At 37.3% G+C, this 144,179-nt stretch overlaps 4 protein-coding genes, 2 long non-coding RNA genes and 3 pseudogenes across 6 annotated transcripts; 4 read left to right on the plus strand and 5 right to left on the minus strand.

Moving 5' to 3' along the window:
* The first annotated feature begins 18,368 nt into the window (after positions 1 to 18,368).
* Positions 18,369 to 24,189, plus strand: LOC126693493 (AUGMIN subunit 1-like; annotated as a pseudogene).
* Positions 19,676 to 53,340, plus strand: LOC126693491 (AUGMIN subunit 1-like; annotated as a pseudogene).
* On the plus strand, positions 19,676 to 94,804 carry LOC126693492 (AUGMIN subunit 1-like; annotated as a pseudogene).
* Positions 47,291 to 48,472, minus strand: LOC126691422 (uncharacterized). The gene is made up of 3 exons (XM_050386471.1): positions 48,155 to 48,472; positions 47,804 to 48,085; positions 47,291 to 47,761 (listed from the first exon to the last, which is right to left on the minus strand). Exons 1-3 carry the CDS (start codon positions 48,470 to 48,472, stop codon positions 47,291 to 47,293), a joined length of 1,071 nt encoding a protein of 356 aa, XP_050242428.1.
* On the minus strand, positions 56,993 to 58,563 carry LOC126691423 (uncharacterized). Its single transcript, XM_050386472.1, has 3 exons — positions 58,419 to 58,563; positions 57,847 to 58,244; positions 56,993 to 57,315 (listed from the first exon to the last, which is right to left on the minus strand). The coding sequence occupies exons 1-3, from the start codon at positions 58,561 to 58,563 to the stop codon at positions 57,241 to 57,243; spliced, it is 618 nt and encodes a 205-aa protein (XP_050242429.1). The 3' UTR covers positions 56,993 to 57,240.
* On the minus strand, positions 88,755 to 89,936 carry LOC126691424 (uncharacterized). Its single transcript, XM_050386473.1, has 3 exons — positions 89,619 to 89,936; positions 89,268 to 89,549; positions 88,755 to 89,225 (listed from the first exon to the last, which is right to left on the minus strand). Exons 1-3 carry the CDS (start codon positions 89,934 to 89,936, stop codon positions 88,755 to 88,757), a joined length of 1,071 nt encoding a protein of 356 aa, XP_050242430.1.
* Positions 94,805 to 98,453: 3,649 nt separating the features above from the next.
* On the minus strand, positions 98,454 to 100,022 carry LOC126691425 (uncharacterized). The gene is made up of 3 exons (XM_050386475.1): positions 99,878 to 100,022; positions 99,308 to 99,705; positions 98,454 to 98,776 (listed from the first exon to the last, which is right to left on the minus strand). The coding sequence occupies exons 1-3, from the start codon at positions 100,020 to 100,022 to the stop codon at positions 98,702 to 98,704; spliced, it is 618 nt and encodes a 205-aa protein (XP_050242432.1). The 3' UTR covers positions 98,454 to 98,701.
* Positions 100,023 to 101,512: 1,490 nt separating this feature from the next.
* On the plus strand, positions 101,513 to 102,341 carry LOC126693495 (uncharacterized). The gene is made up of 3 exons (XR_007645381.1): positions 101,513 to 101,592; positions 101,756 to 101,831; positions 101,973 to 102,341. It is a non-coding gene; the product is annotated as an uncharacterized LOC126693495 (long non-coding RNA).
* Positions 102,342 to 106,416: 4,075 nt separating this feature from the next.
* LOC126693496 (uncharacterized) lies at positions 106,417 to 107,429 on the minus strand. The gene is made up of 3 exons (XR_007645382.1): positions 106,903 to 107,429; positions 106,749 to 106,822; positions 106,417 to 106,635 (listed from the first exon to the last, which is right to left on the minus strand). It is a non-coding gene; the product is annotated as an uncharacterized LOC126693496 (long non-coding RNA).
* Between the last annotated feature and the right edge of the window lie 36,750 nt (positions 107,430 to 144,179).

A 144,179-nucleotide genomic window follows, 5' to 3' on the forward strand; every position in this document is an offset into this window, starting at 1 on the left:
CACCGTCAGCATGTGGAGTTATGACTTAACCATCTTTTTGTTCTTAGAGACGAGAAAACCAATTATGAATGATTCCTCGAGCCGCGAACTATTAAATGCAAGGATACGTGGGGCACAGTCGTTGGCCTCGTTTCTGGGCACGGGCGTCGCCTCGCCTTCCGTGCGTTTTCCCTCTTATATATATACCATGTCCCTTGTCTCATTTCTCTATTTCAACCTCGCTGACTTTTCAAGAGAGAACCCATCGCCCTTACTTCCGATTTGATCCGTCAGCTGTTATCAACATCGTCACTTCCAAGGTTGTTTCATCCATTCAAGATCTGTTTTACCTGTAAGTTCTTCTTCCCTTTTTCTTTGCTTTTTTACTTTTGCCTGAATTTTTTTATTTATTTATTTTATTTATTTTTTATTTTATTATTTTTTATTGAGGACGTCAGTCTAGGCACTTAGAGTGGATCCGTCACTTGTAGGTAGTCAGATGTCAAGTGACGCGTTGAGTGATCAGTCGTCAGTCTGTGATGGAGCGGGCTACGACGAATTTTTTGGCTCAGGTCAAGAGTCCGACGGCTTTTCTGAGTCGTCAGGAAAAGAAACGTCAGCCCAATCCCCTAGTATTGACGTAGAAGACCATGTTGAGGGAGTTAGGGAGAAAGTGTTAAGTGAGGTTGAGGTCGAGGGGGGAGACGAGGAGATTGTTAGTGATGGGAACGGGGACGAAGGTGACGAGGAGGTTGATAGTGACGGGAATAGGGATGAAGGTGACGAGGAGGTTAGTAGTGACGGGAATGGGGATGAAGGTGACGAAGAGTTCTGTGAGGGAACTTCAGGGAGTTCTGGAGGTAACCGTCCCTTCATTCTTCCAATGGAGTGGGCCGTCAATAAATTCCTTCCAAAGATGAGCAACAGAGTTTTTAATGAGTTACGTACCCGTTTCCAAATCCCAGATCACATTCCTATCCGTCTCCCTAGAAAAAACGAGAGGTGTTATACAGGGAGGACTGCAGATGTTGGGATGTACGATGCCATGTTCGCAGCAGGCCTCAGATTACCACTGACGGCTTTACACCGTCAGCTGGCAGATTTCTTGGGATTGTCCGTCAGCCAGATTGCTCCGAATGCCTGGAGGATCTTCATTGGTGCTGAGATCCTTTGGGGTCGATTGAGTGGGGGGAACCGTCGCCTTTCGCTAGACGAGTTCTTTTATTGCTACAGACCACAGCATAAAGTATCTGCCAAGGGGACGTACCATTTTGCTCCTCGTGAGAAGAGCTTAAGATTAGTGTCTGATATGCCAGACTCAAATAGGAATTAAAAGAGTAGATTTTTCTTTGTTAAGGGGACGGACTGGGTGTGCTGTTTGGACGAGTGGGATACGCTGCCCGGTGGTTATTTTGATAACACTTGGGCTTATATTAGGGATTCAAGTCGCCCCTTCTCTTTCTTTCTACTGTCTCTTTTCACTTGTTATGGGGGTTTTTTTTTTAACACCGTCTATTCCCTTTTGTTTCAGCTAGCGCTCGTTCGGAAATATCTGACGAACAAAGGGAATTCATCCGTCGGATGCTTGGCATCCCGCTTGAGCAACGAAAGTGTAGGGATTTGATCACCCTAGACACTTTTCATCTGTATTGTGGGGGTCCAGAGCCGACGGCTGAAGCTTGGAAGTTGGAAGAATTTTCCCGAAAACGTAAGTGGACGCCTCATTTAATCCGTCGGCTTATTTACTCTGTCTGCTTTACTGATTCGTCAGTTTATTTTGCGTAGAGATGGAAGCTGCGAAGCAAAGGGTAAGGGCCGCCACTGCTCGTAAGAAGGAGGAAGAGAAGGCCAAGGGAAAGGAAGGAGTGTCCTCGTCAACCCCTCATTCTGCTTTTAAGGGTTCAGTTAAGAGGAAGGCTGACGGAAAGGATGATCCTCCTTCTAAGAAGGTGGCTGTCAGTCCTAGGGATGTGCCCTCCAAGGAGTCGCCCCCCAAGTCTAGTCACGGTGCTGGGAAGGGAGTGATGACCTCTTCCGGCCCCGTTATTGAGGGGCCCCGTTGCTTGTTGACTCACAAGGATTACGCTGTTGAAGGGGTAGAATCTCTTATAAAACAGACGGATCTGGATCCTTGTGCTCAGCTAGGGACGGAGGACCTGGGAGCGTCAGCTTTCTTTGATATAGCACGGGTATGCTTCCTACCTTAAATAACTTGATCTTGCCTTGGTTAATAGCTGACGATTGTACTTCCTTCAGGCCTTGGTTCGTGTTAAAGCACTCCAAGACCGGTGCGTGGCCAAAGAGGGCGTCGCCGCTCGGGTTAGGAGGCATAACTCCAACCTGATGGATCAGCTGGCGCAATATAAGGAGGCCGTCCGTCTCTTAAATGCAGATCTGAAGGACGTGAGGGAGAAGTTAGGAGAGGCTGAGCATCAGCAGAAGAAGCTTAAGGAGGAAGTTTCGTCTTTACGCGCGCAAGTAGAGACGGCTGGGACTGATGCAGTCCAAAAATTCAAGACAACCCAGTCATTTATTGATTCCTGTGCTGATTATTATGGCACTGGTTTCGATGATTGTCTGAAGCAAGTAGCGTCAGTTTATCTGGAGTTAGATCTATCTGGAATTACCATGGATGTCTCCGTGCCGATGACTCCTGCTGGCGACACTGTTGCTGACAAAGCTGACGAACCCCTCAATTTGGACCTTTTGCTTAATGATGCCGGAGTTGTTTTAGCCCAGCCTGCCGTCAACACTCCTGCTGAGTCTTCAGATAAAGCACAAACTTCCAAGGATAAAGCTGACGGGGTCTCTAAGGACGTTCCTGTCACCTAGTCCTAGCCTTTTATTTCAATTTTTGAACAATGTTTTTAAGTGCCCTTGTGTTTATTGGGCTTTTACTTGTAACCCCCTCTGCCCTTTTTTATGGCACTTGGTATCCGTTGCTTTGAACATGTACACTGATGTTTTTGTTTCTTTCTTTTATCAACTAATTTCTATGGCCCTATTTATTTGATGAGACCGTTATTTTTTTGATTTTAGCCTTTTTTGATAAGCTCGTCATCTCTACAGGCTCATTGGTTTGAGAACCTTGTTTATGAGTAAAGTCTCATTTTTTGGTCAGATCGTCATCTATTGGACCGTCATCTTTGTAGGTCCGTTGGTTCTAGGACCTGGTCCATATGATGATAGCTTCATCTAATGGACCGTCAGCTTTTTAGCTTTAGCCTTGCGGGACCGTCATTTTCTTAGCCTTAGCCTTGATGTCCTTGACATCTTCGTTGGTCCGTCAGCTTTTAGGACCTTGTCTATATGATGATGGCTTCATCTATTAGACCGTCAGCTTTTTAGCTTTAGCCTTTCCGGACCGTCACTTTCTTGGCCTTAGCCTTGATGTCTTTGACATCTTCGTTGGTCCGTCAGTTTTTAGGACCTTGTCCATATGATGATAGCTTCATCTATTGGACCGTCAGCTTTATAGTTTTAGCCTTTCCGGACCGTCATTTTCTTGGCCTTAGCCTTGATGTCTTTGACATCTTCGTTGGTCCGTTAGTTTTTAGGACCTTGTCCATATGATGATAGCTTCATCTATTGGACCGTCAGCTTTTTAGCTTTAGCCTTTCCAGACCGTCATTTTCTTGGCCTTAGCCTTAATGTCTTTGACATCTTCGTTGGTCCATCAGTTTTTTAGTCCGTGTGTTATGGACTTAGTCGTTTTGGCTGTGAACTTAGTGGACCGTAGAAAAAATAGATACTTCAGCAATTTCTGAATAAACTCCTCTTATTGCCACGCATTTAAATAAAAGTAATTAAAATCAAATCCTGCCCTTTGGGCTAAAAAGTATTGTTGCAAAAAACTAAAGTAAATGATAAATCTGAGGAGTAAAACTAAAATTTGCTGGAATAAAAAAGAGGTTGGTCTTCATACTGCCGCTCCTATTGGTAATACTTTCGTAGGTGCTCGGTGTTCCATGGGTGTGGTAGTTTCTGTCCTTCCAACTTTTCCAGGTGGTAAGTACCTTTTCTCTGCCACGACGTAACTCGGTAAGGTCCTTCCCAATTGGGGCCGAGTTTCCCTTGGGTAGGGTCCCTAGCGGCGCCCATGACCTTTCTAAGAACAAGGTCTCCAACTTAGAAGTCTCTATGTCGGACCCGAGAGTTGTAGTGTTTGGCCATGCGGTCCTGGTACCTAGCGAGCCTTTGTTCTGCTGCTGCTCTGATCTCGTCCACTAGGTCGAGCTGTAGTCGCATAGCCTCGTCATTTTTGTTCTCATCATGGTTGTGCATCCTGTAGCTTGTGAGTCCAACTTCGGCCGGGATGACTGCTTCGCCTCCGTACGTCAGTCGGAACGGTGTCTCTCCTGTGGGTGTTCTTGCCGTTGTCCTGTATGCCCATAGTATACTTGGCAATTCTTCGGGCCATATACCCTTTGCCCCCTCGAGCCGAGTCTTGATAATCTTGAGCAAGGATCGGCTCGTGACTTCGACCTGACCATTAGCTTGAGGGTGGGCGGGGGAGGAGTAGTGGTTCTTTATTCCTAACTGTGAGCAAAAATCCCGGAAGTGGTCGTTGTCGAATTGCCTCCCGTTGTCCGAGACAAAGACTCTAGGAATGCCAAACCTGCATATGATGCATCTCCAGACAAAGCTCCGCACGTTCTTCTCTGTAATCGTGGCCAAAGCTTCAGCTTCCACCCATTTCATGAAATAGTCGATGCCCACTACCAGGAATTTCAGCTGTCGTACGACTGTAGGGAATGGTCCCATAATGTCTAATCCCCATTGTGCGAACGGCCATGGGGCCGTCATCGGGGTCAGCTCTTCGGTTGGTTGTCTAATAATATTGCTGAACCTTTGGCATTTGTCGCAGGCCCTGACATAGGCTTCGGCGTCCTTCTGCATGGTGGGCCAATAGTACCCTGCTCGCACAAGCTTGTGTACCAACAATCTGGACCCTGAGTGGTTTCCACAGATTCCTTCATGCACCTCTCTCATGACGTAATCTGCCTCTTCCGTACCCAAGCATCTCAAATATGGTCGGGAGAAACCTCTTTTGTACAGGACGTCTTTTATCAGGATGAACCTCGCCGCCTGGACCTTAAGTTTCCTTGCGGCTTCCTTTTCGTCTGGTAAGACCCCATCTTTTAGGTATGAAACTAACGGCGTTGTCCAGCTACTGTCGGAGCATATTTCCTGCATGTTACTGAGATCTATTAGCGGAGAAAGCTGCACGAAAGAGAGTACATTACCAGGGACGACCATTTGTTCTGCTGAAGCGGCCTTTGCGAGGCGGTCGGCTCGCTCGTTTTCTCCTCTGGGAATTTGGACGACTTTGGCTTCTAGGTCATCCACTCTCGCCCTTACTTCATTAAGGTACTTCTTCATCTTTTCGCCCTTGCACTCGTAGTCTCCATTTATTTGGTTAGTGATGACCTGTGAATCGCAGTAGATGACTACCCTCGCGGCTCCTGCTGCTTTGGCGAGGTCGAGCCCTGCTATCAGAGCCTCATACTCTGATTCATTGTTGGTGGCAGGGAAGTCAAGACGGACCATACATTCAATGGTGTCTCCTTCGGGCGATAGTAGCACAATGCCGGCCCCTGCGGCTTGTCTGTTGGACGATCCGTCCGTATATATGCTCCATTGAGGGGACTCTGTTGCCCCCTTGTCTTCGTCATGAGTGAATTCAGCTATAAAGTCGGCGACGATCTGTCCCTTGATGGCGGTTCGCGGGCGGTACTGAATATCAAATTCGCTCAGTTTTATAGCCCATAACGCCAATCGTCCCGCGGCCTCGGGACTGCTCATTGCCTGTCGTAAGGGCTTGTCAGTCAGGACGTTCACCGTATGAGCTTAGAAGTACGGTTTGAGCTTGCGGGCTGCCATAACTAATGCAAAGGCAAGTTTTTCCATGGGCGGGTATCTTTCTTCGGAACCGTGAAGCGCTCGGCTTGCGTAGTACACGGGCTTTTGCACTTTCTCTTCTTCTCTGACCAAGGCCGCGCTAACGGCTGAGGGGAGACGGCTAGATAGAGAAAAAGCTCTTCTCCTGGCTGCGACGGGCTCAGCAATGGTGGGGAGGAGAGGTAAGCCTTCAATTCTTCGAATGCTTGCTGGCATTCATCAGTCCACTCGAAGGATTTCTTCAATGTTCGGAAGAAGGGCAAACACTTGTCCGTTGCCCTTGACACGAACCTATTTAGCGCCACTATCTTTCCATTGAGACTTTGCACCTCCTTCACATTTCTTGGTGGTGCCATGTCCATAATGGCCCGGATCTTGTCCGGGTTTGCCTCGATTCCCCTCTGAGACACCATGAATCCTAAGAATTTTCCTGTCGTCACTCCAAAGGTACATTTTCCTGGATTGAGCTTCATGTTGTAGGAGTGAAGTGTGTCGAATGTTTCTTTGAGATCTCCTAGATGATCTTCCTCCCTCCGGCTTTTTACTAGCATGTCGTCCACGTAGACCTGGACATTCCTCCCAATCTGTTGCGCGAACATTTTGTTCATGAGTCTTTGGTACGTTGCACCTGCGTTCTTCAGGCCGAAGGGCATCACCTTGTAACAGAAGAGGCCTTGGTTGGTCACGAACGACGTTTTTTCCTGATCGGTTTCGTGCATTCGAATTTGGTTGTACCCCGAGAAAGCGTCCATGAAGCTCAGCAACTGGTGTCGGGCCGTAGAGTCTACTAGGACATCGACCCTCGGGAGGGGGTAGCTATCCTTGGGGCAGGCCTTGTTAAGGTCGGTGAAGTCCACACACATCCGCCATTTCCCGCTCGCTTTTTTGACCATTATTACATTTGCTAACCAGTCGGGATAGTATACTTCCCTAATGAAGCTCGCTTCCTGTAGCTTTCTGACTTCCTCTGCTATGGCTTGGTCTCGCTCGGGGACAAACACTCTCTTCTTTTGTCTGATAGATGGAAAGGCGGGCGATACATTCAACCTGTGCACCATGACTGAAGGATCTATTCCCGGCATATCTTCATGACCCCACGCGAATACGTCTCGATTGCATCTGAGGAAGGTTATGAGCTCCTGACGGATCGTGGGGTTAACGAGCGTTCCAATTTTGGTCGTTCGACTAGGATCGGAACTGTTAAGGGGTATCTCTTCTAACTTCTCAACCGGCTCCGTTACCGTCTGGTGCTTTTCTATGCTTAAAGCCTGAACCTGATCCTCCATTTTCATCATGGCTATGTAGCATTCGCGCGTGGCCATCTGACTTCCGCGCAGCTCCCCTACTCCGTAGTCAATCGGGAACTTTATCATCAGGTGGTAGGTGGAAGTTACCGCCTTCCATGACTTGAGCGTGGGTCGCCCGAAGATAGCGTTGTAGGCTGACGAGCAATCAACTACCAAGAATGTCACGACCCTGGCTATCTGTTGAGGGTAATCGTCTACAATTACAGATAATGTGACCGCGCCCAATGGAAATACCCGGCTCCCGCCGAAGCCAACAAGCGGGGCATTTGTTAGGATCAATTGCTCCCTGTAGATCCTCATCTGCTGGAACGCCGTGTAGTATAAAATATCTGCTGAACTGCCATTGTCGATCAACACCCGGTGCATGTTGTAGTCTCCTACCCGCAAGCTGACGACGAGCGCATCGTCATGTGGATGGTGAAGGCGTCGCGCGTCTTCTTCTGAGAATTCGATTACGGGGCCTTCTTTCTGTGCTATCTTCGGAACGACTCTCGTCAGCTGAACATTTTATACCATCCGAAGATAGGTCTTGCGGGCTTTCTTGGATGACCAGGCGGCAGCCGTTCCTCCTACGATCATCCTTATATCCCCAATCGGGGGCCTCGGTCGCTCATTGTCTCGTCGGGGGTGTTGGTCTTATGCGGGGGGATCCGCTTTCTCCTTGCTAACAAATCTCTGCAGCTTTCCTTGTTTGATAAGGGCCTCAATCTGCTGCTTGAGGTCATAGCAATCAGCCGCGTCGTGGCCATGGTCGGGGTGGAAACGACAATACTTATCCCGGGAACGTTTGTTAGGGTCACTCTTCAACTTTCCCGGGAACGTCAGAGCCTCTTCGTCCTTGATTTGCATAAGGACTTGATCTATTGGGGCTGTCAGCGGAGTGAAGCTCGTGAATTTTCCCCCCAGGGGCTCAGGGCGCCTTTCGTCCCTTCGGTCTCCTGTTCTTGCCTTCTTTCGGCCTTGGTCCTGCCGAGTGTCTTCCTGCCTTTCTCTTTTCCTGGGCCTCTCTTCCCGAGCTAACAGCGCATCTTCAACGTTCATATACTTTGTGGCGCGATAAAGTACTTCCGACATGGTCTTTGGGTCATTTTTGTATAGGGCGAACAAAAACTTACCCTTCTTCAAGCCATTCATGAATGCCGCAACAAGTATCTTATTGTCGGCTTCGTCGATCGAGAGTGCCTCTTTGTTGAAGCGGGAGATGTAGGCTCTTAAAGTTTCATCTTCTCGCTGCTTCATACTCATCAAGCAAGTCGTAGACTTCTTGTATCGATGGCCTCCAATGAAATGTGCGGTAAACTGAGCGCTGAGCTCTTTGAAGATGCTGATGGAGTTTGGTGTCAGTCGGCTGAACCAAATTCTCGTTGTGCCCTTCAGCGTTGTAGGGAAGGCCCTACACATGATGGCGTCCGCTACTCCTTGAAGGTGCATTAGGGTCTTGAAGGTCTCCAGGTGGTCCAGTGGGTCCTTGACCCCGTCATAACTGTCTATCTGTGGCATGCGGAACTTACTCGGTGAAGGGTAGGAGTTGACGGTGGCGGTGAACGGCAAGTCAGTTCGGTTGTTAAGGTCGTCAAGGTCGCTTGATACTCGTCCCTTAAGAGCATTCATCATAACCTCCATTTGTTCCTTCATGGCCTGCATCTCCACGATAACAAGTGGCGGAGTGGTTTCTGCGAGGGAGGGGATGCTTATGTTCTGTCGTTCTGGTTTGCTCGGGGCGTTGCTGGCCTGGGGTCCCTCCTGGTTTCTTCTGTCAGCGCTGGTTCCTTCTTGATCTGCTCCTTGGTTATTGGGAGCCGCATTTTTCTGTTTCAGCTGCTCTTCTAGGTCGTGGTTTTGTTTGGTGAGGCGCTCCACGGCTGTGGCGAGTGTCCTCACCTGTCTTTCAAGCGCAGTCGTAGGGGCTTCTTCCTCTTGAACGTCGTTAGTGGTCGCCATTGAGCGAGTGAGTACCATGTAACTCTTTTGTCTAGGAAGCGATAATGTGCTATGTTTCCCACAGACAGCGCCAACTGATGATGCCGAAAATAATACCACTAGTGAGTCACACGTTCCTCGCACGTCACAAATGGCACCTGCACAACGAAAAATGAAGAACCTAGCAGAGAGTACCGGTGTGGTACCGGCCAAACACCCTCCGAAGGTTAAGTCAGAACTATTCTCACTGCTCTAGAGTGCTAGAGAGGGTAAATTATGCGTACCTTGGGTTGTGAGGGTGCTTGGGTTTTTATAGTAGCGAGGGTTGCCCCTCTTTTCCTTGGAGTAGAAGTCTTTTCCTTGGAGTAGAAGTCTTTTCCTTATAGGAGTCCTCTTGAGCGTATTTTATGGGATCTTTTCCTTATAAGGATCCCTTGAATATTATCTAGCGTGGGAAGCAAGACAATTCCTTATACGTAACGTGGGTAGCAAGTAAACTTATGCTCGGTCCGTCAGCTTCAATTTACTTCCTTCAGCTTTTTTGGGCGTCGGTCTAGTAGTGCCGTCAGCCTTGGAGCCAGCTGACCTTATGACCGTAAGCTATAACACCTTCGTCTGCTATGTCCGAAGGATTGCACTAAACCTGTCAGCTTTATGTTCCGCGTGGCTAGGCTCATCTTTTATCCTCATCATTACCTATGGTGGTGAAATCACCTAGTCGCATGTTACTTACCGATGTGTCTGGTGATGCTTTCATTATGCAGTTTTCTTATTTATCTTCCTCTGGAAGTTCTCTTGTGTCATCTGATGTATGCTTTATGAACGCTTCAGGTCACATTACCTATGATGCTTGGTAGTAATGTGTGCTTTATGAAACAGTTTGGGTTACTATGATCCCTTGTAGTTCTTTAACAGTCTTATTTTCATGTCAATTTGGATCTCTTAATATGGTTTACTGCTTTACAAAGATTTTGCATCCCCAGTCCTAGCTAAAACACAAGGCATAGCAAATTGAAGAAAAATACTATATATATCGAAGTTGTTAGAATGTCCGTTAAATGATTAAATTCATTATTTTCTAACCATTTATGATTTTGGAATGGCAAAATGCACCCATTGGCCTAAAGATAACTGTGAACCTATTAGGCTTTTTTGTTTTCTTTTATATTATAATTTAGTTGTTAAATTGGGCATAATGATCCATGTTTATTCCCAAATGGCAGGACCCATTCTGTTATTTATTCTCATCTCAGCTAATGAAAAGATTTAGCAGAAATTTGTAATGTGAAGCTTTTTGAGATAAGAAAAAACTTAGGTACAATTTTTTAAGTGTTTTACTTAAGGTTTTTTAATTAAATTTAATCATATAGTTGTAATGGCCATTGAGTCATATAATTGAATTTACCTGTCTATGAGCAAAAGTATCGTCTAATACTATCATATGGTTGAATTTAATTGGTGAAAAAATTAATGCTTAAAAAATTATATCTAAGTTTTGTCCCAAGAAATAATTAATGCTTAAGAAATTATATTTAAGTTTTGTCCCTTTACTGTCGTCTTTTTATTTTTATTTTTATTTATTTTTATTTAATAGAGAGTTCAAATATAGAGATGTATTACAAATAGTTTTACTGGTTTTTTTCCCCCCCTATAATTGAGGGTTTGTAGATTAATTGGCACATTTTCATGTACAAAATGCTTAGGGGTCTAGGGTTGAAAGGGTTCAAGATGTGGGGCTAGCAGCATATTTTAATTATCTAAAAAAAAATTGTAATATGGTCTGTTATAAGTTGCATTTGTAGCAAGGAATCTATCTATAGGAAAATACCATAGAAGATCAAAAAATGGCTTCAGCTTGTACAAAGTACAAACTAGAGTAATTTTCTGTGCTTCATATCCCAACTGAACGTGGAATATGATCTGATTTGGGTGATGGTCTCTCTTGAACAAGTTTTTGAGTTTAAGGAATCATCAAACTTAGCTTGTGCATTCATGAGTTGTTTTTTTTTTTTTTTTTTGAAACTGGAATCAAACTTTCAATTAAATCAAGGAAGCATCAGTGTTTACATACTCAACAGCAACTGATGGAACCTCTTCCATCCAAAATAAATCAACATTAACATTTTGGGCATACCTAGCAAGCACATGTGCTACCCTATTACCATTTCTCTTAATGCAACTCACAGAAGCCCATTCCAAAGCTCCTATCAGATGTCGGATGTCTCCAACAACATGTCCAATAGCTGACTGGTTATCTGTACTTGAAGCAATCCACCTTGTAGCATTGACACTGTCCCCTTCCACTATAAGCATCGTGAAACCAGCATCAATGGCGAATTCTAGCGCTTTACGACATGCGAGTAGTTCAGCCATATCACTTCCCTGGACTGCCGGGCCCTTAACTGTCATCGCAACCATAACTTCTCTAGTAGAGTTTCTGATCACAGCACCGAACCCAGAACTAGCAGAATCCTCAAACATCGCTGCATCATAGTTGAGCTTGTACACAGCCTGTGGTGGGGGTATCCAGCGCGTTCCATCATTCTGCAATACCTGCTGAGTCGCACCTACCGCCACATCTGCATGTAAACTGACCTGTGACTGCTGGAACTCCTCAAGCAACTCAGTTGCATGCCTATTCAAGCAGCCCAATTCCATTAATTTGCCTCCATGCATTACTCTGTTCCGCTGGTTCCAAATCAGCCATGCCTGCACTAACCACAGCTCCACCTTTGTTTTGTCCAGCCGATCCAGCATATACTCCAATAGAGCTACAAAATCAATTTGGCCCGTCCCACACTTCTGCAAAGCCCTTACACTACCATGCCAAACATCCTGCGCTACTATGCATTCTCATAAAGCATGAATAGTTGATTCTTGGAATAAGGCACATAACGGACACACATCATCCAACAAAATCCGTTTCTTCTTGAGGTTCCTTCTAGTAGGGAGAATATCATGACACGCCCTCCACCCAAACACCTTTATCTTGTTGGGGATCTGTAGCTTCCATATAGCAGCCCACACCCTACTACCTCCACTACCTGATGATGATTCAGCCCAATCCACCTTCTTTAACTGAGCTCTTGCAACCTTGTAAGCTGACTTCACTGTGAAAATGCCATCCTTATTATGCTTCCAATAAACAGAGTCAGAGACTTGCCTTCGACTTAGAGGTATATTACATATAGCTTCCCCCTCTTCCCGATTGAAGTGAGCCATAATAACTTCTCGTCGCCATACATGGGGGTCTTGGTTAATCAAACTGGACACCCATACTTCCTATTCATCATCCCTCACCAACAAAAAAGGCTTATTAGTAGGGTACTCTGGAATCCACCTATCCCGATAGACATTAATAGAAAGTCCATCACCCACTCGCCAACAATGTCCCAATCTTAAAATAGGTAAGGCCGCCACTAAACTCCTCCACACAAACGAACTGTTAGGTGACTTTGTAGCCTCAAGTACTGAAGTCCTAGGGAAGTACCTTGCTTTAAAGCATTGATAGACAAGAGAATTTGTATCTTTTAATAGTCTCCACCCTTGCTTGGCCAACATGGCTAAATTAAATGCTCTAAGGTCCCGAAATCCCATTCCACCATCCTTCTTTGACAAAGTCAGTTTATCCCAACTTTTCCAATGAATTTTCCTTTCATTCCCTATTTGGCCCTACCAAAACCTAGCACTTAAGCCATCCAACTCCTCACATAATTTCAATGGGAGCTGAAAAACACTCATTGTATACGTTGGAATAGACTGAGCAACTGCCTTGATGAGAACTTCTTTCCCAGCTCTAGAGAGCATCATCCCCTTCCACCCCTGTAGTTTTTTCCATACCCTATCTTTAATGAAAGATAAAGTATGGTATTTTGCCCTTCCAACTAGAGTAGGCAAACCCAAATATGATTCGAACCGGGACACTTCCTTCACTCCCAAAATCCCCAAAGCCTTCTGCTTCTGGCTAACAGTGGTGTTATTACTGAAATACACTGAAGACTTTTCCAAATTTATGCATTGTCCAGAGGCTTTAGCATAAACTTGAAGGATCTCAACTATAGTATTAATCTCCACTGATGCAACCCTGCCAAAAATCAATGAATCATCTGCAAAGGGAAGATTAGTAATCTTTGGTGCATTTCTACAGATAGATACCCCATGCAAAGTCTCTCCAATCTCTGCTCTGTCCAATAGCGAAGTAAACCCTTCAGTGCATAACAGAAATAAATATGGTGAGAGAGGATCACCCTGACGAATTCCCCTAGAAGGCAAAACATTACCAAATGGTCTCTCATTTACAAGAACAGAGAATGAAGTCGTTGTGACATAACTCATTACTCTTTCTATCCATGTTTCAGGAAAACCCAACCGCTGCATAACCCCCTGAAGGAAAGGCCACTCCACCTTATCATATGCTTTACTAACATCCAGTTTCAACGCCATATACCCTTTCTTCCCTTTCTTCCTGCAGTGCATAGTGTGTAGTGTTTCATATGCTAGCAACACATTATCAGTAATAAGACGCCTAGGGACAAAAGCACTCTGAGTGGGAGATATGATATTAGGTAACACTTGCTTCAGTCTATTGGCCAATACTTTAGAAATTATTTTGTAAATCACATTACAAAGACTTATGGGCCTAAAATCAGACATTTTCTCAGGGTTCTTCACTTTAGGGATCAGCACAATGTAAGTATGATTAATATCAGGCAACATATGACCATTATTCAGAAAATCCAACACAGCATCAACTATAGTATCACCCACAACATGCCAAAATCTTTGGTAAAATAAAGCGTTCATACCATCAGGTCCAAGTGCCTTTGTTGGTCTCATTTGGAACAACGCCATCTTAACTTCTTCAGCACTAAACTCACTAGACAGGGTATCATACATCTCCGGTGTCACCTTCCTTGGGACTGCATTGAGACATTCCTCCATTTGATCACAATTACCTGCACAAAACAAATTGTCAAAATAACCAGTAGCCACATTAGCTATCTCCTTCATCTCCTCCACCTAATGCCCTTGTTCACTTCGAATCCCCTTAATATAATTCTGTCTGCTTCTCTGGGAGGCTTTAGAGTGAAAGTATTTAGTGTTTTTATCTCCATGTTTAAGCCACGGGATCCCAGACCGTTGTGCCCAGTAAATTTCCTGCTTCAATAGCAAGTCATCCAATTGTTTGCTAACACTCAAGTATTTGGCCTTTGATTCTTCAATCACCACTTCAGCACTATTTAATACCTCCAGCCGGTTTTGAAGAGTTTTAATGGCTACTTCATTCGGCTCTGACTTTGAAGACCCCCAAGCTTGCAATTCCTCACCACAGAACTTAATCTTCTCCTTTATTGAAGTTAAACCCCTTTTTGAATTTTTGTTGAAACCTCTGAACACTCTTCACATGCACCAGAATTGACAAATGATCCGAAGCATAGGGTGGAAGATGAGAAACTGTAGTTATCAGGAATTTTTCCCGCCACTCCATAGTTGCCACAACCCTATCAAGTCTTAATTTGGTATTAGCTTCACTAGGCCTCTTATTAGACCACGTGTAGGTATACCCTCTGTATCCCAAATCCTCCAAAGTACAGGAATCTAACACATTTCTGAAAGCATTAATCTCTGCTGAAGTAGGTGGCCTTAAACTTAATTTCTTTGCACTATTTAGAATTGCATTGAAATCTCCTGCACAAGGCCATGCACCATTAACAAAACTCCTTAGATGTTCCAGCAGTTGCCAAGACTTTTCTTTATGTTGAGCCTTAGGCCAGCCATAAAATCCAGTAAAAAACCAGACAAACCCATCCTCTTCAATGACCTTCATCAGAATGTGATTAGGCGAATAATTAATCAGCTCCATCCCGACCTCCTTCTTCCATAATAAAGCCAAACCACCCCTTGCATTTGGCTGTTTAACTATAATTTTATTCTGAAATTGCAAATCTCCATACAAATTATCAAATCCTTCTTTATCCAGATGTGTTTTCATAAGAAAACACACATTGGGAGCTTGGTCCCTCATAAGTTTGTGAAGACTTCGACCTGTCCAAGGGTTCCCAAGCCCTTGGCAGTTCCAGCATAACAACCTCATTGCTCCCGGCAAGGGTGGTCATCCACCCCCGCCGATCTCTCAAACACAGAAGCTTCCTCATTCTCTAATTTCCCCCTCTTAGTTCTTCCCTCATCTCCCTTAATATTCTAGTTCCCATCAAAGTTTGCTGGAAGTGGCCTTTTGCCATTAGACGGCAACAACACCTTTTGCAAACCCCCAAGCCCAAAATCCATCCTGTGAAATCTAGTCCAAGATGACTTGGGCTTTAAAGCATTCGGCCCATCTGATTGTTTTTCTAAACCAGCTTCAACACCACTTAAGCCCATCACGTTACTCTCACGTGCCTTGCCCTCCAGCCCACTAGGTAAGCCATCCACCTTTTGTGTCGAGTTTTCCTTCAGCTCAGGTACTGTTTGTGCACGTCAGTAGTACCACTCACCACGTAATTTGCATGGGTGTGATTACGTTCCTGAACATGTGGCGTGATTCCTAAAAATTCGGACTGTCCTTCATCATCGTTTCTAGGGTTTCTACACTGTCTATCTACCGCCGCCACAGCTCTACTCTGTTGCAATGGCACTTCACACTTGATCGGACCCCCCTTAGACCTGAACAAACTAGCACCAGATGTTTCACCACCCCCCTCTGGACCGTATTCAGCCCCCCTGTCTTTCTTTCAAACGGACCACCTCTTGCTCGGCCTCCCATGGCTTTAAGGAAGTCTCCATATTGGTAGTCCGCAAAGTATTCAGCACAATTCTTTACATCATGGCCAAGCATGCCACAATAATGGCAAAACAACGGCAACCGTTTGTATTTAAACTTCACCCAGTGTTTTTCTCCATTAGACCCTACAATAAAGCTTCCTCTGTGAATGGGCTTTGAGATAGGTAACACCATTCTAACCCTCATGAAATAGTGCAACTTGTCTTGCCCTCTTCTCTACTCAACTTCCTCAACAGCCCCAAGTCTACTCCCCACCTCCTTAGCAACCTGTGATGTAAACATGTCTAGCGGCACCCCCCAGATCTGAACCCAGAGAGATGCCGTCTCCATGCTTATATTCTCAACAGTCATATCTCTCCTCCAACACTTAAGCAATAATAATTGATTATCAAAAATCCACGGGCCACTTCTTAAGACTTTATTCAGATCAAATTCAGATGTGAATTTAAACTAAAAAAGATTTGGCCCTACCTCTGTGATACGTAGACTGTCCTCTAATCCCCAAGCCCGTCTCATAGTATTCTTTGCGGCTTGCTTATTAAAAGATTCGCACATCAAAAACTTACCCATCAAACTGAGAGTGTAGTCCTCAATGGCTTCCAAACGTCCTTCATCAGAGATGGAAATCACCTCCTCCTCTTCCGTAGTCAACTTCATGTTCTCCATACTATTAACGACATCATCAACCATGGTAAAATAATATCACTCACACTAAAGATTGAAAAAGCAAAGATGCCCTAGACCTAAGTCAAGGGAGGGAGAAAACTTGTATACACGAGAGAGAGAAAGCTCCACAGGGGAGAGTCCCCACCTTTCTTTCTTAATTAGTCCATGCGTTGTTTATTTGTCATTATCAGAATGAAAAGATTTTTGAGATACTTTCCTTACAAAAGAATCTATCCATAATGATGTAGAATACTTATATCAAGAGACGTATGCAACGTATGCATATTTTGCAATAGATGCTACCACATGATCCCGTTTGGTCATGTGATTTCACATAGAAAACAAGTGATTTTTTTTTTTTTTTTTAAAGAGACAAAGTTTAGCTCCTCAAATCCACCATATGACAAATTTTTTGTTTTACATTTTTCTTTTTTAGAAGACACTGTATGGAAATTCAATCAAGATTATCCATGCATATTTTTTGTAACATGAGTCATGTGATTTACTTAAATAATTTGATCTTGTTAGTTTTATGAATCTCTATGTAATGAGTTGGACAAAAATTCCTACAAACCTATTTAAATGGAACTCTATACACTTTTTTTTAAAATTATTATTATTAATATATTTTATACTAAACCTGCTAAACTATCGAAACACATGACCAACCCCCAATTTTCAAAATATGTTAAACTTAACCTCCTATCACTTGTTTTACCATTAAGTTAGATGAAATTTTTAGTCATTAAAACCAATTTACCTTTGTTGGTTATTTTGGTTTTTAATGGGGGGTAAATTGGATTTTCAATACAAAATTCCGTCATACTTAATACTAAAATTGATGGTAAAGGAACATTGAAACATGGTTACAATTTTGGGGAAGGGGGGTCAATTGTGCATTTTGATAGTTCAAAGACTTTAGTGTTTTCGGTGTGAAAGATTAAGATGAAAAAGTATAATTTGCCCCAATAACTATCCTAAATTTTTTTTGAACTATCCTAAGTTCCTAATTTAATAATTTTACTAACTTAGCCGAGAGTTTTGTAAGTCAACTAGTTGACACTTTCTAATATTTTTAATAGAGAACTCCATAATTCAAATTGTCTTGTCCAATGTATACCAATTTAATTTAATTTAGGGTAAATTCCACTAACATATCCTGAGATTTTAGTTAATACCAACCGGGTCGAAAACTTTTCAAAATTAACTAATTTGGTTCCTAAAACCAACTTAATCCCTAAACAATTAGAAGTTTTTTTTTTTTTTTTTCAACTATTTTAGGGACCAAATTATTTAGTTTTAAAAAGTTTTAAACCTGGTTAACATTAGCTCAAACCTTAGTGAATATAAATAAAATTTACCCTTTAATTTAATTATTTAATAAAAATAATATATCCTTTTATTTATTTATTATTTTACTATTACATTACTTCACCGTTCTCCCCCTTTCTTTAAAATTAAAAAGAAAAAGTTGAAACCAAGAAAAAGAAGGTTGAGATCGAGAAAAAGTCTCCAGGAGAGCTTATCAAAAAAAAAAAAAAAAAAAAAAAAAAAAAGTCTCCAGGAGAAATACACTGATTATCCTAAAATTTCTATATTATATAAAAAAAAAAAAAAAAAAATTCACACCGAGTCACATTCAAAAACATCTCAAACTCAAAACTCAAAAACGTACTAACGGTAAACGGAGTCGACTCAGCCGGCTAACTCTCGAAAGGTACTCTTCTTCACCTTCCATTTCCTCTTTCGTTTCCAATTTAAAATCGAAATAAAAAATTTATTATTTCCAATAATTAACTCTGCGATCGAATCAGAATCAGATCCCACATTTTTTCTTGAAAGGGGATGAGTGAGAGCGAAACGAAGAGTGGTGGATCCGATGCGACGCGAATATCGGACGCAGAGAAATGGCTAGCTGCTCGATTCGGCGATGCCGGCAAAGAAGTCCCCGATTCGAGTACACTCCCAGAAGTGTCTCTTATTTACACAGTCTCATCACCATCTCCGAAGCCAAAGAAAAATCCGCCGATATTGTCGCCAAAGATTTTCGCCGAAAAGCCGCCGAATATCGCTCTCAGGATCAACCTCTCTCCCTCTCTCTTTTGGCATTGATGCTTAGAATAGTGAATTATCATCTTAGTCCGCTAAGTTTAAATTTTGTCATTTGAGCTGTTAACTTTGAAAATTTGCTTTTTTTTTGGTTGTTGCTAGTTGCTACTAATAATTATATCTTTTGATAAACGCTATGCAAATAAGCTACTGGGAATTACAGGGTACCCAAATGGATGCTCCGTTTGGAAGCGGCTTATTGATTTTGCTGTTTTGTAGATAAAAGATAAAAGTTAAATAAAATAAGTAGGTATCTTGCTTGGGATTTGCAAATAGTAGGTAAAATAAGCTATAAGCTTACTTATAAGTGTATCCCAAACGGGCATTAGTTTATCCGTTCATTGCCATTTGACAAACATTGTTAACTCTTTTAAGATGACATCGTTTTGGATCATTTTTCAATATTACAAACTGAAAAGACGTCATTTTAGGAGGAGAAGTTAACGAGATTTTTCAGAGGGCAAGAGAAGGAATGACTAAATGACAATGTTGACAAGGTTAATAGACCAAAAATGACAAGATTCAAACCTAGTGGACTAAAATGACAATTTGCCAAACTTATAGGGTGTAAATTGTAATTTTGCCTAAGATTTAATACTTGGAGTAGCAGTTTTTCTTGTTTTTTTTTTTACTTGGATTTCTAGTCCCATAAAGCTGTTGTTTTGTTAATATGGTTGTAGCTGCTAGGATCAGGGAGATATTGGAGAGTGTGGGGTTGGCGCAGGAGAGTTTGCCATCGAATGTGGTTGGGTCCGCCCAAGTTCTTGCAAATGTGTCTAATTTGTTGAATATAAGAGACACTGAACTAAGTAGGTGGGTTTTCTTTGTTGTTTTTCTGTAAGTTTTGTTGTCCTTTAATCTCTGCATTTATTTTTTGGGGATTAACTAGGAGAAGTGTGTTTTTATAGCTTTCTTGTAGCAATGGGGGATATTTCTTTGAGGAAGACTGGTGTGGAGGAAAAGAGGGCTAAAGTACAAAAGGAGTCCAAAATTGTTCTTGATTTTACTCGAAAGGCAATATCTAGGCTAACTTATTTGAAAAGGTAAAATTTTAATGGAGATACATATTTATATGTTTTCTTTAAAAGCATTGCAAGTACTGTTCTTATATTGTTAAATTTTATGTGATATTTCGAAAAATAGTTTCACTTTATGAAAGTGATGTTGATTTTCTGTTTTATTTTTAAAAACCATTTTTTTTAGAACGCTGGCACAGCTAGAAGATGATGTAGCTCCATGTGAGGCTCAAATGGAAAATTGGAAGACAAACTTGCAAGTTATGGCTGGGAAGGAGTGGCAATACCTGCAACAGTGTGCCAACTACAAGGTATTTAAGTATTATAAATTTAATACTTTGTTTTCAGTATTGGTCACTGATCATGAAAAAAAAGGGTAAAATACTATTTTGGTCCCTAAACTTTATCAAAAGTTTGTTTTTCATCCCTAAACTTTAAGAATTTCTTTTTTTGTCCCTAAACTATTGAAAAATTCATCTTTCGTCCTTTAACTATTGAAAATGTTTTATACATGTCCTTAAACGTTACCAAAAGTTTGTTTTTCATCCCTAAACTGTTAAAAAAGTTCTTTTTTGATCCCTATTTTTGTCTCTAAATTATTGAAAAAACTCTTTACAAAGTTTAGGGATGAAAAAAGAACTTTTTAAAGTTTAGGGACCAAAAACAAACTTTTTGTAAAGTTTAAGGACCAAAATAGTATTTTACCCAAAAACAAATGTTGGTCACTATCTAGGGGACATTAAGTTTCATAATTAATGACAAAAATTGTGAGTCCTTCGGTGGTATGATGCATTTTTAAGAGGTGAAGTTTCATGCGAAGCCTATGTGGATTGAGTAATATCAACAGAAATTCAAGTGGTCCAAAACTAGTATGAAATGTGAAGGTAAAATAACTTAAGGCACCAACTGAGTGCAGATTTAACTTCAGATTTTTTGTTTTTGTTTTTGTTTTTTAAAATTTATTGATGAAACTGAATGTAATTGCATGGTCAGTGAGTTGTTAAACTATCTGTATAGGGTTGTGATGAGCCCATTGGTTTTTGGATTCAAACTGTGTGCGTTCTCTAACTCTCCACATGATTGGTTGGATGATATTGTAGAACTAAATTTGTTGTAAAAACTAGCTATAATAATGAGTTCCTATTAAGCTTAGCCAGCCCTCTACTACTCCTAGCTGCCTCATGCTCTTTGACAGTGTTTTGTTCTTAGGCTGATGTATTATGTCTATGTGGATGATTCTGAAATGGCATAGGACTCTTTTCAATATTTGTAGAGGTACTCTTGTTTGCAGACATTTGGGATGCAAAAATGGGGAGCCATTACACTTATACTCGGGCCTCAGTTAAAAAGCAAGGTTATATGTGAAACATACTTCATCAACGACAACAGCCTTATTTATGAAAAAAAAAAAATTTAACATAAAAAAAAAAGCGGAATAGGAGTTAGCCTTTTGTGATGTGTTGGTTACAAATTTATGAGTCCAAAGAAAGGAGTCTGACAGTTAGAAGTAGGCATATTTAAAAATTAGGTGAATATGTTGTGTGTGAATGTTGGATTTAGTGGTGGAATTCCTTCATGTTTTGAAATCCAATATCCCTTCTACTGAGAATGGGGATCACATGGGATGGATGTTGAAGAAGAATAGGGAATTTGATATCCGTTCGTATTATAATGAGTTGTGAGGTCCTTTCTCCATTGTATTTCCTTGGAAAGGTATTTGGAGAGTTAAGGCCCCTCAACAAGTTTCTCCATCGTGTTTTGTTTGGACCACAGCTTGGGATAAGATACTCACGGTTACAATTTGAGAAGTAGGGTTATCGCTTTTGTGGACTGGTGTGTCATGTGCCATTGTTGTGGGGAGACTGTGGATCATTTACTGCTTCATTGTGAGAAGGCTCATCAATTGTGGTGTTTTGTCTTTAGATCTTTTGGTGTTTCGTGGGTCTTACCAAGTATGGTATCAGATATTCTTTTTGGTTGGGGAAGCACTCGTTAGACATTTGGAATTTAGTTCCGTTGTATTTGATGTGGTGTGTATAGAGGGAACATAATAGGTGGACGTTTGAGGATGTGGAGACTTTGGAAGACTAGCTGCTTGCTTCTTTTAGTAGTTCTTTGTTTGATTGGTCTCAGGTTTAGGGACTCGAGTCTAGTGATTCCTTCCCTTGGTTCATTAGTTCTCTTTTCTCTGGTATTTTCTTTTCTTTTCTTTTCTTTTCTCTTCTTTCCTCTTTTCTTCTTTGTACATTTTGCCTCCTTTGTGCTCTTTTTTATGTGCCCTTTTTGCATAAAGTAGCTTAATTAATACAATCTTTTCTTACTTATCAGAAAAGAAAGAAAGCTTGTTCTAGGTCCAACTTTCTTTCTCTTGATCACATTGTTCCCTGATTTAGAAGCAAAAATACTTGATATTGACATTATTTATGCCTATTTGGAAATTGTGTTGACTCTTTTTAGTATTTGGTTGAATTGAAGAATGCTGACTCACTGTGGAACTGTGAATGAAGGTTATGCCGGTGATCTCTATTGCAATATCTAGGCGGAGATGGATTTTAGGTATATTCTTAATAGCATTGGTAAGTGAATCTATAAAGATTTTAGAAGGGATTCAAGAAACTTCATACAAGTCAGCCACTTCATGTCTGGAGAAGTTCTAGTTGAGTTGTGGGAGTACTTATTAATTATTATGCAACGTTACAGCATTGTTTCATAGTATTAAAAGGAGTCCATGGCTTCTAACTGCTATTGGCAGTAGTTTATTTAGAAGCAGGTTTGAGGATAAACTGCTTAGCCTGTCAAGGGTAAAAGCCCTTAGATTATCCGATAACTGGTTCTGGTGGGTGGGGTTAGTTGCCCGTAGGAGTTTGATTAACAGTGAGGATTGTTGTACAGTATGCTCTGCGACGTGCAACTAATCTAAGTGAAATTCTCCTATGTCATAAAAAAAAAAAAAAAACAAATGAATGTAGAGGCTAAGACATTGATCAGAGCTCAGTTAGGGTTAGGGTAGTTTGGTGTTTCAAGTGGGTTCTTGAGGTGAAAAGTGTTAAGGGTATGTGTGTGGAACTTCTAGTATTTTGGTTACGTCATGGGTTCCATGAGAGTTTCAGTGGAAATGGGCTTAGGTGACTACTTCAAGGGAGTTGCAACCTCCATAAGAAATTGAGAGGAGAAAGAATGAGCAAGACTTAGATAGAATGAGACTTAAGCAAGAAACAATGCATCAATTTTATTATTCTTCATTATGACTAGTACATGATTACAATGCTCTATTTATATACTTTCATGCCCCATTCCCATTGGCTATTATATGCTTCATTCCATTTGGCTTATGCCAAACTAACTCATTAGACACGTGCTTGAATGAATTTCCACATGTCAATGGGTTATATATGCAATGTCTTGCTCCTAACTCACTATAAGTCTATAGCTCCTAGCCATTTAGACGTGCTAAATTTTCCCTAATCAATTACAACATGTGTTACAATTCCAAATCAAGTACATGGCTGTTATTAGAAGCTTCCTGTGTGCAAGGAGTTGGCATGAGCTAGAGTATTAAACTGTCAGCACTTGGATAACAACAAAATGCCGATCGGAAGCTTCTGCTGCCTATTAGAGCAAACTGTTTCCTGATCGGCAGTCCACCTTGGTTAGGTGTTTTCGATTATTTGTTTTGGCTTTGTTTGGGCTCCTAACAGACATGTTACCTCTATGTGAGTTCTTTGGGACATTAGGAGACAGTCACTGTTTTTGTTGATGACAATAAGTAGATTGGACTTCAAATGAACTTTCTCATCTGATATTTATTTTGAATTTGATTTATCTACATATTTTGAGGATGCTATTGTTTGGTTTAACCCATATTTTTCTTCTTTAAAGTCATTTTGTTTGTGACTCATGTTTAACACTTTTTGGGACAGTCTGTACTCAATCGTGTGGGCTATGCCCCAGAAATTAGCCATGGGATGCTGGTTGTAATGGATGAGCACGGGAAGGAGTTGGAGAAGAAAACGAAGCCCATACTTGAAACCTTGAGGAGCTACCAGGACTTGCCGCCGGTAAGTTTCTATTTCAGTAACAAAGAACAGTTGGCATGTGTTGGATTTCTTTTATTTTTGGAAAGATTGTGAAATTTTAATTTGTTTTTATTATGTCATACAGGATAAAGCTTAGGTTGCTTTGGCAATTGAGGACAAGAAAAGGCAGTATGCTGCTGCTGAGAAGTATCTTGAAGATGTACTGCATTCAGCTCTTTCCACTTCAGAGTAAATTCACTAAGGGATAGCTTTTGTTATTATTTAATTGTGGCTTATATCTGGACAATGGATGAGTATATTGTTGATCTGATGATTTCTACTGAAGGATGTTTGCTTGTTGAATTTACCCAATTGTCTTTGGCTTCTAACAATGAAATTTTCTTTATTATAGATTTAGTGGAAGAGAAAAACTGACGGAGACTACATTGTATCTATTATAAGTTATAACAAATTGTTGATATGTTCCTGAAGAATTTTGAACCATTTTTATTCATTAAAAAAAAAAAAACCCACCATTTTTGGCTTATTAAATTCGTACCATATCAAGTTTCCTTGAATTAACACTATTCATTTCAGTCAGGGCATGAAATCTGAATGCCTCACAAATGGTGCTATTTGATTAAAAGCCAGTACTTACTCAGTTAAGAGCTTTTTTGGTTTCACTGAAAACACTTCATTTTCAGGTTTCATTTCTTGTTTGCTGTGAGCCCCACCAGCTCAATGTTTGTATGGTTTTCATTTTAATTCTCAGGTCCGTTTGGATATAACTTATTTTATTGAAAACTGAAAACATTGTAGTAAAATAATTTTTAAATGTGTGAATAGTGCCGTGAGACTTATGAACAGTGCGTGAACAGTGCACTTTGTCTCCTGCATAGTGAATCCATGTGATGTTACTGTTCATACGCGTTGGGGAAAAAAAAAATGCAAAAAATGCAAACGTGAGCCCAAAAACATGAATCCAAACACTCACTCAGTCTTTGGAACCCATTACCCAAAAAAATGAGAATGAGAACAACATTTTGGAGTCTTCAAAAATTGAGAACTGAGTTAAGTGCCATTTTTGTAATTCATACACCTGTGCCATTAATTGATCCTAATGGATCTTTTATTTTTATTTTTATTTTTACTTCCTTAACAGTTCTCCCATCTCTCTCTCTCTCCCGGTTGAGTTCACATCTCTCTCTTGGTTAAGTTCAATTGGTGGTTTAGGTGTGGTGTGATTGTGGCCGTTTATGGTGGGGTTTGTGTAGGTCTTGCCATTTGTGGTAGTGATGGGTTTGCTATTGGGTTGAGTTTTGAGTGGGTTTATGGATGGTTACGTGGTTGTTGCTGAGTTTGCTGGGTTGTCCCTGTAGCTTATGCCAAAGTAATGAAAAAGCTCAATGTTTGTAGTTAAAACATTGGGATTTTACAATAGGTGCTGCCAAATCCTGGACTTAAAAGAGGGAAAAATTCGCCTCCAGCCTTGTGCCTTTTCTTGCTCTCCTCCCATTGGTTGCATTTCAATCCCTTAATCAAGTATGTTGTAGAATAGGGGTGGAATTTTCTTTTTTCCCATTGGTGTGGGTGTGGCTGGTAGTGCTTAGATATGTCAAAATAGGTTAGAATTGTGACTCGACTTGAAAAACACTTGACCTAAACCTGAATTTTTTGATCCAAAGCAAAAACGGGTCAACCTATGACCTGACCCATTTACATAAAAAAAAAAAAATCACTAAAAAATATTTAGACTATGCCATGGGTACTAGTTGCATAAAGCACAAAGCACGGCTAGCTAGCAACCTACTACCTAGTTAATAGCCAATAAGAGTCACATGATAAGTTGATAACCCATTTATTAAAAAAAGAGTTAAAATAAAAGTAAAACCAAAAACAAGTAAACAAAACAAGACATTTGATTTGACTATACATTAGTTTAACATTACTAAGTTACTTACACAATAACATTACTTGTCTACTTACACAAAGTGACAAAACAGGTTGAAGCTACTAAACTTAATTAAAAAAAAAAGTCCAAACAAGCAAACCTAACATCTAATCTTCAGACCACGCCTGAGAATAGACTTTCTTGTCTTATTACATATAGGCATATTAAAAAAAATTAAAATTAAAATAAAAATAATTTGCGGTCGTTTCGCCCATCGAGTTTTGCTGCTCTGGATGTGAAGATTCTTTTTTTTTTTTTTTTTTTTAGGGGGATGTGAAGATTCTCAACAATGAAGAAGAACTCTTAAAAAGAAATAATGACATAATTTGCTTCCAGACAGTAAGGAAATGACAAATATATTCTTAAAAAACAAAACCCAGAAAAGAATTATAGAAACAGGGCATAAGGTTCAACTTTCAAATGTCACCTAAATGTTTGTGATCTCTAAAAAGCCAATTGAAAAACTTGGGTCAGGAATGGGAAAACCAATTGAAACACCAGCGTTTGAGTTCGATAACAATATGAATCAGAAAACAACATAAAGAACACAAACACTTTTATGCGATCGAGCAAGCAAGCTTACTGTGAGCAAAAATAGTTGGAACTGATATCAAACTCACAATCAATCAAACTGCTACATATAGAGTTAGAACAAACATGTTATAATTGTCATCAATGACATCATGTAAAAACATCACCTGGGTAGTATCTATCTGGGACTGAAATTCTTAACAAACCAAGAATATTAAAAAAAGAAAAGAACCAATTCACACCGCAACAACAAGAAAGAAGACATTTTTACTTAAATAGAAAGCAATGCAATAAGACAGACCCACATAGCAAAAACGCTTCTGATAAAGACTGATTCTACTAAGCAATGAAAATTCAACAGTTTATGCATGTATTCCAATCTCTGGCCTAAAAAATCGCCGAAAAAACTTCTTGGAGAAGATCATGATCCAGGTCAAAGACTGCAACAACCGCACACTGCTCCAACATCTACGGCTAGATCAAGCCTGCCATGTGTGTTGATTTCAATCTCTTAGAATTCTTATCTTTTATTGTCATGGGATGGCGACATGTTTCGATTCAAAATAAATAAATAAATAAAAATCTATCCTTTAAAAAACATTCACAACTAGGCAAATATAACGTCATCCGTTAGCAATGCAAATTGAACTTTTGGTTCGAAAATATTGCGTATGTTTCCGTAAAATTGATATGGAAACGGGAAATGCGAGTTTCTTTAAATTTTTCGTGCTAACGTGCATGTATTGTACGGGTATATTACGTGTAATAACTAACTATGATTTCCACTGGTAGCTAACTTGTGTAATGTACAATATAATTTTAATTATTTGTTTTTCTTGAAGGGAAAATGACTTAAAAATAAATGAGAATAAGTAATTTAGATATATATATATATATATATATATATAAAAGTTTGGTAAAAAATACAAATTTCATCCTGCTGAGAATACACTTTGATCATCAAATATAATTATGTAAGAATTACAATTAGAAAGAGAATTAATTAGCCTCATGCAATTCACCTCAAAGTAATAGACTTAAAATAATTTTGACTACACAAAGGATAACATTTTTATAAAGCAATCTATATGCTTGGAAAGACTAAGAATGCGAGAAGAATGTAATATTTACTTCAATGACACATTCACTCTTTTGAAGCTACGTAAAATACTAAAATTCTCAATATTTTGCATTTGCTCAATAGAGGCTCACCAAAATAGGAAGTGACACACAATTCTTGAATCTTTGGGTGTATCTCTTTGAGTAGCATTTATTATGAAACATGTGAGTTCAAATTCATGATTTTCAAATATATTTAGAATTAATCACCGCATACTCTTGGTGCGATGGTCACTTTACAAGTATAAGTACTTGTGGGGTGTGGGGGGAAATGGTTGAGGTTCAAGTTTCTAGGAATGAGCTTTACACACATATATACTTAAATTAAATTAGAGTAAAATTTATATCTTGTATATAAAAAAAAAAAAAAAAACTTTAAAATTTGTGTACGTTGCATTTTAAGCAACATTATACTTGAAATATATATATATATATATATATATATATGAAAATAAATGTATTTAAAATTATTTAGTAATAAAAGAACTTTTAATTTAACCATCATGATTGATTTTTTAATTATCAAAATACTCTTGAATCTTGATAAACATTTGACTTGAATGAAAAATATACTTGAAAAAAAAAAAAATCCACTCTATGTTTAGATAATTTAGGGGAGAGTTGTCATTTGTTAGTACGCGGTGGAGTTAAAAATTCCCACGTTTCACGGGTATAGTTCGGTGGTTGGCGTAGTCTGTAAGTTGTTATTGATCTTTAAAGAAATAATAGAAAGAGGTAGTAAGCAGGTAAGCAGTTCTTCAGTGAAGGTGTTTTGACTCTTTATAAAAGGGGGTTCAATGTGATCATATCTATCTTCAAGCGAAAAAAGAAAAAAGAAAAAAGAAAAAATGCCCAAGAAAATGGCAACGAAACCTGAGCTTTTTAGTAAGGCTCCGTTACCAAAGCCTCCTGGCAACGGAGTGACAAATAACGCTAAACCTGTTGTCCTAAGTCCTTATGATGTGGGAAATAAAAAGAAAAAGAAAAACGATTCAGACAAACCTACTAAGCTAATGGGTGACAATAATATTCCATGAGACATTGACGAGCCGCAGCGAACAGGAAAGGAAGAACCGGGTAAGAAAAATAATTGTGATGGCTCATATGCATGAGACATGCATGCATGCAGTCGTGGCTTCTCGATCGACTCACATGATGACTTCATTTGGGTTCGTATCTTTCCTAGGTTATTGTTGCAACTGTTGTCGTTCCCTTGCCGTATTTTATTTTTCCTTGTTTTCTGCTCAATAACCCTACTCCTACGATAAGTAGGAGGAATGCTAGTGTTCTGTATTTTTATTTCCTATCATGTTATAAATAAAACTACATTTCAATCAAGAAAAAATACTCCATAATTTAACCCACACAATACTAGTATCTAAGCTGCGATCTTGTTATCCTTGGCATTATGAGATATATTAAATTGATGAAGATTTGGAATCAAAGGGATGTGCTATAGCCTCGGTTCCTGAATCGTAATCCCTGACATCAAACCCTCATTGCTTCACAGTAGACAATATATTTTCTAACATCTTTTCTTCTATAGATATGAATGATAGATTTTCAATTTATGAAATCTACTTGATGATAATTGCGCGACTTTGCTAATTAAGTTAATTGGTACTATATATATATATTTTCCAATATTAAGACATATATATTCCTCGTCGGTGTGGAAACTCTTATTGCATATCATACACTATCATGAAATTAAACCATATAAGCTTTTTTCGTTTAAAGTTGCAACAGCCTAGTGCAATTCCATATTCTAAATACCAATTGATGATGCACGAAAATCAGTAAACTGGAATGCTTCGAGTTATAATGATAACTTTTTTGTCTTGAAAAGAAAAGAAAGAATTGTCAAGGGTAACTGATGTAACTCGGTTAAGGATCCTCTGACTGTTAAGTCAATTTTCTCTCCAGAACACAAGGATGAAAAATTGTGAATGGTAAAACTTACCTTAGGTGAATGGGACTTGTTAATTTTATAAAGAGTTAGAAGTAAGTCTATTGGTTCGGATCCACCACCATCATGGGTGATGTGTGTGGTTAATGGAGATAATGGGGTACGTACGTTGAGTAGTGCATCATGGTCTGACTATATGGAGCTCTTTTGAGAACTTTCTCGTAGAACTCACTAAGTGTCTTATGGTCGTCCATGCTCTTGGGTCATGGATGACCTTCTTGAAATTGGATGACTTTATTACCTATGAATGAGTTGTATTTCCACCTATGATGTCCACCCTGAGTTCTTTTTTCTCCACAAAGCTTTTTGGACGTGGTCTAGTTATGGACGACCACTATGGATGAGTTGACCTTAGATTGATTCCCATCACCAATAATCTTCCTTTTGATTAATCAACATTCTTTATTTTTTTATTATTTATTTATTTATTTTTTCTGAGAAGGGATTAATAAACATTCAAGATTCAAGAATGAATTATATTTTTTTTGCTAAGATGAACATTGCATGTAGGCCAATAGATTTGGATTCTACTAAGCACATATTGAATAATTTGAACACGCCTTGCAATGAAGAGCTATTTTGGCACCAGTCTTTTATTGCAGAATTTTAAAATATCAGTTATAAATCATTCATAAAACCTAACGGGTGTCATTATTCCACTGTATTGTATGCCTTTGTTAGGTGAAACACAAGAGGGAAAAGATATTTTTAGAAAATTAAGATAGAAAATGAGAATGAAAACATTAAAAGTGGATTATGCCTCGATGACTAAATACATCATTTTAGGTACAATTGTGAGGCATACGGACGAACTTAGTTTTGGAAAGGATTAAACGTATTTTACCCACCTGATAAGCTCAAAAATAGCTGTCCCTCTTCAGTATTAGCCCAAATAACAACAAACATAAACTAAACAAAAACAAGACAAGACCAAACAACATCAAGTGATCAAATTATTCAACAAAAAGCCTATTATAAAACAAAAAGATAAAAATTGCTAAATATTCAAATTTGTAGTTTGTTCAACCTTTTCAATAAAAATAATTTCTAATTTCATTTTTTCCTAAAAAATAATACCAAGAAAAATATTGTGGTTCAGCGTTTGGCTATCTACAAGTGATACAATATATATACAGTTTAATCCTATCATAGCATGACAAAATTTAGCTACAAAATTGGTTGTAGCCTAAAACTATAATCTTACTCAATAAAATAAACATTGCTACATATTTTAAAAATCTAACCATTGAATTGCATATTCTTTACACTCTTAATACATATGTCAAATTTTGTAGCAATCGAATATTATTTAGTATATGATCTATAAGCTTGTATTTTATGCATAATCTTAAACTATCAAAACTAACAATTAAAACAATTTATTGATGGCATAGCTATTCATCTTTAATTTTTTTGAAATTTTGCAAGCATAGAATTATATTCATTTTGGCTTTGCAGTCACAACAATTTTGCTCTCCTTAGCGATTCGACTCACAATTGTAGCAAAAATTCAAGTTATCGCTTTATTAGATTTTGTATAATTTAAATTTTTTAGTGACCACCCTAAAAAAAATTCATAGAACCGCCATTGTTTTGATTGTAAATCTCTTTCTTATAGTGAATATGTTCACCTCGGGATTGATAATGTCAAGTTCCCAAGGTTTTTCCTATGAAACGGTTTGTTTCATTGGTTTCCTTGGTCATCATGTCATGCCTCTTTTAAATTTTCACACTTGCAAGGTATTGATGATGATGTGTTTAACCTAAAACATTTATAAGAAATCTAATTATTAAGTTAACTTTAAAATTTGTTAAATACAATGTTTTGACAGGATTTTATTTAAAACCAACAATTGGTATCAAAGTAGATACACTCTATTTGGATTAATGTCTTGAGTATAATTCTTGATCCCTACTGTTATGGATAATTTTAAGTGTCTTGTTACTCATGCCTATAAAAATTAAATAAAGAAGACACTGATTTGTATGTTGATTTTATTGATATTTGTGAAACTCTCTGTAAGAAATGATTTAAATGTTTGAAAATTTCTGAGAAATTCTAGGAAGAGTTAAAAAAGGCAAAACATGAAAAAAAGGAACTAATTGTGAGATTGGATGAATTAAATAAAAAGAATGAAATTTTTAGAAAATTTTTTTCCTCTCAAGATGAAAAGATGAAAAGCTTGGAACGATAGTTAGTTGAGTCTAAAACTAAACTAGAAAATTTATTCTTGTTTGTCATTTTTGTGGTATTTTTGGTCATATTCGTCTTAATTGTCGTAAATTAAAATCTAAGAATTCTGTGTTTCAGTTTAGGACAAGAGATCATATACCCCAGGCCACAAGTCCATAAAAATTATTTGGCATGGTTTTGAAAATTTCAAGATTGTTGGCTTGCAAAAGAAAATTACAAGATTTTTGACACTCTCAAAAGAATTTTATTCTCCCTTAAATACACTCCATTTTTCATGGTTTTTCACTTACAAAGCCAATGTCATGTGTTGTATGGGTGAGAAAAGATTTTCTAAAGTGAGTGTTTTTTGCTTTGTCCTTGATTTATTTCCTTCAATTATTTGTGGACCTGTTTACTTTCTATTTTTGTTTTTTTGTATTTTTTTTATTGGTTCTTTTTGCTTGTTTTGATTATTCAAAAATGTCCAAAAACATTAAAAATTTCAAAAAGATAAAAATATTTTATTTTATGTCTTGTTTTATTTTTCTTGACGTGTATTACATGAATTCTAATATCTCTCTCTTAATTTAGACAAAGCAATTAATAGGTAGACTTTTATATCTACCTTTTCATATTTTTAATGTGCGTATCATTTTTTTCGTTTTTTATAATGGAGAAATTATATGCTAAAGAATAGTAGGTTGTTAGTGATTATTATTAGTGAGTAAAAAAATAATTTCAATGATCTATTCAAATTAGAACTCAGTTCATTTTTTAATACAAAAGGAATATGTGTAAGGACCAATCCTACCTGTTTGAAACACAAACTTGTTCCTTTGACCCATATGCATGTGCTTCTATATGACTACATATGTGAAGGTTAGGGTTGGATAAAGATTAAAGAGTTTCTCAATTTAATAATGTCGGATTGGGCTGAAAAGAAATTCTGCAACCCTACCTCATATGTGCACAGTTCACCCCCTCATGCACATATTTAATCAAATCAAATAAATAAATATAAGAAACTAAAAAAAAAAAGAAAGGAACAAGCAATCGATTTTGAAATGATAAAGCATCGTGCCTGCGAGTGGATGTTTTTAATTACAATTCAATTCGGTTTGTAGTCCTCTATTCCGCATTAAAAATTACTTTTTTTTTTTTTTGGTCCTTTTTAATCAGGCATTAACAATGACTTATTCAAGGTGAAACAATTATATCAGATGTTCACACATGACAACATCACAATGACGTCTTTATGCTCAGTTAACGTAATTGCGTTGAATATGAACATAGTATTTCACAAGTGGTGAGCAATGAGATATTATACCAATTATTATATTTAGGATGATTCATTTACAAGGAGTGAATGTAGACGGAGATCTATGAGGACTCTTCTTTTATTTTTGCAGAAGTATTAGTACTAAACTAGGTTATTAAATTCCCAATCATTACCTTAAAAAATTGAAAAAACACTCCTCTGATGAAGACAACAAATATTATATTTGCTACATTTGTTTTTTTGGTAACCAATCCGTTATGAAAGCTGGGAAAATTATAAAATAACGGCGAGCATAACAAGTGTATATTCTCAGGGCCATGATTTTAGCCCAGAGCGATAAGGTAAAAAGACAGGATTGCAAGCAGAATTGATTCAAAAGTTTTTAGTGAACATTAATAAAAATAGGTAAACAATTATAATAAAAAACAATCAATTATTTCTAATAACAATCAATTGAAGGGACAATCTAAGTGCATAAAGTTTAAACGTATAATTTATAATTACTCAAAATAAACTGAGATAATGTAAATGTAAAAGTTTAAAAGTATAATATTGTTTTGAAAATTTTAAAATATAATGTAAATGTAAATGTAAAAGTTGTATACCACTTCATTTGCCTAAATTTCTTTTAAAATATAATGTAGTGTTCAATTTTGTTCCTATTTACTTAAAATTTGAGTTTGTAATAAGAACTTAGAGTTTGAAACTATGCATAAGACAAAAAGATTGAAGAAAAAATGATTAGTGGAGGGATGGAGACATTGGAGATTTATTGCCATGAGAAAGAATTGTATTAAAAAAAAATTATTGTAAATTTTAAAAATAGAATAGAACGGAGGAAAAACAATACATATAACTGACCTCACTAATTTTTTAGGATCCATATCTTCGAGGAAGTGCATGAAAAATTTTAAATTAGGTTCGGTGGATGTGATTATTTTTAAATTAAAAAGAATAATTATATGAAAAATTTGAATTTCAGTTGTGAACTTAGTTTTTATGCTATCTCTTTTTCCTTGTCCTTTTTTTTGTCCTTTCTTTTCTTATTTATTTATTTATTTATAAATATAGCATGTTTTACTTATTTCTTTATGGGACTCTATATTTTGAAGTATAAATGGCAGAATTTTATTATTATTATTATTATTTTGGGAAGAGGTAGAACTTGATTTAATTATTATTAAAAATATACAAGTATACTGCTTTGTTGGTGTAGCTATATGACTATTTCATATTATTGTCAACCAGCCATGCACTCAACTGAGCCTCAGCCACTGAGGTGTCCTTATTCTACATGAATCTGCATGAATAAAATACAACGTGTATCCTTAGCAATATCAAACCCACCTCCTCGATCGCCCTCCGGGTCCGCTACGTTTGTGATCACGTAGGTAATGTTCCGTGATGCATATTTTATATAACATTATTTTAATAACTTGTAGAAATTTTATTGCATTTTTAACTGAATAACATTGTACATAAGTATATGAATTAAAGGTATATTCCTTCCTAGCTTTCCACAGATTCAAGATAACGACAAGAAGAACCATTTCAACGTGGCTACTTTCATCCCATTTCATGTTAATATAATCTGCTGACACATAGAATGACGAGAATTGGACCATATATGTGATTAAACTAATACATCACCTTAAATTCCATAACTAGAGCGGAAAATTGTTTGTGCAAAATTTATCCCACTATCCCAAAATACTAGCTGAATAATTGTTTTCAAACTTAAATTATCTTTCCACCATTTCTCAACTCGTGTATATATGCCAAGATTTGTAGATTTCTTAGCATTTACATAGTGTTAGTAGTCTCTAACTACTAAGAATTACTTTTAGGAACAAAAAAAAATGTTAGGTTCTAAAAGGTTAGAACTATTGGCAAACCATGAATACAAACTTGTCTAGATATATATTTTAGTGTTTATAGGGTATATTAGAAAAAAATATATTTGTTGAGAGATGGAGACATTCGAGATTTATTGCCAAGGGAAAGTAAGATATAAGCATTTTATTAAAAAAATTATTCTAAATTTAAAATATGGACAAACTACTTTGAGTTGAAGTGTGACTTCAAATAGAATAGAATGAAAGAAAATAATAAATATAACTGACTCTATCTAATCTGTTCAAGATCCATAATTAAACTTAAAAATTTAAAACTAATGTTTTGTTGTTGTTGTTGCTGTTGCTTTGACTTAAAGTGTGAGAAATTTTAAAGTAAGTATAATAGATGAGTTTGTTTTGAAATTAAAAATAATAATTATTTGTAAAATTTGAATCTCAATTGTTAACCTAATTTTTATGTTATCTCTTTTTCCTTGTCCTTTTTTTTTTTTTTTTTTTTGTCTTTAATTTTAATTTTTATATTTAAATAAAGCATGCTTTACTTATATATTTTTTTATGAGAGTTTAATTTTTTGAAGTATTATTGTTAGAAATTTATCTCTTTTTTTTAGAAGAGGTAGAACTTTATTTAATTACGAGAAATATATATACACACACAGTGGTGACAAACTCGAGTTTTAAAAAAATGGTAGATCTCTACATATTTTTAAAATAGTGATAGATTGATATATATTTTGGTAAACAGTGGTATTTGGCCATTTTGACCCAATACAAGTATACCATTAGAGCACTCACAATGAGGTTGCTAAAATAACTAAATAGTCATTTTAGTAACCGAACACTAAAAACACCTGTACAGCAAGGTTGTTAAAATAACTTATTGATATAATATTTTGACTCCTTGCTACAGTGGGCTGCTAGAGATAGCAGCCCACTGTAGTTGAGAGTTACATGCAATAAATAATATTTTAATCACACAAATCACATACACACTCAGCTTCTCCCACGCGTGTACATCATTTTTAGGTCTCGTTTGAGAAGAGGGAATGGAATGAAATGGAAAGGAATGAAAAGAATAATTTTAAAATATTCTTCCCTTCCCTTGTTTGGGAGTTTTAATGGAGGGAATGGAAATCCCATTCCCTTGTTTGGGAGTTTAAGTGGGAGAGAATGGAATGGGTAGGAGGGAACACTCATTCCTCTCTATTCTCTAAAATCTCAAATTTTCATTCCTCTTGAAATTGGGAGGAATGAGAGGGAATGAAATTAGATTTAATGATTTTTTTAATAAAACTGCCAAAATACCCTTATATATTCAACATTTTATTTTAAAATAGGGGTCTAATAGTAATATTGTCATAAAATGATTCCATTCCATTCCCTCCATGTTGCTCCCAAACAAGATTACTTATATTCCATTCATTTTCATTCCTTTGTTTTAAAACATCCAATCAAGGTTACTTAATTTCATTCCATTCCATTCTTTTCCATTCCTTTCCTTTACTTAAATACATTCCATTCCATTCTATTCTTTTCCATTCCCTTATGATAATTCCATTCCATTCCATTCCCTTATGAACTCCCAAATGGAGCCTATTAGTTCCGACCCTATTCCTCATCTTATTATCTCTCTCTCTCTCTCTCTCTCTCTCACGCAGAAACCAACACGCTCTGCCTCCATCTCACTATCTCTATCTCTCTCTCACGCAGCCAAGGTCGATGCCACCATCAGCCCAGCCCTCCCTCCACCTAGCCCCCTTTCCCTTCGCCTAGCTCCATCTCTTCTCTCCCTTTCGCCCAGACCGAAGCCTTATTCCTTTGGGTCCATGGATTTATTTGGGTAAAGTTTTGGTTTGGGTTAGGTTTAGCTTTGGGTTAAATCAAATGTGATAATCGAATGGGTATTGATGGGTATTGATAATCGAATATTTTGGGTTTCAGATTTTTTATGGGTATTTTTGCAGTGAGTTGTGGCTGCCACGGTGGTGGTGGGGGGTAGCGGCTGTGCTTGCTCATTTTAGTGGGTGGTGGGGCACTGGATTGTGGTTATGGGTCTTGGGTCATGGTGAGTGTGTGGTTGAGATTTGGTGGTGGATCGGATTGGAGGTGGATGAGATTTTTTGGCTCAGGTCAAGAGTCCGACGGCTTTTCTGAGTCGTCAGAAAAAGAAACGTCAGCCCAATCCCCTAGTATTGACGTAGAAGACCATGTTGAGGGAGTTAGGGAGAAAGTGTTAAGTGAGGTTGAGGTCGAGGGGGGAGACGAGGAGATTGTTAGTGATGGGAACGGGGACGAAGGTGACGAGGAGGTTGATAGTGACGGGAATAGGGATGAAGGTGACGAGGAGGTTAGTAATGACGGGAATGGGGATGAAGGTGACGAAGAGTCCTGTGAGGGAACTTTAGGGAGTTCTGGAGGTAACCGTCCCTTCATTCTTCCAATGGAGTGGGCCGTCAATAAATTCCTTCCAAAGATGAGCAACAGAGTTTTTAATGAGTTACGTACCCATTTCCAAATCCCAGATCACATTCCTATCCGTCTCCCTAGAAAAAACGAGAGGTGTTATACAGGGAGGACTGCAGATGTTGGGATGTACGATGCCATGTTCGCAGCAGGCCTCAGATTACCACTGACGACTTTACACCGTCAGCTAGCAGATTTCTTGGGATTGTCCGTCAGCCAGATTGCTCCGAATGCCTGGAGGATCTTCATTGATGCTGAGATCCTTTGGGGTCGATTGAGTGGGGGGAACCGTCGCCTTTTGCTAGACGAGTTCTTTTATTGCTACAGACCACAGCATAAAGTATCTGCCAAGGGGACGTATCATTTTGCTCCTCGTGAGAAGAGCTTAAGATTAGTGTCTGATAAGCCAGACTCAAATAGGAATTGGAAGAGTAGATTTTTCATTGTTAAGGGCATGGACTGGGTGTGCCATTTGGACGAGTGGGATACGCTGCCCGGTGGTTATTTTGATAACACTTGGGCTTATATTAGGGATTCAAGTCGCCCCTTCTCTTTCTTTCTACCGTCTCTTTTCACTTGTTATGGGGTTTTTTTTTTTTTTTAACACCGTCAATTCCCTTTTGTTTCAGGTAGCGCTCGCTCGGAAATATCTGACGAACAAAGGGAATTCATCCGTCGGATACTTGGCATCCCGCTTGAGCAACGAAAGTGTAGGGGTTTGATCACCCTAGACACTCTTCATCTGTATTGTGGGGGTCCAGAGCCGACGGCTGAAGCTCGGAAGTTGGAAGAATTTTCCCGAAAACGTAAGTGGACGCCTCATTTAATCCGTCGGCTTATTTACTCTGTCTGCTTTACTGATCCGTCAGTTTATTTTGCGTAGAGATGGAAGCTGCGAAGCAAAGGGTAAGGGCCGCCACTGCTCGTAAGAAGGAGGAAGAGAAGGCCAAGGGAAAGGAAGGAGTGTCCTCGTCAACCCCTCATTCTGCTTTTAAGGGTTCAGTTAAGAGGAAGGCTGACGGAAAGGATGATCCTCCTTTTAAGAAGGTGGCTGTTAGTCCTGGGGATGTGCCCTCCAAGAAGTCGCCCCCCAAGTCTAGTCACGGTGCTGGGAAAGGAGTGATGACCTCTTCCGGCCCCGTCATTGAGGGGCCCCGTTGCTTGTTGACTCACAAGGATTACGCTGTTGAAGGGGTAGAATCTCTTATAAAACAGACGGATCTGGATCCTTGTGCTCAGCTAGGGACGGAGGACCTGGGAGCATCAGCTTTCTTTGATATAGCACGGGTATGCTTCCTACCTTAAATAACTTGATCTTGCCTTGGTTAATAGCTGACGATTGTACTTCCTTCAGGCCTTGGTTCGTGTTAAAGCACTCCAAGACCGGTGCGTGGCCAAAGAGGGCGTCGCCGCTCGGGTTAGGAGGCATAACTCCAACCTGATGGATTAGCAGGCGCAATATAAGGAGGCTGTCCGTCTCTTAAATGCAGATCTGAAGGACGTGAGGGAGAAGTTAGGAGAGGCTGAGCATCAGCAGAAGAAGCTTAAGGAGGAAGTTTCGTCTTTACGCGCGCAAGTAGAGACGGTTGGGACTGACGCGGTCCAAAAATTCAAGACAACCTAGTCATTTATTGATTCCTGTGCTGATTATTATGGCACTGGTTTCGATGATTGTTTGAAGCAAGTAGCGTCAGTTTATCCGGAGTTGGATCTATCTGGAATTACCATGGATGTCTCCGTGCCGATGACTCCTGCTGGCGACACTGTTGCTGACAAAGCTGACGAACCCCTCAATTTGGACCTTTTGCTTAATGATGCCGAAGTTGTTTTAGCCCAGCCTGCCGTCAACACTCCTGCCGAGTCTTCAGATAAAGCACAAACTGCCAAGGATAAAGCTGACGGGGTCTCTAAGGACGTTCCTGTCACTTAGTCCTGGCCTTTTATTTCAATTTTTGAACAATGTTTTTAAGTGCCCTTGTGTTTATTGGGCTTTTACTTGTAACCCCTTCTGCCCTTTTTTATGGCACTTGGTATCCTTTGCTTTGAACATGTACACTGATGTTTTTGTTTCTTTCTTTTATCAACTAATTTCTATGGCCCTATTTATTTGATGAGACCGTTATCTTTTTGATTTTAGCCTTTTTTGATGAGCTCGTCATCTCTACAGGCTCATTGGTTTGAGAACCTTGTTTGTGAGTGAAGTCTCATTTTTTGGTCAGACCGTCATCTATTGGACTGTCATCTTTGTAGGTCCGTTGGTTCTAGGACCTGGTCCATATGATGATAGCTTCATCTAATGGACCGTCAGCTTTTTAGCTTTAGCCTTGCGGGACCATCATTTTCTTAGCCTTAGCCTTGATGTCCTTGACATCTTCGTTGGTCCGTCAGCTTTTAGGACCTTGTCTATATGATGATGGCTTCATCTATTGGACCGTTAGCTTTTTAGCTTTAGCCTTTCCGGACCGTCACTTTCTTGGCCTTAGCCTTGATGTCTTTGAAATCTTCGTTGGTCCGTCAGTTTTTAGGACCTTGTCCATATGATGATAGCTTCATCTATTGGACCGTCAGCTTTTTAGCTTTAGCCTTTCCGGATCGTCATTTTCTTGGCCTTAGCCTTGATGTCTTTGACATCTTCGTTGGTCCGTCAGTTTTTAGGACCTTGTCCATATGATGATAGCTTCATCTATTGGACCGTCAGCTTTTTAGCTTTAGCCTTTCCGGACCGTCATTTTCTTGGCCTTAGCCTTGATGTCTTTGACATCTTCGTTGGTCCGTCAGATTTTTAGTCCGTGTGTTATGGACTTAGTCGTTTTGGCTGTGAACTTAGTGGACCGTAGAAAAAATAGATACTTCAGCAATTTCTGAATAAAATCCTTTTATTGCCATGCATTTAAATAAAAGTAATTAAAACCAAATCCTGCCCTTTGGGCTAAAAAGTATTGTTGCAAAAAACTAAAGTAAATGATAAATCTAAGGAGTAAAACTAAAATTTGCTGGAATAAAAAAGAAGTTGGTCTTCATGCTGCCGCTCCTATTGGTAATACTTTCGTAGGTGCTTAGTGTTCCATGGGTGTGGTAGTTTCTGTCATTCCAACGTTTCCAGATGGTAAGTACCTTTTCTCTGCCACGACGTAACTCGGTAAGGTCCTTCCCAATTGGGGCCGAGTTTCCCTTGGGTAGGGTCCCTAGCGGCGCCCATGACCTTTCTAAGAACAAGGTCTCCAACTTGGAAGTCTCTATGTCGGACCCGAGAGTTGTAGTGTTTGGCCATGCGGTCCTGGTACCTAGCGAGCCTTTGTTCTGCTGCTGCTTTGATCTCGTCCACTAGGTCGAGCTGTAGTCGCATAGCCTCGTCATTTTTGTTCTCATCATGGTTGTGCACCCTGTAGCTTGTGAGTCCAACTTTGGCCGGGATGACTGCTTCGCCTCCGTACGTCAGTCAGAACGGTGTCTCTCCTGTGGGTGTTCTTGCCGTCGTCCTGTATGCCCATAGTATACTTGACAATTCTTCGGGCCATATACCCTTTGCCCCCTCGAGCCGAGTCTTGATAATCTTGAGCAAGGATCGGTTCGTGACTTCGACCTGGCCATTAGCTTGAGGGTGGGCGGGGGAGGAGTAGTGGTTCTTTATTCCTAAATGTGAGCAAAAATCCCGGAAGGGGTCGTTGTCGAATTGCCTCCCGTTGTCCGAGACAAAGACTCTAGGAATGCCAAACCTGCATATGATGCATCTCCAGACAAAGCTCCGCACGTTCTTCTCTGTAATCGTGGCCAAAGCTTCAGCTTCCACCCATTTCGTTAAATAGTTGATGCCCACTACCAGGAATTTCAGCTGTCGTACGACTGTAGGGAATGGTCCCATAATGTCTAATCCCCATTGTGCGAACGGCCATGGGGCCGTCATCGGGGTCAGCTCTTCGGTTGGTTGTCTAATAATATTGCTGAACCTTTGGCATTTGTCGCAGGCCCTGACATAGGCTTCGGCGTCCTTCTGCATGGTGGGCCAATAGTACCCTGCTCGCACAAGCTTGTGTACCAACGATCTGGACCCTGAGTGGTTTCCACAGATTCCTTCATGCACCTCTCTCATGACGTAATCTGCCTCTTCCGTACCCAAGCATCTCAAATATGGTCGGGAGAAACCTCTTTTGTACAGGACGTGTTTTATCAGGACGAACCTCGCCGCTTGGACCTTAAGTTTCCTTGCGGCTTCCTTTTCGTCTGGTAAGACCCCATCTTTTAGGTATGAAACTAACGGCGTTGTCCAGCTACTGTCGGAGCATATTTCCTGCATGTTGCTGAGATCTATTAGCGGAGAAAGCTGCACGAAAGAGAGTACATTACCAGGGATGACCATTTGTTCTGCTGAAGCAGCCTTTGCGAGGCGGTCGGCTCGCTCGTTTTCTCCTCTGGGAATTTGGACGACTTTGGCTTCTAGGTCATCCACTCTCGCCCTTACTTCATTAAGGTACTTCTTCATCTTTTTGCCTTTGCACTCGTAGTCTCCATTTATTTGGTTAGTGATGACCTGTGAATCGCAGTAGATGACTACCTTCGCGGCTCCTGCTGCTTTGGCGAGGTCGAGCCCTGCTATCAGAGCCTCATACTCTGATTCATTGTTGGTGGTAGGGAAGTCGAGACAGACCATACATTCAATGGTGTCTCCTTCGGGCGATAGTAGCACAATGCCGGCCCCTGCGGCTTGTCTGTTGGACGATCCGTCCGTATATATGCTCCATTGAGGGGACTCTACTGCAGGGTCTTCGTCATGAGTGAATTCAGCTATAAAGTCTGCGACGATCTGTCCCTTGATGGTGGTCCGCGGGCGGTACTGAATATCAAATTCGCTCAGTTCTATAGCCCGTAACGCCAATCGTCCCGCGGCCTCGGGACTGCTTATTGCCCGCCGTAAGGGCTTGTCAGTCAGGACGTTCATCGTATGAGCTTGGAAGTACGGTTTGAGCTTGCGGGCTGCTGTAACTAATGCAAAGGAAAGTTTTTCCATGGGCGGGTATCTTTCTTTGGCACCGTGAAGCGCTCGGCTTGCGTAGTACACGGGCTTTTGCACTTTCTCTTCTTCTTTGACCAAGGCCGCGCTAACGGCTGCGGGGGAGACGGCTAGATAGAGAAAAAGCTCTTCTCCTGGCTGCGACGGGCTCAGCAATGGTGGGGAGGAGAGGTAAGCCTTCAATTCTTCGAATGCTTGCTGGCATTCGTCAGTCCACTCGAAGGATTTCTTCAATGTTCGGAAGAAGGGCAAACACTTGTCCGTTGCCCTTGACACGAACCTATTTAGCGCCGCTATCTTTCCATTGAGGCTTTGCACCTCCTTCACATTTCTTGGTGGTGCCATGTCCATAATGGCCCGGATCTTGTCCGGGTTTGCCTCGATTCCCCTCTGAGACACCATGAATCCTAAGAATTTTCTTGCCGTCACTCCAAAGGTACATTTTCCTGGATTGAGCTTCATGTTGTAGGAGCGAAGTGTGTCGAATGTTTCTTTGAGATCTTCTAGATGATCTTCCTCCCTCCGGCTTTTTACTAGCATGTCGTCCACATAGACCTGGACATTCCTCCCAATCTGTTGCGCGAACATTTTGTTCATGAGTCTTTGGTATGTTGCGCCTGCGTTCTTCAGGTCGAAGGGCATCACCTTGTAACAGAAGAGGCCTTGGCTGGTCACGAACGACGTTTTTTCCTGATCGGTTTCGTGCATTCGGATTTGGTTGTACCCCGAGAAAGCGTCCATGAAGCTTAGCAATTGGTGTCGGGCCGTAGAGTCTACTAGGACATCGACCTTCGGGAGAGGTAGCTATCCTTGGGGCAGGCCTTGTTAAGGTCGGTGAAGTCCACACACATCCGCCATTTCCCGCTCGCTTTTTTTAACCATTACTACATTTGTTAACCAGTCGGGATAGTATACTTCCCTAATGAAGCTCGCTTCCTATAGCTTTCTGACTTCCTCTGCTATGGCTCGGTCTCGCTCGGGGGCAAACACTCTCTTCTTTTGTCTGATAGGTGGAAAGGCGGGCGATACATTCAACCTGTGCACCATGACTGAAGGATCTATTCCCGGCATATCTTCATGACCCCACGCGAATACGTCTCGATTGCATCTGAGGAAGGTTATGAGCTCCTGACGGATCGTGGGGTTAGTGAGCGTTCCAATTTTGGTCGTTCGGCTAGGATCGGAACTGTTAAGGGGTATCTCTTCTAACTTCTCAACCGGCTCCGTTACCGTCTGGTGCTTTTCTATGCTTAAAGCCAGAACCTGATCCTCCATTTCCATCATGGCTATGTAGCATTCGCGCGCGGCCATCTGACTTCCGCGCAGCTCCCCTACTCCGTAGTCAGTCGGGAACTTTATCATCAGGTGGTAGGTGGAAGTTACCGCCTTCCATGAGTTGAGCGTGGGTCGCCCGAGGATAGCGTTGTAGGCTGACGAGCAATCGACTACCAAGAATGTCACGTCCCTGGCTATCTGTTGAGGGTAATCATCTACAATTACGGATAATGTGACCGCGCCCAGTGGGAATACCTGGCTCCCGCCGAAGCCAACAAGCGGGGCATTTGTTGGGATCAATCGCTCCCTGTTGATCCTCATCTGCTGGAACGCTGTGTAGTATAAAATATCTACTGAACTGCCATTGTCGATCAGCACCCGGTGCATGTTGTAGTCTCCTACCCGCAAGCTGACGACGAGCGCATCGTCATGTGGATGGTGAAGGCGTCGCGCGTCTTCTTCTGAGAATCCGATTACGGGACCTTCTCTCTGTGCTATCTTCGGCACGACTCCCGTCAGCTGAACATTTTGTACCATCCGAAGATAGGTCTTGCGGGCTTTCTTGGATGACCCGGCGGCAGCCGTTCCTCCTACGATCATCCTTATATCCCCAATCGGGGGCCTCGGTCGCTCATTGTCCCGTCGGGGGTGTTGGTCTTGTGCGGGGGGATCCGCTTTCTCCTTGCTAACGAATCTCTGCAGCTTTCCTTGTCTGATAAGGGCCTCAATCTGCTGCTTGAGGTCATAGCAATCAGCCGTGTCGTGGCCATGGTCACGGTGGAAATGACAATACTTATCCCGAGAACGTTTGTTGGGGTCACTCTTCAGCTTTCCCGGGAACGTCAGAGCCTCTTCGTCCTTGATTTGCATAAGGACTTGATCTATCGGGGCTGTCAGCGGAGTGAAGCTCGTGAATTTTCCCCCCAGGGGCTTAGGGCGCCTCTCGTCCCTTCGGTCTCCTGTTCTTGCCTTCTTTCGGCCTTGGTCATGCCGAGTGTCTTCCTGCCTTTCTCTTTTCCTGGGCCTCTCTTCCAGAGCTAATAGCGCATCTTCAGTGTTTATATACTTTGTGGCGCGATAAAGTACTTCCGACATGGTCTTTGGGTCGTTTTTGTATAGGGAGAACAAAAACTTACCCTTCTTCAAGCCATTCATGAATGCCGCAACAAGTATCTTATCGTCGGCTTTGTCGATCGAGAGTGCCTCTTTGTTGAAGTGGGAGATGTAGGCTCTTAAAGTTTCATCTTCTCGCTGCTTCATACTCATCAAGCAAGCCGTAGACTTCTTGTATCGATGGCCTCCAATGAAGTGTGCGGTAAACTGAGCGCTGAGCTCTTTGAAGGTGCTGATGGAGTTTGGTGTCAATCGGCTGAACCAAATTCTCGCTGCGCCCTTCAGCGTTGTAGGGAAGGCCCTACACATGATGGTGTCCGCTACTCCTTGAAGGTGCATTAGGGTCTTGAAGGTCTCCAGGTGGTCCAGTGGGTCCGTGACCCCGTCATAACTGTCTATCTGTGGCATGCGGAACTTACTCGGTAAAGGGTAGGAGTTGACGGTGGCGGTGAACGGCGAGTCAGTTCGGTTGATAAGGTCGTCAAGGTCGCTTGATACTCGTCCCTTAAGAGCATTCATAATAACCTCCATTTGTTCCTTCATGGCCTGCATCTCCACGATAACAAGTGGCGGAGTGGTTTCAGCGAGGGAGGGGATGCTTATGTTCTGTCGTTCTGGTTTGCTCGGGGCGCTGCTGGCCTGGGGTCCCTCCTGGTTTCTTCTGTCGGCTCTGGTTCCTTCTTGATCTGCTCCTTGGTTATTGGGAGCCGCATTTTTCTATTTCAGCTGCTCTTCTAGGTCGTGATTTTGTTTGGTGAGGCGCTCCACGGCTGTGGCGAGTGTCTTCACCTGTCTTTCAAGCGCAGTCGTAGGGGCTTCTTCCTCTTGAACGTCGTTAGTGGTCGCCATTGAGCGAGTGAGTACCACGTAACTCTTTTGTCTAGGAAGCGATAATGTGCTACGTTTCCCACAGACGGCGCCAACTGATGATGCCGAAAATAATACCACCAGTGAGTCACACGTTCCTCGCACGTCACAAATGGCACCTGCACAACGAAAAATGAAGAACCTAGCAAAGAGTACCGGTGTGGTACCGGCCAAACACCCTCCGAAGGTTAAGTCAGAACTATTCTCACTGCTCTAGAGTGCTAGAGAGGGTAAATTATGCGTACCTTGGGTTGTGAGGGTGCTTGGATTTTTATAGTAGCGAGGGTTGCCCTTCTTTTCCTTGGAGTAGAAGTCTTTTCCTTATAGGAGTCATCTTGAGCGTATTTTATGGGATCTTTTCCTTATAAGGATCCCTTGAATATTATCTAGCGTGGGAAGCAAGACAATTCCTTATACGTAACGTGGGTAGCAAGTAAACTTATGCTCGGTCTGTCAGCTTCAATTTACTTCCTTCAACTTTTTTGGGCGTCGGTTTAGTAGTGCTGTCAGCCTTGGAGCCAGCTGACCTTATGACCGTCAGCTATAACACCTTCGTCTGCTATGTCCGAAGGATTGCACTAAACTTGTCAGCTTTATGTTCCGCGTGGCTAGGCTCATCTTTTATCCTTATCATTACCTATGGTGGTGAAATCACCTAGTCGCATGTTACTTACCGATGTGTCTGGTGATGCTTTCATTATGCAGTTTTCTTATTTATCTTCCTCTGGAAGTTCTCTTGTGTCATCTGATGTATGCTTTATGAACGCTTCAGGTCACACTACCTATGATGCTTGGTAGTAATGTGTGCTTTATGAAACAGTTTGGGTTACTATGATCCCTTGTAGTTCTTTAACAGTCTTATTTTCATGTCAATTTGGATCTCTTAATATGGTTTACTGCTTTACAAAGATTTTGCATCCCCAGTCCTAGCTAAAACACAAGGCATAGCAAATTGAAGAAAAATACTATATATATCGAAGTTGTTAGAATGTCCGTTAAATGATTAAATTCATTATTTTCTAACCATTTATGATTTTGGAATGGCAAAACGCACCCATTGGCCTAAAGATAACTGTGAACCTATTAGGCTTTTTTGTTTTCTTTTATATTATAATTTAGTTGTTAAATTGGGCATAATGATCCATGTTTATTCCCAAATGGCAGGACCCATTCTGTTCTCTATTCTCATCTCAGCTAATAAAAGATTTAGCAGAAATTTGTAATGTGAAGCTTTTTGAGATAAGAAAAAAATTAGGTACAATTTTTTAAGTGTTTTACTTAAGGTTTTTAATTAAATTTAATCATATAGTTGTAATGGCCATTGAGTCATATAATTGAATTTACCTGTCTATGAGCAAAAGTATCGTCTAATACTATCATATGGTTGAATTTAATTGGTGAAAAAATTAATGCTTAAAAAATTATATCTAAGTTTTGTCCCAAGAAATAATTAATGCTTAAGAAATTATATTTAAGTTTTGTCCCTTTACTGTCATCTTTTTATTTTTATTTTTATTTATTTTTATTTAATAGAGAGTTCAAATATAGAGATGTATTACAAATAGTTTTACTGGTTTTTTTTTCCCCTATAATTGATGGTTTGTAGCTTAATTGACACATTTTCATGTACAAAATGCTTAGGGGTCTAGGGTTGAAAGGGTTCAAGATGTGGGGCTAGCAGCATATTTTAATTATCTAAAAAAAAATTGTAATATGGTCTGTTATAAGTTGCATTTGTAGCAAGGAATCTATCTATAGGAAAATACCATAGAAGATCAAAAAATGGCTTCAGCTTGTACAAAGTACAAACTAGAGTAATTTTCTGTGCTTCATATCCCAACTGAAAGTGGAATATGATCTGATTTGGGTGATGGTCTCTCCTGAACAAGTTTTTGAGTTTAAGGAATCATCAAACTTAGCTTGTGCATTCATGAGTTGTTTTTTTTTTTTTTTTTTTTTTTTTTTTTTTGAAACTGGAATCAAACTTTCAATTAAATCAAGGAAGCATCAGTGTTTACATACTCAACAGCAACTGATGGAACCTCTTCCATCCAAAATAAATCAACATTAACATTTTGGGCATACCTAGCAAGCACATGTGCTACCCTATTACCATTTCTCTTAATGTAACTCACAGAAGCCCATTCCAAAGCTCCTATCAGATGCCGGATGTCTCCAACAACATGTCCAATAGCTGACTGGTTATCTGTACTTGAAGCAATCCACCTTGTAGCATTGACACTGTCCCCTTCCACTATAAGCATCGTGAAACCAGCATCAATGGCGAATTCTAGCGCTTTACGACATGCGAGTAGTTCAGCCATATCACTTCCCTGGACTGCCGGGCCCTTAACTGTCATCGCAACCATAACTTCTCCAGTAGAGTTTCTGATCACAGCACCGAACCCAGAACTAGCAGAATCCTCAAACACCGCTGCATCATAGTTGAGCTTGTACACAGCCTGTGGTGGGGGTATCTAGCGCGTTCCATCATTCTGCAATACCTGCTGAGTCGCACCTACCGCCACATCCGCATGTAAACTGACTTGTGACTGCTGGAACTCCTCAAGCAACTCAGTTGCACGCCTATTCAAGCAGCTCAATTCCATTAATTTGCCTCCATGCATTACTCTGTTCCGCTGGTTCCAAATCAGCCATGCCTGCACTAACCACAGCTCCACCTTTGTTTTGTCCAGCCGATCCAGCAGATACTCCAATAGAGCTACAAAATCAATTTGGCCCGTCCCACACTTCTGCAAAGCCCTTACACTACCATGCCAAACATCCTGCGCTACTATGCATTCTCATAAAGCATGAATAGTTGATTCTTGGAATAAGGCACATAACGGACACACATCATCCAACAAAATCCGTTTCTTCTTGAGGTTCCTTCTAGTAGGGAGAATATCATGACACGCCCTCCACCCAAACACCTTTATCTTGTTGGGGATCTGTAGCTTCCATATAGCAGCCCACACCTTACTACCTCCACTACCTGATGATGATTCAGCCCAATCCACCTTCTTTAACTGAGCTCTTGCAACCTTGTAAGCTAACTTCACTGTGAAAATGCCATCCTTATTATGCTTCCAATAAACAGAGTCAGAGACTTGCCTTCGACTTAAAGGTATATTACATATAGCTTCCCCCTCTTCCTGATTGAAGTGAGCCATAATAACTTCTCGTCGCCATACAGGGGGTCTTGGTTAATCAAACTGGACACCCATACTTCCTATTCATCATCCCTCACCAACAAAAAAGGCTTATTAGTAGGGTACTCTGGAATCCACCTATCCCGATAAACATTAATAGAAAGTCCATCACCCACTCGCCAACAATGTCCCAATCTTAAAATAGGTAAGGCCGCCACTAAACTCCTCCACACAAACGAACCATTAGGTGACTTTGTAGCCTCAAGTACTGAAGTCCTAGGGAAGTACCTTGCTTTAAAGCATTGATAGACAAGAGAATTTGTATCTTTTAATAGTCTCCACCCTTGCTTGGCCAACATGGCTAAATTAAATGCTCTAAGGTCCCGAAATCCCATTCCACCATCCTTCTTTGACAAAGTCAGTTTATCCCAACTTTTCCAATGAATTTTCCTTTCATTCCCTATTTGGCCCTACCAAAACCTAGCACTTAAGCCATCCAACTCCTCACATAATTTCGATGGGACATTTCCTTCACTCCCAAATATGATTCGAATCGGGACACTTCCTTCACTCCCAAAATCCCCAAAGCCTCCTGCTTCTGGCTAAAAGTGGTGTTATTACTGAAATAGACTGAAGACTTTTCCAAATTTATGCATTGTCCAGAGGGTTTAGCATAAACTTGAAGGATCTCAACTATAGTATTAATCTCCGCTGATGCAACCCTGCCAAAAATCAATGAATCCTTTGCAAAGGGAAGATTAGTAATCTTTGGTGCATTTCTACAGATAGATACCCCATGCAAAGTCTCTCCAATCTCTGCTCTGTCCAATAGCGAAGTAAACCCTTCAGTGCATAACAGAAATAAATATGGTGAGAGAGGATCACCCTGACAAATTCCCCTAGAAGGCAAAACATTACCAAATGGTCTCTCATTTACAAGAATAGAGAATGAAGTCGTTGTGACATAACTCATTACTCTTTCTATCCATGTTTCAGGAAAACCCAACCGCTGCATAACCCCCTGAAGGAAAGGCCACTCCTTATCATATGCTTTACTAACATCCAGTTTCAACGCCATATACCCTTTCTTCCCTTTCTTCCTGCAGTGCATAGTGTGTAGTGTTTCATATGCTAGCAACACATTATCAGTAATAAGACGCCCAGGGACAAAAGCACTCTGAGTGGGAGATATGATATTAGGTAACACCTGCTTCAGTCTATTGGCCAATACTTTAGAAATTATTTTGTAAATCACATTACAAAGACTTATGGGCCTAAAATCAGACATTTTCTCAGGGTTCTTCACTTTAGGGATCAGCACAATGTAAGTATGATTAATATCAGGCAACATATGACCATTATTCAGAAAATCCAACACAGAATCAACTACAGTATCACCCACAACATGCCAAAATCTTTGGTAAAATAAAGCGTTTATACCATCAGGTCCAAGTGCCTTTGTTGGTCTCATTTGGAACAACGCCATCTTAACTTCTTCAGCACTAAACTCACTACACAGGGTATCATACATCTTCGGTGTCACCATCCTTGGGACTGCATTGAGACATTCCTCCATCTGATCACAATTATCTGCACAAAACAAATTGTCAAAATAACCAGTAGCCACATTAGCTATCTCCTTCATCTCCTCCACCCAATGCCCTTGTTCACTTCGAATCCCCTTAATATAATTCTGTCTTCTTCTCTGGGAGGCTTTAGAGTGAAAGTATTTAGTGTTTTTATCTCCATGTTTAAGCCACGGGATCCCAGACCGTTGTGCCCTGTTAATTTCCTGCTTCAATAGCAAGTCATCCAATTGTTTGCTAACACTCAAGTATTTGGCCTTTGATTCTTCAGTCACCACTTCAGCACTATTTAATACCTTCACCCGGTTTTGAAGACTTTTAATGGCTACTTCATTCGGCTTTGACTTTGAAGACCCTTAAGCTTGCAATTCCTCACCACAGAACTTAATCTTCTCCTTTATTGAAGTTAAACCCCTTTTTGAATTTTTGTTGAAACCTCTGAACACTCTTCACATGCACCAGAATTGACAAATGATCCGAAGCATGGGGTGGAAGATGAGAAACTGTAGTTATCAGGAATTTTTCCCGCCACTCCATGGTTGCCACAGCCCTATCAAGTCTTAATTTGGTATTAGCTTCACTAGGCCTCTTATTAGACCACGTGTAGGTATACCCTCTGTATCCCAAATCCTCCAAAGTACAGGAATCTAACACATTTCTGAAAGCATTAATCTCTGCTGAATTAGGTGGCCTTAAACTTAATTTCTTTGCACTATTTAGAATTGCATTGAAATCTCCTACACAAAGCCATGCACCATTAACAAAACTCCTTAGATGTTCCAGCAGTTGCCAAGACTTTTCTTTATGCTGAGCCTTAGGCCAGCCATAAAATCCAGTAAAAAACCAGACAAACCCATCCTCTTCAATGACCTTCATCAGAATGTGATTAGGCGAATAATTAATCAGCTCCATCCCGACCTCCTTCTTCCATAATAAAGCCAAACCACCCCCTGCATTTGGCTGTTTAACTATAATTTTATTCTGAAATTGCAAATCTCCATACAAATTATCAAATCCTTCTTTATCCAGATGTGTTTTCATAAGAAAACACACATTGGGAGTTTGGTCCCTCATAAGTTTGCGAAGGCTTCGACCTGTCCAAGGGTTCCCAAGCCCTTGGCAGTTCCAGCATAACAACCTCATTGCTCTCGGCAAGGGTGGTCATCCACCCCCGCCGATCTCTCAAACACAGAAGCTTCCTTATTCTCTAATTTCCCCCTCTTAGTTCTTCCCTCATCTCCCTTAATATTCTAGTTCCCATCAAAGTTTGCTGGAAGTGGCCTTTTGCCATTAGACGGCAACAACACCTTTTGCAAACCCCCAAGCCCAATCCATCCTGTGAAATCTAGTCCAAGATGACTTGGGCTTTAAAGCATTCGGCCCATCTGATTGTTTTTCTAAACCAGCTTCAACACCACTTAAGCCCATCACGTTACTCTCACGTGCCTTGCCCTCCAGCCCACTAGGTAAGCCATCCACCTTTTGTGTCGAGTTTTCCTTCAGCTCAGGTACTGTTTGTGCACGTTAGTAGTACCACTCACCACGTAATTTGCATGGGTGTGATTACGTTCCTGAACATGTGGCGTGATTCCTAAAAATTCGGACTGTCCTTCATCATCGTTTCTAGGGTTTCTACACTGTCTATCTACCGCCGCCACAGCTCTACTCTGTTGCAATGGCACTTCACACCTGATTGGACCCCCCTTAGACCTGAACAAACTAGCACCGGATGTTTCACCACCCCCCTCTGGACCGTATTCAACCCCCCTGTCTTTCTTTCAAACGGACCACCTCTTGCTCGCCCTCCCATGGCTTTAAGGAAGTCTCCATATTGGTAGTCCACAAAGTATTCAGCACAATTCTTTACATCATGGCCAAGCATGCCACAATAATGGCAAAACAACGGCAACCGTTCGTATTTAAACTTCACCCAGTGTTTTCTCCATTAGACCCTACAATAAAGCTTCCTCTGTGAATGGGCTTTGAGATAGGTAACGCCACTCTAACCCTCATGAAATAGTGCAACTTGTCCTGCCCTCTTCTCTGCTCAACTTCCTCAACAGCCCCAAGTCTACTCCCCACCTCCTTAGCAACCTGTGATGTAAACATGTCTAGCGACGCCCCCCAGATCTGAACCCAGAGAGATGCCGTCTCCATGCTTATATTCTCAGCAGTCATACCTCTCCTCCAACACTTAAGCAATAATAATTGATTATCAAAAATCCACGGGCCACTTCTTAAGACTTTATTCAGATCAAATTCAGATGTGAATTTAAACTAAAAAAGATTTGGCCCTACCTCTGTTATTAGAAGCTTCCTGTGTGCAAGGAGTTGGCATGAGCTAGAGTATTAAACTGTCAGCACTTGGATAACAACAAAATGCCGATCGGAAGCTTCTGCTGCCTATTAGAGCAAACTGTTTCCTGATCGGCAGTCCACCTTGGTTAGGTGTTTTCGATTATTTGTTTTGGCTTTGTTTGGGCTCCTAACAGACATGTTACCTCTATGTGAGTTCTTTGGGACATTAGGAGACAGTCACTGTTTTTGTTGATGACAATAAGTAGATTGGACTTCAAATGAACTTTCTCATCTGATATTTATTTTGAATTTGATTTATCTACATATTTTGAGGATGCTATTGTTTGGTTTAACCCATATTTTTCTTCTTTAAAGTCATTTTGTTTGTGACTCATGTTTAACACTTTTTGGGACAGTCTGTACTCAATCGTGTGGGCTATACCCAGAAATTAGCCATGGGATGCTGGTTGTAATGGATGAGCACGGGAAGGAGTTGGAGAAGAAAACGAAGCCCATACTTGAAACCTTGAGGAGCTACCAGGACTTGCCGCCGGTAAGTTTCTATTTCAGTAACAAAGAACAGTTGGCATGTGTTGGATTTCTTTTATTTTTGGAAAGATTGTGAAATTTTAATTTGTTTTTATTATGTCATACAGGATAAAGCTTAGGTTGCTTTGGCAATTGAGGACAAGAAAAGGCAGTATGCTGCTGCTGAGAAGTATCTTGAAGATGTACTGCATTCAGCTCTTTCCACTTCAGAGTAAATTCACTAAGGGATAGCTTTTGTTATTATTTAATTGTGGCTTATATCTGGACAATGGATGAGTATATTGTTGATCTGATGATTTCTACTGAAGGATGTTTGCTTGTTGAATTTACGCAATTGTCTTTGGCTTCTAACAATGAAATTTTCTTTATTATAGATTTAGTGGAAGAGAAAAACTGACGGAGACTACATTGTATCTATTATAAGTTATAACAAATTGTTGATATGTTCCTGAAGAATTTTGAACCATTTTTATTCATTAAAAAAAAAAAAACCCACCATTTTTGGCTTATTAAATTCGTACCATATCAAGTTTCCTTGAATTAACACTATTCATTTCAGTCAGGGCATGTAATCTGAATGCCTCACAAATGATGCTATTTGATTAAAAGCCAGTACTTACTCAGTTAAGAGCTTTTTTGGTTTCACTGAAAACACTTCATTTTCAGGTTTCATTTCTTGTTTGCTGTGAGCCCCACCACCTCAATGTTTGTATGGTTTTCATTTTAATTCTCAGGTCCGTTTGGATATAACTTATTTTACTGAAAACTGAAAACATTGTAGTAAAATAATTTTTAAATGTGTGAATAGTGCCGTGGGACCTATGAACAGTGCGTAAACAGTGTACTTTGTCTCCTGCATAGTGAATCCATGTGATACTGTTCATACGCGTTGGGGAAAAAAAAATGCAAAAAATGCAAACGTGAGCCCAAAAACATGAATCCAAACACTCACTCAGTCTTTGGAACCCATTACCCAAAAAAATGAGAATGAGAACAACATTTTGGAGTCTTCAAAAATTGAGAACTGAGTTAAGTGCCATTTTTGTAATACATACACCTGTGCCATTAATTGAGCCTAATGGATCTTTTATTTTTGTTTTTATTTTTACTTCCTTAACAGTTCTCCCATCTCTCTCTCTCTCCCGGTTGAGTTCACATCTCTCTCTTGGTTAAGTTCAATTGGTGGTTTAGGTGTGGTGTGATTGTGGCCGTTTGTGGTGGGGTTTGTGTAGGTCTTGCCATTTGTGGTAGTGATGGGTTTGCTGTTGGGTTGAGTTTTGAGTGGGTTTATGGATGGTTACGTGGTTGTTGCTGAGTTTGCTGGGTTGTCCCTGTAGCTTATGCCAAAGTAATGAAAAAGCTCAATGTTTGTAGTTAAAACATTGGGATTTTACAATAGGTGCTGCCAAATCCTGGACTTAAAAGAGGGAAAAATTCGCCTCCAGCCTTGTGCCTTTTCTTGCTCTCCTCCCATTGGTTGCATTTCAATCCCTTAATCAAGTATGTTGTAGAATAGGGGTGGAATTTTCTTTTTTCCCATTGGTGTGGGTGTGGCTGGTAGTGCTTAGATATGTCAAAATGGGTTAGAATTGTGACTCGACTTGAAAAACACTTGACCTAAACCTGAATTTTTTGATCCAAAGCAAAAACGGGTCAACCTATGACCTGACCCATTTACATAAAAAAAAAAAAATCACTAAAAAATATTTAGACTATGCCATGGGTACTAGTTGCATAAAGCACAAAGCATGGCTAGCTAGCAACCTACTGCCTAGTTAATAGCCAATAAGAGTCACATGATAAGTTGATAACCCATTTATTAAAAAAAGAGTTAAAATAAAAGTAAAACCAAAGACAAGTAAACAAAACAAGACATTTGATTTGACTATACATTAGTTTAACATTACTAAGTTACTTACACAATAACATTACTTGTCTACTTACACAAAGTGACAAAACAAGTTGAAGCTACTAAACTTAATTAAAAAAAAAAAGTCCAAACAAGCAAACCTAACATCTAATCTTCAGACCACGCCTACGCCTCCACCAAGAGAGCACTATTAAAATTTTCAATATCTTTGAACCCCGAACCTCCCACTTCCTTGGCCTCTCATAATCTTTCCCAACTGACCCAATGCACTTTCCTAGAGTCTCTACTATAACCCCACCAAAATTTGTGAATAAGGACTTCAATATGTTTAATCAAACCTTTTGAGAGTTTGAAGCAACTCATTGTTTGAACTAAAGAAAATATTAGTTTTCTCTTCTTTAATTTTTTGACTCGACCCTCTCTCATAAATGGCAAGATGTCCAATACATGTTGGCACTCCGTTTCTGTGGCACGACAAAAGATCACACTATCATATGTAAAAAATAGGTGAGATACCCGAGGGCCATTTCTACAAATAGTGACACCCATTTCTATAACGTAGTATTTAATTTTTTTTTCTTTATTCTCCTATTTAATTATTTTGAAAAAAAAAAAAAAAAAAAAAAACAAGTATACGGCTTTGTTTGGTGTAGACGCGTAGCTACTATATAATATTATTGTCAACCAGCCATGCACCCAACTGAGGTTTCCTTACTCCATACTCTTTTATGAATCTTCATGAATAGAATATAACGTGTATTTCTATCGTTTGTCTCAAAAAGAATATAACGTGTATTTCTATCGTTTGTCTCAAAAAGAATATAACCTGTATTTCTATCGTTTGTCTCAAAAAGAATATAATGTGTATCCTTACCTTAGCAATATCAAACCTAACTACTATACCAAATATATATACCTCCTCGCCTTCCGGCTCCGCCTATGTTTATCACATGGGCAATGTTCTGTACGTGATGCACTGTCATGTCCGTTGATCGATTACCACGATCATTAGTCTTTTGTTTCACAAAGGTCAACATCCCTGTTATACTCGTTTTGGCTAGCTACTGCAATCTACTACCTAACAAAGCATTTAATGGGTTGACTTACTTTAAGAATTAATGTTTTGTTTTGTAGGCAGGTTTGTAATTAATTTGTTTTCCGTGGCAGGGAGGTTCCTTATGCTGGTACCTTCATTAATTTGTAATTAATGATTTTTCCACAACTTATTTTATATCTACTCTTTCATGTTTTGAATGTGGATGTTATCTTTTAGTCTTTTGAAATATGTACATCAATCAAGAGCTGGGAGAAATTAAAAGATAATTTTAGAAGCAAAATTGATCCAAATAATATTAGTTGACCTCAATAAAAATAAATAAACTGTTAAGTTTTATATGTTGGCAATTCATGAGAAAAACATAAGTCTTAGGTGTCTTTAAAAGTTTATTTTTGAAGATAAGATTGTTGTAAAGTTTTGCAATTTAGAGTGCAAAATTTCGACCAATCGAAAATCTCAAATCGGATTAGTTGGCAAATTTCAAGCCCAAGTCCATTGTTCAATTTACTAGGTTTTCATGCCACTTATTTTACACTATAAAAGAGACTATAGGCACTACAAGAAAAAGGGCTTTTGCGGCGGTCCAAAACCGCTGCTAAAACCCCAAAACCGCCGCTAAAGGTACATACGACCTATAGTGGCGGGTGCTATTGTGGCGGGCAGTCCCGTCGGTGATGCAGTGCTGCTGTAGGTTAATTGCGGCGGTCCCAAAAACCGCCGCTATAGGTATATGTTTTAGCGGCGGGGAAATGCCCGCCGCTATTGTCCCGAGCTTTAGCGGCGGGTAAAGAGCACCGCTATAGCCAATCAATCAAAATGGCAGATTGCACTTTTAGCGGCGGGTCATGCCCACCGCTATTGGTCCCGACCTTTAGCGGCGGGAAAAAAGCGCCGCTATAGACATTAGATCAGAACGTCTAATTATACTTTTAGACCGCTATATGTTTCAACCTTTAGCGGCAGGCGATAAGCGCCGCTATAGGTATTTATTTAAAGGGTTAAAATGTGCAGCTTTAGCGGCGCTTTTTGACCGCCGCTATAGGTTTTTTTTTTTTTTTTTTTTTCCCCAGTGGGTTTTAAAACTGCTGTAAATTGTTCACAAACCTGTTACAAAGGACCTGTAATATTTTTAACTCTACTAACATAATACCACAAATATAATTAATTAACAATACCACAAATGTCTTGAAACTAACGTAATATTAACATAGAAATGTATTATCAAATACATAGCATTATCTATAACCACCATCTTCAAATTAACAAAAAAAAGATGTGGTGATTTGAATAAAACAACCGCTGAAATTAATCTAATACTATAATCAAAATTTCAAAGTGTTTAAAATTATCTTTCAACACTTGCAAAAAATGCGGTTGTTCTTCCATAGTTCTTCGTACACAAAAAAGTCCAAGAACTCCAAGATAAAACTTATAAGCTTCTTGGTTGATGAGATGCAGCTGATGATCTGGGGAGAGGTGGAGATTGTTCGACCGGAGAAGGATCCTACATACAAAGTATGATTATTTAATAAGTGCGTACAAATGAAATAGAATGACAAGAAAATATTACCAAGGTAAAAAAAATGGAAACAAGTTAAATTTAGACATGTTTCTTGATCTTTTATGGGAGGACCACCTCTCTTTGCAGCTTCCTAGTTTTGAAATTACAAAGCAGTGGCACAAGAAGACAACTAATGAGATGAAATCAAAATGATTGGTGTTGGGAGGTCCTTTGATATAGAATTCAAAGGATGCAAAGGTGTCACCACATAATTCCATAAACATCTATTAATAACATGGTGCTTGTAGAAATCTTTTTCCTTCACCACCCTTTATCAATGTTACAGATCAACAGATTCATACCGTCACAATTCACAAGTAAATACTATCAATAAATATCTTTCTAGCTAATGTAATTACTAAATATGTAATTATCTTTCTAGCTAATTACCACAAGTAAATATTAATTAGTAACCATACATTTAACGTTCCTTTCCTACTACATATAAATTGACACTCAATTCATTTATCATACCTGATTGCATTGTGTAGTTTGTTGCATCTGTTGAAGCAGGCGAGCCATTCTTTGCTCCATTCTTTCCTCCATTCTTTGCTCCATTTCTTCGAATTGACTAACTTTTTCCTTCATTTCGTCAAAACCTGCTAGTTTCTCCTCCATAGTAGCCAAGGAAGCCTTCAATTGTGCAATTTCGTCGTCCCTTGCTTTACTTAATCGTATTTCACTGTCCGTGAGAGCAGTCTTGCTACTTTGACCACTTGGGGTTGGACCAAATCCTACCCCACGAATGCGACCTTTGTGCTCCTTATCCATCACTTTGGCAAACACATCATCTCTTGACCATGCAATACTACCACTTGTGTCAGATGACTGCAATTGATTCTCAGAGTCAGCCAACAATTCCTCATTTTGTCCTGATATGAGTTTGAACAAAACAAAAAAAAGTTAGAAATCATATAGTTAAAATGACCTCATAACATATATATATATATATATATATATATATATATATAGGATAAGACAAGCAAGCACCAATAAAACCCAGAACGATGCAAAAATTATGCACACAAAGCTAGTGTCCCCCTCACCATAACCAAAGGCACCAGTGCCAAAATTGTTGGTGCTACTTTGCCACAACAACCAATAACCGTTAAGAGAAAATTGACATTCTACAAGCAACTCACCACATGAACCTCTCCCAAAAAAAAAAAAAAGGAAGTCATATACATCCATTATGTGGTGATTGTGAAACCAGAAAATTTTGGTATTATAAGGTCAACTATGAATGGAAACAAACAGATTTCAAGGATTTAAATTTTATTGTTGTCGACAATGGAGGAAACACTACCATATGTGGTCTATTTTAAGCTTTGTCCCTTCTTGAGATCAATGTATCACAACTCATCTCCTTAAGAAAAAAACAATATTGCTAATTATTACATATGTTAATACCAAAATATATGTAAGATTAAAACTAATAGTAAAATTAAAACAAGTATAATTTATTACATAGGGTCTATTATTTTATTTATAAAAGAAAAAAAGACAAAAAATGGTCTATTATGTTAATGGTCTATTATTTTATTTATAAAAGAAAAAAAGACAAAAAATGGGAAGAATTTTGATAATCTCTGCCTACACGTTGGCTTGTATGTATAGCATTTTTCTTTATACATGTACTTTTTTTTTAGTTTAATAAAGTTTCTGACCTGTTGTTAAAAAAAATGAAATAAAATTGGCATCCCCTTTATACACTCAGAGTTCCAACATACTATAAAAGAGAAAAAAAAGAATTTTGGGTTTGAAGGAAGGAATTCACAAAGGGATTTATAAGCTCTTTCACTGTAAGTCATATCATGGTTTGGTTAGCTTCATATATTTCAGACTCAAATTATTAGTAAAGAATAAAATATATAAGAATTCAAGCTTATTCAGCATTTAAAAAAAAAAAAACCTAAATAAAGGATGAAATATATTAAAAACCTATAAATTATACATACAACTAATACTAACAGCATTTTCAATGTATTTCAGAAAAAAAAAAAAAAAAAAAACTAAGACCTACGCTTATCCCAATTCCCAAACCCTCCCCAATACGAAACTAGTTTAAAGCTCAACTACATCAACCTTCATGATTAGGAAGCCAAAATTTGAAGCTTTTAGGGAAAAAACTCTACAATTCACTAATCATGCTTTAAAAATCTACCACTTTAAAGCATTGTTTAACGCAATTTGTCAAACACTCAAAAGCCAAAAAAGCTAAACAACTCAGTTAAAACTCTATATTACAAACTACTAAAACTCTATAATTAAAACTCTCTTCCTAAAGTAATGCCAAACATGCATATAATTTTATCGATTTCATTTGATTGTCAAAATTTCTCAGTGGAATAGCAAGTAAAAAGTTCAACATTGCAGACAGATCATATAAAAAGAGGTTAACTTTTTAGAAAAACATTCCAAAAAAAATCAGTGAATAGAAAAATCCAAAAAAAATAAAACCACTGTGAATGATTCAAATGCACTATACCAATAGCAGCAAAACAAGAAACAAAAAGTTAAATAGAGTAAACTTTTAAACAAGTGAATCCTAGACAAACTTCCACATGTTAGATGCATTTCAACCTGGCAGAACCTAAAATTTGCCAATCAAGGATCTCCAGCACCAACACATGTGCAACAGATGACATCAGCACTTTGAGAAATCTCCTTTTCAGTTGCCCGCTTCAGTGCTACAAAACAAAGATAGAGAAGGAGGAAAAAATAAACCTTGCGATTCAGAGATGAGAAGAAGACAGACGTTGAGAGAACTATCACCGGTAAGGTTTTTTTTTTTTTTTTTCATTCTTTCTTAGATCTGGGTATGGGTATGAAATATGAATTAGTTTTGAGAAATTTGGTTGGATTGATTTTAATTTAGGTATTTGGGTTACATTAGATTTTGATTTGATTTTTTGAAATTTGGGGTTATATATGATTTAGGTTTGGAGAGGGCAAAAACAGAGAAATAAGAGAGAAACAAGAGTTCGTTATTTGGAAAGAGCAGAAACCTTTATCGGTAATTGTCTTTTTTTTTTTTTTTAAATATTGCTTTAAACGTTTGAATTAATTTAGTATTAGGTTTGGCTATTTAATTGAATTGATTTTGATTCAATATCTGTCATCCTTTTTTTCTTTTTCCCATTAAACTAAACTCTTAGATACCATTTGGAGGACAGAAAAACAGCGAGTCGGAGATTGAAGAAGTTTGATTTTTTTAATTTGATTTTGATTGTCAATTTGTCAATTTGATTTTTTTTTTTTTTCAATTAGTTTGTTCTGGGAATAGGAACAATTAAATAGGAATGTTGATTGAAATCACTAGCAGACAACTAACTTGCGGAGAATGACTTAGTTTTGGTTGATTAGTAGTTTGGATTTGTTTTGATTAACGTTTTTGGAATCCATTTATATATATATATATATATATATATGGGCATGTTGTTCCTTTGGGAAGGTTACCGTGTAAATTTTAAGGATTTCTCTGTTTTTCAGCATTGATAAAGATTACTGATATAGACGCTTTTATGCTATGAGCGCATCAACTTTTATATGTCTATCCAAGTCAATGATATGGACATGCAGTACCATGACAAAGATAAGATAATCATGGCCTTTTATGAATCAAGTTCTAATTCAATAAAAAACAATATATCACATGAATGAATCACGGCACACATGAATAAATCTAATACTTATGCGTTACTGCAAAATTTTTAATATGAAGAAAAGAACTTTTCTTTCATTCTAAAACACAATTAACACATTAGTGCTGTTTTGTTCTCAAAGCAAATTGACCTGTAAAATTGTTATGATTTCATTAATTTTTTTCCCACCTTTTTCCAGCAACCAAATAGATTGTTAGAGTTCTCTTTTTTCTTTTTCTTTTTAGGCTATGCTTTGTAGCAAATTTGGCTTATTTGTGTTTGTATAGTTTTACAATTCAGTCTGCCTCTAAGATTACATATAGTCTTAGTTTTGCGAAATTTGAGTTTCTATTAGTCATATTTCTGTAACTACTAAATTTAAGTCCAAACCAAGTTTTATATATATGGTTTGTGGTCTCTAGCATTTTTTCCTACAAAACAAATACATATGTATAGTTTTAAGTTTGACTAAACCATGTTTCAATAGATTTTCATACTATACGTATTTTTTTAATTTATAAATTGACATTTAATGTAATTTTTCTCTTTAGTTAAATATGGATGATAGAAAGGTTATAGCGAATGTGAAGATGAGAGACATACTTTGGTTTATGGTGGTTGACTATTTCAGCAATTACATGTTGGTGCATACACATGTATAGAAGGAAATCTATTTATGTGGGTGAGGTTGAACCAACATATATCGAAGACTGAATTATATAATGGATTGAATGGTGTGATTAGAATCCTAACTTTGAATAAGAAAAATCTTTGAAGAGGAATGAGACTAACTTATTACTAAAAATTTTATGATATTATGATTTTGTTTAGCTATTTTATAGAGTTATCTTAGAAGTTTTATCATATCATGTTTATATTATTAGATTATGATAGTAGTAGGTTTAACATTATCACTCAAGAAAAGCAAAACACATTTAATAAATGCAGTTAAAAGCAGCACATTCATATCTGTTATTCAGTTCCTTTTATCAAAAGAAATATCTATCATTCAGTATGAAATAACCATATAAGAAAAATGCTATCCAAAAATCACTATCTTCACAAAATGACATATACATAAATTAAAAAAATTATCATTCAGTATTCATTTATTCTTAAAGAAGCAAAATTGCAATATTCAATGTAGAACAGAGGTGTATGTATAACCTTTAGTCTCAATTAGTTACAAACTGTATAGTGCGAACATGGAAAATAACATTATGATACCTCTTGCACAAAGGTAAAATGTGTGCTTTATGTGATTATAATTATTCATTTTCCACTACGCATATAAAATGGATTGAAAAGCACCACTGACATACCATCAGAAGGTTGCCAATATTCTCCTCCGAATTGATCCAGGGTTGAACCGCAAATGGTTTTTTCAATTTCACCGACTTAGGTGGGAATGCACTCAGAAGATCTACAACAAAAATGGAATCAGATCTGATCAGAAAAATTAAAACAAACTAACCACAGCAGATAAAAACACAATGCAAACCAAATTGTGGGGAAAAGACCATCTCTTCGGCAAAAGACTTTGTATCTGTTTAAATAGAATCAACACCAAAGATGGGTTTCAAATTCATAGACTCCAGATTCTTTGCTCAAAAACACATAATTAAAAGTAATATGGTACAAACGCAGTATACATGTGGAATTGAGTTAAAGTAAAACATGAGCCCCAACCTTTACTTTCCAGCCAACTAAAAAGAGTTGAGAAGACAATAAAATTATGCTACTACCAGCACAAATTTTTTAGTTAAGTACCACTGCCACCACCAAATCCAACACCAGCACTTTATCTCTTAGATGACAATTATTGTCCATTCCTCCTCAGGCAACATCATCACAACGAACAAAGTCAATCCCATATAATATAACACACCCAACAAAAAGCAGACCTTGATTTAGGATTCAATTTAGTTGAAACAAGTATAAGCATTCTCTCTTCATTCCTAATAGAATGCAATATCACATTCAAAACCATCAGAGAAGGGACACTGATTAAATCTAAAACCTTATTGAAACAACATGAAAAAACAGGACATAACACTATGAGTGGTTTGAATTTTTGGGTGTTCCCCAGCTAAGAAGGGTATTTGCAGAAACTGGGGCATTAAAAGGAAATGTCTGAATTTTCCTTTTGCCATGGTTTAGGAGGATTAGAGAGTGGTAATTATCAATTTCATGAGGAAAGAGTTATATTTTTATTCTGGTAGCCAGAATCCAGTACTGCTGTTCAATTGAGAGAGAGAGAGAGAGAGAGAGAGAGTTATTTTTAACATGAGATTTTCATATTCTGGGAACCAAAACAATGTGAATAAGAAGTTAATATTTAAATCATTTTTATTTCCTCAAAACTATAGAAGACCAGATTAGGGCTTAATGAAAAGCAGTCATGTAAATGCATGAAGACTGAACCAAAAGTTCTCAACGGAATGCCCACCTCTGAATGATTCAATATTTTGCAGTGTGTCATGGTCAAGATGGATCAATATTCTGCATTTATTAAAAAAATTAGACTTTAAAAAGTTGTCTATTCTATTTATAAGATTAATCGACCAAAAAAAAAAAAAATCAAACAAGCACTAAGTATACCAAAAAAAGAGGAATTTTACAATATCTATATAAATTTGGGTATGGTAATCCAAAAGTAAATTGGTTGCATTTGACTCAAATTTCATTGAGTAGCAACTTCAAAGTTTTTAAAAATAATTTATTTTATTTTTCCTTATTATTTTGATATGATCAAATAGAGTTTATATTAAATCCAATGATAGATTTAGATTATACCATGTCACAATAAAAACTTGTGTTTTTTTTTTCCTTTTAATTTTCATTTTGTTGCCATTTTAAGAAACATGGCAGTAACTTTAACTTTCATTAGTAACTTATGTTATAATAAAGAGTAACTCTTCCATGTGCGTTGCTATCATAGACACATCCTTTAAAAAATTTGAGGTACCATAGAAAGCCCCCAAAATAAAATAATGCCAAAATTTTCCTCAAAGTCAACTAAACTAGAATGCTCATAACTTAGACACGTTTAAAAAGAATTAGGAAAATGCTAAAGCTACTATACAAATTATCAGATCAACAACTTAATAACTTTCTTAATTTATTTGTTGTGTTCTGTTTAAAATACAACAACCCAGTTTGTAAGAACTATGTATTTTGTTTTGGGATCATGACAATCTAAATTTTACAAAGCAGAGGAGACAAAAACACACACACACACACAAGTACAACAGCATTCCAGAGGCATTTAAGAACAACAACAGAGAAGCTGAATAGACCCAGTATTTGTGTAATTTGTAAACTCTAGCCTTTCCCCCACACTCCATATGAACTTTATATTTATAATGTGATTATCATACCCAAGATACACGGTAGTGAAAATCCAAATACATTCAAACTTCTAAACATTCCTTCCTTAAAACTTAAAACTTAGAGAATTGAATGAATGTTATAAAAATAATATTTTATTTATTTATTTCCAATTAGATTCTTTATCTTCTTCCAAGCCGAATGTAAATTATTTTTACGATCATTGCTAAAGTTAAAACCATACACGATAAAAGAAGTTATTTTTTAATATTAAAAAAATTCCATTCAAAATACTATTGTATGGCAAACTATTTTAACAAATAGTCAAATAGAGGTAAAAATAATAATAATAATAATAATAAATAAATAAATAAAAGGGTCTTTTTCTTCCCTCTTGCACAACACAATTACAACAGCCAATTTTCCAAGCTCGGCATTCTCTCATGCCCCCTCACACCCACCTTCTCCAACAACCCCAACATGTTGCTCCGCAAATCTCAATCTCACTGTATCCCTCTCTAAGCTTTCTTCTCTTCACTCCCATCTCTCTCTCTCTTTCTCACCCTCTCAAATTCTCTCTAAGACCCTACCCTTCCCATCTCAATTTTATCATTTAAACCCCCCCAAGAAAAATCACAGTCCTTAAACATAGTTCAGACATGTAGTTGATGGGTATTTTGAACAATTTTATACTTGTGTCACTCCATCATAGAACAATTTTTTCACACAAAAATAAATAAATAAATCACGAACACAGAGAGAGTTTTTCCTTTACCTTTTTAGCAGAGACACTGGAATCGTTGATGGGTATTTAGAACTTGCTGTTTGTAGAGACACTAGCTTTGCAATCTCTGAAATCGTCAACAACAAAAAAATAATAAGCATACCTGAGAAAGCCCTTACCCACCCGTTAATTAAAATTACTTAATTAACCAAAGAAAAAAAAACATCGTTACCTGAGAAAGTGAAGGCTTTACAGTGCCATCGACCTCACTCAACAGCTCTTGAATTTCCTCTAAATCCCTAGCCGCTATTAAAAAACCAAACAAATAATCAAACCAAAATAATAATAATAACAGCAAAGAATCAGAGAGAAATAGAGAATCAGACCGAGTGAGAGATAGACAGAGCGATGAATGTCTCGCGAAGCGTCAATCGGTGCCTTCGGTCCTGCGGTGTACCAAACAAGAAATTAGGGTTTCGATAACAATAAACAGAAAAAAGAAATAGGAATCTCGGTAAGGCTTTTTGCGGAGGAGCAAGCCGCCTCCTATGGTGGCAGTGCCGGTTTGAGGTGATGAGATCAGGTCGCTCAAGCCATGGGTTTCTGTCAAGAGAGCTCGGATGAGATAACAAAACGAGGGAAGGTTCTAGATTAGGGGCATGAACCGTTAGGGTTAGAAACGATAAGACAAATGGGTCGGGCTAGACCTGACCCATTTGTTTTTGGACCTAACTAGGCTCGATTTTTGGGTGGTCGTGGTGGCTGTGGTTGGGGCTTGGGAGGTGGTGGTGGTGGCGGCTGTGGTTGTGGGTTTGTGGGTAGTGGAAGAGATGAGACAGTGAGGAGGTTTTCAGCGTCTGAGAGAGAGAGAGAGAGTGCGTGGGAGACTAGCTAAAAACGAAACGGCGGTAAAAATGAATAAGGACAAAGGCTTAGGAGGTGGTGGTGGTGGCTGCTGTGGTTATGGGTAGTGGAAGAGATGAGACAGTGAGGAGGTTTTCAGCGTCTGAGAGAGAGAGAGAGAGTGCGTGGGAGACTAGCTAAAAACGAAACGGCGGTAAAAATGAATAGGGACAAAAAAATCAGAGGGAAAATTTAGGTCTGGGTGGGGGAAAATGTAAGGCCTATTGCGGCGGGTCAATCACCCGCCGCTATATCTAGGTTTGGGGCTGCTGAAACAGATTTATTACGGCGGGTCATTGGCCCGCAGCTGTAGCGCGCCGCAATAGCTATAACTATTGCGGCGGGATATTGGCCCGCCGCAATAGATCTCCTCTACAGCGGCTGGCCCAATTCACGCCGCAATAAGGCCACCTATAGCGGCTGTTTTGCCACCCGCCGCAATAGGTCCGCCGCAACTGCCTGATTTTCTTGTAGTGTGGAGAGAGAGAGAGAGAGAGAGAGAGAGAGAGAGAGAGAGAGAGAGAGAGAGAGAGAGAGGAGTTTGAGAGATGAGTTTGTTTTAAAATAAAAAATAACAATTTTATGGAAAAATTGAATTTCAATTGTTAACATAGTTTTTATGTTATCTCTTTTTCCTTTTTTTTTTTAATATATATTTTAATTTTTAAATATAGCATGTTTCACTTATTTATTTATGGGAGTTATTTTTTTAAGTATAAATTTAGTTTTTTTTTTTTTGAAGAGGTAGAACTTTATTTAATTATGAGAAAAAAAAAAAAAAATACAAGTATACTGCTTTGTTTTCTGTAGCTATATCATATCATGCATATTATTGTTTTCCTAAAAAATAAAAAAATCATATTATTGTCAACCAACAATGCACACAACACAGGGTGTCCTTACTAGAACGTGAATCTGAATGAATTGAATACAGCGTGTATCTTAGCAATTCCACAATTCCAAACACACCACCTTGCCCCCCGGCTACGCCTATGTTTACGATCACGTAGGCAGTGTTCTGTGATGCACTGTCATATGCATGCATGTTCTCCGGTGTTCTTTGAGGGTGCGAACGTTGTTAAGTTGGTTAGATAAATTTACCAAAAAAAAAAAAAAAAAAAAAAACAATTTCCAGAAGAAGAAGAAGAACCAAAAAGCAATGGGGGGATTGAATGAGGTTATGAAAAAAATAGTATTTTACTATATTTTTAACAACCAACGTGTGGGCTTTGTTGTCTTATTCCTGAGAATAGACTTTCTTGTCTTATTACATATAGGCATATTAAAAAAAATTAAAATTAAAATAAAAATAATTTGCGGTCGTTTCGCCCATCGAGTTTTGCTGCTCTGGATGTGAAGATTCTTTTTTTTTTTTTTTTTTTTAGGGGGATGTGAAGATTCTCAACAATGAAGAAGAACTCTTAAAAAGAAATAATGACATAATTTGCTTCCAGACAGTAAGGAAATGACAAATATATTCTTAAAAAACAAAACCCAGAAAAGAATTATAGAAACAGGGCATAAGGTTCAACTTTCAAATGTCACCTAAATGTTTGTGATCTCTAAAAAGCCAATTGAAAAACTTGGGTCAGGAATGGGAAAACCAATTGAAACACCAGCGTTTGAGTTCGATAACAATATGAATCAGAAAACAACATAAAGAACACAAACACTTTTATGCGATCGAGCAAGCAAGCTTACTGTGAGCAAAAATAGTTGGAACTGATATCAAACTCACAATCAATCAAACTGCTACATATAGAGTTAGAACAAACATGTTATAATTGTCATCAATGACATCATGTAAAAACATCACCTGGGTAGTATCTATCTGGGACTGAAATTCTTAACAAACCAAGAATATTAAAAAAAGAAAAGAACCAATTCACACCGCAACAACAAGAAAGAAGACATTTTTACTTAAATAGAAAGCAATGCAATAAGACAGACCCACATAGCAAAAACGCTTCTGATAAAGACTGATTCTACTAAGCAATGAAAATTCAACAGTTTATGCATGTATTCCAATCTCTGGCCTAAAAAATCGCCGAAAAAACTTATTGGAGAAGATCATGATCCAGGTCAAAGACTGCAACAACCGCACACTGCTCCAACATCTACGGCTAGATCAAGCCTGCCATGTGTGTTGATTTCAATCTCTTAGAATTCTTATCTTTTATTGTCATGGGATGGCGACATGTTTCGATTCAAAATAAATAAATAAATAAAAATCTATCCTTTAAAAAACATTCACAACTAGGCAAATATAACGTCATCCGTTAGCAATGCAAATTGAACTTTTGTTCGAAAATATTGCGTATGTTTCCGTAAAATTGATATGGAAACGGGAAATGCGAGTTTCTTTAAATTTTTCGTGCTAACGTGCATGTATTGTACGGGTATATTACGTGTAATAACTAACTATGATTTCCACTGGTAGTTAACTTGTGTAATGTACAATATAATTTTAATTATTTGTTTTTCTTGAAGGGAAAATGACTTAAAAATAAATGAGAATAAGTAATTTAGATATATATATATATATATATATATATATAAAAGTTTGGTAAAAAATACAAATTTCATCCTGCTGAGAATACACTTTGATCATCAAATATAATTATGTAAGAATTACAATTAGAAAGAGAATTAATTAGCCTCATGCAATTCACCTCAAAGTAATAGACTTAAAATAATTTTGACTACACAAAGGATAACATTTTTATAAAGCAATCTATATGCTTGGAAAGACTAAGAATGCGAGAAGAATGTAATATTTACTTCAATGACACATTCACTCTTTTGAAGCTACGTAAAATACTAAAATTCTCAATATTTTGCATTTGCTCAATAGAGGCTCACCAAAATAGGAAGTGACACACAATTCTTGAATCTTTGGGTGTATCTCTTTGAGTAGCATTTATTATGAAACATGTGAGTTCAAATTCATGATTTTCAAATATATTTAGAATTAATCACCGCATACTCTTGGTGCGATGGTCACTTTACAAGTATAAGTACTTGTGGGGTGTGGGGGGAAATGGTTGAGGTTCAAGTTTCTAGGAATGAGCTTTACACACATATATACTTAAATTAGATTAGAGTAAAATTTATATCTTGTATATAAAAAAAAAAAAAAAAAAACTTTAAAATTTGTGTACGTTGCATTTTAAGCAACATTATACTTGAAATATATATATATATATATATATGAAAATAAATGTATTTAAAATTATTTAGTAATAAAAGAACTTTTAATTTAACCATCATGATTGATTTTTTAATTATCAAAATACTCTTGAATCTTGATAAACATTTGACTTGAATGAAAAATATACTTGAAAAAAAAAAAATCCACTCCATGTTTAGATAATTTAGGGGAGAGTTGTCATTTGTTAGTACGCGGTGGAGTTAAAAATTCCCACGTTTCACGGGTATAGTTCGGTGGTTGGCGTAGTCTGTAAGTTGTTATTGATCTTTAAAGAAATAATAGAAAGAGGTAGTAAGCAGGTAAGCAGTTCTTCAGTGAAGGTGTTTTGACTCTTTATAAAAGGGGGTTCAATGTGATCATATCTATCTTCAAGCGAAAAAAGAAAAAAGAAAAAAGAAAAAATGCCCAAGAAAATGGCAACGAAACCTGAGCTTTTTAGTAAGGCTCCGTTACCAAAGCCTCCTGGCAACGGAGTGACAAATAACGCTAAACCTGTTGTCCTAAGTCCTTATGATGTGGGAAATAAAAAGAAAAAGAAAAACGATTCAGACAAACCTACTAAGCTAATGGGTGACAATAATATTCCATGAGACATTGACGAGCCGCAGCGAACAGGAAAGGAAGAACCGGGTAAGAAAAATAATTGTGATGGCTCATATGCATGAGACATGCATGCATGCAGTCGTGGCTTCTCGATCGACTCACATGATGACTTCATTTGGGTTCGTATCTTTCCTAGGTTATTGTTGCAACTGTTGTCGTTCCCTTGCCGTATTTTATTTTTCCTTGTTTTCTGCTCAATAACCCTACTCCTACGATAAGTAGGAGGAATGCTAGTGTTCTGTATTTTTATTTCCTATCATGTTATAAATAAAACTACATTTCAATCAAGAAAAAATACTCCATAATTTAACCCACACAATACTAGTATCTAAGCTGCGATCTTGTTATCCTTGGCATTATGAGATATATTAAATTGATGAAGATTTGGAATCAAAGGGATGTGCTATAGCCTCGGTTCCTGAATCGTAATCCCTGACATCAAACCCTCATTGCTTCACAGTAGACAATATATTTTCTAACATCTTTTCTTCTATAGATATGAATGATAGATTTTCAATTTATGAAATCTACTTGATGATAATTGCGCGACTTTGCTAATTAAGTTAATTGGTACTATATATATATATTTTCCAATATTAAGACATATATATTCCTCGTCGGTGTGGAAACTCTTATTGCATATCATACACTATCATGAAATTAAACCATATAAGCTTTTTTCGTTTAAAGTTGCAACAGCCTAGTGCAATTCCATATTCTAAATACCAATTGATGATGCACGAAAATCAGTAAACTGGAATGCTTCGAGTTATAATGATAACTTTTTTGTCTTGAAAAGAAAAGAAAGAATTGTCAAGGGTAACTGATGTAACTCGGTTAAGGATCCTCTGACTGTTAAGTCAATTTTCTCTCCAGAACACAAGGATGAAAAATTGTGAATGGTAAAACTTACCTTAGGTGAATGGGACTTGTTAATTTTATAAAGAGTTAGAAGTAAGTCTATTGGTTCGGATCCACCACCATCATGGGTGATGTGTGTGGTTAATGGAGATAATGGGGTACGTACGTTGAGTAGTGCATCATGGTCTGACTATATGGAGCTCTTTTGAGAACTTTCTCGTAGAACTCACTAAGTGTCTTATGGTCGTCCATGCTCTTGGGTCATGGATGACCTTCTTGAAATTGGATGACTTTATTACCTATGAATGAGTTGTATTTCCACCTATGATGTCCACCCTGAGTTCTTTTTTCTCCACAAAGCTTTTTGGACGTGGTCTAGTTATGGACGACCACTATGGATGAGTTGACCTTAGATTGATTCCCATCACCAATAATCTTCCTTTTGATTAATCAACATTCTTTATTTTTTTATTATTTATTTATTTATTTTTTCTGAGAAGGGATTAATAAACATTCAAGATTCAAGAATGAATTATATTTTTTTTGCTAAGATGAACATTGCATGTAGGCCAATAGATTTGGATTCTACTAAGCACATATTGAATAATTTGAACACGCCTTGCAATGAAGAGCTATTTTGGCACCAGTCTTTTATTGCAGAATTTTAAAATATCAGTTATAAATCATTCATAAAACCTAACGGGTGTCATTATTCCACTGTATTGTATGCCTTTGTTAGGTGAAACACAAGAGGGAAAAGATATTTTTAGAAAATTAAGATAGAAAATGAGAATGAAAACATTAAAAGTGGATTATGCCTCGATGACTAAATACATCATTTTAGGTACAATTGTGAGGCATACGGACGAACTTAGTTTTGGAAAGGATTAAACGTATTTTACCCACCTGATAAGCTCAAAAATAGCTGTCCCTCTTCAGTATTAGCCCAAATAACAACAAACATAAACTAAACAAAAACAAGACAAGACCAAACAACATCAAGTGATCAAATTATTCAACAAAAAGCCTATTATAAAACAAAAAGATAAAAATTGCTAAATATTCAAATTTGTAGTTTGTTCAACCTTTTCAATAAAAATAATTTCTAATTTCATTTTTTCCTAAAAAATAATACCAAGAAAAATATTGTGGTTCAGCGTTTGGCTATCTACAAGTGATACAATATATATACAGTTTAATCCTATCATAGCATGACAAAATTTAGCTACAAAATTGGTTGTAGCCTAAAACTATAATCTTACTCAATAAAATAAACATTGCTACATATTTTAAAAATCTAACCGTTGAATTGCATATTCTTTACACTCTTAATACATATGTCAAATTTTGTGGCAATCGAATATTATTTAGTATATGATCTATAAGCTTGTATTTTATGCATAATCTTAAACTATCAAAACTAACAATTAAAACAATTTATTGATGGCATAGCTATTCATCTTTAATTTTTTTGAAATTTTGCAAGCATAGAATTATATTCATTTTGGCTTTGCAGTCACAACAATTTTGCTCTCCTTAGCGATTCGACTCACAATTGTAGCAAAAATTCAAGTTATCGCTTTATTAGATTTTGTATAATTTAAATTTTTTAGTGACCACCCTAAAAAAAATTCATAGAACCGCCATTGTTTTGATTGTAAATCTCTTTCTTATAGTGAATATGTTCACCTCGGGATTGATAATGTCAAGTTCCCAAGGTTTTTCCTATGAAACGGTTTGTTTCATTGGTTTCCTTGGTCATCATGTCATGCCTCTTTTAAATTTTCACACTTGCAAGGTATTGATGATGATGTGTTTAACCTAAAACATTTATAAGAAATCTAATTATTAAGTTAACTTTAAAATTTGTTAAATACAATGTTTTGACAGGATTTTATTTAAAACCAACAATTGGTATCAAAGTAGATACACTCTATTTGGATTAATGTCTTGAGTATAATTCTTGATCCCTACTGTTATGGATAATTTTAAGTGTCTTGTTACTCATGCCTATAAAAATTAAATAAAGAAGACACTGATTTGTATGTTGATTTTATTGATATTTGTGAAACTCTCTGTAAGAAATGATTTAAATGTTTGAAAATTTCTGAGAAATTCTAGGAAGAGTTAAAAAAGGCAAAACATGAAAAAAAGGAACTAATTGTGAGATTGGATGAATTAAATAAAAAGAATGAAATTTTTAGAAAATTTTTTTCCTCTCAAGATGAAAAGATGAAAAGCTTGGAACGATAGTTAGTTGAGTCTAAAACTAAACTAGAAAATTTATTCTTGTTTGTCATTTTTGTGGTATTTTTGGTCATATTCGTCTTAATTGTCGTAAATTAAAATCTAAGAATTCTGTGTTTCAGTTTAGGACAAGAGATCATATACCCCAGGCCACAAGTCCATAAAAATTATTTGGCATGGTTTTGAAAATTTCAAGATTGTTGGCTTGCAAAAGAAAATTACAAGATTTTTGACACTCTCAAAAGAATTTTATTCTCCCTTAAATACACTCCATTTTTCATGGTTTTTCACTTACAAAGCCAATGTCATGTGTTGTATGGGTGAGAAAAGATTTTCTAAAGTGAGTGTTTTTTGCTTTGTCCTTGATTTATTTCCTTCAATTATTTGTGGACCTGTTTACTTTCTATTTTTGTTTTTTTGTATTTTTTTTATTGGTTCTTTTTGCTTGTTTTGATTATTCAAAAATGTCCAAAAACATTAAAAATTTCAAAAAGATAAAAATATTTTATTTTATGTCTTGTTTTATTTTTCTTGACGTGTATTACATGAATTCTAATATCTCTCTCTTAATTTAGACAAAGCAATTAATAGGTAGACTTTTATATCTACCTTTTCATATTTTTAATGTGCGTATCATTTTTTTCGTTTTTTATAATGGAGAAATTATATTCTAAAGAATAGTAGGTTGTTAGTGATTATTATTAGTGAGTAAAAAAATAATTTCAATGATCTATTCAAATTAGAACTCAGTTCATTTTTTAATACAAAAGGAATATGTGTAAGGACCAATCCTACCTGTTTGAAACACAAACTTGTTCCTTTGACCCATATGCATGTGCTTCTATATGACTACATATGTGAAGGTTAGGGTTGGATAAAGATTAAAGAGTTTCTCAATTTAATAATGTCGGATTGGGCTGAAAAGAAATTCTGCAACCCTACCTCATATGTGCACAGTTCACCCCCTCATGCACATATTTAATCAAATCAAATAAATAAATATAAGAAACTAAAAAAAAAAGAAAGGAACAAGCAATCGATTTTGAAATGATAAAGCATCGTGCCTGCGAGTGGATGTTTTTAATTACAATTCAATTCGGTTTGTAGTCCTCTATTCCGCATTAAAAATTACTTTTTTTTTTTTTTTGGTCCTTTTTAATCAGGCATTAACAATGACTTATTCAAGGTGAAACAATTATATCAGATGTTCACACATGACAACATCACAATGACGTCTTTATGCTCAGTTAACGTAATTGCGTTGAATATGAACATAGTATTTCACAAGTGGTGAGCAATGAGATATTATACCAATTATTATATTTAGGATGATTCATTTACAAGGAGTGAATGTAGACGGAGATCTATGAGGACTCTTCTTTTATTTTTGCAGAAGTATTAGTACTAAACTAGGTTATTAAATTCCCAATCATTACCTTAAAAAATTGAAAAAACACTCCTCTGATGAAGACAACAAATATTATATTTGCTACATTTGTTTTTTTGGTAACCAATCCGTTATGAAAGCTGGGAAAATTATAAAATAACGGCGAGCATAACAAGTGTATATTCTCAGGGCCATGATTTTAGCCCAGAGCGATAAGGTAAAAAGACAGGATTGCAAGCAGAATTGATTCAAAAGTTTTTAGTGAACATTAATAAAAATAGGTAAACAATTATAATAAAAAACAATCAATTATTTCTAATAACAATCAATTGAAGGGACAATCTAAGTGCATAAAGTTTAAACGTATAATTTATAATTACTCAAAATAAACTGAGATAATGTAAATGTAAAAGTTTAAAAGTATAATATTGTTTTGAAAATTTTAAAATATAATGTAAATGTAAATGTAAAAGTTGTATACCACTTCATTTGCCTAAATTTCTTTTAAAATATAATGTAGTGTTCAATTTTGTTCCTATTTACTTAAAATTTGAGTTTGTAATAAGAACTTAGAGTTTGAAACTATGCATAAGACAAAAAGATTGAAGAAAAAATGATTAGTGGAGGGATGGAGACATTGGAGATTTATTGCCATGAGAAAGAATTGTATTAAAAAAAAATTATTGTAAATTTTAAAAATAGAATAGAACGGAGGAAAAACAATACATATAACTGACCTCACTAATTTTTTAGGATCCATATCTTCGAGGAAGTGCATGAAAAATTTTAAATTAGGTTCGGTGGATGTGATTATTTTTAAATTAAAAAGAATAATTATATGAAAAATTTGAATTTCAGTTGTGAACTTAGTTTTTATGCTATCTCTTTTTCCTTGTCCTTTTTTTTGTCCTTTCTTTTCTTATTTATTTATTTATTTATAAATATAGCATGTTTTACTTATTTCTTTATGGGACTCTATATTTTGAAGTATAAATGGCAGAATTTTATTATTATTATTATTATTTTGGGAAGAGGTAGAACTTGATTTAATTATTATTAAAAATATACAAGTATACTGCTTTGTTGGTGTAGCTATATGACTATTTCATATTATTGTCAACCAGCCATGCACTCAACTGAGCCTCAGCCACTGAGGTGTCCTTATTCTACATGAATCTGCATGAATAAAATACAACGTGTATCCTTAGCAATATCAAACCCACCTCCTCGATCGCCCTCCGGGTCCGCTACGTTTGTGATCACGTAGGTAATGTTCCGTGATGCATATTTTATATAACATTATTTTAATAACTTGTAGAAATTTTATTGCATTTTTAACTGAATAACATTGTACATAAGTATATGAATTAAAGGTATATTCCTTCCTAGCTTTCCACAGATTCAAGATAACGACAAGAAGAACCATTTCAACGTGGCTACTTTCATCCCATTTCATGTTAATATAATCTGCTGACACATAGAATGACGAGAATTGGACCATATATGTGATTAAACTAATACATCACCTTAAATTCCATAACTAGAGCGGAAAATTGTTTGTGCAAAATTTATCCCACTATCCCAAAATACTAGCTGAATAATTGTTTTCAAACTTAAATTATCTTTCCACCATTTCTCAACTCGTGTATATATGCCAAGATTTGTAGATTTCTTAGCATTTACATAGTGTTAGTAGTCTCTAACTACTAAGAATTACTTTTAGGAACAAAAAAAAATGTTAGGTTCTAAAAGGTTAGAACTATTGGCAAACCATGAATACAAACTTGTCTAGATATATATTTTAGTGTTTATAGGGTATATTAGAAAAAAATATATTTGTTGAGAGATGGAGACATTCGAGATTTATTGCCAAGGGAAAGTAAGATATAAGCATTTTATTAAAAAAATTATTCTAAATTTAAAATATGGACAAACTACTTTGAGTTGAAGTGTGACTTCAAATAGAATAGAATGAAAGAAAATAATAAATATAACTGACTCTATCTAATCTGTTCAAGATCCATAATTAAACTTAAAAATTTAAAACTAATGTTTTGTTGTTGTTGTTGCTGTTGCTTTGACTTAAAGTGTGAGAAATTTTAAAGTAAGTATAATAGATGAGTTTGTTTTGAAATTAAAAATAATAATTATTTGTAAAATTTGAATCTCAATTGTTAACCTAATTTTTATGTTATCTCTTTTTCCTTGTCCTTTTTTTTTTTTTTTTTTTTTTTTTTGTCTTTAATTTTAATTTTTATATTTAAATAAAGCATGCTTTACTTATATATTTTTTTATGAGAGTTTAATTTTTTGAAGTATTATTGTTAGAAATTTATCTCTTTTTTTTAGAAGAGGTAGAACTTTATTTAATTACGAGAAATATATATACACACACAGTGGTGACAAACTCGAGTTTTAAAAAAATGGTAGATCTCTACATATTTTTAAAATAGTGATAGATTGATATATATTTTGGTAAACAGTGGTATTTGGCCATTTTGACCCAATACAAGTATACCATTAGAGCACTCACAATGAGGTTGCTAAAATAACTAAATAGTCATTTTAGTAACCGAACACTAAAAACACCTGTACAGCAAGGTTGTTAAAATAACTTATTGATATAATATTTTGACTCCTTGCTACAGTGGGCTGCTAGAGATAGCAGCCCACTGTAGTTGAGAGTTACATGCAATAAATAATATTTTAATCACACAAATCACATACACACTCAGCTTCTCCCACGCGTGTACATCATTTTTAGGTCTCGTTTGAGAAGAGGGAATGGAATGAAATGGAAAGGAATGAAAAGAATAATTTTAAAATATTCTTCCCTTCTCTTGTTTGGGAGTTTTAATGGAGGGAATGGAAAGCCCATTCCCTTGTTTGGGAGTTTAAGTGGGAGAGAATGGAATGGGTAGGAGGGAACACTCATTCCTCTCTATTCTCTAAAATCTCAAATTTTCATTCCTCTTGAAATTGGGAGGAATGAGAGGGAATGAAATTAGATTTAATGATTTTTTTAATAAAACTGCCAAAATACCCTTATATATTCAACATTTTATTTTAAAATAGGGGTCTAATAGTAATATTGTCATAAAATGATTCCATTCCATTCCCTCCATGTTGCTCCCAAACAAGATTACTTATATTCCATTCATTTTCATTCCTTTGTTTTAAAACATCCAATCAAGGTTACTTAATTTCATTCCATTCCATTCTTTTCCATTCCTTTCCTTTACTTAAATACATTCCATTCCATTCTATTCTTTTCCATTCCCTTATGATAATTCCATTCCATTCCATTCCCTTATGAACTCCCAAATGGAGCCTATTAGTTCCGACCCTATTCCTCATCTTATTATCTCTCTCTCTCTCTCTCTCTCTCTCTCTCTCTCACGCAGAAACCAACACGCTCTGCCTCCATCTCACTATCTCTATCTCTCTCTCACGCAGCCAAGGTCGATGCCACCATCAGCCCAGCCCTCCCTCCACCTAGCCCCCTTTCCCTTCGCCTAGCTCCATCTCTTCTCTCCCTTTCGCCCAGACCGAAGCCTTATTCCTTTGGGTCCATGGATTTATTTGGGTAAAGTTTTGGTTTGGGTTAGGTTTAGCTTTGGGTTAAATCAAATGTGATAATCGAATGGGTATTGATGGGTATTGATAATCGAATATTTTGGGTTTCAGATTTTTTATGGGTATTTTTGCAGTGAGTTGTGGCTGCCACGGTGGTGGTGGGGGGTAGCGGCTGTGCTTGCTCATTTTAGTGGGTGGTGGGGCACTGGATTGTGGTTATGGGTCTTGGGTCATGGTGAGTGTGTGGTTGAGATTTGGTGGTGGATCGGATTGGAGGTGGATGAGATTTTTTGGCTCAGGTCAAGAGTCCGACGGCTTTTCTGAGTCGTCAGAAAAAGAAACGTCAGCCCAATCCCCTAGTATTGACGTAGAAGACCATGTTGAGGGAGTTAGGGAGAAAGTGTTAAGTGAGGTTGAGGTCGAGGGGGGAGACGAGGAGATTGTTAGTGATGGGAACGGGGACGAAGGTGACGAGGAGGTTGATAGTGACGGGAATAGGGATGAAGGTGACGAGGAGGTTAGTAGTGACGGGAATGGGGATGAAGGTGACGAAGAGTCCTGTGAGGGAACTTTAGGGAGTTCTGGAGGTAACCGTCCCTTCATTCTTCCAATGGAGTGGGCCGTCAATAAATTCCTTCCAAAGATGAGCAACAGAGTTTTTAATGAGTTACGTACCCATTTCCAAATCCCAGATCACATTCCTATCCGTCTCCCTAGAAAAAACGAGAGGTGTTATACAGGGAGGACTGCAGATGTTGGGATGTACGATGCCATGTTCGCAGCAGGCCTCAGATTACCACTGACGGCTTTACACCGTCAGCTAGCAGATTTCTTGGGATTGTCCGTCAGCCAGATTGCTCCGAATGCCTGGAGGATCTTCATTGATGCTGAGATCCTTTGGGGTCGATTGAGTGGGGGGAACCGTCGCCTTTTGCTAGACGAGTTCTTTTATTGCTACAGACCACAGCATAAAGTATCTGCCAAGGGGACGTATCATTTTGCTCCTCGTGAGAAGAGCTTAAGATTAGTGTCTGATAAGCCAGACTCAAATAGGAATTGGAAGAGTAGATTTTTCATTGTTAAGGGCATGGACTGGGTGTGCCATTTGGACGAGTGGGATACGCTGCCCGGTGGTTATTTTGATAACACTTGGGCTTATATTAGGGATTCAAGTCGCCCCTTCTCTTTCTTTCTACCGTCTCTTTTCACTTGTTATGGGGTTTTTTTTTTTTTTTAACACCGTCAATTCCCTTTTGTTTCAGGTAGCGCTCGCTCGGAAATATCTGACGAACAAAGGGAATTCATCCGTCGGATACTTGGCATCCCGCTTGAGCAACGAAAGTGTAGGGGTTTGATCACCCTAGACACTCTTCATCTGTATTGTGGGGGTCCAGAGCCGACGGCTGAAGCTCGGAAGTTGGAAGAATTTTCCCGAAAACGTAAGTGGACGCCTCATTTAATCCGTCGGCTTATTTACTCTGTCTGCTTTACTGATCCGTCAGTTTATTTTGCGTAGAGATGGAAGCTGCGAAGCAAAGGGTAAGGGCCGCCACTGCTCGTAAGAAGGAGGAAGAGAAGGCCAAGGGAAAGGAAGGAGTGTCCTCGTCAACCCCTCATTCTGCTTTTAAGGGTTCAGTTAAGAGGAAGGCTGACGGAAAGGATGATCCTCCTTTTAAGAAGGTGGCTGTTAGTCCTGGGGATGTGCCCTCCAAGAAGTCGCCCCCCAAGTCTAGTCACGGTGCTGGGAAAGGAGTGATGACCTCTTCCGGCCCCGTCATTGAGGGGCCCCGTTGCTTGTTGACTCACAAGGATTACGCTGTTGAAGGGGTAGAATCTCTTATAAAACAGACGGATCTGGATCCTTGTGCTCAGCTAGGGACGGAGGACCTGGGAGCATCAGCTTTCTTTGATATAGCACGGGTATGCTTCCTACCTTAAATAACTTGATCTTGCCTTGGTTAATAGCTGACGATTGTACTTCCTTCAGGCCTTGGTTCGTGTTAAAGCACTCCAAGACCGGTGCGTGGCCAAAGAGGGCGTCGCCGCTCGGGTTAGGAGGCATAACTCCAACCTGATGGATTAGCAGGCGCAATATAAGGAGGCTGTCCGTCTCTTAAATGCAGATCTGAAGGACGTGAGGGAGAAGTTAGGAGAGGCTGAGCATCAGCAGAAGAAGCTTAAGGAGGAAGTTTCGTCTTTACGCGCGCAAGTAGAGACGGTTGGGACTGACGCGGTCCAAAAATTCAAGACAACCTAGTCATTTATTGATTCCTGTGCTGATTATTATGGCACTGGTTTCGATGATTGTTTGAAGCAAGTAGCGTCAGTTTATCCGGAGTTGGATCTATCTGGAATTACCATGGATGTCTCCGTGCCGATGACTCCTGCTGGCGACACTGTTGCTGACAAAGCTGACGAACCCCTCAATTTGGACCTTTTGCTTAATGATGCCGAAGTTGTTTTAGCCCAGCCTGCCGTCAACACTCCTGCCGAGTCTTCAGATAAAGCACAAACTGCCAAGGATAAAGCTGACGGGGTCTCTAAGGACGTTCCTGTCACTTAGTCCTGGCCTTTTATTTCAATTTTTGAACAATGTTTTTAAGTGCCCTTGTGTTTATTGGGCTTTTACTTGTAACCCCTTCTGCCCTTTTTTATGGCACTTGGTATCCTTTGCTTTGAACATGTACACTGATGTTTTTGTTTCTTTCTTTTATCAACTAATTTCTATGGCCCTATTTATTTGATGAGACCGTTATCTTTTTGATTTTAGCCTTTTTTGATGAGCTCGTCATCTCTACAGGCTCATTGGTTTGAGAACCTTGTTTGTGAGTGAAGTCTCATTTTTTGGTCAGACCGTCATCTATTGGACTGTCATCTTTGTAGGTCCGTTGGTTCTAGGACCTGGTCCATATGATGATAGCTTCATCTAATGGACCGTCAGCTTTTTAGCTTTAGCCTTGCGGGACCATCATTTTCTTAGCCTTAGCCTTGATGTCCTTGACATCTTCGTTGGTCCGTCAGCTTTTAGGACCTTGTCTATATGATGATGGCTTCATCTATTGGACCGTTAGCTTTTTAGCTTTAGCCTTTCCGGACCGTCACTTTCTTGGCCTTAGCCTTGATGTCTTTGAAATCTTCGTTGGTCCGTCAGTTTTTAGGACCTTGTCCATATGATGATAGCTTCATCTATTGGACCGTCAGCTTTTTAGCTTTAGCCTTTCCGGATCGTCATTTTCTTGGCCTTAGCCTTGATGTCTTTGACATCTTCATTGGTCCGTCAGTTTTTAGGACCTTGTCCATATGATGATAGCTTCATCTATTGGACCGTCAGCTTTTTAGCTTTAGCCTTTCCGGACCGTCATTTTCTTGGCCTTAGCCTTGATGTCTTTGACATCTTCGTTGGTCCGTCAGATTTTTAGTCCGTGTGTTATGGACTTAGTCGTTTTGGCTGTGAACTTAGTGGACCGTAGAAAAAATAGATACTTCAGCAATTTCTGAATAAAATCCTTTTATTGCCATGCATTTAAATAAAAGTAATTAAAACCAAATCCTGCCCTTTGGGCTAAAAAGTATTGTTGCAAAAAACTAAAGTAAATGATAAATCTAAGGAGTAAAACTAAAATTTGCTGGAATAAAAAAGAAGTTGGTCTTCATGCTGCCGCTCCTATTGGTAATACTTTCGTAGGTGCTTAGTGTTCCATGGGTGTGGTAGTTTCTGTCATTCCAACGTTTCCAGATGGTAAGTACCTTTTCTCTGCCACGACGTAACTCGGTAAGGTCCTTCCCAATTGGGGCCGAGTTTCCCTTGGGTAGGGTCCCTAGCGGCGCCCATGACCTTTCTAAGAACAAGGTCTCCAACTTGGAAGTCTCTATGTCGGACCCGAGAGTTGTAGTGTTTGGCCATGCGGTCCTGGTACCTAGCGAGCCTTTGTTCTGCTGCTGCTTTGATCTCGTCCACTAGGTCGAGCTGTAGTCGCATAGCCTCGTCATTTTTGTTCTCATCATGGTTGTGCACCCTGTAGCTTGTGAGTCCAACTTTGGCCGGGATGACTGCTTCGCCTCCGTACGTCAGTCAGAACGGTGTCTCTCCTGTGGGTGTTCTTGCCGTCGTCCTGTATGCCCATAGTATACTTGACAATTCTTCGGGCCATATACCCTTTGCCCCCTCGAGCCGAGTCTTGATAATCTTGAGCAAGGATCGGTTCGTGACTTCGACCTGGCCATTAGCTTGAGGGTGGGCGGGGGAGGAGTAGTGGTTCTTTATTCCTAAATGTGAGCAAAAATCCCGGAAGGGGTCGTTGTCGAATTGCCTCCCGTTGTCCGAGACAAAGACTCTAGGAATGCCAAACCTGCATATGATGCATCTCCAGACAAAGCTCCGCACGTTCTTCTCTGTAATCGTGGCCAAAGCTTCAGCTTCCACCCATTTCGTTAAATAGTTGATGCCCACTACCAGGAATTTCAGCTGTCGTACGACTGTAGGGAATGGTCCCATAATGTCTAATCCCCATTGTGCGAACGGCCATGGGGCCGTCATCGGGGTCAGCTCTTCGGTTGGTTGTCTAATAATATTGCTGAACCTTTGGCATTTGTCGCAGGCCCTGACATAGGCTTCGGCGTCCTTCTGCATGGTGGGCCAATAGTACCCTGCTCGCACAAGCTTGTGTACCAACGATCTGGACCCTGAGTGGTTTCCACAGATTCCTTCATGCACCTCTCTCATGACGTAATCTGCCTCTTCCGTACCCAAGCATCTCAAATATGGTCGGGAGAAACCTCTTTTGTACAGGACGTGTTTTATCAGGACGAACCTCGCCGCTTGGACCTTAAGTTTCCTTGCGGCTTCCTTTTCGTCTGGTAAGACCCCATCTTTTAGGTATGAAACTAACGGCGTTGTCCAGCTACTGTCGGAGCATATTTCCTGCATGTTGCTGAGATCTATTAGCGGAGAAAGCTGCACGAAAGAGAGTACATTACCAGGGATGACCATTTGTTCTGCTGAAGCAGCCTTTGCGAGGCGGTCGGCTCGCTCGTTTTCTCCTCTGGGAATTTGGACGACTTTGGCTTCTAGGTCATCCACTCTCGCCCTTACTTCATTAAGGTACTTCTTCATCTTTTTGCCTTTGCACTCGTAGTCTCCATTTATTTGGTTAGTGATGACCTGTGAATCGCAGTAGATGACTACCTTCGCGGCTCCTGCTGCTTTGGCGAGGTCGAGCCCTGCTATCAGAGCCTCATACTCTGATTCATTGTTGGTGGTAGGGAAGTCGAGACAGACCATACATTCAATGGTGTCTCCTTCGGGCGATAGTAGCACAATGCCGGCCCCTGCGGCTTGTCTGTTGGACGATCCGTCCGTATATATGCTCCATTGAGGGGACTCTACTGCAGGGTCTTCGTCATGAGTGAATTCAGCTATAAAGTCTGCGACGATCTGTCCCTTGATGGTGGTCCGCGGGCGGTACTGAATATCAAATTCGCTCAGTTCTATAGCCCGTAACGCCAATCGTCCCGCGGCCTCGGGACTGCTTATTGCCCGCTGTAAGGGCTTGTCAGTCAGGACGTTCATCGTATGAGCTTGGAAGTACGGTTTGAGCTTGCGGGCTGCTGTAACTAATGCAAAGGAAAGTTTTTCCATGGGCGGGTATCTTTCTTTGGCACCGTGAAGCGCTCGGCTTGCGTAGTACACGGGCTTTTGCACTTTCTCTTCTTCTTTGACCAAGGCCGCGCTAACGGCTGCGGGGGAGACGGCTAGATAGAGAAAAAGCTCTTCTCCTGGCTGCGACGGGCTCAGCAATGGTGGGGAGGAGAGGTAAGCCTTCAATTCTTCGAATGCTTGCTGGCATTCGTCAGTCCACTCGAAGGATTTCTTCAATGTTCGAAAGAAGGGCAAACACTTGTCCGTTGCCCTTGACACGAACCTATTTAGCGCCGCTATCTTTCCATTGAGGCTTTGCACCTCCTTCACATTTTTTGGTGGTGCCATGTCCATAATGGCCCGGATCTTGTCCGGGTTTGCCTCGATTCCCCTCTGAGACACCATGAATCCTAAGAATTTTCTTGCCGTCACTCCAAAGGTACATTTTCCTGGATTGAGCTTCATGTTGTAGGAGCGAAGTGTGTCGAATGTTTCTTTGAGATCTTCTAGATGATCTTCCTCCCTCCGGCTTTTTACTAGCATGTCGTCCACATAGACCTGGACATTCCTCCCAATCTGTTGCGCGAACATTTTGTTCATGAGTCTTTGGTATGTTGCGCCTGCGTTCTTCAGGTCGAAGGGCATCACCTTGTAACAGAAGAGGCCTTGGCTGGTCACGAACGACGTTTTTTCCTGATCGGTTTCGTGCATTCGGATTTGGTTGTACCCCGAGAAAGCGTCCATGAAGCTTAGCAATTGGTGTCGGGCCGTAGAGTCTACTAGGACATCGACCTTCGGGAGAGGTAGCTATCCTTGGGGCAGGCCTTGTTAAGGTCGGTGAAGTCCACACACATCCGCCATTTCCCGCTCGCTTTTTTTAACCATTACTACATTTGTTAACCAGTCGGGATAGTATACTTCCCTAATGAAGCTCGCTTCCTATAGCTTTCTGACTTCCTCTGCTATGGCTCGGTCTCGCTCGGGGGCAAACACTCTCTTCTTTTGTCTGATAGGTGGAAAGGCGGGCGATACATTCAACCTGTGCACCATGACTGAAGGATCTATTCCCGGCATATCTTCATGACCCCACACGAATACGTCTCGATTGCATCTGAGGAAGGTTATGAGCTCCTGACGGATCGTGGGGTTAGTGAGCGTTCCAATTTTGGTCGTTCGGCTAGGATCGGAACTGTTAAGGGGTATCTCTTCTAACTTCTCAACCGGCTCCGTTACCGTCTGGTGCTTTTCTATGCTTAAAGCCAGAACCTGATCCTCCATTTCCATCATGGCTATGTAGCATTCGCGCGCGGCCATCTGACTTCCGCGCAGCTCCCCTACTCCGTAGTCAGTCGGGAACTTTATCATCAGGTGGTAGGTGGAAGTTACCGCCTTCCATGAGTTGAGCGTGGGTCGCCCGAGGATAGCGTTGTAGGCTGACGAGCAATCGACTACCAAGAATGTCACGTCCCTGGCTATCTGTTGAGGGTAATCATCTACAATTACGGATAATGTGACCGCGCCCAGTGGGAATACCTGGCTCCCGCCGAAGCCAACAAGCGGGGCATTTGTTGGGATCAATCGCTCCCTGTTGATCCTCATCTGCTGGAACGCTGTGTAGTATAAAATATCTACTGAACTGCCATTGTCGATCAGCACCCAGTGCATGTTGTAGTCTCCTACCCGCAAGCTGACGACGAGCGCATCGTCATGTGGATGGTGAAGGCGTCGCGCGTCTTCTTCTGAGAATCCGATTACGGGACCTTCTCTCTGTGCTATCTTCGGCACGACTCCCGTCAGCTGAACATTTTGTACCATCCGAAGATAGGTCTTGCGGGCTTTCTTGGATGACCCGGCGGCAGCCGTTCCTCCTACGATCATCCTTATATCCCCAATCGGGGGCCTCGGTCGCTCATTGTCCCGTCGGGGGTGTTGGTCTTGTGCGGGGGGATCCGCTTTCTCCTTGCTAACGAATCTCTGCAGCTTTCCTTGTCTGATAAGGGCCTCAATCTGCTGCTTGAGGTCATAGCAATCAGCCGTGTCGTGGCCATGGTCACGGTGGAAATGACAATACTTATCCCGAGAACGTTTGTTGGGGTCACTCTTCAGCTTTCCCGGGAACGTCAGAGCCTCTTCGTCCTTGATTTGCATAAGGACTTGATCTATCGGGGCTGTCAGCGGAGTGAAGCTCGTGAATTTTCCCCCCAGGGGCTTAGGGCGCCTCTCGTCCCTTCGGTCTCCTGTTCTTGCCTTCTTTCGGCCTTGGTCATGCCGAGTGTCTTCCTGCCTTTCTCTTTTCCTGGGCCTCTCTTCCAGAGCTAATAGCGCATCTTCAGTGTTTATATACTTTGTGGCGCGATAAAGTACTTCCGACATGGTCTTTGGGTCGTTTTTGTATAGGGAGAACAAAAACTTACCCTTCTTCAAGCCATTCATGAATGCCGCAACAAGTATCTTATCGTCGGCTTTGTCGATCGAGAGTGCCTCTTTGTTGAAGTGGGAGATGTAGGCTCTTAAAGTTTCATCTTCTCGCTGCTTCATACTCATCAAGCAAGCCGTAGACTTCTTGTATCGATGGCCTCCAATGAAGTGTGCGGTAAACTGAGCGCTGAGCTCTTTGAAGGTGCTGATGGAGTTTGGTGTCAATCGGCTGAACCAAATTCTCGCTGCGCCCTTCAGCGTTGTAGGGAAGGCCCTACACATGATGGTGTCCGCTACTCCTTGAAGGTGCATTAGGGTCTTGAAGGTCTCCAGGTGGTCCAGTGGGTCCGTGACCCCGTCATAACTGTCTATCTGTGGCATGCGGAACTTACTCGGTAAAGGGTAGGAGTTGACGGTGGCGGTGAACGGCGAGTCAGTTCGGTTGATAAGGTCGTCAAGGTCGCTTGATACTCGTCCCTTAAGAGCATTCATAATAACCTCCATTTGTTCCTTCATGGCCTGCATCTCCACGATAACAAGTGGCGGAGTGGTTTCAGCGAGGGAGGGGATGCTTATGTTCTGTCGTTCTGGTTTGCTCGGGGCGCTGCTGGCCTGGGGTCCCTCCTGGTTTCTTCTGTCGGCTCTGGTTCCTTCTTGATCTGCTCCTTGGTTATTGGGAGCCGCATTTTTCTATTTCAGCTGCTCTTCTAGGTCGTGATTTTGTTTGGTGAGGCGCTCCACGGCTGTGGCGAGTGTCTTCACCTGTCTTTCAAGCGCAGTCGTAGGGGCTTCTTCCTCTTGAACGTCGTTAGTGGTCGCCATTGAGCGAGTGAGTACCACGTAACTCTTTTGTCTAGGAAGCGATAATGTGCTACGTTTCCCACAGACGGCGCCAACTGATGATGCCGAAAATAATACCACCAGTGAGTCACACGTTCCTCGCACGTCACAAATGGCACCTGCACAACGAAAAATGAAGAACCTAGCAAAGAGTACCGGTGTGGTACCGGCCAAACACCCTCCGAAGGTTAAGTCAGAACTATTCTCACTGCTCTAGAGTGCTAGAGAGGGTAAATTATGCGTACCTTGGGTTGTGAGGGTGCTTGGATTTTTATAGTAGCGAGGGTTGCCCTTCTTTTCCTTGGAGTAGAAGTCTTTTCCTTATAGGAGTCATCTTGAGCGTATTTTATGGGATCTTTTCCTTATAAGGATCCCTTGAATATTATCTAGCGTGGGAAGCAAGACAATTCCTTATACGTAACGTGGGTAGCAAGTAAACTTATGCTCGGTCTGTCAGCTTCAATTTACTTCCTTCAACTTTTTTGGGCGTCGGTTTAGTAGTGCTGTCAGCCTTGGAGCCAGCTGACCTTATGACCGTCAGCTATAACACCTTCGTCTGCTATGTCCGAAGGATTGCACTAAACTTGTCAGCTTTATGTTCCGCGTGGCTAGGCTCATCTTTTATCCTCATCATTACCTATGGTGGTGAAATCACCTAGTCGCATGTTACTTACCGATGTGTCTGGTGATGCTTTCATTATGCAGTTTTCTTATTTATCTTCCTCTGGAAGTTCTCTTGTGTCATCTGATGTATGCTTTATGAACGCTTCAGGTCACACTACCTATGATGCTTGGTAGTAATGTGTGCTTTATGAAACAGTTTGGGTTACTATGATCCCTTGTAGTTCTTTAACAGTCTTATTTTCATGTCAATTTGGATCTCTTAATATGGTTTACTGCTTTACAAAGATTTTGCATCCCCAGTCCTAGCTAAAACACAAGGCATAGCAAATTGAAGAAAAATACTATATATATCGAAGTTGTTAGAATGTCCGTTAAATGATTAAATTCATTATTTTCTAACCATTTATGATTTTGGAATGGCAAAACGCACCCATTGGCCTAAAGATAACTGTGAACCTATTAGGCTTTTTTGTTTTCTTTTATATTATAATTTAGTTGTTAAATTGGGCATAATGATCCATGTTTATTCCCAAATGGCAGGACCCATTCTGTTCTCTATTCTCATCTCATCTAATAAAAGATTTAGCAGAAATTTGTAATGTGAAGCTTTTTGAGATAAGAAAAAAATTAGGTACAATTTTTTAAGTGTTTTACTTAAGGTTTTTAATTAAATTTAATCATATAGTTGTAATGGCCATTGAGTCATATAATTGAATTTACCTGTCTATGAGCAAAAGTATCGTCTAATACTATCATATGGTTGAATTTAATTGGTGAAAAAATTAATGCTTAAAAAATTATATCTAAGTTTTGTCCCAAGAAATAATTAATGCTTAAGAAATTATATTTAAGTTTTGTCCCTTTACTGTCATCTTTTTATTTTTATTTTTATTTATTTTTATTTAATAGAGAGTTCAAATATAGAGATGTATTACAAATAGTTTTACTGGTTTTTTTTTCCCCTATAATTGAGGGTTTGTAGCTTAATTGACACATTTTCATGTACAAAATGCTTAGGGGTCTAGGGTTGAAAGGGTTCAAGATGTGGGGCTAGCAGCATATTTTAATTATCTAAAAAAAAATTGTAATATGGTCTGTTATAAGTTGCATTTGTAGCAAGGAATCTATCTATAGGAAAATACCATAGAAGATCAAAAAATGGCTTCAGCTTGTACAAAGTACAAACTAGAGTAATTTTCTGTGCTTCATATCCCAACTGAAAGTGGAATATGATCTGATTTGGGTGATGGTCTCTCCTGAACAAGTTTTTGAGTTTAAGGAATCATCAAACTTAGCTTGTGCATTCATGAGTTGTTTTTTTTTTTTTTTTTTTTTTTTTTTTTTTTTTTTTTTTGAAACTGGAATCAAACTTTCAATTAAATCAAGGAAGCATCAGTGTTTACATACTCAACAGCAACTGATGGAACCTCTTCCATCCAAAATAAATCAACATTAACATTTTGGGCATACCTAGCAAGCACATGTGCTACCCTATTACCATTTCTCTTAATGTAACTCACAGAAGCCCATTCCAAAGCTCCTATCAGATGCCGGATGTCTCCAACAACATGTCCAATAGCTGACTGGTTATCTGTACTTGAAGCAATCCACCTTGTAGCATTGACACTGTCCCCTTCCACTATAAGCATCGTGAAACCAGCATCAATGGCGAATTCTAGCGCTTTACGACATGCGAGTAGTTCAGCCATATCACTTCCCTGGACTGCCGGGCCCTTAACTGTCATCGCAACCATAACTTCTCCAGTAGAGTTTCTGATCACAGCACCGAACCCAGAACTAGCAGAATCCTCAAACACCGCTGCATCATAGTTGAGCTTGTACACAGCCTGTGGTGGGGGTATCTAGCGCGTTCCATCATTCTGCAATACCTGCTGAGTCGCACCTACCGCCACATCCGCATGTAAACTGACTTGTGACTGCTGGAACTCCTCAAGCAACTCAGTTGCACGCCTATTCAAGCAGCTCAATTCCATTAATTTGCCTCCATGCATTACTCTGTTCCGCTGGTTCCAAATCAGCCATGCCTGCACTAACCACAGCTCCACCTTTGTTTTGTCCAGCCGATCCAGCAGATACTCCAATAGAGCTACAAAATCAATTTGGCCCGTCCCACACTTCTGCAAAGCCCTTACACTACCATGCCAAACATCCTGCGCTACTATGCATTCTCATAAAGCATGAATAGTTGATTCTTGGAATAAGGCACATAACGGACACACATCATCCAACAAAATCCGTTTCTTCTTGAGGTTCCTTCTAGTAGGGAGAATATCATGACACGCCCTCCACCCAAACACCTTTATCTTGTTGGGGATCTGTAGCTTCCATATAGCAGCCCACACCTTACTACCTCCACTACCTGATGATGATTCAGCCCAATCCACCTTCTTTAACTGAGCTCTTGCAACCTTGTAAGCTAACTTCACTGTGAAAATGCCATCCTTATTATGCTTCCAATAAACAGAGTCAGAGACTTGCCTTCGACTTAAAGGTATATTACATATAGCTTCCCCCTCTTCCTGATTGAAGTGAGCCATAATAACTTCTCGTCGCCATACAGGGGGTCTTGGTTAATCAAACTGGACACCCATACTTCCTATTCATCATCCCTCACCAACAAAAAAGGCTTATTAGTAGGGTACTCTGGAATCCACCTATCCCGATAAACATTAATAGAAAGTCCATCACCCACTCGCCAACAATGTCCCAATCTTAAAATAGGTAAGGCCGCCACTAAACTCCTCCACACAAACGAACCATTAGGTGACTTTGTAGCCTCAAGTACTGAAGTCCTAGGGAAGTACCTTGCTTTAAAGCATTGATAGACAAGAGAATTTGTATCTTTTAATAGTCTCCACCCTTGCTTGGCCAACATGGCTAAATTAAATGCTCTAAGGTCCCGAAATCCCATTCCACCATCCTTCTTTGACAAAGTCAGTTTATCCCAACTTTTCCAATGAATTTTCCTTTCATTCCCTATTTGGCCCTACCAAAACCTAGCACTTAAGCCATCCAACTCCTCACATAATTTCGATGGGACATTTCCTTCACTCCCAAATATGATTCGAATCGGGACACTTCCTTCACTCCCAAAATCCCCAAAGCCTCCTGCTTCTGGCTAAAAGTGGTGTTATTACTGAAATAGACTGAAGACTTTTCCAAATTTATGCATTGTCCAGAGGGTTTAGCATAAACTTGAAGGATCTCAACTATAGTATTAATCTCCGCTGATGCAACCCTGCCAAAAATCAATGAATCCTTTGCAAAGGGAAGATTAGTAATCTTTGGTGCATTTCTACAGATAGATACCCCATGCAAAGTCTCTCCAATCTCTGCTCTGTCCAATAGCGAAGTAAACCCTTCAGTGCATAACAGAAATAAATATGGTGAGAGAGGATCACCCTGACAAATTCCCCTAGAAGGCAAAACATTACCAAATGGTCTCTCATTTACAAGAATAGAGAATGAAGTCGTTGTGACATAACTCATTACTCTTTCTATCCATGTTTCAGGAAAACCCAACCGCTGCATAACCCCCTGAAGGAAAGGCCACTCCTTATCATATGCTTTACTAACATCCAGTTTCAACGCCATATACCCTTTCTTCCCTTTCTTCCTGCAGTGCATAGTGTGTAGTGTTTCATATGCTAGCAACACATTATCAGTAATAAGACGCCCAGGGACAAAAGCACTCTGAGTGGGAGATATGATATTAGGTAACACCTGCTTCAGTCTATTGGCCAATACTTTAGAAATTATTTTGTAAATCACATTACAAAGACTTATGGGCCTAAAATCAGACATTTTCTCAGGGTTCTTCACTTTAGGGATCAGCACAATGTAAGTATGATTAATATCAGGCAACATATGACCATTATTCAGAAAATCCAACACAGAATCAACTACAGTATCACCCACAACATGCCAAAATCTTTGGTAAAATAAAGCGTTTATACCATCAGGTCCAAGTGCCTTTGTTGGTCTCATTTGGAACAACGCCATCTTAACTTCTTCAGCACTAAACTCACTACACAGGGTATCATACATCTTCGGTGTCACCATCCTTGGGACTGCATTGAGACATTCCTCCATCTGATCACAATTATCTGCACAAAACAAATTGTCAAAATAACCAGTAGCCACATTAGCTATCTCCTTCATCTCCTCCACCCAATGCCCTTGTTCACTTCGAATCCCCTTAATATAATTCTGTCTTCTTCTCTGGGAGGCTTTAGAGTGAAAGTATTTAGTGTTTTTATCTCCATGTTTAAGCCACGGGATCCCAGACCGTTGTGCCCTGTTAATTTCCTGCTTCAATAGCAAGTCATCCAATTGTTTGCTAACACTCAAGTATTTGGCCTTTGATTCTTCAGTCACCACTTCAGCACTATTTAATACCTTCACCCGGTTTTGAAGACTTTTAATGGCTACTTCATTCGGCTTTGACTTTGAAGACCCTTAAGCTTGCAATTCCTCACCACAGAACTTAATCTTCTCCTTTATTGAAGTTAAACCCCTTTTTGAATTTTTGTTGAAACCTCTGAACACTCTTCACATGCACCAGAATTGACAAATGATCCGAAGCATGGGGTGGAAGATGAGAAACTGTAGTTATCAGGAATTTTTCCCGCCACTCCATGGTTGCCACAGCCCTATCAAGTCTTAATTTGGTATTAGCTTCACTAGGCCTCTTATTAGACCACGTGTAGGTATACCCTCTGTATCCCAAATCCTCCAAAGTACAGGAATCTAACACATTTCTGAAAGCATTAATCTCTGCTGAATTAGGTGGCCTTAAACTTAATTTCTTTGCACTATTTAGAATTGCATTGAAATCTCCTACACAAAGCCATGCACCATTAACAAAACTCCTTAGATGTTCCAGCAGTTGCCAAGACTTTTCTTTATGCTGAGCCTTAGGCCAGCCATAAAATCCAGTAAAAAACCAGACAAACCCATCCTCTTCAATGACCTTCATCAGAATGTGATTAGGCGAATAATTAATCAGCTCCATCCCGACCTCCTTCTTCCATAATAAAGCCAAACCACCCCCTGCATTTGGCTGTTTAACTATAATTTTATTCTGAAATTGCAAATCTCCATACAAATTATCAAATCCTTCTTTATCCAGATGTGTTTTCATAAGAAAACACACATTGGGAGCTTGGTCCCTCATAAGTTTGCGAAGGCTTCGACCTGTCCAAGGGTTCCCAAGCCCTTGGCAGTTCCAGCATAACAACCTCATTGCTCTCGGCAAGGGTGGTCATCCACCCCCGCCGATCTCTCAAACACAGAAGCTTCCTTATTCTCTAATTTCCCCCTCTTAGTTCTTCCCTCATCTCCCTTAATATTCTAGTTCCCATCAAAGTTTGCTGGAAGTGGCCTTTTGCCATTAGACGGCAACAACACCTTTTGCAAACCCCCAAGCCCAATCCATCCTGTGAAATCTAGTCCAAGATGACTTGGGCTTTAAAGCATTCGGCCCATCTGATTGTTTTTCTAAACCAGCTTCAACACCACTTAAGCCCATCACGTTACTCTCACGTGCCTTGCCCTCCAGCCCACTAGGTAAGCCATCCACCTTTTGTGTCGAGTTTTCCTTCAGCTCAGGTACTGTTTGTGCACGTTAGTAGTACCACTCACCACGTAATTTGCATGGGTGTGATTACGTTCCTGAACATGTGGCGTGATTCCTAAAAATTCGGACTGTCCTTCATCATCGTTTCTAGGGTTTCTACACTGTCTATCTACCGCCGCCACAGCTCTACTCTGTTGCAATGGCACTTCACACCTGATTGGACCCCCCTTAGACCTGAACAAACTAGCACCGGATGTTTCACCACCCCCCTCTGGACCGTATTCAACCCCCCTGTCTTTCTTTCAAACGGACCACCTCTTGCTCGCCCTCCCATGGCTTTAAGGAAGTCTCCATATTGGTAGTCCACAAAGTATTTAGCACAATTCTTTACATCATGGCCAAGCATGCCACAATAATGGCAAAACAACGGCAACCGTTCGTATTTAAACTTCACCCAGTGTTTTCTCCATTAGACCCTACAATAAAGCTTCCTCTGTGAATGGGCTTTGAGATAGGTAACGCCACTCTAACCCTCATGAAATAGTGCAACTTGTCCTACCCTCTTCTCTGCTCAACTTCCTCAACAGCCCCAAGTCTACTCCCCACCTCCTTAGCAACCTGTGATGTAAACATGTCTAGCGACGCCCCCCAGATCTGAACCCAGAGAGATGCCGTCTCCATGCTTATATTCTCAGCAGTCATACCTCTCCTCCAACACTTAAGCAATAATAATTGATTATCAAAAATCCACGGGCCACTTCTTAAGACTTTATTCAGATCAAATTCAGATGTGAATTTAAACTAAAAAAGATTTGGCCCTACCTCTGTTATTAGAAGCTTCCTGTGTGCAAGGAGTTGGCATGAGCTAGAGTATTAAACTGTCAGCACTTGGATAACAACAAAATGCCGATCGGAAGCTTCTGCTGCCTATTAGAGCAAACTGTTTCCTGATCGGCAGTCCACCTTGGTTAGGTGTTTTCGATTATTTGTTTTGGCTTTGTTTGGGCTCCTAACAGACATGTTACCTCTATGTGAGTTCTTTGGGACATTAGGAGACAGTCACTGTTTTTGTTGATGACAATAAGTAGATTGGACTTCAAATGAACTTTCTCATCTGATATTTATTTTGAATTTGATTTATCTACATATTTTGAGGATGCTATTGTTTGGTTTAACCCATATTTTTCTTCTTTAAAGTCATTTTGTTTGTGACTCATGTTTAACACTTTTTGGGACAGTCTGTACTCAATCGTGTGGGCTATACCCAGAAATTAGCCATGGGATGCTGGTTGTAATGGATGAGCACGGGAAGGAGTTGGAGAAGAAAACGAAGCCCATACTTGAAACCTTGAGGAGCTACCAGGACTTGCCGCCGGTAAGTTTCTATTTCAGTAACAAAGAACAGTTGGCATGTGTTGGATTTCTTTTATTTTTGGAAAGATTGTGAAATTTTAATTTGTTTTTATTATGTCATACAGGATAAAGCTTAGGTTGCTTTGGCAATTGAGGACAAGAAAAGGCAGTATGCTGCTGCTGAGAAGTATCTTGAAGATGTACTGCATTCAGCTCTTTCCACTTCAGAGTAAATTCACTAAGGGATAGCTTTTGTTATTATTTAATTGTGGCTTATATCTGGACAATGGATGAGTATATTGTTGATCTGATGATTTCTACTGAAGGATGTTTGCTTGTTGAATTTACGCAATTGTCTTTGGCTTCTAACAATGAAATTTTCTTTATTATAGATTTAGTGGAAGAGAAAAACTGACGGAGACTACATTGTATCTATTATAAGTTATAACAAATTGTTGATATGTTCCTGAAGAATTTTGAACCATTTTTATTCATTAAAAAAAAAAAAACCCACCATTTTTGGCTTATTAAATTCGTACCATATCAAGTTTCCTTGAATTAACACTATTCATTTCAGTCAGGGCATGTAATCTGAATGCCTCACAAATGATGCTATTTGATTAAAAGCCAGTACTTACTCAGTTAAGAGCTTTTTTGGTTTCACTGAAAACACTTCATTTTCAGGTTTCATTTCTTGTTTGCTGTGAGCCCCACCACCTCAATGTTTGTATGGTTTTCATTTTAATTCTCAGGTCCGTTTGGATATAACTTATTTTACTGAAAACTGAAAACATTGTAGTAAAATAATTTTTAAATGTGTGAATAGTGCCGTGGGACCTATGAACAGTGCGTAAACAGTGTACTTTGTCTCCTGCATAGTGAATCCATGTGATACTGTTCATACGCGTTGGGGAAAAAAAAATGCAAAAAATGCAAACGTGAGCCCAAAAACATGAATCCAAACACTCACTCAGTCTTTGGAACCCATTACCCAAAAAAATGAGAATGAGAACAACATTTTGGAGTCTTCAAAAATTGAGAACTGAGTTAAGTGCCATTTTTGTAATACATACACCTGTGCCATTAATTGAGCCTAATGGATCTTTTATTTTTGTTTTTATTTTTACTTCCTTAACAGTTCTCCCATCTCTCTCTCTCTCCCGGTTGAGTTCACATCTCTCTCTTGGTTAAGTTCAATTGGTGGTTTAGGTGTGGTGTGATTGTGGCCGTTTGTGGTGGGGTTTGTGTAGGTCTTGCCATTTGTGGTAGTGATGGGTTTGCTGTTGGGTTGAGTTTTGAGTGGGTTTATGGATGGTTACGTGGTTGTTGCTGAGTTTGCTGGGTTGTCCCTGTAGCTTATGCCAAAGTAATGAAAAAGCTCAATGTTTGTAGTTAAAACATTGGGATTTTACAATAGGTGCTGCCAAATCCTGGACTTAAAAGAGGGAAAAATTCGCCTCCAGCCTTGTGCCTTTTCTTGCTCTCCTCCCATTGGTTGCATTTCAATCCCTTAATCAAGTATGTTGTAGAATAGGGGTGGAATTTTCTTTTTTCCCATTGGTGTGGGTGTGGCTGGTAGTGCTTAGATATGTCAAAATGGGTTAGAATTGTGACTCGACTTGAAAAACACTTGACCTAAACCTGAATTTTTTGATCCAAAGCAAAAACGGGTCAACCTATGACCTGACCCATTTACATAAAAAAAAAAAAATCACTAAAAAATATTTAGACTATGCCATGGGTACTAGTTGCATAAAGCACAAAGCATGGCTAGCTAGCAACCTACTGCCTAGTTAATAGCCAATAAGAGTCACATGATAAGTTGATAACCCATTTATTAAAAAAAGAGTTAAAATAAAAGTAAAACCAAAAACAAGTAAACAAAACAAGACATTTGATTTGACTATACATTAGTTTAACATTACTAAGTTACTTACACAATAACATTACTTGTCTACTTACACAAAGTGACAAAACAAGTTGAAGCTACTAAACTTAATTAAAAAAAAAAAGTCCAAACAAGCAAACCTAACATCTAATCTTCAGACCACGCCTACGCCTCCACCAAGAGAGCACTATTAAAATTTTCAATATCTTTGAACCCCGAACCTCCCACTTCCTTGGCCTCTCATAATCTTTCCCAACTGACCCAATGCACTTTCCTAGAGTCTCTACTATAACCCCACCAAAATTTGTGAATAAGGACTTCAATATGTTTAATCAAACCTTTTGAGAGTTTGAAGCAACTCATTGTTTGAACTAAAGAAAATATTAGTTTTCTCTTCTTTAATTTTTTGACTCGACCCTCTCTCATAAATGGCAAGATGTCCAATACATGTTGGCACTCCGTTTCTGTGGCACGACAAAAGATCACACTATCATATGTAAAAAATAGGTGAGATACCCGAGGGCCATTTCTACAAATAGTGACACCCATTTCTATAACGTAGTATTTAATTTTTTTTTCTTTATTCTCCTATTTAATTATTTTGAAAAAAAAAAAAAAAAAAAAACAAGTATACGGCTTTGTTTGGTGTAGACGCGTAGCTACTATATAATATTATTGTCAACCAGCCATGCACCCAACTGAGGTTTCCTTACTCCATACTCTTTTATGAATCTTCATGAATAGAATATAACGTGTATTTCTATCGTTTGTCTCAAAAAGAATATAACGTGTATTTCTATCGTTTGTCTCAAAAAGAATATAACCTGTATTTCTATCGTTTGTCTCAAAAAGAATATAATGTGTATCCTTACCTTAGCAATATCAAACCTAACTACTATACCAAATATATATACCTCCTCGCCTTCCGGCTCCGCCTATGTTTATCACATGGGCAATGTTCTGTACGTGATGCACTGTCATGTCCGTTGATCGATTACCACGATCATTAGTCTTTTGTTTCACAAAGGTCAACATCCCTGTTATACTCGTTTTGGCTAGCTACTGCAATCTACTACCTAACAAAGCATTTAATGGGTTGACTTACTTTAAGAATTAATGTTTTGTTTTGTAGGCAGGTTTGTAATTAATTTGTTTTCCGTGGCAGGGAGGTTCCTTATGCTGGTACCTTCATTAATTTGTAATTAATGATTTTTCCACAACTTATTTTATATCTACTCTTTCATGTTTTGAATGTGGATGTTATCTTTTAGTCTTTTGAAATATGTACATCAATCAAGAGCTGGGAGAAATTAAAAGATAATTTTAGAAGCAAAATTGATCCAAATAATATTAGTTGACCTCAATAAAAATAAATAAACTGTTAAGTTTTATATGTTGGCAATTCATGAGAAAAACATAAGTCTTAGGTGTCTTTAAAAGTTTATTTTTGAAGATAAGATTGTTGTAAAGTTTTGCAATTTAGAGTGCAAAATTTCGACCAATCGAAAATCTCAAATCGGATTAGTTGGCAAATTTCAAGCCCAAGTCCATTGTTCAATTTACTAGGTTTTCATGCCACTTATTTTACACTATAAAAGAGACTATAGGCACTACAAGAAAAAGGGCTTTTGCGGCGGTCCAAAACCGCTGCTAAAACCCCAAAACCGCCGCTAAAGGTACATACGACCTATAGTGGCGGGTGCTATTGTGGCGGGCAGTCCCGTCGGTGATGCAGTGCTGCTGTAGGTTAATTGCGGCGGTCCCAAAAACCGCCGCTATAGGTATATGTTTTAGCGGCGGGGAAATGCCCGCCGCTATTGTCCCGAGCTTTAGCGGCGGGTAAAGAGCACCGCTATAGCCAATCAATCAAAATGGCAGATTGCACTTTTAGCGGCGGGTCATGCCCACCGCTATTGGTCCCGACCTTTAGCGGCGGGAAAAAAGCGCCGCTATAGACATTAGATCAGAACGTCTAATTATACTTTTAGACCGCTATATGTTTCAACCTTTAGCGGCAGGCGATAAGCGCCGCTATAGGTATTTATTTAAAGGGTTAAAATGTGCAGCTTTAGCGGCGCTTTTTGACCGCCGCTATAGGTTTTTTTTTTTTTTTTTTTTCCCCAGTGGGTTTTAAAACTGCTGTAAATTGTTCACAAACCTGTTACAAAGGACCTGTAATATTTTTAACTCTACTAACATAATACCACAAATATAATTAATTAACAATACCACAAATGTCTTGAAACTAACGTAATATTAACATAGAAATGTATTATCAAATACATAGCATTATCTATAACCACCATCTTCAAATTAACAAAAAAAAGATGTGGTGATTTGAATAAAACAACCGCTGAAATTAATCTAATACTATAATCAAAATTTCAAAGTGTTTAAAATTATCTTTCAACACTTGCAAAAAATGCGGTTGTTCTTCCATAGTTCTTCGTACACAAAAAAGTCCAAGAACTCCAAGATAAAACTTATAAGCTTCTTGGTTGATGAGATGCAGCTGATGATCTGGGGAGAGGTGGAGATTGTTCGACCGGAGAAGGATCCTACATACAAAGTATGATTATTTAATAAGTGCGTACAAATGAAATAGAATGACAAGAAAATATTACCAAGGTAAAAAAAATGGAAACAAGTTAAATTTAGACATGTTTCTTGATCTTTTATGGGAGGACCACCTCTCTTTGCAGCTTCCTAGTTTTGAAATTACAAAGCAGTGGCACAAGAAGACAACTAATGAGATGAAATCAAAATGATTGGTGTTGGGAGGTCCTTTGATATAGAATTCAAAGGATGCAAAGGTGTCACCACATAATTCCATAAACATCTATTAATAACATGGTGCTTGTAGAAATCTTTTTCCTTCACCACCCTTTATCAATGTTACAGATCAACAGATTCATACCGTCACAATTCACAAGTAAATACTATCAATAAATATCTTTCTAGCTAATGTAATTACTAAATATGTAATTATCTTTCTAGCTAATTACCACAAGTAAATATTAATTAGTAACCATACATTTAACGTTCCTTTCCTACTACATATAAATTGACACTCAATTCATTTATCATACCTGATTGCATTGTGTAGTTTGTTGCATCTGTTGAAGCAGGCGAGCCATTCTTTGCTCCATTCTTTCCTCCATTCTTTGCTCCATTTCTTCGAATTGACTAACTTTTTCCTTCATTTCGTCAAAACCTGCTAGTTTCTCCTCCATAGTAGCCAAGGAAGCCTTCAATTGTGCAATTTCGTCGTCCCTTGCTTTACTTAATCGTATTTCACTGTCCGTGAGAGCAGTCTTGCTACTTTGACCACTTGGGGTTGGACCAAATCCTACCCCACGAATGCGACCTTTGTGCTCCTTATCCATCACTTTGGCAAACACATCATCTCTTGACCATGCAATACTACCACTTGTGTCAGATGACTGCAATTGATTCTCAGAGTCAGCCAACAATTCCTCATTTTGTCCTGATATGAGTTTGAACAAAACAAAAAAAAGTTAGAAATCATATAGTTAAAATGACCTCATAACATATATATATATATATATATATATATATATATAGGATAAGACAAGCAAGCACCAATAAAACCCAGAACGATGCAAAAATTATGCACACAAAGCTAGTGTCCCCCTCACCATAACCAAAGGCACCAGTGCCAAAATTGTTGGTGCTACTTTGCCACAACAACCAATAACCGTTAAGAGAAAATTGACATTCTACAAGCAACTCACCACATGAACCTCTCCCAAAAAAAAAAAAAAGGAAGTCATATACATCCATTATGTGGTGATTGTGAAACCAGAAAATTTTGGTATTATAAGGTCAACTATGAATGGAAACAAACAGATTTCAAGGATTTAAATTTTATTGTTGTCGACAATGGAGGAAACACTACCATATGTGGTCTATTTTAAGCTTTGTCCCTTCTTGAGATCAATGTATCACAACTCATCTCCTTAAGAAAAAAACAATATTGCTAATTATTACATATGTTAATACCAAAATATATGTAAGATTAAAACTAATAGTAAAATTAAAACAAGTATAATTTATTACATAGGGTCTATTATTTTATTTATAAAAGAAAAAAAGACAAAAAATGGTCTATTATTTTATTTATAAAAGAAAAAAAGACAAAAAATGGGAAGAATTTTGATAATCTCTGCCTACACGTTGGCTTGTATGTATAGCATTTTTCTTTATACATGTACTTTTTTTTTAGTTTAATAAAGTTTCTGACCTGTTGTTAAAAAAAATGAAATAAAATTGGCATCCCCTTTATACACTCAGAGTTCCAACATACTATAAAAGAGAAAAAAAAGAATTTTGGGTTTGAAGGAAGGAATTCACAAAGGGATTTATAAGCTCTTTCACTGTAAGTCATATCATGGTTTGGTTAGCTTCATATATTTCAGACTCAAATTATTAGTAAAGAATAAAATATATAAGAATTCAAGCTTATTCAGCATTTAAAAAAAAAAAAATCTAAATAAAGGATGAAATATATTAAAAACCTATAAATTATACATACAACTAATACTAACAGCATTTTCAATGTATTTCAGAAAAAAAAAAAAAAAAAAAACTAAGACCTACGCTTATCCCAATTCCCAAACCCTCCCCAATACGAAACTAGTTTAAAGCTCAACTACATCAACCTTCATGATTAGGAAGCCAAAATTTGAAGCTTTTAGGGAAAAAACTCTACAATTCACTAATCATGCTTTAAAAATCTACCACTTTAAAGCATTGTTTAACGCAATTTGTCAAACACTCAAAAGCCAAAAAAGCTAAACAACTCAGTTAAAACTCTATATTACAAACTACTAAAACTCTATAATTAAAACTCTCTTCCTAAAGTAATGCCAAACATGCATATAATTTTATCGATTTCATTTGATTGTCAAAATTTCTCAGTGGAATAGCAAGTAAAAAGTTCAACATTGCAGACAGATCATATAAAAAGAGGTTAACTTTTTAGAAAAACATTCCAAAAAAAATCAGTGAATAGAAAAATCCAAAAAAAATAAAACCACTGTGAATGATTCAAATGCACTATACCAATAGCAGCAAAACAAGAAACAAAAAGTTAAATAGAGTAAACTTTTAAACAAGTGAATCCTAGACAAACTTCCACATGTTAGATGCATTTCAACCTGGCAGAACCTAAAATTTGCCAATCAAGGATCTCCAGCACCAACACATGTGCAACAGATGACATCAGCACTTTGAGAAATCTCCTTTTCAGTTGCCCGCTTCAGTGCTACAAAACAAAGATAGAGAAGGAGGAAAAAATAAACCTTGCGATTCAGAGATGAGAAGAAGACAGACGTTGAGAGAACTATCACCGGTAAGGTTTTTTTTTTTTTTTTTCATTCTTTCTTAGATCTGGGTATGGGTATGAAATATGAATTAGTTTTGAGAAATTTGGTTGGATTGATTTTAATTTAGGTATTTGGGTTACATTAGATTTTGATTTGATTTTTTGAAATTTGGGGTTATATATGATTTAGGTTTGGAGAGGGCAAAAACAGAGAAATAAGAGAGAAACAAGAGTTCGTTATTTGGAAAGAGCAGAAACCTTTATCGGTAATTGTCTTTTTTTTTTTTTTAAATATTGCTTTAAACGTTTGAATTAATTTAGTATTAGGTTTGGCTATTTAATTGAATTGATTTTGATTCAATATCTGTCATCCTTTTTTTTTTTTTCCCATTAAACTAAACTCTTAGATACCATTTGGAGGACAGAAAAACAGCGAGTCGGAGATTGAAGAAGTTTGATTTTTTTAATTTGATTTTGATTGTCAATTTGTCAATTTGATTTTTTTTTTTTTTCAATTAGTTTGTTCTGGGAATAGGAACAATTAAATAGGAATGTTGATTGAAATCACTAGCAGACAACTAACTTGCGGAGAATGACTTAGTTTTGGTTGATTAGTAGTTTGGATTTGTTTTGATTAACGTTTTTGGAATCCATTTATATATATATATATATATATGGGCATGTTGTTCCTTTGGGAAGGTTACCGTGTAAATTTTAAGGATTTCTCTGTTTTTCAGCATTGATAAAGATTACTGATATAGACGCTTTTATGCTATGAGCGCATCAACTTTTATATGTCTATCCAAGTCAATGATATGGACATGCAGTACCATGACAAAGATAAGATAATCATGGCCTTTTATGAATCAAGTTCTAATTCAATAAAAAACAATATATCACATGAATGAATCACGGCACACATGAATAAATCTAATACTTATGCGTTACTGCAAAATTTTTAATATGAAGAAAAGAACTTTTCTTTCATTCTAAAACACAATTAACACATTAGTGCTGTTTTGTTCTCAAAGCAAATTGACCTGTAAAATTGTTATGATTTCATTAATTTTTTTCCCACCTTTTTCCAGCAGCCAAATAGATTGTTAGAGTTCTCTTTTTTCTTTTTCTTTTTAGGCTATGCTTTGTAGCAAATTTGGCTTATTTGTGTTTGTATAGTTTTACAATTCAGTCTGCCTCTAAGATTACATATAGTCTTAGTTTTGCGAAATTTGAGTTTCTATTAGTCATATTTCTGTAACTACTAAATTTAAGTCCAAACCAAGTTTTATATATATGGTTTGTGGTCTCTAGCATTTTTTCCTACAAAACAAATACATATGTATAGTTTTAAGTTTGACTAAACCATGTTTCAATAGATTTTCATACTATACGTATTTTTTTAATTTATAAATTGACATTTAATGTAATTTTTCTCTTTAGTTAAATATGGATGATAGAAAGGTTATAGCGAATGTGAAGATGAGAGACATACTTTGGTTTATGGTGGTTGACTATTTCAGCAATTACATGTTGGTGCATACACATGTATAGAAGGAAATCTATTTATGTGGGTGAGGTTGAACCAACATATATCGAAGACTGAATTATATAATGGATTGAATGGTGTGATTAGAATCCTAACTTTGAATAAGAAAAATCTTTGAAGAGGAATGAGACTAACTTATTACTAAAAATTTTATGATATTATGATTTTGTTTAGCTATTTTATAGAGTTATCTTAGAAGTTTTATCATATCATGTTTATATTATTAGATTATGATAGTAGTAGGTTTAACATTATCACTCAAGAAAAGCAAAACACATTTAATAAATGCAGTTAAAAGCAGCACATTCATATCTGTTATTCAGTTCCTTTTATCAAAAGAAATATCTATCATTCAGTATGAAATAACCATATAAGAAAAATGCTATCCAAAAATCACTATCTTCACAAAATGACATATACATAAATTAAAAAAATTATCATTCAGTATTCATTTATTCTTAAAGAAGCAAAATTGCAATATTCAATGTAGAACAGAGGTGTATGTATAACCTTTAGTCTCAATTAGTTACAAACTGTATAGTGCGAACATGGAAAATAACATTATGATACCTCTTGCACAAAGGTAAAATGTGTGCTTTATGTGATTATAATTATTCATTTTCCACTACGCATATAAAATGGATTGAAAAGCACCACTGACATACCATCAGAAGGTTGCCAATATTCTCCTCCGAATTGATCCAGGGTTGAACCGCAAATGGTTTTTTCAATTTCACCGACTTAGGTGGGAATGCACTCAGAAGATCTACAACAAAAATGGAATCAGATCTGATCAGAAAAATTAAAACAAACTAACCACAGCAGATAAAAACACAATGCAAACCAAATTGTGGGGAAAAGACCATCTCTTCGGCAAAAGACTTTGTATCTGTTTAAATAGAATCAACACCAAAGATGGGTTTCAAATTCATAGACTCCAGATTCTTTGCTCAAAAACACATAATTAAAAGTAATATGGTACAAACGCAGTATACATGTGGAATTGAGTTAAAGTAAAACATGAGCCCCAACCTTTACTTTCCAGCCAACTAAAAAGAGTTGAGAAGACAATAAAATTATGCTACTACCAGCACAAATTTTTTAGTTAAGTACCACTGCCACCACCAAATCCAACACCAGCACTTTATCTCTTAGATGACAATTATTGTCCATTCCTCCTCAGGCAACATCATCACAACGAACAAAGTCAATCCCATATAATATAACACACCCAACAAAAAGCAGACCTTGATTTAGGATTCAATTTAGTTGAAACAAGTATAAGCATTCTCTCTTCATTCCTAATAGAATGCAATATCACATTCAAAACCATCAGAGAAGGGACACTGATTAAATCTAAAACCTTATTGAAACAACATGAAAAAACAGGACATAACACTATGAGTGGTTTGAATTTTTGGGTGTTCCCCAGCTAAGAAGGGTATTTGCAGAAACTGGGGCATTAAAAGGAAATGTCTGAATTTTCCTTTTGCCATGGTTTAGGAGGATTAGAGAGTGGTAATTATCAATTTCATGAGGAAAGAGTTATATTTTTATTCTGGTAGCCAGAATCCAGTACTGCTGTTCAATTGAGAGAGAGAGAGAGAGAGAGAGAGAGTTATTTTTAACATGAGATTTTCATATTCTGGGAACCAAAACAATGTGAATAAGAAGTTAATATTTAAATCATTTTTATTTCCTCAAAACTATAGAAGACCAGATTAGGGCTTAATGAAAAGCAGTCATGTAAATGCATGAAGACTGAACCAAAAGTTCTCAACGGAATGCCCACCTCTGAATGATTCAATATTTTGCAGTGTGTCATGGTCAAGATGGATCAATATTCTGCATTTATTAAAAAAATTAGACTTTAAAAAGTTGTCTATTCTATTTATAAGATTAATCGACCAAAAAAAAAAAAAATCAAACAAGCACTAAGTATACCAAAAAAAGAGGAATTTTACAATATCTATATAAATTTGGGTATGGTAATCCAAAAGTAAATTGGTTGCATTTGACTCAAATTTCATTGAGTAGCAACTTCAAAGTTTTTAAAAATAATTTATTTTATTTTTCCTTATTATTTTGATATGATCAAATAGAGTTTATATTAAATCCAATGATAGATTTAGATTATACCATGTCACAATAAAAACTTGTGTTTTTTTTTTCCTTTTAATTTTCATTTTGTTGCCATTTTAAGAAACATGGCAGTAACTTTAACTTTCATTAGTAACTTATGTTATAATAAAGAGTAACTCTTCCATGTGCGTTGCTATCATAGACACATCCTTTAAAAAATTTGAGGTACCATAGAAAGCCCCCAAAATAAAATAATGCCAAAATTTTCCTCAAAGTCAACTAAACTAGAATGCTCATAACTTAGACACGTTTAAAAAGAATTAGGAAAATGCTAAAGCTACTATACAAATTATCAGATCAACAACTTAATAACTTTCTTAATTTATTTGTTGTGTTCTGTTTAAAATACAACAACCCAGTTTGTAAGAACTATGTATTTTGTTTTGGGATCATGACAATCTAAATTTTACAAAGCAGAGGAGACAAAAACACACACACACACACAAGTACAACAGCATTCCAGAGGCATTTAAGAACAACAACAGAGAAGCTGAATAGACCTAGTATTTGTGTAATTTGTAAACTCTAGCCTTTCCCCCACACTCCATATGAACTTTATATTTATAATGTGATTATCATACCCAAGATACACGGTAGTGAAAATCCAAATACATTCAAACTTCTAAACATTCCTTCCTTAAAACTTAAAACTTAGAGAATTGAATGAATGTTATAAAAATAATATTTTATTTATTTATTTCCAATTAGATTCTTTATCTTCTTCCAAGCCGAATGTAAATTATTTTTACGATCATTGCTAAAGTTAAAACCATACACGATAAAAGAAGTTATTTTTTAATATTAAAAAAATTCCATTCAAAATACTATTGTATGGCAAACTATTTTAACAAATAGTCAAATAGAGGTAAAAATAATAATAATAATAATAATAAATAAATAAATAAAAGGGTCTTTTTCTTCCCTCTTGCACAACACAATTACAACAGCCAATTTTCCAAGCTCGGCATTCTCTCATGCCCCCTCACACCCACCTTCTCCAACAACCCCAACATGTTGCTCCGCAAATCTCAATCTCACTGTATCCCTCTCTAAGCTTTCTTCTCTTCACTCCCATCTCTCTCTCTCTTTCTCACCCTCTCAAATTCTCTCTAAGACCCTACCCTTCCCATCTCAATTTTATCATTTAAACCCCCCCAAGAAAAATCACAGTCCTTAAACATAGTTCAGACATGTAGTTGATGGGTATTTTGAACAATTTTATACTTGTGTCACTCCATCATAGAACAATTTTTTCACACAAAAATAAATAAATAAATCACGAACACAGAGAGAGTTTTTCCTTTACCTTTTTAGCAGAGACACTGGAATCGTTGATGGGTATTTAGAACTTGCTGTTTGTAGAGACACTAGCTTTGCAATCTCTGAAATCGTCAACAACAAAAAAATAATAAGCATACCTGAGAAAGCCCTTACCCACCCGTTAATTAAAATTACTTAATTAACCAAAGAAAAAAAAAAAAAAAAACATCGTTACCTGAGAAAGTGAAGGCTTTACAGTGCCATCGACCTCACTCAACAGCTCTTGAATTTCCTCTAAATCCCTAGCCGCTATTAAAAAACCAAACAAATAATCAAACCAAAATAATAATAATAACAGCAAAGAATCAGAGAGAAATAGAGAATCAGACCGAGTGAGAGATAGACAGAGCGATGAATGTCTCGCGAAGCGTCAATCGGTGCCTTCGGTCCTGCGGTGTACCAAACAAGAAATTAGGGTTTCGATAACAATAAACAGAAAAAAGAAATAGGAATCTCGGTAAGGCTTTTTGCTGAGGAGCAAGCCGCCTCCTATGGTGGCAGTGCCGGTTTGAGGTGATGAGATCAGGTCGCTCAAGCCATGGGTTTCTGTCAAGAGAGCTCGGATGAGATAACAAAACGAGGGAAGGTTCTAGATTAGGGGCATGAACCGTTAGGGTTAGAAACGATAAGACAAATGGGTCGGGCTAGACCTGACCCATTTGTTTTTGGACCTAACTAGGCTCGATTTTTGGGTGGTCGTGGTGGCTGTGGTTGGGGCTTGGGAGGTGGTGGTGGTGGCGGCTGTGGTTGTGGGTTTGTGGGTAGTGGAAGAGATGAGACAGTGAGGAGGTTTTCAGCGTCTGAGAGAGAGAGAGAGAGTGCGTGGGAGACTAGCTAAAAACGAAACGGCGGTAAAAATGAATAAGGACAAAGGCTTAGGAGGTGGTGGTGGTGGCTGCTGTGGTTATGGGTAGTGGAAGAGATGAGACAGTGAGGAGGTTTTCAGCGTCTGAGAGAGAGAGAGAGAGTGCGTGGGAGACTAGCTAAAAACGAAACGGCGGTAAAAATGAATAGGGACAAAAAAATCAGAGGGAAAATTTAGGTCTGGGTGGGGGAAAATGTAAGGCCTATTGCGGCGGGTCAATCACCCGCCGCTATATCTAGGTTTGGGGCTGCTGAAACAGATTTATTACTGCGGGTCATTGGCCCGCAGCTGTAGCGCGCCGCAATAGCTATAACTATTGCGGCGGGATATTGGCCCGCCGCAATAGATCTCCTCTACAGCGGCTGGCCCAATTCACGCCGCAATAAGGCCACCTATAGCGGCTGTTTTGCCACCCGCCGCAATAGGTCCGCCGCAACTGCCTGATTTTCTTGTAGTGAGGAGAGAGAGAGAGAGAGAGAGAGAGAGAGAGGAGTTTGAGAGATGAGTTTGTTTTAAAATAAAAAATAACAATTTTATGGAAAAATTGAATTTCAATTGTTAACATAGTTTTTATGTTATCTCTTTTTCCTTTTTTTTTTTAATATATATTTTAATTTTTAAATATAGCATGTTTCACTTATTTATTTATGGGAGTTATTTTTTTAAGTATAAATTTAGTTTTTTTTTTTTTTGAAGAGGTAGAACTTTATTTAATTATGAGAAAAAAAAAAAAAAATACAAGTATACTGCTTTGTTTTCTGTAGCTATATCATATCATGCATATTATTGTTTTCCTAAAAAATAAAAAAATCATATTATTGTCAACCAACAATGCACACAACACAGGGTGTCCTTACTAGAACGTGAATCTGAATGAATTGAATACAGCGTGTATCTTAGCAATTCCACAATTCCAAACACACCACCTTGCCCCCCGGCTACGCCTATGTTTACGATCACGTAGGCAGTGTTCTGTGATGCACTGTCATATGCATGCATGTTCTCCGGTGTTCTTTGAGGGTGCGAACGTTGTTAAGTTGGTTAGATAAATTTACCAAAAAAAAAAAAAAAAAAAAAACAATTTCCAGAAGAAGAAGAAGAACCAAAAAGCAATGGGGGGATTGAATGAGGTTATGAAAAAAATAGTATTTTACTATATTTTTAACAACCAACGTGTGGGCTTTGTTGTCTTATTCCTGAGAATAGACTTTCTTGTCTTATTACATATAGGCATATTAAAAAAAATTAAAATTAAAATAAAAATAATTTGCGGTCGTTTCGCCCATCGAGTTTTGCTGCTCTGGATGTGAAGATTCTTTTTTTTTTTTTTTTTTGAGGGGGATGTGAAGATTCTCAACAATGAAGAAGAACTCTTAAAAAGAAATAATGACATAATTTGCTTCCAGACAGTAAGGAAATGACAAATATATTCTTAAAAAACAAAACCCAGAAAAGAATTATAGAAACAGGGCATAAGGTTCAACTTTCAAATGTCACCTAAATGTTTGTGATCTCTAAAAAGCCAATTGAAAAACTTGGGTCAGGAATGGGAAAACCAATTGAAACACCAGCGTTTGAGTTCGATAACAATATGAATCAGAAAACAACATAAAGAACACAAACACTTTTATGCGATCGAGCAAGCAAGCTTACTGTGAGCAAAAATAGTTGGAACTGATATCAAACTCACAATCAATCAAACTGCTACATATAGAGTTAGAACAAACATGTTATAATTGTCATCAATGACATCATGTAAAAACATCACCTGGGTAGTATCTATCTGGGACTGAAATTCTTAACAAACCAAGAATATTAAAAAAAGAAAAGAACCAATTCACACCGCAACAACAAGAAAGAAGACATTTTTACTTAAATAGAAAGCAATGCAATAAGACAGACCCACATAGCAAAAACGCTTCTGATAAAGACTGATTCTACTAAGCAATGAAAATTCAACAGTTTATGCATGTATTCCAATCTCTGGCCTAAAAAATCGCCGAAAAAACTTCTTGGAGAAGATCATGATCCAGGTCAAAGACTGCAACAACCGCACACTGCTCCAACATCTACGGCTAGATCAAGCCTGCCATGTGTGTTGATTTCAATCTCTTAGAATTCTTATCTTTTATTGTCATGGGATGGCGACATGTTTCGATTCAAAATAAATAAATAAATAAAAATCTATCCTTTAAAAAACATTCACAACTAGGCAAATATAACGTCATCCGTTAGCAATGCAAATTGAACTTTTGGTTCGAAAATATTGCGTATGTTTCCGTAAAATTGATATGGAAACGGGAAATGCGAGTTTCTTTAAATTTTTCGTGCTAACGTGCATGTATTGTACGGGTATATTACGTGTAATAACTAACTATGATTTCCACTGGTAGCTAACTTGTGTAATGTACAATATAATTTTAATTATTTGTTTTTCTTGAAGGGAAAATGACTTAAAAATAAATGAGAATAAGTAATTTAGATATATATATATATATATATATATATATATATATATATATAAAAGTTTGGTAAAAAATACAAATTTCATCCTGCTGAGAATACACTTTGATCATCAAATATAATTATGTAAGAATTACAATTAGAAAGAGAATTAATTAGCCTCATGCAATTCACCTCAAAGTAATAGACTTAAAATAATTTTGACTACACAAAGGATAACATTTTTATAAAGCAATCTATATGCTTGGAAAGACTAAGAATGCGAGAAGAATGTAATATTTACTTCAATGACACATTCACTCTTTTGAAGCTACGTAAAATACTAAAATTCTCAATATTTTGCATTTGCTCAATAGAGGCTCACCAAAATAGGAAGTGACACACAATTCTTGAATCTTTGGGTGTATCTCTTTGAGTAGCATTTATTATGAAACATGTGAGTTCAAATTCATGATTTTCAAATATATTTAGAATTAATCACCGCATACTCTTGGTGCGATGGTCACTTTACAAGTATAAGTACTTGTGGGGTGTGGGGGGAAATGGTTGAGGTTCAAGTTTCTAGGAATGAGCTTTACACACATATATACTTAAATTAAATTAGAGTAAAATTTATATCTTGTATATAAAAAAAAAAAAAAAAAACTTTAAAATTTGTGTACGTTGCATTTTAAGCAACATTATACTTGAAATATATATATATATATATATATATGAAAATAAATGTATTTAAAATTATTTAGTAATAAAAGAACTTTTAATTTAACCATCATGATTGATTTTTTAATTATCAAAATACTCTTGAATCTTGATAAACATTTGACTTGAATGAAAAATATACTTGAAAAAAAAAAAAATCCACTCCATGTTTAGATAATTTAGGGGAGAGTTGTCATTTGTTAGTACGCGGTGGAGTTAAAAATTCCCACGTTTCACGGGTATAGTTCGGTGGTTGGCGTAGTCTGTAAGTTGTTATTGATCTTTAAAGAAATAATAGAAAGAGGTAGTAAGCAGGTAAGCAGTTCTTCAGTGAAGGTGTTTTGACTCTTTATAAAAGGGGGTTCAATGTGATCATATCTATCTTCAAGCGAAAAAAGAAAAAAGAAAAAAGAAAAAATGCCCAAGAAAATGGCAACGAAACCTGAGCTTTTTAGTAAGGCTCCGTTACCAAAGCCTCCTGGCAACGGAGTGACAAATAACGCTAAACCTGTTGTCCTAAGTCCTTATGATGTGGGAAATAAAAAGAAAAAGAAAAACGATTCAGACAAACCTACTAAGCTAATGGGTGACAATAATATTCCATGAGACATTGACGAGCCGCAGCGAACAGGAAAGGAAGAACCGGGTAAGAAAAATAATTGTGATGGCTCATATGCATGAGACATGCATGCATGCAGTCGTGGCTTCTCGATCGACTCACATGATGACTTCATTTGGGTTCGTATCTTTCCTAGGTTATTGTTGCAACTGTTGTCGTTCCCTTGCCGTATTTTATTTTTCCTTGTTTTCTGCTCAATAACCCTACTCCTACGATAAGTAGGAGGAATGCTAGTGTTCTGTATTTTTATTTCCTATCATGTTATAAATAAAACTACATTTCAATCAAGAAAAAATACTCCATAATTTAACCCACACAATACTAGTATCTAAGCTGCGATCTTGTTATCCTTGGCATTATGAGATATATTAAATTGATGAAGATTTGGAATCAAAGGGATGTGCTATAGCCTCGGTTCCTGAATCGTAATCCCTGACATCAAACCCTCATTGCTTCACAGTAGACAATATATTTTCTAACATCTTTTCTTCTATAGATATGAATGATAGATTTTCAATTTATGAAATCTACTTGATGATAATTGCGCGACTTTGCTAATTAAGTTAATTGGTACTATATATATATATTTTCCAATATTAAGACATATATATTCCTCGTCGGTGTGGAAACTCTTATTGCATATCATACACTATCATGAAATTAAACCATATAAGCTTTTTTCGTTTAAAGTTGCAACAGCCTAGTGCAATTCCATATTCTAAATACCAATTGATGATGCACGAAAATCAGTAGACTGGAATGCTTCGAGTTATAATGATAACTTTTTTGTCTTGAAAAGAAAAGAAAGAATTGTCAAGGGTAACTGATGTAACTCGGTTAAGGATTCTCTGACTGTTAAGTCAATTTTCTCTCTAGAGCACAAGGATGAAAAATTGTGAATGGTAAAACTTACCTTAGGTGAATGGGACTTGTTCATTTTATAAAGAGTTAGAAGTAAGTCTATTGGTTCGGATCCACCACCATCATGGGTGATGTGTGTGGTTAATGGAGATAATGGGGTACGTATGTTGAGTAGTGCATCATGGTCTGACTATATGGAGCTCTTTTGAGAACTTTCCCGTAGAACTCACTAAGTGTCTTATGGTCGTCCATGCTCTTGGGTCATGGATGACCTTCTTGAAATTGGATGACTTTATTACCTATGAATGAGTTGTATTTCCACCTATGATGCCCACCCTGAGTTCTTTTTTCTCCACAAAGCTTTTTGGACGTGGTCTAGTTATGGACGACCACTATGGATGAGTTGACCTTAGATTGATTCCCATCACCAATAATCTTCCTTTTGATTAATCAACATTCTTTATTTTTTTATTATTTATTTATTTATTTTTTCTGAGAAGGGATTAATAAACATTCAAGATTCAAGAATGAATTATATTTTTTTTGCTAAGATGAACATTGCATGTAGGCCAATAGATTTGGATTCTACTAAGCACATATTGAATAATTTGAACACGCCTTGCAATGAAGAGCTATTTTGGCACCAGTCTTTTATTGCAGAATTTTAAAATATCAGTTATAAATCATTCATAAAACCTAACGGGTGTCATTATTCCACTGTATTGTATGCCTTTGTTAGGTGAAACACAAGAGGGAAAAGATATTTTCAGAAAATTAAGATAGAAAATGAGAATGAAAACATTAAAAGTGGATTATGCCTCGATGACTAAATACATCATTTTAGGTACAATTGTGAGGCATACGGACGAACTTAGTTTTGGAAAGGATTAAACGTATTTTACCCACCTGATAAGCTCAAAAATAGCTGTCCCTCTTCAGTATTAGCCCAAATAACAACAAACATAAACTAAACAAAAACAAGACAAGACCAAACAACATCAAGTGATCAAATTATTCAACAAAAAGCCTATTATAAAACAAAAAGATAAAAATTGCTAAATATTCAAATTTGTAGTTTGTTCAACCTTTTCAATAAAAATAATTTCTAATTTCATTTTTTCCTAAAAAATGATACCAAGAAAAATATTGTGGTTCAGTGTTTGGCTATCTACAAGTGATACAATATATATACAGTTTAATCCTATCATAGCATGACAAAATTTAGCTACAAAATTGGTTGTAGCCTAAAACTACAATCTTACTCAATAAAATAAACATTGCTACATATTTTGAAAATCTAACCGTTGAATTGCATATTCTTTACACTCTTAATACATATGTCAAATTTTGTGGCAATCGAATATTATTTAGTATATGATCTATAAGCTTGTATTTTATGCATAATCTTAAACTATCAAAACTAACAATTAAAACAATTTATTGATGGCATAGCTATTCATCTTTAATTTTTTTGAAATTTTGCAAGCATAGAATTATATTCATTTTGGCTTTGCAGTCACAACAATTTTGCTCTCCTTAGCGATTCGACTCACAATTGAATCAAAAATTCAAGTTATCGCTTTATTAGATTTTGTATAATTTAAATTTTTTAGTGACCACCCTAAAAAAAATTCATAGAACCGCCATTGTTTTGATTGTAAATCACTTTCTTATAGTGAATATGTTCACCTCGGGATTGATAATGTCAAGTTCCCAAGGTTTTTCCTATGAAACGGTTTGTTTCATTGGTTTCCTTGGTCATCATGTCATGCCTCTTTTAAATTTTCACACTTGCAAGGTATTGATGATGATGTGTTTAACCTAAAACATTTATAAGAAATCTAATTATTAAGTTAACTTTAAAATTTGTTAAATACAATGTTTTGATAGGATTTTATTTAAAACCAACAATTGGTATCAAAGTAGATACACTCTATTTGGATTAATGTCTTGAGTATAATTCTTGACCCCTACTGTTATGGATAATTTTAAGTGTCTTGTTACTCATGCCTATAAAAATTAAATAAAGAAGACACTGATTTGTATGTTGATTTTATTGATATTTGTGAAACTCTCTGTAAGAAATGATTTAAATGTTTGAAAATTTCTGAGAAATTCTAGGAAGAGTTAAAAAAGGCAAAACATGAAAAAAAGGAACTAATTGTGAGATTGGATGAATTAAATAAAAAGAATGAAATTTTTAGAAAATTTTTTTCCTCTCAAAATGAAAAGATGAAAAGCTTGGAACGATAGTTAGTTGAGTCTAAAGCTAAAATAGAAAATTTATTCTTGTTTGTCATTTTTGTGGTATTTTTGGTCATATTCGTCTTAATTGTCGTAAATTAAAATCTAAGAATTCTGTGTTTCAGTTTAGGACAAGAGATCATATACCCCAGGCCACAAGTCCATAAAAATTATTTGGCATGGTTTTGAAAATTTCAAGATTGTTGGCTTGCAAAAGAAAATTACAAGATTTTTGACACTCTCAAAAGAATTTTATTCTCCCTTAAATACACTCCATTTTTCATGGTTTTTCACTTACAAAGCCAATGTCATGTGTTGTATGGGTGAGAAAAGATTTTCTAAAGTGAGTGTTTTTTGCTTTGTCCTTGATTTATTTCCTTCAATTATTTGTGGACCTGTTTACTTTCTATTTTTGTTTTTTTGTATTTTTTTTATTGGTTCTTTTTGCTTGTTTTGATTATTCAAAAATGTCCAAAAACATTAAAAATTTCAAAAAGATAAAAATATTTTATTTTATGTCTTGTTTTATTTTTCTTGACGTGTATTACATGAATTCTAATATCTCTATCTTAATTTAGACAAAGCAATTAATAGGTAGACTTTTATGTCTACCTTTTCATATTTTTAATGTGCGTATCATTTTTTTCGTTTTTTATAATGGAGAAATTATATGCTAAAGAATAGTAGGTTGTTAATGATTATTATTAGTGAGTAAAAAAATAATTTCAATGATCTATTCAAATTAGAACTCAGTTCATTTTTTAATACAAAAGGAATATGTGTAAGGACCAATCCTACCTGTTTGAAACACAAACTTGTTCCTTTGACCCATATGCATGTGCTTCTATATGACTACATATGTGAAGGTTAGGGTTGGATAAAGATTAAAGAGTTTCTCAATTTAATAATGTCGGATTGGGCTGAAAAGAAATTCTGCAACCCTACCTCATATGTGCACAGTTCACCCCCTCATGCACATATTTAATCAAATCAAATAAATAAATATAAGAAACTAAAAAAAAAAGAAAGGAACAAGCAATCGATTTTGAAATGATAAAGCATCGTGCCTGCGAGTGGATGTTTTTAATTACAATTCAATTCGGTTTGTAGTCCTCTATTCCGCATTAAAAATTACTTTTTTTTTTTTTTTTTGGTCCTTTTTAATCAGGCATTAACAATGACTTATTCAAGGTGAAACAATTATATCAGATGTTCACACATGACAACATCACAATGACGTCTTTATGCTCAGTTAACGTAATTGCGTTGAATATGAACATAGTATTTCACAAGTGGTGAGCAATGAGATATTATACCAATTATTATATTTAGGATGATTCATTTACAAGGAGTGAATGTAGACGGAGATCTATGAGGACTCTTCTTTTATTTTTGCAGAAGTATTAGTACTAAACTAGGTTATTAAATTCCCAATCATTACCTTAAAAAATTGAAAAAACACTCCTCTGATGAAGACAACAAATATAATATTTGCTACATTTGTTTTTTTGGTAACCAATCCGTTATGAAAGCTGGGAAAATTATAAAATAACGGCGAGCATAACAAGTGTATATTCTCAGGGCCATGATTTTAGCCCAGAGCGATAAGGTAAAAAGACAGGATTGCAAGCAGAATTGATTCAAAAGTTTTTAGTGAACATTAATAAAAATAGGTAAACAATTATAATAAAAAACAATCAATTATTTCTAATAACAATCAATTGAAGGGACAATCTAAGTGCATAAAGTTTAAACGTATAATTTATAATTACTCAAAATAAACTGAGATAATGTAAATGTAAAAGTTTAAAAGTATAATATTGTTTTGAAAATTTTAAAATATAATGTAAATGTAAATGTAAAAGTTGTATACCACTTCATTTGCCTAAATTTCTTTTAAAATATAATGTAGTGTTCAATTTTGTTCCTATTTACTTAAAATTTGAGTTTGTAATAAGAACTTAGAGTTTGAAACTATGCATAAGACAAAAAGATTGAAGAAAAAATGATTAGTGGAGGGATGGAGACATTGGAGATTTATTGCCATGAGAAAGAATTGTATTAAAAAAAAATTATTGTAAATTTTAAAAATAGAATAGAACGGAGGAAAAACAATACATATAACTGACCTCACTAATTTTTTAGGATCCATATCTTCGAGGAAGTGCATGAAAAATTTTAAATTAGGTTCGGTGGATGTGATTATTTTTAAATTAAAAAGAATAATTATATGAAAAATTTGAATTTCAGTTGTGAACTTAGTTTTTATGCTATCTCTTTTTCCTTGTCCTTTTTTTTGTCCTTTCTTTTCTTATTTATTTATTTATTTATAAATATAGCATGTTTTACTTATTTCTTTATGGGACTCTATATTTTGAAGTATAAATGGCAGAATTTTATTATTATTATTATTATTTTGGGAAGAGGTAGAACTTGATTTAATTATTATTAAAAATATACAAGTATACTGCTTTGTTGGTGTAGCTATATGACTATTTCATATTATTGTCAACCAGCCATGCACTCAACTGAGCCTCAGCCACTGAGGTGTCCTTATTCTACATGAATCTGCATGAATAAAATACAACGTGTATCCTTAGCAATATCAAACCCACCTCCTCGATCGCCCTCCGGGTCCGCTACGTTTGTGATCACGTAGGTAATGTTCCGTGATGCATATTTTATATAACATTATTTTAATAACTTGTAGAAATTTTATTGCATTTTTAACTGAATAACATTGTACGTACATAAGTATATGAATTAAAGGTATATTCCTTCCTTGCTTTCCACAGATTCAAGATAACGACAAGAAGAACCATTTCAACGTGGCTACTTTCATCCCATTTCATGTTAATATAATCTGCTGACACATAGAATGACGAGAATTGGACCGTATATGTGCTTAAACTAATTCATCACCTTAAATTCCATAACTAGAGCGGAAAATTGTTTGTGCAAAATTTATCCCACTATCCCAAAATACTAGCTGAATAATTGTTTTCAAACTTAAATTATCTTTCCACCATTTCTCAACTCGTGTATATATGCCAAGATTTGTAGATTTCTTAGCATTTACATGGTGTTAGTAGTCTCTAACTACTAAGAATTACTTTTAGGTACAAAAAAAGTGTTAGGTTCTAAAAGGTTAGAATTATTGGCAAACCATGAATACAAACTTGTCTAGATATATATTTTAGTGTTTATAGGGTATATTAGAAAAAAATATATTTGTTGAGAGATGGAGACATTCGAGATTTATTGCCAAGAGAAAGTAAGATATAAGCATTTTATTAAAAAAATTATTCTAAATTTAAAATATGGACAAACTACTTTGAGTTGAAGTGTGACTTCAAATAGAATAGAATGAAAGAAAATAATAAATATAACTGACTCTATCTAATTTGTTCAAGATCCATAATTAAACTTAAAATTTCAAAACTAATGTTTTGTTGTTGTTGTTGCTGTTGCTTTGACTTAAAGTGTGAGAAATATTAAAGTAAGTATAATAGATGAGTTTGTTTTGAAATTAAAAATAATAATTATTTGTAAAATTTGAATCTCAATTGTTAATCTAATTTTTATGTTATCTCTTTTTTCTTGTCTTTAATTTTTTTTATATTTAAATAAAGCATGCTTTACTTATATTTTTTTATGAGAGTTTAATTTTTTGAAGTATTATTGTTAGAAATTTATCTCTTTTTTTAGAAAAGGTAGAACTTTATTTAATTACGAGAAATATATATATACACACACATAGTGGTGACAAACTTGAGTTTTAAAAAAATGGTAGATCCCTATATATTTTTAAAATAGTGATAGATTGATATATATTTTGGTAAACAGTGGTATTTGGCCATTTTGACCCAACACAAGTATACCATTAGAGCATTCACAATGAGGTTGCTAAAATGACTAAATAGTCGTTTTAGTAACCGAACACTAAAAACACCTGTACAGCAAGGTTGTTAAAATAACTTATTGGTATACTATGTTAGGTTTTAAGAAATTAGGAACTAATGTATTAGAATTTCAATTTGTATTATGTTGGCAAACCATGATCAAAACATAGAGTCTAGGTTTAGGTTTGCTCAAAGTATGTTTATTTGTAAAATTGGAATCGAGTGATTGCAGAATTTATTGGACTAAATTTGCAAGGCTCGATCGATCGAAAATTAGATTCGATCGATCGAACCACGTGCAGATTTATTTTTCTGTAGAGTTCCAGTTCAGCCCAAACTCTACTTAAATGTATTAGGGTTCAAGTAAAACTCTCCTATATATAAGGGAAACCCTAGAACGTTTTTCAAGAGCCATTTAGAGAGATTAGAGTGTCTCTTGTGCCTCTTTTTGTATTTAGGGTTTTGTACCCAAAGACTCTCTATAGGTTGCTCATATTGCGGTTTGTGTAAATCTCTTGTGAGATCTAAAGGAGTTTTCCTTTACACAAACTTAGGGTTTTCAAGGAGGAGATATTTTCTACACCATGATGATCAATTTAGTTGCTGCCATTAAAGCTTAAAGAATACACAAGCGGGGGTGCTTGTAACTGGTGGGAATCCAAGAAAGAAGGAGTCCGTGGATTCGGAGCTTGCACGTGGTTGTGTCAGTAAGTTCTACTGGTTGGTAGCATTAGGAAGTCGAGCGGGGGTGCTTTTAAGTCCTTTTGTATGGACTTCGATTCTTTCAAGATAGTGGATTCAAGTTTACCTTGAGGATAGCTAGGTCAAATCCTCCCCAGGTTTTTACTGGTTTGGTTTCCTGGGTGATCATATAGTGTGTTATTTATTTTCCGCTGCTTTGCATGATTTGATCTTTTATATTGTGATAACCTATACTTGTTTAATTGGACTAAGTAACAACTTGGCTAATTACCTAGGTTTAATCAATTGTTTAAGGGGTCGAAAAACCAACAAGTGGTATCAGAGCGGGTAGCTCTGTTGTTTTAGATCTTTTGATCTAAGAGCTGATCCTTGACCCCTGTTGTCATGGATAATTTGAAGTGTCTTTCTGATCATGTTTCTGCTCATGCTTCTATTGATTTTATTGATGCCTGTGAAACTCTCCGTAAGGAATTATTGAAATCTATGAAAATTGCTAAGAAATTCAAGGAAGAGTTAAAATTGGCTAATCTTGAAAAAGAGGAATTGGTTGTTAGATTAGATGAATCTAATAAAAAGAATGAATTTTTGAGAAATCAAATTCCTCTCAAGATGAGAAGATGAAAAGCTTGGAACAAGAGTTAGTTGAATATAAAGCTAAAATTGAAAATTTGACTTGTACTAAGTCTGTTGTTGATAACAGAAGTGTTTCTGTTTCTTTTAAGCCTAAAACTGAGAAAGTTTATATCCCTCATTTTAAGAGGAATAATAAAGAAAATGCTTATTTTGCTAGGTTAGACAAAGGTAAAAGTTCTGATGTTGATGCTGAAGTTTCTAAACCTAAGTCTAAATCTACTGTTAGAGAGCATAATAAATATGTTTTTATGCCTACTTGTCACCTTTGTGGTGTAGTTGGTCATATTAGACCAAATTGTTCTTTGTTGAGGCAAAAACCAAAATCTGAGACTAGACTTGTTGTTAGGAATACTGATGTTCCTAAATTTGTTCCAGTCTGCCACTTTTGTGGTGTCCGTGGTCACATTCGTCCTAATTGTCATAAACTGAAATTTAAATATTCTATGTTTCAGTCTGGGATTTGTGATGATATTTCTCCTGCCATAAGTCCATATAAATTGTTTCATATTATTTTGAAAAATTTAAGCTTGTTGGCTTATGAAAGGAATTTGCAGGATTTTAGTCTTTCTCAGAAGATTGGTGTAATCCCTCAAATACACTCTGCTTCTCATAGATTTTCACCTACGAAGCCGAAGACTCGTACTATATGGGTGAGAAAAGATTCTCCAAGGTGAGTGTTGCTGACTTGTCCCTGATTTAATTCTTTCAATTGTTTGTGGACATGTCTTGTTTCTGTTTTTGGTTGTTTTGTTTCTTTTAGAATGTTTTTTATTTTTAAAAAAAAAATAAAAAAACATTGAAAAATTTTCAAAATGACAAAAATATTTTATTTTGAGTCTTGTTTTATTTTTCTTGAGGATTACATGAATTATGATATCTCTCTTGATTTAATACATGCTTGACATTGTGGAGAAACTTGAATAGTATGTGTTATATAAGTGCTAAGCTATTTCTAATTTTGTGTGAGTATGTACTAATGTGTACATGTACTCAAGGGTTAATTAAGAAATTGATATTTCTTGTTTGTGTACCCTCTATAGCTTAGTTAAGCACTGTCATGCATTGCATTTGCATTGTTCTTTTAGCATAATAGGTGCTTTTTTAGTTTTTGGTCATAAATTTTTTTAAAAAAACCAAAAAGTTTTTGTGTTTTGTATTTCACATCTTGGATTTATAATCAAGGATTGGCCATATTATCTTTACATAACAAGTTTATGTACCTTGTTTAGCTTTGATGAGCTTATTTATTGCACTTGACTAGCTGAAACTTTGTAGTGCATGTTGTGTGGGAAAGATGTTTATGGTGTTTATCACTTTGTCTTAATCTTGAAGTCACATGTTATTTGACTGTCGGACTTGATCCTTTTGAGAAAGGCATAAATAACCATCTCACCACTGTTCACTAGCCAATCATGAACACCTTAGTGCATATCGTAAGATTTTGTGCTCGAGAAAGTGTAGCACATGCACAAAAAGAACACAAGGTGTAGCCTCGGTTTAAATTGCTTAATGCTTAAAATTGGTGTGTACTATTAGGCTTGATGCCAAATCACATAATTAAAATTGGTGTGTATATTATGAGGCAAAATTCAAGAAACTTACATGATTGCAAGCTTGTTTTCTAGGAGATGTGGAGTTATATGATGTAACTCTTTAGGTGATAGTCTCTTTTAAATTCTATGTGATGAATTTTGTAGACTTTGTGATTGATTGCTATTCACATATCACCTTACATGTATCTCAAGCTTTTGCTAGTCGCACACACTACACAAGTTTCCTTGCTAAACTTGGTACATTATATTGTGTGTGATCTTGTTGTGGCCATCTAAGATTAAAGTTCCTTGATTTTGATGCAAAATGTCTTTAATGTTTGAGTTTTGGAGACAAATTGGTTGAAAAACTTGTTTTTGGAAGATCTGGGTTAAACTCTAGTGTTTTTGAAAAACTTTTAATCTCATACTCATGCATTTTATTCATGAAATATTGTGCTTTGAGGAGTTTCTGCATTAAATTGCTCTGTTTTTCAAAAATTTAATTTTTCCATGCATCATTTATGTTTAGGATTCACATGCATTGCATTGTTTTTGTATCCATCTTGCAGTTTTGCAGTCATATCTCTCATTGTTTTCACACATAACATGCATACACTTTGCTACATTGGATACTCAACTTGATTTAAAAATTGACTGATTAATTTTTGAGCTATGTACTTTCTAGTATATGCCTTTTTTATGTGTGAACTGTAGAAAATATTTTTCTTAAGAGATATGATGGATAATCAATGTGCAAATATTTTCTCTACTCATGCAACTGTTTATGGGTCACATAGTGCCATGTTTGCATTTTATTGAAAGAGAGAATATTTTTCTTCATGTGTATCCTTAACTTAGTTTTTAAAACTTGGTTTGTGTCTTTTTATTTATCCCCACTCCCTTTATTTTTCCCTAAAACTGTTTTTCCCAAAACTTGTTTTGTTTTTTCTATTTTTATAGGGGGAGAAGCTTGTTTTTAACCTTTGTTGTTCATAGGGGGAGTTGTCTCTATTTCCTATGGAGTTGAATTGTTTTGTGTTCCATTCTTTCTCTATTTTCTCTTACTCTGTTGCGTATGTTTTCTGTCAACTCTTTGTTTGAGTTGTCTTTGTCAATGCGTGACAAAAAGGGGGAGAGATTTAGATGAAATGTGTGGAAAATACAAATGTTCTGTTTAGGGGGAGTTAACATTGAGTTAACATTGTTTTTGATGTATCTAACTTAGGGGGAGAGTTAGATTGCATATTTGTTGATTTACTGTTTTTGTTTTTCTGTCACACATGTGTTTATGCGTTTTGTTTAGTGTTTCAGGAAATATACAGGTTGATTCAGTCATGCTGCTGTCTACACTTGCAACTGATAGATAGTAGTTAGGTTGAATTGTTTTTGGGCTATATGTAACTTTGAGCATTTCATGTTTGTGATGTGTTTTGTCACGGATTGCCAAAGGGGGAGATTGTTAGGTTCTAAGAAATTAGGAACTAATGTGTTAGAATTTCAATTTGTATTATGTTAGCAAACCATGATCAAAACATAGAGTCTAGGTTTAGGCTTGCTCAAAGTATGTTTATTTGTAAAATTGGAATCGAGTGATTGCAGAATTTATTGGACTAAATCTGCAAGGCTCGATCGATCGAAAATTAGACTCGATCGATCGAACCACGTGCAGATTTATTTTTCTGTAGAGTTCCAGTTCAGCCCAAACTCTACTTAAACGTATTAGGGTTCAAGTAAAACTCTCCTATATATAAGGGAAACCCTAGAACGTTTTTCAAGAGCCATTTAGAGAGATTAGAGTGCCTCTTGTGCCTCTTTTTGTATTTAGGGTTTTGTACCCAAAGGCTCTCTATAGGTTGCTCATATTGCGGTTTGTGTAAATCTCTTGTGAGATCTAGAGGAGCTTTCCTTTACACAAACTTAGGGTTTTCAAGGAGGAGATATTTTCTACACCTTGATGATCAATTCAGTTGCTGCCATTAAAGCTTAAAGAATACACAAGCGGGGGTGCTTGTAGCTGGTGGGAATCCAAGAAAGAAGGAGTCCGTGGATTTGGAGCTTGCACATGGTCGTGTCAGTAAGTTCTACTGGTTGGTAGCATTAGGAAGTCGAGTGGGGGTGCTTGTAAGTCCTTTTGTATGAACTTCGATTCTTTCAAGATAGTGGATTCAAGTTTACCCTGAGGATAGCTAGGCCAAATCCTCCCCAGGTTTTTACCGGTTTGGTTTCCTGGGTGATCATATCTTGTGTTATTTATTTTCCGCTGCTTTGCATGATTTGATCTTTTATATTGTGATAACCTAGACTTGTTTAATTGGACTAAGTAACAACTTGGCTAATTACCTAGGTTTAATCAATTGTTTAAGTGGTCTAAAAACCAACATAATATTTTGACTCCTTGCTACAGTGGGCTGCTAGAGATAGCAGCCCACTGTAGCTGAGAGTTACATGCAATAAATAATATTTTAATCACACAAATCACACATATGCTCAGCTTCTCCCACACGTGTGCATCACTTTTAGGCCTCGTTTGAGAGGAGGGAATGGAATGAAATGGAAAGGAATGAAAAGAATAATTTTAGAATATTCTTCCCTTCCCTTGTTTGGGAGTTTTAATGGAGAGAATGGAAAGCCCATTCCCTTGTTTGGGAGTTTAAGTGGGAGATAATGAAATGAGTAGGAGGGAACACTCATTCTTCTCTATTATCTTAAAACCTCAAATTTTCATTCCCCCCGAAATTGAGAGGAATGAGAGGGAATAAAATTAGATTTAATGATTTTTTTACTAAAACTCCCAAAATACCCTTATATATTCAACCTTTTATTTTAAAATAGGGGTCTAATAGTAATATTGTCATAAAATGATTCCATTCCATTCCCTCCATGTTGCTCCCAAACAAGATTATTTACATTCCATTCATTTTCATTCCTTTCCATTCTTTTATTTTAAAACATCCAATCAAGGTTACTTAATTTCATTCCATTCCATTCTTTTCCATTCCTTTCCCTTACTTAAATACATTCCATTCCATTTCATTCTTTTCCATTCCCTTATGATAATTCCATTCCATTCCATTCCCTTAAAAACCCCTAAGCGGAGCCTATTAGTTCTGACCCTGTTCCTCATCCTATCATCTCTCTCTCTCTCTCTCTCTCACGCAGAAACCAACGCGCTTTGCCTCCATCTCACTATCTCTCTCTCACGCAGCCAAGGCCGACGCCACCATCAGCCCAGCCCTCCCTCCGCCTAGCCCCTTTTCCCTTTGCCCAGCTCTGTCTCTTCTCTCCCCTTCACCCAGACTGAAGCCTCATTTCTTTGGGTCCATGGATTTATTTGGGTAAAGTTTTGGTTTGGGTTAGGTTTAGCTTTGGGTTAAATCAAATGTGATAATCGAATGGGTATTGATGGGTATTGATAATCGAATATTTTGGGTTTCAGATTTTTTATGGGTATTTTTGCGATTGTGCTTGCTCATTTTAGTGGGTGGTGGGGCAGTGGATTGTGGTTGTGGGTCGTGGGTCACGGTGAGTGTGTGGTTGAGATTTGGTGGTGGATCGGATTGGAGGTGGCTGAGATTTTGTGATGGTGGTGGAAGACGAAGGTGGATGGGTTTTATGATTTGGAAGAGGAAGGATAGAGGTGGTGGCTAGGTCCATGGTTTTGTTTGTTCGTTTGTTTGTTTTTTTTTTCCTGTGGTGGGTTGTGGTTGCCATAGTGGTGGTTGTGGCTGGTGGAGCGATGGCGGGGTTTTGATTTGTAGAGGTTGTTGGTGCTGGTGATGGTTGTTTTGGGATGATTGTGTTGGTTGTTTACTGAATTGAATATATTATTTTATTTTGTTGTTTATATTGTTTTAATGCGTTGAATGCTAAAATAAAACTTTTTGATGTTGGGTGTTATAAATTGAGTTGTTAAAATGAATAAAATGACTTTTAGAATTGCTAAAAATTATATTTTTTACATGTCTACTGTGAATGCTCTTATGTTTTCTATAGCTATATGATATTATCGTCAAACAGCCATGCATGCAAGATAGGTGTCCTTACTTTACATGAATAGAAAACAACGTGTATCCTTAGCAATATCAAACCCACAATACCAAACATATATACCTCCTCGCCCTCCGGCTCTGCCTATGTTTATGATCACGTAGCTAGGCAATGTTCTGTGATGCACTGTCATGTCCTCCAATCGATTAGCACGATCATTAGTCCTTACTTTTACTAAGTTTACGTTTTTTTAAGGGTCATGTTAACGAGTACCCTTAGGGTATTGGTTAATAATTCATTTTAGGAAAGTTTTGACATCACTTTTATAAAAAATTGTCAAAACATTAATTACTTTTTTTATTTTCTCGTTTTTAAATGGATTATTAACCAATACCCTAAGAGCATTCGTTAGCATTTCCCTTTTTTTAATATAAAAAAAGAACATTATAACACAGGTTTTGTTTTTTGTTTTTTGTCTTTGTGTTTTAAATCAATGCCAAGTGGCATCTAGTCTGACATCCCAAATTATTTTACTTTCTCTATTTCCAACCTTGAATTTTCTATCAATTGCTTATCAACAATGACAAAATGTCAAGTACTAAAATGAAATATATAAAAAATTATGGACCATTTCTTACAAGTTCCTAGCCAAAATAAATTGCTTTTCGAGTTAAAAAGAAGATATTTTCTGGAGTATATATTGCTTAATAATGACATAATATTCATAAACGAGACTATGTATATAAATAAGTAAACAATCAAACCTTAATTTATATTCTCAAATTGAAATAGAGTGCCAAACACAATGCATATAAAATTGAACATAATTATTAGATTATTTTTCATGATATTAGATTATGAAATTAGTTTTCAAAATTGTAAATTTCCTATACGTATTTATTCTTTGTTAAATTAGTTATCCACTAGGGTATTTGTAATTTTTTTTTATGTTTTGGATGTTGATATTGTGTAGAAGTGAAACTTTAATGTTTATTTTAATTATACTCCTTTGTGTTTGTGCTACCTTATTTTGGTTAGTAAAGTTTTGATTTGTTTAATTTTATAATTATTGAACAAGTATTAATTTGCTGATTTGAACTCTTTCTTGATATGGATGATGAATTCAAAGTAATGCATTCGCACCACATAATATGCTAGATGACTTACCAAGTTGCAAATAGTTCAAAACATGTTTTCTTTTATAAAAAATTTCATGTAAAAAATACAGGTCAACCCAACCCACCTTATTTCTAACCTGCTTAAAATGACCTGTTTTTTACCCAAATCTGATTGACTTGACCTAAACCCAACCTAGCTCGCCCATTTTGCCACGACTACTAGTAGAGCTCTACGCTGATGGTGAGAGTTAGAAGAATGGAGGGTCTACAAATTTCAAATCTTGCACAAGACAACATGTTACTAAAATGAAAAATATGAAAAGTGATGGACCATTTTAAAATATAGAGCAGAGGTTGAAGAAAATGATAATTCATAAAAAAAGAAATTGGTAGTGGGGCCTTTCTATGTAGTAGCCTTTAATTACTCTCGGGGCTAAGACCTCATTTATGATGAAATATAAGTAACACCAATACGTGACTAGTAGGAGAGGCATAACTCAAACACACTCCATATAACTAGTCTTGCTGGCCTAAGGACCGTTCCACTAGTTCACCAGACAAGTTGGAAATTCATAAAATTTTTGCTACAATATACTTTTGCACATGTAAGTCTAATCGATCATTAAAATTTCCTTAGTCCTCAATGTTTGTTTTTAGACCCCTTAAACAATTGATTAAACCTAGGTAATTAGTCAAGTTGTTACTTAGTCCAATTAAACAAGTCTAGGTTATCACAATAATAAAGATCAAATCATGCAAAGCAGCGGAAAATAAATAACACAAGATATGATCACCCAGGAAACCAAACCGGTAAAAACCTGGGGAGCATTTAACTTAGCTATCCTCAAGGTAAACTTGAATCCACTATCTTGAAAGAATCGAAGTTCATACAAAAGGACTTACAAGCACCCCCGCTTGACTTCCATGCTACCAACCAGTAGAACTTACTGACACGACCACGTGCAAGCTTCGAATCCACGGACTCCTTCTTTCTTGGATTCCCACCAGTTACAAGCACCCCCGCTTGTGTATTCTTTAAGCTTTAATGGCAGCAACTGAATTGATCATCAAGGTGTAGAAAATATCTCCTCCTTGAAAACCCTAAGTTGGTGTAAAGGAAAGCTTCTCTAGATCTCACAAGAGATTTACACAAACCGCAATATGAGCAACCTTTAGAGAGCCTTTGGGTACAAAACCCTAAATACAAAAAGAGGCATAAGAGGCACTCTAATCTCTCTAAAAACTCTTTAAAAAACGTTCTAGGGTTTCCCTTATATATAGGAGAGTTTTACTTGAACCCTAATACGTTTAAGTAGAGTTTGGGCTGAACTGGAACTCTGCAGAAAAATAAATCTGCACGTGGTTCGATCGATCGAGTCTAATTTTCGATCAATCGAGCCTTGCAGATTTAGTCCAATAAATTCTGCAATCACTCGATTCCAATTTTACAAATAAACATACTTTGAGCAAGCCTAAACCTAGACTCTATGTTTTGATCATGGTTTGCCAACATAATACAAATTAAAGTTCTAATACATTAGTTCCTAATTTCTTAGAACCTAACACTCAATTTTCTGGGTTTAAAACTTTGAATAAAAAAATCATACGCGTTTTCACAGGTCACAGTCCCTTGGTCCTTAACTATTATATGCTGTGATCTTGTTTTCACTTACGGGTCACAACGCTATTAGACAAAACAATATTCTTTGGCTAGCTACTGCAAGCTATAATATATATATATATATATATATATTTTTTTTTTTTGAGAAATGCAAGTTATAATATAAGACAACACATTATCGGTCTTTCTTTTTTCTTTTACACAAAGTCGTACTTACCCCCAAAAAAAAAAAAAAAAAAAAAAAAAAGTCGTACTTACCGTTGAATAATGACATAGTTTTGCTCTATGAATGATTTGTAAACAGAAAATTTTAAGAAACTGAAATTATAAAAGACAGGTATACCGGTGCCAGAAAAAGTAATGTCCACATGAAAGGGTATGTGAAAAAAAATCGGATGTAAGAGAATAAAAGCCTGGGTTCATGCCCTTGGTTACAAATCCTGTTTTTGAAAATTTGAATGTCTATACCACCGTAATTCTAAGCAGTAAAATAAGGATGGGATCCTGCTATCATTGCTGGACTAGTAGAACTAGGGGCACCAGCTAAGTATTTGGATCTTTGGTGTAATTCGGTTTATCAGGATTATGTTAAGCTGCTCAATCGTTGACCTTTACTGGGCTTTGTTAGGAGTCAAAATGACCAAATATCACTGTTAGCTGAAATATGTAATAATCTACCACTGTTTTGAAATTAATTGGCGATATACCACTTTTTTAGAACTCAAGTTCCTCAAACTCGAGTTTGGCACGTTACTTGAGTTCCAAGAACTCGAGTTCCATTAAAAATTGCCCCTATGGCAGTGGTTGAGTTGGAATTTTTTAAATTAAAAATGGCACCTTGAACTCGAGCTTGTGGAGCTTGATATGAAGTGCTTGATATGAGCAGAATTCTAACAAATTCCTTGCATAAGTCAGACATTCCTTGGTGCTCTTTGGTAGCTTTGTGTCAAATTGATGCTGTAGTTCTTCAGTGGCAAGAATCATTTTATAGGTAGATTTCACTTACAATCCACTAGACCCACTTAGCAAATGAAATCAAATATTCAAAAATCAAAATCTCTCTGAAATCGCTGAAATCGCTCTCTCTGCTTAGATTTGCTTTGTTGAAATTGTTGATTGAACTTTGTACACAAAATCTAATCGCAAATCGATCGATCTCTAAGATTGGGGTTTTTGGGTTTAGTTCAAAGAGATCAAACCAAGTTGAGGAGAAATGAAGTGAGAGGGGGAAGAGTTTCCCATATCCCTGAGTATCTTTGGTGGAATGATTTTGACTCGTGGGATGATCCTGCATGTAGTAGAAGCCTTTAGTTTTGGTTCTTCACTTCTTCTTGTAATGGAGAAGATTTCGATTCTGTATCTGCAGTGGCAACGGGTTGAGAAAACCTCTTCCTTTTGATGTTCAAAATTGACAATTGGGGATTGGAATGAGATTTAGAAGAACCAAGATTCCTTTTAGAAGAGCCAGGATTCATTCCAATTGGGGATTGGAATGTATTAGAGTTTCAGTCCTTATAAGCCTAGGTTACTACTCCAAAGGTTAGGCCATTTTGTAGTGGTACTATGGTTATGTAATGTATTATAAGACTGTTTAAAAAATTCTATATATTACTTTCGTGTTTGTGTGTTTTAATAAGTATTACTATTTCCTCAAAAAAAAAAAAAAAAAAGATTCATTCTTTTTTGGTGGGCGCCTCAAGTGGGTTTGAAACAATATTGAAGCTTCTTCTCTTGCAAAGGAGTGTCATCGTTTTTTGTGTTCATGTTTTTCTTTTGGGTTCATATTCTTCCAAGTCTATTTTTCTGCGATGTCTATTTTTCTGGGTTCATGTTTTTCTATTAGGTTCAAGGAATCTTACAAGGTACTCAAGTTTATAAAACTTGAGTAACACATTGCAAGGAGCTCGAGTTTCATAAACTCAAGTTCCGCACGACATTTTTTAATTGAAATAATCAACGTTAGTGGCATTTTTTTATGGAACTCGAGTTTTTGAAACTCGAGGTTCATGTTAAACTTGAATTTCACAAACTCCAGTTTCAAAAATTAAGGTGGTAGACTACTGAATATTTCTCAAACAATGGTAATACACTACATATTTAGGCCAACAGTAGTATTTGGCCATTTTGGCCCTTTGTTAGGTGGTGTTAGGTTTGGAAGATATGCTTCATCAAGACCACGGAGTTAGCTAGATGAAGTCTTCTCCTTCCCTTTACAGTTTCAAGGTCTTGATCACAGACAAAGGATTTTCATGGGAGGTAATAAATTAATAAGGATATGGTACCTAATGTCTCCCAAATAGTAGGATGGAAGAAGATAGTTTCAAACAGATTTGTAGCTAAATTTTTTCCCACATAAAATATATCACTCTTAAAATTTAAGGATAAACTTAATTATATACAGTACCATAAGTAAAGTATATTAATTAGATTCTCTAATTGAATTCAAATATTTGGTTATTTTAAATTCTGTTATTCTTAAAAAATATAACATTATTTTTATCTTATTAGTCAATGTAGTGAAGTTTTTAAATTCAATTGAGAAACATAATGTATAGCACTTAAGATACTATATCTAAATTTTACCCAAAGCAATAAAAAATTGTTATGTTAGATCGGTAGTTCTCTCTCTGCAACTTGGCCATTATCAAAATAAATGAATAAATAAATAATTCTACAACTTGCCCAGCCTGGTTTTTACTTTTTATATTCACGAACCTCTTGTACGTAACTAGGAATTGTCACATGTCACAAATGCATGATGCATGGAGAAGGTCAGCAGCTAACGTACGTTGCACCTCTATATTATGTCACGTTGAATCTTAAGTTGTTTTATATGGATAAGGTCAGCATGCTATTACTTACATGAGTTATATGCATTGATGAAGCCCAGTAAATACTGTTCACTTCTTTTCTGCTCTAGGGAAGTTATATTCAATATTCACACATCGAATCTCTAATAGTTTATTTGGACGGAAGTATTTAAAGGGAAAATTGTTAATTTAAATTTAATTAAGTTAAACTAGAATCTTCTGTAATAAAAAAGGTTCAATTTGATAGTATGAAAATTATAAAATACCATCATTTAACAGTTGTACATAGCACCACTAAGGCATGGGAGAATCCATATAAATGGTTGAATTCGGACTCTACACGTGGAGCGGCTATGAGATAAGGGAGAGAAGTTGTGTTAGGAGTGTATAGGTGTATGTGTGTGTGGGGTGCTGATGAGGCATGCGTGTATTGCTGCATGGTGAGGTGCTGCAGGGTGTGCTTGGGTTGTTGATGAGGGGTGCGTCTATTGCTAATGGGGCATACGTGCAAAACTGATGAGGTGTGCATGTGCCAGTGCAGCCTGAGTGTGTAACGTGTCTGTGCTTTAGATAATGTTGTATTTGATTAGCTGACATTGTATACTTGTATTTTAGTATAGATATACGTGTATTATTTGTATTGGTGATGTGTTTACACATTAGACTTGTGTGGCATTAAAGTTAGTTGATATAGGGTCCGTTTGGATTGAACTTATTGTTGCTGAAACTGAAAACTGAAAACACTGTAGCAAAATAATTTTTAAATGTGTGAATAGTACCGTGAGACCCATTTTTAATATTTTTTAGTATGTGAACAGTACTGCTACAGTGATAAACAGTGACAGAATAGTGATTTTTGTCCCCTGCACAGTGAACCCATGTGAGGTTACTGTTCACGCGCAGGGGAAAAAAAAAACTGGAAAACGTAAAACTGGAAAACGTGGACGCAGGATTCAGTTGAATCCAAATGCTCACATAGTTAGTTAGTTGGAGGGAATGGGCTAGCAAGGAGGTTACACAGCTGGCTTGGAGTTAGTTACTGAGAGATATTAGACTAGGGAGATGTGTATGGAAAGGGAATGAACTTGATTGTTGTTGTTTCCAGAATTCTTTTATCTATTCTCTCTATTCTCACTAGCTCTCTGTTCTCGCTTGCTCCCTGTTCTTGGAGGCTTGTTGTCCTCGAATTCAACTGTCAAATTTTTCCCAATTCCTAGCATTTGGTATTAGAGCAAGGCTTTCCTCAACCATGGCTGAGACACGATTAAGCATTGCTACTACTTAGGAAGCTCTTGCTTCGCTTAGGACTACGTCTGATCATTATGCTAAAGAAATTCAAGAAATGCGAACAATTCAAGAAGTGCATACACGGACTTTGAATGAGATGAATCAACAATTAGCAATTCTGGTGCAGAGGCGTAGTGGTTCTGATCAAGGAGGATTGCCTTAATCTCCAACAAATGGTGAATCCAGATATGCTAATTCTTCAACCTTAACTCTGTCTCGACCTGTGAGGTTGGAATTTCCAAAGTTTTCTGGGGAAGATCCTGCAAGTTGGGTTTACAAAGCCAACCAATATTTCAAGTATTATAATATCCCAATTGTAGAGAAGTTGATGCTTGCTTCGTTTCATATGGAGGGTGAGGCTATGATATGGTTCCAAGATAGTGAAGAAGTAGGACTTTTTGTTGATTGGGAGTCATTGATTCAAGCCTTGCACATTAGATTTGGTGCCACAGCTTATGATGATCCTATGGAAACACTCACTAGGCTAAGGTAGACTGCTTCAGTGTCTTCGTATAAAGCCTAATTTGAGGTTTTGTCTAACAGAATTAAAGGGTTATCTACTGCTCATAAGCTAAGTTGCTTCCTTAGTGGATTAAGGGATGAAATAAGGCTGCCAGTGAGGATGCTCAACCCTAAGTCATTGAATGAGGCTTTTGGTTTGGCAAAGATCCAAGAAGAACATAATTGGAGTTGTAAAAAGAGTGCTAAGGTTCAAGTGGATCAAGGAAAGCCTTCCATTTTAGGTGCTCCTCCTAAATCTACTTCTTTTTTGGAGTCTAAAGCTAGGCTGCCCATTAAAAGAATTTCTCTTACTCAAATGAATGAGAGGAAGAAAAAGGGGCTATGTTATAATTGTGATGAGAATTGGGGTCTTGGCCACAAGTGCAAGAATGCAATGTTATTTCTTCTGGATTATGTGGAGTTGGCACAAGAAAACAACAATTCTGGAGTTTATATCACTAAATTGGAGGAAAATGTGAATGTAGATCAGATTGGGCAAGATCAAGAGGATGCTGAGATCACTCTCTATGCTTTGAGTGGCACTCCTACTTCAGGAACTATGAGAGTCATGGGAAGGATTAAACATAGGTCCTTTGTGATCCACATTGATTCAAGAAGTAGTCACAACTTCATTGATGTTGCTTTGGTGTCACAATTGCATATTCATGTTGATACTTCTCAAATTCTAGAAGTTAAGGTAGCTAATGGTGATCTAATCAAAACTCAAGGTGTTTGTGAGGAAGTGCCAATCTTGTTGCAAGGGCATGAGTTCTTGGTACACTTGCATGTGTTGCCAATGGGGGGGGGGGGGTTTGATTTAGTTTTGGGAACTTAATGGTTGGGCACTTTTGGGGGTAATTCAGTAGGATTTCAAGTTGCTTACAATGCGTTTTTGTCACAATCACAGGCAGGTTCTGTTACAAGGGTTGAGGAGTGCAAGGTCTCAATTGCAAGATGGAGATACATTCTTGAAGTAGTCAATTAAGATGGGATTGGTTCTCCAAATTTCACTTCAGCCTCATTTGTTGTCTGCAGAAGGTTCAGCTTAGTAGCCTGAAGAAGTTGCTACTTTGTTGATTGAGTTCAAATCTAATTTTGCTACTTCTGAGGGGCTACCTCCCTTAAGAGATCATGAACACCAGATTAGCTTGAAGAAGGGAGCTCAAGCTATTTGTCAGAGGCCTTACAAGTACCCTTATTACCAAAAAAATGAAATTGAGAAAATTGTCAAAGAATTGCTATTTGTTAGGTTTACTAGAAACAGTAGTAGTCCTTTTGCTTCACCAGTTCTCTTAATTAGGAAGGTTGATGGCTCTTGGAGAATGTGTATTGATTATAGGGCCTTAAATCAAGAAACCATTAAGGATAAATACCCTATACTTGTTATAGATGAACTGTTGGATGAATTGTTTGGTGCTACTATTTTCTCTAAGCTTGATTTAAGGTCTGGTTACCACCAGATCAGAATGAAGGAAGAAGATATCCCTAAAACTGCCTTTAGGACTCATGAGGGTCATTATGAGTTTTTGGTGATGCCATTTGGCTTAACCAATGCCCCTTTAACCCTCCAATCCCTCATGAATTCCATTTTTAAGCCTTACCTAAGGAAATTTGTCTTGGTGTTTTTTGATGACGTCCTTGTTTATAGTAAGAATCTGATTGATCATGTGGAAAATCTCGTTTGGTGTTGGAAGTTTTGGTTAAACATTAATTGTATGCTAAGAAATCTAAATGTGTGTTTGCTTGTAAGGAGGTGGAGTATTTAGGACATCTTATCTTAGGTGATGGGGTCAGAACAGACCCAAGAAAGACTGCTGTTATGCACCAGTGGCCTATTCCCAAGGATGTTAAGTCCTTAAGAGGATTCTTAGGCTTGATAGGCTACTATAGGAAGTTTGTAAAGGGGTATGGTCAAATTGTAGCCCCTTTGACAGCCTTGTTGAGGAAGGATTCCTTTTTTTGGACTTTTGAAGCTTCTTGTGCCTTTCAACTTCTTAAGGATGCAATGTCAAATCCACCAGTGTTGGCATTACCTGACTTCTCCAAGCCCTTTGTGGTAGAGTGTGATGCATCTAGATTAGGTGTTGGGGCTGTCTTAATGCAGAATCAAAGGCCAATTGCCTTCCACAGCCAGGCCTTGAAGGGTAAAAACCTTGCTCTTTCCACTTATGAGAAGGAATTGTTAGCCTTGGTGGTGGCAGTGAAGAAGTGGAGACCTTACCTTCTTGGAAGACCCTTTGTGATCAAGACAGACCATCAAAGTCTCAAATACTTGCTAGAACAGAAGATTGGAACTCCTGCTCACCAAAAATGGATCACCAAGCTTCTTGGTTATGCATTTTTGGTTGAATATAAGCATGGCAAGGAGAATTTGGTTGCTGATGCACTTTCTAGAAGGGAGGCTATTGTGGATGTTGTTGCTGAGTTTGATAATGTGGGCACCTTATGCATCATTTCTTTTCCCATTCCAACTTGGCTTGATGATCTCAAGACTAGCTCTGAATCTGATCCTACTATTTAGAAAATCATTCTTGCCATTAAGTCAGGGCAAAATGTTCCTGTTGGTTTTACTTTTTGCAATGACTTTTTGTTTTATAAAGGAAGACTATATTTGGGTGGTTCTGCCTAGGATTTAAAAGCTCATGTGTTGCAACAGGTGCATGCTAGTCCTTTAGGGGGTCATTCTGGATATTTGAAATCTTTTCAAAGTCTCAAGAAGGATTTTTATTGGACTGGTATGGTGAGGGACTTAAAACAGTTTGTTAGGGAGTGTGATGCTTGCCAAAGGTTGAATAGTGATACCTGTTTCCCTGCTGGTCTGTTGCAGCCCTTAACTGTTCTTGATAGGCCTTGGCTTGACATTAGTATGGATTTTGTGGAAGGGTTACCTAAGTCTCAACAAAAGTCAATGGTATTTGTTGTGGTGGACAGGTTCACTAAGTATGTTCATTTCATTCCATTGACTCCCTTACACTGTTGCTAAAGTTGCTTAATTATTCGTGCAGTTTGTGTTTAAGTTACATGGAATGCCTTCTACTATTGTTAGTGATAGGGATCCAGTGTTTACTTCAAAATTCTGGTCTGAATTAATGAAATTGCAAGGGATTAGTCTGGCTATGTCTTTTTCATACCACCCCCAAACTGATGGACAAATTGAAGTGGTGAATAAGAGTTTAGAGCACTATTTGAGAGCCTTTGCTGCTAACAGACCTCATTCTTGGGTGGACTGGCTTCCTTTGGCTAAATTCTGGTTTAATACTAACTTTCACACTTCCATAAAGCTCACTCCATTTGAGGCACTTTATGGATATCCTTCTCCTAAGGTTGTGGAGTATGTTCCAGGTACTACAAGGGTGGCAGTTGTTGATTCATATTTGTAGGATAGGTAGCAGCTCTTTTCATTACTTAAGCACAATTTGAATGCTGCTCAAGAGAGAATGAAGTGGTTTGCTGACAAGAAGAGAGTGGACAGGTCCTTTGAGGTGGGGGATTGGGTTTATCTTAGGCTGCAACCATTCAAGCAGACCTCAGTTCAGTCCAGGAAGTTTGGGAAGCTAGCCCCTCATTTTTATGGGCCTTTTTAGGTTGTGTAGAAGGTGGGAGAGGTATCTTATAAGCTTAATCTGCTTGCAGGGTCCCAAATTCATCCTATGTTTCATGTCTCCAATCTCAAGGCTAAATTGGGTGCTCATGTGGTTCCTAGACCTTCTTTGCTTGCTGTGACTGAAGATCCGATCCTTGCACTTGAGCCTATGGCTGTCTTGGACTCTAGGTCTCATCAGCTGAGGAGCAGACTCATCACTCAAGTGTTGGTTCAATGGTAGGGTGAGAGTTGGGATGATGCTACTTGGGAGAGTTTGTTTGAGTTGCAATAGAAGTTCCCACACCTTGTGGGCAAGGTGCATTGAAGGGGAGGGAATTGTTAGGAGTGTATAGGTGTATGTGTGTGTGGGGCGCTGATGAGGCATACGTGTATTGCTGCATGGTGAGGTGCTACAGGGTGTGCTTGGGCTACTGACGAGGGGTGCGTTTGCTGCTGTTAGGGCATGCATGCATAGCTGATGAGGTGTGCATGTGCCAGTGCAGCTTGAGTGTGTAATGTGTCTGTGCTTTAGATAATGTTGTATTTGATTAACTGGTATTGTATATTTGTATTTTAGTATAGATATACGTGTATTACTTGTATTGGTGATGTGTTTACATCAGATTTGTGTGGCATTAGAGATAGTTGATATAGTTAGTTAGTTGAAGGGAATGGGCTGGCAAGGAGGTTACACAGCTGGTTTGGAGTTAGTTATCGAGAGGTATTAGACTGGGGAGATGTGTATGGAAAGGGAATGAACTTGATTGTTGTTGTTTCCAGAATTCTTCTCTCTATTCTCTCTAGCTCTCTGTTCTCACTTGCTCCCTATTCTTGGAGGCTTGCTGTCCTCGAATTCAACTGTCAAATTTTTCCCAATTCCTAGCAAGTTGATGGCTAAGAGACTTTGTCTTGGTCAGTGATAAAGGCGTGACTACCTTGGGAAAGAAGTAAGATTTACGCTTGACATGGTACTCAAGTATTAACAAAAAGGGACATAGTGACTTTTCAGAGTTGAAGGCTATGAGGACATTCCTTATTGGTTGAATGCATAGTGAGTCACCTTGGAGATACGTGTACCAATCACAATATTTCTGATGTCCCTCTTGATGACCAAGACTTATCTCCCAAACAGTGGCTAATCTACCTACCCTCGGGTCCCAGTGTCACGTTGGCACAATTCTTATCCCTTAGTCAGCAAATTACATCACAACTATGAAAAGATCTTAAGAGAGACAATATAGTAAATTGACACCTGTCCTTGTACTCAGCCATGTGCCTTAGAGTATAAAAGGAGCATGTAGCTGAACTTCTAGGGCAAGAAACCAAACTAGATATTTCGAGATGAAAGTAGAGAGTTGGTAGGAAGGAAAGACAACTTCATTGTAAATTAACCTCTTTTTGATACATAATACAAGCTAAGCCGAGCAAGAATGTTGTGTTCTTGCTCAAATCGTGGTTTTTATTTTTTTATTTTTTATCCCTTCTCTAGGGTTTTCCACGTACATCTTGTGTTGTTTTGATAATCAGATTCTTCTTCTTCTTCTCTAAATATGCATCTTTTTTCATGTCCTACCATCACTTTCTTTATTTCTTGTTAAGTGTTATGTCAAAACTTGCATCTTTTCGAGCTTTCTCATGTAAATTTACTGTTAGATAACTTATTTCACTCTCATAAATGAGCTTAAATCTAACTTGCACGTACAACAGTAGAGACCATTTTGATACAATATCAAAAGGTTATAAACCAACTCATTTGGAAGGGCAATGACTAAATTGAAATACAACATAAAACTTAGGGACCAAATTCGTAATTTACCCAAAAAAACAAAAAAACTATTGGGAAATCCATAGAGAAATTTAAATTTTATTGACACTAATGACCTCAAATATTATGCATATAAATGGATTAAAAACAATAGAAATAATTAGATGCATATTAATATTCTTATCTAAGTCTGAATACTACTGAGGATTGGGGATTTATTAAGTGATAGTTCAATAGTACTATGGTTCAAATTTCACCTCCCTCTCTTGCTATCTATCTAAAAAATATATCGATCTAACTAAGAGTCTTTGATGTATTTTTCTCAAATCTTAAAAAAAGATTTTCTTGATTGGTTTATTTTACAATTTTTTTTTTTTTATTGTGACACAATAAATTTATTTCATGTTTACATAATAAATTTATATTTGAACTAATAATAAGTATTTATAAGATCTAATTTGAAATCTTGATTAAACTTTCACTTTAATATATTATATATTTTGTGGGTTTGAGATGATTAGATGTAATATGCAATCAAAACTTATAATATCACAAGTGCTATTATTAATTACAAAGAATTCCTAAAACTCAAAAATATTATGAGCATGTTATTTAGATAGTAATAGACAGTATAATGTAATAGTTATTTTTATGATTTAGCTATTTTATAATTTGGTTATGTTTTTATTACAGTAGAATAATTATTACTCATGAATAGTTATTCTTTAAAACGAGGAATAACTATTCCAATATAAAAGTGTTGTAATAATTTTTAAAATTAATATATTTTCAAATATGCAAACTTCCCATATATACATAACAATTATAAAAATTTAACTTTAGAATTAATTTAAAAATAATATCAAATTATGGGGCTTAATTAATTGGCACCTTTCCATATATGCACAAAGTACTTAAGGATTTAGGGGGAAAGGATTCAAGTTAAGAGGTTAGCAGCATATTGTAAATATCTCAAAAAAAAAAAAAAAAAAACTCCCATATTTATGAAAAAAGATAATTGCACAAATAATTTCATCTTTAATACTTTAATTTGAAAGTTATAATTTTTTTTCTCCTCAATTGAAAATTTTGTTTATTTATTTTATTCTTTTATAACTTTAGAACCTTAAAAACATTATTGACAAAATTGGAAATATTTTCTTCAATTTTTTCCAATGGAGTTTTACATATAAAAGTTATATATAGGAATTTAATATATATATATAATCAGAAAGAAAGAAGGAGATGGCTACACTAAACCAAGAAAATCCGTTACCAAGACTTCTAGTCCTTTATACCTTTCCAATTGCCCATACTTGAGAAATTATTTACTTTCAAATACTAATATCACTAGCTGTATATATATTGTAGGCCCAATTTTGAAATAGAGATCAAAAAGCTTTGGAGGGACCAAAAGATTGGTTTTGCAGTTGGTGGATCGACTTGCGGCAATAAGTAATGTTGAAGGGACAAGGTAGAGATTTTGTTTGGTTCTAAATGTTTAGGATTAAATGTTTAAATTTCAAAATTTATGTATGTTGACAAACTAAGATCAAAACATGTCTAGATTAGGTGTTAGACATTGCTCATGATAGTTCAAGTCAAGATTCAAGAACATGTAAGCGGCAGAAAGAAGAGTTCAGTTTCTATGAAGCTTGACTGATCAAAAGATAGGTTCAATCGATTGAGAATTGTGTTATGCAGGTTTTAAATAAAGCTCAAGCCCGCGAAAACGTTTAGGGTTTGAGTCCAATACTACAAGGTATAAAAGGAAAACCCTAATTACGTTTTAGAAGCTCTTGGAAGTCTTATGAGTTACTCTTGTGAGATTCGTGAGGTTTCTGTAACCTTCTAACTCTACAAGCGTCTACTGGAACGAGTTCTACAATCAAGAATTGGTGGAAACAAGTTGCTGCATAAAAATCTACTTCTGATAGTGATTTGAAACTTTTGAGTGGGATCTCAAAGTCACAAACGGGGAGTTTGTGTTCAGCAAATCTAAGATAGAAGAGTCCGTGGAGTCGGAGCTACATGTGGTTGTGTTAGTAAGTTCTACATGAGGTAGCTTTAGATTTAGGGTTTAAATTTATTTTAATCTTCCATTCTATTATAGTGGATTTGTTTACCTTGAGGATAGTTAGGTTAAATCCTTCCTATATTTTTACCTTGAAATGATTGGTTTCATTGGTTTTCCTAGGTCATCATATTACTGTCTTCTTTACTTTTCCGCACCAAGTAATATGTTTGCATGCGTTTAACCTAGATCTCATAATTAACCTTGTTAGGACATATGTGTTTCACTTGTTAGGAACATATGTTAATATTTTATGTAATTGGCTAATCCTTTGACAAAATGCACCTTACTTGTAATTGGGTAGATTTAGGATGTGTTTAAATACTTCAAGAAACATGTTTCAAGATCAAGTTTTGAAGCCTTCAAGTCTATCCAAGAAAACAAGCTAAAAGTGTAGAGTTACTAAAGCTCGACAGCTAGCTCGATAGCTAGCATGTGTCGAGGTTTAAGGAAGCTGGTTAGCCCGTGTTGTCGACAGCTACTCGACAGCTGCTCGACACCTCCTATTTGTCGAGGTTTAAGAATTTCAGAATTCTGATATGATTTTCTTGGGATCTGTGAATGTGTCTTTGGGCCTTCTTTTCTCCTAACCCTAGACATATAAAAGGATTGTTTTAAGGGCCATCAAATAGTTCACAAGTTGCATAAGCATTGAGCAAACTTTGTTCAAGCAAATTGTGACCGGAGACGAAGTTCTTGCCCTAGGTCATCTCTTTCTCTTGAAGAAGTTGCTGTGTATGTGCACCGTAGGGTTTTGTGACCAAGCATCTTCTTGATCTTCATCGTGTGGATGAACTGAAAAACTTTGCAGGCAACAACCTTCTTAGTTGGTGATTGAAGTCGCGTACTAGGATCCGTGCAATTGGTTAGTCACGTACTTGGGAGCCGTGCATCAAAATGGGAACTGTCACTACAAAACAAGTCCAATTGGGTATTGGGGTAAGGGTTCAACTGTAGGTTGGTAAGGTACTTGAGATTCCTTTACTTGTAACCGCTTGTTGTGATAATAGTGGAGTTTCGGGAGTGGTGACTTGAAAATCATCCGGTGGGGTTTTTGCCATTAGGTTTTCCCCATTTGTAAACAAATCACCGTGTTATTTATTTTCCATTGCATAATTAGTTTATTAGTGATTTGTTTGTGCTACCACGCGTTTGCATGTTAATTAACTTAATTAATTCACTTGACTAAATTAATTGGTTAATTTATCACAAGGGGTCAACTCGTTTTTGGCCTTTCAAGTGGTATCAGAGCAGGCACACTCTGATTAGGGTTAATCTTTGCAGTGTTTGATCCGTTGACCCCTGTTTGTCATGGATAGAAGACAGTCATTAATTATACCTCCTTTATTTGATGGTACTAACTATGCATACTGGAAAGTACGCATGAGAGCTTTCTTGCAGTCTTTAGATAATAAGGTGTGGCAAGCTGTCGAGATTGGCTAGACTAAGCCATAGGAAGCGCCGGCCGATTAGGATGCAGCCAAGATCAAGGTGCAAACTTCAACAGCAAAGCATTGAATGCTTTATTCAGTGCAGTCACCAATGAGGAGTTCAAGAAGATATCCTTTACTAAAGCTGCTAAAGAAGCATGGACCATCCTCCAGACAATCTATGAGGGTACAAAGGCTGTCAAGGATTCAAAGCTTCAAAGGCTAACTACAAGCTTTGAAGAGATAAAGATGGAGGAGGATGAGTCATTCGATGAGTTCTATGCCAAGTTGAAGGACATAGTAAACTCAGCCATCAATCTTGGGGAAACCATTCCTAAACCCAAGATTGTAAGAAAGGTGCTCAAATCTCTACCCAAGAGATTCCATGCCAAGATCACAGCGATAGAGGAATCAAAGGATATTGACAAGATTCCTTTGACTGAGCTGGTTGGAAACTTGCAGACCTACGAGCTAGAGTTAACAAGAATAGGCAAGTCAGGTAAAGGCAACAACATGGCTTTGAAGGCCAAGAGCAGTGACATAGATGAGTCTTTCGATGATGAAGATTCCAAGATGAAGTCCTACATCACCAGGCGTTTCAAGAAGTTTATGAAAAATGCCAATGGAAAGGGCTTCGACAAGGACTGTAGGCAATCTAGTTCTTCTTAGTTCAAGAGTCAAAACAAAAGGAAGAAGGATGCTTGGGATGGCAGTCAGTACACTGTTCCCGTAGCACCTAAGTGCTTTGGGTGTCAAGGCTTCGGTCGTATGAAACATGAGTGTCCTACATATCTCAAGAGCATTGGGAAGAGTAAGGCACTTGTTGCTACCTTGAGCGACACCGAGCCTGAGGATGATTCTGACAATGAGGATGACGGAATCTTGAATGCCTTCACTGCCACTGTTAATCCTACTAATGGGATTGTTGAAGATGTGATTGAAGAAGAGGAATTGGTAGAATCCAAGTTTGAGAAGATGGATGATCAAGATGACATCCATACAGCCTATGAGAAACTGTACAAGCTTTTTGAGAAGCATGAGAAACTGTATAGGCTAACCACCAAGAAGCTCAGTGATGTGGAACTTGACTGTGAGGAGCTTTCCACAAAGTTTGATGAGGCTAATTAGACTATTGGAGCACTGAGGTTCGAGAACAATTTCTTGGCTGAGAAGACCAAGAAGCTTGAAGCGGAGCTGTTTCAAGTCAGAGCTTAATTGGAGAGGACTTCAAGTGCAAAGTTTGATGAGATGCTCGGTCTTCAGAAATCTGCTTCTAACCGAACAGGTTTAGGGTATGGTTTCTCCTCCTCTAATACTACTTCTACTAGTACTACTATTTTTGTTCCTCCTAGCAATAATGTTGAAATTGAGAACAATGGTGTTAAAACTGATTTAGCTAGTGAGAACTTAGACAGAGGTAAATCTATCTTAGGAGCACCCTCTAAGCAAGATAAGAAGGAAGCTAAGAACCCTAGGGCTAAAAAGGCTAACTCTCAAAAGCCTAAACAGAAGAAGCAGCATCTCTGTTATCATTGTGGAGTTGCTGGTCATACTCGACCAAATTGCTATAAGTGGCTAGCCACTCAACAGAGCAATGGCATGATAGCATCTGGGAACCAGAATTAGCTTCAATCCTTTCTTGCCCTTCTTGGAGATATTCTCAAAGCCTTCATGTTCCTTTCGAAATTAAACGGTTTTAGTTCTTCCCCCTCATCGCTGGTTCAAGGGTTTGCTAGACGGAAAGGTTCTTCTAAGGTGTAGAAGGAAAAGAGCTCCAAGTGATTCTATCACTTTTCTCCTTGTCGCTTCTTGTTTTTGTATGTGCATTACTTATGTGTTTTGATTTCAAGTTTTGAGTCAATCTAGTTTTTATGCTTTGCTTTGTTTACTATGTTTTTGTTTGATTTTTTTTTTTTTTTTTTTTTGTTTTTGTTTTTGTTTTTGTTTTGTTTTTCATATAAAAAAAAATTGAAAAATAAAAAAAATACAAAAACAGTGTGTGTTTTGTGTACATTGGTACTTGTGTACCTTGGATGGCCATTGAAATATAGTTTTTTAAACTTTGTATTTTTTGTAGCTTAGATAAGCATCTCTATGCACAACTAAGCAAGTGAGCTTTGTGGCTCTTGTTTGTGATGAGTAAGATTAAGTTATCTTTTGTACTTAACACTCGTATCACTCTTTTCGACGGGTAGGACTAAAAAATCTTAAGAGAAAGGCATAAATAACCATCTCACCACTGTTGCCCGCCAATCATAATATGACACTTGTATGCTTCAGTATAGCAAAAGTGTAGTGTCAATGACATTTGTGTGCTTCGGCATAGCAAAATTGGAATGTCAAATGCTTACCATCATTGGGTATTTTCTTTTCTCTCTCTTATATACCCATGCATGATTTGCTTAAAAGAAAATTATGCAAAGGAAAAAAAAGCAAAAAGATAAAAAATGCTTTAAATATGATTGCAAGCGTGTATTCTAGGAGATGTGAGAGTTATAGGATGTACCTCGAAGGTGATAGTCCCCATCAAACAGTTATGATTGTGTGTGAGTTAAGGTGATTTTCTCATATCTTAAATAGTCATAAAATGTATACACTTATGCAATCTTGTGATGTTTTTCACACGCAACATGCAATATTCTTTGCTACTCTTGATACATGTGCAGGTACAATGTGATTTGGCCATTACAAGATTTTACATGTGTTAATGTATATTCACTAAACTGTCTTGACTTATTTTTGAAAAATAAAATCGGTTAGACTTGTTTAGTGTGTGTGTGTGTTTTTGGGATCCATGTGCTTAAAATTGCTGTTGAGAGATGATTTTGAAAGCTTAATATGTTGATTGGATCATTTGTTGAGTTGCATGTTGGATTGCATTCATGTTTGTGTTTCTCACTTCTCAAAAAA

This window comes from Quercus robur, chromosome 7 (genome assembly GCF_932294415.1).
Source record: "Quercus robur chromosome 7, dhQueRobu3.1, whole genome shotgun sequence".
Lineage (NCBI taxonomy): Eukaryota > Viridiplantae > Streptophyta > Magnoliopsida > Fagales > Fagaceae > Quercus > Quercus robur.

Bases quoted from the DNA above. Each gene is read 5' to 3' on its own strand.
- LOC126691422 (XM_050386471.1), bottom strand. From the start codon at position 48,472: ATGGCTCACTTCAATCAGGAAGAGGGGGAAGCTATATGTAATATACCT. The intron at 48,086-48,154 runs GTGTGTCCGTTA...ATAGTAGCGCAG, and splicing joins AACGGATTTTGTTGGATGAT to GATGTTTGGCATGGTAGTGT. The intron at 47,762-47,803 runs GTATTGCAGAAT...CCCCCACCACAG, and splicing joins CGGTAGGTGCGACTCAGCAG to GCTGTGTACAAGCTCAACTA.
- LOC126691423 (XM_050386472.1), bottom strand. From the start codon at position 58,563: ATGGATGTATATGACTTCCTTTTTTTTTTTTTTGGGAGAGGTTCATGT. The intron at 58,245-58,418 runs GTGAGGGGGACA...AACTCATATCAG, and splicing joins CACTGGTGCCTTTGGTTATG to GACAAAATGAGGAATTGTTG. The intron at 57,316-57,846 runs GTATGATAAATG...CTTTGTATGTAG, and splicing joins AAACTACACAATGCAATCAG to GATCCTTCTCCGGTCGAACA.
- LOC126691424 (XM_050386473.1), bottom strand. From the start codon at position 89,936: ATGGCTCACTTCAATCAGGAAGAGGGGGAAGCTATATGTAATATACCT. The intron at 89,550-89,618 runs GTGTGTCCGTTA...ATAGTAGCGCAG, and splicing joins AACGGATTTTGTTGGATGAT to GATGTTTGGCATGGTAGTGT. The intron at 89,226-89,267 runs GTATTGCAGAAT...CCCCCACCACAG, and splicing joins CGGTAGGTGCGACTCAGCAG to GCTGTGTACAAGCTCAACTA.
- LOC126691425 (XM_050386475.1), bottom strand. From the start codon at position 100,022: ATGGATGTATATGACTTCCTTTTTTTTTTTTTTGGGAGAGGTTCATGT. The intron at 99,706-99,877 runs GTGAGGGGGACA...AACTCATATCAG, and splicing joins CACTGGTGCCTTTGGTTATG to GACAAAATGAGGAATTGTTG. The intron at 98,777-99,307 runs GTATGATAAATG...CTTTGTATGTAG, and splicing joins AAACTACACAATGCAATCAG to GATCCTTCTCCGGTCGAACA.